Source organism: Scophthalmus maximus, chromosome 7 (assembly GCF_022379125.1).
Source record: "Scophthalmus maximus strain ysfricsl-2021 chromosome 7, ASM2237912v1, whole genome shotgun sequence".
Taxonomy (NCBI): Eukaryota; Metazoa; Chordata; class Actinopteri; order Pleuronectiformes; family Scophthalmidae; genus Scophthalmus; species Scophthalmus maximus.
In genome coordinates, this window is record NC_061521.1 from 3,648,154 (window position 1) to 3,792,332 (window position 144,179).

At 41.9% G+C, this 144,179-nt stretch overlaps 5 protein-coding genes and 1 long non-coding RNA gene across 8 annotated transcripts; 1 reads left to right on the plus strand and 5 right to left on the minus strand.

The window, feature by feature from the left end:
• Nucleotides 1-2,966: 2,966 nt before the first annotated feature.
• LOC118315109 (cytosolic 5'-nucleotidase 1A) lies at nt 2,967-9,236 on the minus strand. Its single transcript, XM_035642119.2, has 6 exons — nt 9,053-9,236; nt 7,604-7,723; nt 6,803-6,938; nt 6,564-6,686; nt 4,773-4,903; nt 2,967-4,652 (listed from the first exon to the last, which is right to left on the minus strand). Exons 1-6 carry the CDS (start codon nt 9,086-9,088, stop codon nt 4,407-4,409), a joined length of 792 nt encoding a protein of 263 aa, XP_035498012.1. The 5' UTR covers nt 9,089-9,236; the 3' UTR covers nt 2,967-4,406.
• On the plus strand, nt 8,905-32,769 carry LOC118315108 (GRAM domain-containing protein 4-like). 2 transcript variants are annotated; one of them, XM_035642118.2, is made up of 19 exons: nt 8,905-9,041; nt 14,671-14,924; nt 15,461-15,566; nt 16,501-16,621; nt 16,740-16,813; nt 17,212-17,344; nt 17,529-17,554; nt 17,787-17,878; nt 18,649-18,740; nt 19,784-19,832; nt 20,470-20,541; nt 21,198-21,241; nt 21,339-21,448; nt 22,110-22,264; nt 25,049-25,196; nt 25,685-25,778; nt 26,822-26,912; nt 27,060-27,128; nt 27,981-32,769. In XM_035642118.2, the coding sequence occupies exons 2-19, from the start codon at nt 14,739-14,741 to the stop codon at nt 28,095-28,097; spliced, it is 1,779 nt and encodes a 592-aa protein (XP_035498011.1). In that variant the 5' UTR covers nt 8,905-9,041; nt 14,671-14,738; the 3' UTR covers nt 28,098-32,769. The 2 variants fall into 2 exon arrangements, with proteins under 2 accessions (XP_035498011.1, XP_035498010.1); XM_035642117.2 differs by lacking the exon at nt 8,905-9,041 and adding an exon at nt 9,293-9,538.
• A 500-nt stretch (nt 32,770-33,269) lies between these two features.
• Nucleotides 33,270-46,558, minus strand: cdhr5b (cadherin-related family member 5b). 2 transcript variants are annotated; one of them, XM_035642114.2, is made up of 15 exons: nt 46,402-46,558; nt 42,972-43,141; nt 42,799-42,855; nt 42,270-42,359; nt 42,009-42,098; nt 41,787-41,888; nt 41,182-41,364; nt 40,323-40,413; nt 40,100-40,197; nt 38,616-38,804; nt 37,762-37,872; nt 37,619-37,685; nt 36,337-36,723; nt 34,851-35,020; nt 33,270-34,101 (listed from the first exon to the last, which is right to left on the minus strand). In XM_035642114.2, exons 1-15 carry the CDS (start codon nt 46,484-46,486, stop codon nt 33,547-33,549), a joined length of 2,445 nt encoding a protein of 814 aa, XP_035498007.1. In that variant the 5' UTR covers nt 46,487-46,558; the 3' UTR covers nt 33,270-33,546. The 2 variants fall into 2 exon arrangements, with proteins under 2 accessions (XP_035498007.1, XP_035498009.1); XM_035642116.2 differs by lacking the exon at nt 36,337-36,723.
• Nucleotides 46,559-54,259: 7,701 nt separating this feature from the next.
• LOC118315467 (ceramide kinase) lies at nt 54,260-72,359 on the minus strand. The gene is made up of 13 exons (XM_035642763.2): nt 71,967-72,359; nt 66,678-66,818; nt 66,007-66,129; nt 65,644-65,769; nt 65,492-65,558; nt 64,295-64,440; nt 62,599-62,673; nt 61,530-61,682; nt 60,839-60,944; nt 60,321-60,400; nt 59,729-59,934; nt 58,601-58,821; nt 54,260-58,521 (listed from the first exon to the last, which is right to left on the minus strand). The coding sequence occupies exons 1-13, from the start codon at nt 72,100-72,102 to the stop codon at nt 58,434-58,436; spliced, it is 1,668 nt and encodes a 555-aa protein (XP_035498656.2). The 5' UTR covers nt 72,103-72,359; the 3' UTR covers nt 54,260-58,433.
• Nucleotides 72,360-78,740: 6,381 nt separating this feature from the next.
• On the minus strand, nt 78,741-83,229 carry LOC118315374 (zona pellucida sperm-binding protein 3-like). The gene is made up of 9 exons (XM_035642623.2): nt 83,059-83,229; nt 81,485-81,792; nt 80,981-81,099; nt 80,785-80,888; nt 80,335-80,512; nt 80,136-80,253; nt 79,973-80,055; nt 79,466-79,554; nt 78,741-78,866 (listed from the first exon to the last, which is right to left on the minus strand). Exons 1-9 carry the CDS (start codon nt 83,210-83,212, stop codon nt 78,802-78,804), a joined length of 1,218 nt encoding a protein of 405 aa, XP_035498516.2. The 5' UTR covers nt 83,213-83,229; the 3' UTR covers nt 78,741-78,801.
• Nucleotides 83,230-125,828: 42,599 nt separating this feature from the next.
• Nucleotides 125,829-127,529, minus strand: LOC124850144. The gene is made up of 4 exons (XR_007031037.1): nt 127,406-127,529; nt 126,947-127,017; nt 126,790-126,823; nt 125,829-125,883 (listed from the first exon to the last, which is right to left on the minus strand). It is a non-coding gene; the product is annotated as an uncharacterized LOC124850144 (long non-coding RNA).
• Nucleotides 127,530-144,179: the final 16,650 nt, after the last annotated feature.

Here is a 144,179-nt window from a genome sequence, read left to right on the forward strand (position 1 = left end):
GACTTAATCAAACCTCACATTATTACACACTGTTCAAATAAACAGGATGCATGTACTGTATATGTAAAAACAGTGCATTCATATGTTGTCAAAGTTGAGTCATTCAGCTACTTAAGGACAATACTGATTTTTTCTGATCCGTCAACTGAGCTGATGGGGCGTGTCAAATTATTTTTCCGGGGCCGGTCATCAGTCTAAAATAAGTTTGTTTTTTTTCAAGTTTGAAGCGATGTTATAGCGAAAATGTGCTCCTGCATGACATTAAGGTGCTGTACTTGTGCTTTATTCATCTTGATTACATCCTTTAAAGATGTGCACTGTGAACGCGCACCAGGGAAAGGATTACATGATAAATACATACATATATATGGACAAAATAAAAAAAAAATGAAATAAGTAACCCTGAGATAATGAAGATGTCTACTTATGGAGAAGAACGGAACAAGTACCATATGACACAGACACAGATTTGAGATACAGATACAGTCTACACACAGCAATGTTGTTGCTTTTTTGACCTCCATTCATTTGACTCTGTCTTCTTCTGTGATCTGCAGCTGATTGGTTGACCCTCAGATCCTCAGGAAATATAGCTAACTGGGCGTGGTCCCCTGCGTGTAAACAGCTGTTCGATACGCGGTGTATACAAATGTGTGATAATGACAGAGCCGCCATCTGAAGGACGGCTCAATGTAAGGAGTGTGACTGTCAAAGGAACGTGAGGTCAATTCCCCTGCACTATCTCTGGGAAAACGAGGACTTTTTAGAACGGAATCCTGCGTGATTGCCTTTAAATTTGACTGTCTTTAGCTCCCAAATATTAAATTCCACTTAGGTATCATGAAGGGAACAAATATTTCCCATTAAATGATGGATGAATGAAAAGTCACAAATTGTCTCTGCCAACCGAGGGTGCTGCCAGCGGTGCTGTGAAGGACACGAGTGTGGATGGATATTATTTCCTACTTTTTGTCAAATAGAAAAACGAGATCTGTTCATTTCGCCGTGTCGCTCAGCCCCATCCATCTTTACACCAAGAAACATTTTCCGATTGCTTCCGCGCATGTCATCAGTGTCATTTTCCCGCCGCTGCTGGCACTTCACTTTGCGTCAGGACCCCGACAGATGCTTCAAGGTCTTCCCCCTCCTCCTCCTCGTCCTCCTCGTCCTCCTCGTCGTCACGTCTCTCCATCCTGACCTTCCCGCCTGTGGCAGAGAGCAGAAGGAGCAGAGGCGAGAAAAGAGGAGGGAGGATCATTGCTGTTATGGACTCATAATATTCAGACCTTTTATCAACATGCACATGGTACACATTGTTCTCACCGACCTGTAAACTGGCTCTTCCCAGAACCCGAACTCGAAGGAACCCCTTGATTTGAGCTTCTACTTATGTTACCACGTCATTTGACAAACAGGAATATTACAACGGCGCATATAAGTTGGCAGCAGGACGAGTACTGTACGTGCTGTTTTACTCTAAATCCAGTCACAAGGACCCCTGTCAAAACCCCCTCTCAAGGACCCCTCCGACATTGACTACCTTGCTGATGGAGTTGATTTATTCTTATTCATTCTTTCTTAACTAAACCATAGTCCTGTGTCAAATGCCCTTGTTCTTGTCATGTGTCTTAGTTTAGACAAAAAATTCTGGCCATTCGATTTTCTCTCTTACCTCAGTCACCGATCATGTGATCCATGCCGTGCGCATTTGTGAGCTGCCATATTTTGTCTCCTCTTTTTCAATGACAAAAATCAAGATGTTTTTTTGTTAAAGTTGTCATCCTACTTTTGGTCTGGTTTTTTTTTTCCATCAGTTTTGCAACAATATTGCGGCTGGCCTTTAATGTGTTTCTTTTGTCTTTTTGTTCATTTTGTGTGCTTCTTGTCATTTGTCATCACTTTTTGATGTATTTCCCTATAATGACGTCAGCTTAGTTTTAATTTTTTTCGTTATCGTTTGTTTCTCTTCTTAAGTTGAAGGAAGGTCCCTTGTGTAAGCCTATGGCTTCTTGACCTTTCCTGACACATTGTTATTTTTTCATCGTGCAAATAAATAAATAACTAAATAAATGAATAATGATGTTGGTAAATGGATTGCTTTTTGCTTATTATCTCCTTTGTCATAGAAAAAAAGGTCACGATGAACCCGAAGGAAACCACGTCAAGAAACACTGGAGCCACCTCGAGGAGAAAAACCCTTCTAACGGACCAGTGGGGCACCGAGGGCCCCAGGAACCCAGCTGAGGAAACCCCACACAATGTACCCAGGGACCACCTGAAGGACGACAAAGACCGACCCAAGGCGACCTAGAGTGCATCGAAAGGTGCACAACACAAACACAAAGTTTCCTCTTCAGAGAAGCGTTGTCTTGGCAAATCTTTCCTTACAATAGCAATCTGCTATCTGCTAATTTCCTTTAAAGGGGAAAGGGAGTTGGCTCTAATTGTTTTATGGCATTACACCCCAGACACACCCGTGATTATTGCAGTCTGTTTGAAACGTACGCCTGGTGCAGTGACGTTTCTTTTCCCCCCACCAGTAGCAAATAAGTGGATTTGGATGAACGCTAAATGCCCTTGGGCCATGCGTTTCAGATGAGGTGTTTAGATCATTGAAATAGAGCGGAGCTGCTATTACAGGGTCATTTGTCTCATGAAGATTTGAACGTAATTACTGGCGGTTGAAATGGAAGATGTGCGGGTGCGTTCATGTGGCATGAGCTGATGGTGGTGAATGTTCATCAGAAATAAACCTCCCCCAGGATAATGAAAACAAACGTTCAGTTGGTGCGAGTCTGTCGGAAGTGAACGTCCACGCCGGGCTGCTTCATTTCACCGAACATGTAATTTGCGGCGGCAGAGTCAGCGCCTCCCGATGATCACCTCGGCCACCGTCTGTCTTTCATCCCGCGATGACTGAGACTGATCACATTAACATGCTGCACATATTCCAGGTACACTCGGTGTCAGCTTGGTGCTTTGATTACAGTATGTTTATTATTCATGAAATGTCCCCAAGGAGCGCTGGAATATCTTCAAGGACCTAAACCTCTTGAGGACCATTGGACCTCCTCTAGGATTCCATACATACATACACGTTCATATATACATACATAGAATAATTAAAGGCCTTAGGAGCATTGAAAAATCTGCTACATTGGAAGAACACAGTGTTATAGACAGATTAGTAAATAGACAGATTCAAGGACTCCTGCAGCAAGGACCATGGAAGGTCAGGCTCAAGGAAAAAAGAGCCTCAAGGACTTTTTCACATCCAGGTCAACAGTGGAATATCATCAAGGATCACTGGTTCTTTTTCCAAAGACCACTGTCACCCTCTCAATTACCCTTCTACAATAACCGGGATCCTCATTAACAGAATCCTCTTTGAAGCCGTTCAAACTCTCAGGACATCTAAGATTTCAATAAAATGAATCATATTTAGTACACCGAGTCCCGGTGTGTCCCTGGAGTCTCAAGGACCAACAGAACGTACATTAATGCCCTTAAAACTTCCTCGGTAATCTAAAAGAACCTCAAACCTCCCCGTTTTCCAGATCCCTGGAGCCTGAACCTCCTACAAAACTTCTTAAATGTAGACTTTGAACCCCCCCAAGGACTCGTGGTCTCTTTTTAAGGTTTGCTGGTATCCTCTGAAGGATACCACCAAAGACCCCTGGTGCCTCCTGGAGGACTAACAGAATCCCATTGGATGCCCCTTAAAATTTCCCCAAGGACATTTACAACCTCTTTTCCGAAAAAACCTAAACCAATCCAAAACACAATCCCATTTGATGTCTTAAACATAAGAGGACATCCAAAACCACCCTAAACCATCCACACATCTCCTCAAACCTACAATGAAACCTCCCAAACTTTCAAAAGTGCACCTTTAGAGATTTTAAGGACTTTGAGGAACCCTGGAACTTTCTTAAAAACACCTGCCATATAGAGATTATTTATTCAGCATCTGTGCTCTTTTATACAAATGGCATTGTCCGTGTAAGTACAGTACATGTTTGTAACTCTGCCTAATCCTCTGCAGGTTTTACCTACGGACTGAAGCTGCCACCTGCTGGTCAAGTTCAAACATCACAGCAGCCACCCACCGCCGAGTTCAGAGCTGATTCTCCCAAACTAAACACAGATCAGAGCAGGTTCAGCTCAGGTGATGACATCACAACGGATCAATGATCAAATCAGATCACTGGGACAAAAGAACTGAGTTTCCAAAAAAGTGCTACAGAGACATTTTTATAGATCAGCAGAAATCCTGATCAGAAATAGAAAAACATATTTCACATGTTGAAACAGACAAACTCCTGACTGAGGATTTGGCATTTTGTCTTTAAGACATTGAACTTTTTTGTTGTTGTCATGTAACAGATTTTCATGTTATGCTGTCATCACTCCTTCAGGTCGCTGAAGCCAACACTGAGCAGGAAGTGAGGTCGGATCAGGGACAGCATGGGGCCCCTTGGCGCCCCGGCCAGGCAGTATGCCTCGTCCACGCTGACGCCGTGGGACCGCAGCGTCCGCAGGGCGGTGCCGCAGCTTTCCCTGCCGCCGCGTGATGTCACCAGCACCACGCTGACAGGGCTGTCGAACAAACCGAACCTCTGCCGCATCTCGCCAAGCTGAGCCGAGAAACTCTGCAGAGGAGGAGAGTAAACGATCCTTAAAAAAAACGATAGAGGCCCTGGAATAAAAAAAATCCACAGCAACAATTAAACAGTAACGGTGAAGCATCAGCAGGATTTTGCTGTGAGCACCTGAGGGGCCTGTTGGCTCGCCGGCGCAGGGCTGCTGCTGAGCCGGACGACGGCGTCTCCGCAGAACAAAACTCGGAGCTGCTCTGACGGACAGGAGGCCGCGTGCTGGTCCAGCTGCGCCGAGACAACACCTGGAGGAGGAACAAGGAGGATGACTCATCTTCTGACATCACACTCACCAGGACAGCGACACATAATCAATACCCTGTCAAAATGTTGAATTCTAGATCAATTCTGATATTCTTGTTTGTGACCAAAATAAAGTTGTAATACTTTGGGGGGGGGAAAAAAAATAGTTTTAGGAGAGAATGTAGTCGAAATGTTTCAGAAAAGTCATTGTAGTATTTTCGAGAACGAAGTCAAATTCAAGAATAAAGCTGCAAATCTGCTGAGGATAAACTCATAACATTCGGATAATAATGTCTTAATACTTCACAAAATTATTGTGAGAACTGAAGCATGCTAACGTTAGCCTTCGGGGTGCACTGCTACAACTCACTCCACAATGAACATGTCATTCTGTTCTATATGAACTGATGCTCAGCACTTTCCACCCAAAAGTGTCTGTGACTGACGTTTGACTTCTAAAATATTTACTCCAACAGGATGTTTCCATGTTGTTTCCAAAGCAAACTTCCATTTTTATGCTGATAATACTGTCAAATACTGCTCCGCACCTGCACCGACTGAGGTTCTTTGTCGGCTGCAACTTGCTTTTGATACTGTACAACGTATTATTGTGTGGTTTGAAACTTGTTTTGAATGCGGACAAAACAAAATCAAAGCCTCCGATTTCTCAACCCATTCCTATGCACGCATCCTCACAATGTCTACACAAACTGTACAAAGTTTACCATGGAGCTTTGAGATTTATCACAATTCTCAAAGCTTGAATCTCAAAGCTCTTACTCACCATTGCTCCTTGTATGCATGGGTTGGATTGTCTACCCCGCCCCCCCGTAGACTCAACCATTGGCACATTCTGATTCCTTCTCATCTATAGATGTACAGTCTTCGAAAAGGGTAAAGGAAACTATTGCTTTCGCTCCCAGGACTTATTGCTACTAACTGTCCCTGGAGTCCGTAGAAATCTGGGGAAAAGGGGAAAAGTTTGGTGCTCCCTCGGCTTGGAATGACTTACAAAACGACCTTAAGCTCCAAGAACTGGTCTCATATGACACTTACACTACAACAATGTTGTCTTTTATTTTTAAATTGTTTTATGTTTTTGTCTATAATCAGTGATATATGTGCTGCTGCCAAAAAAAACATCTCAACAAGTTTTCTTTACTCCTGGTTAAATAAAGGTTATAATAATAACAATAATAATAATAATAATGATGAATGCTGTTACCTTTGTTATCACATAAAGGGGCAGTAAGCGAATCTGGAGGAAACTTGTGCTTTGCTCATTGTGGGATTTGTTGGGTTTTCCATGTAATAGTGTAATATTGACTTCACTATGTAAAGTGCCTTGAGACAATGTATGTTGTGATATGGCGCTATACAAATAAAATTGAATTGAATTGAATTGAACTTGTTTCTCACTCTGTTGATTTTCCTGCTCTGACCAGGATGCAATCCCGGGTCGTTGGTATGGGAATCCGACGCACTGACCACTAGGCCAAAACCACCGCTTTGCAGCGCCATCCGCTACCATGTCTCTTAAGGTGTTAAGAGTGATGTTTACAAACTGCGCTCGCGGTGCTGTGTGGTCCGCAACATTTTTTTCCCCGATTTACGGAGTATTCACATCAGCCGTAATAAAACGACAGAAATAAACTTCCTGACCTTTCTGTGAAGCCTGCGAAGCCTCCATTGCGTCAGTCGACAGGAAGAGCTGCACGTTATTCGTCAGTAAACTCTCTGTGAAATCCTCCTCGCTGGAGAAACAAAACCTGCCGACTTCAAGACCTGCAACAGAGAGCGACGATAAAGTAAATCTGTCATTGACAAAGATGATAAAACTCCCGACGCTGATCACATTCAGGCTTTAATCTGTCTGCTGATGAGTGTCAAAGTGAAATCACCGTAATGTCTGGTGCTGCTGATGATGCGGGAGCTCTGCTGCTGCTGCTGCCTGTCGGTGGTGATCAGGACGACATCGAACAGCAGCGACTCGGCAGGATTCTCCTCCAGCAGACGTTCATTCACCCTCTGGAGCGCCTGTTATTTATAACTTTGGTTATTTGTAAATGATGAAAGGTTGACTTCATTAGATTTTATAATGAATTTAAACTTGATGAGGGGATTTGGTAATTTGGTAAAAGGCTGAAATGATTAGCCAAATAAAATCGATTAGTAGATCAACAGAAACCTAATCTGCAACTGTTCTGATAATGAAATAATCGCTTCAGTCACTTTTCAAGCATTAATATTGAACACGTCATATATCTGCATACAAAGAGAAGTTTACTGCCTTTCTTTGTCATCTTCTCACAAGTATAAGTGAAATAATTTAATATTTTGTAAAGTTAAATATTTGGGGCTCTGATCAACTAGAAATGAGAACACGTCAACTTTAGTCCAGCGATTTCACAGACTAAATGATCAATCAAAAATAATAGACTGCAATTTAATTGATCATTAGAATAATTGTACGTTTTCAGTTTGTGTCTGCTTGTGATTTGTTGACCAGAAGAAAAATATATAATATCACAAGACTGGCATTATAAATTCTAGTCAGACTAAAGTTCTTCAAAATGACAGGGTTTTGCTCTTAAACCACGGATGTGAATAAATATCACTTACCAACAGGCATCAGACACGCACACGCAAGCACACGCACACAGGCACGCGGTTTTAAATTGGTGTCAGTGTTGAACTCTTACCTGCAACAGCGGGAATGCCGTGCCCACTTTGTAAACCTCTTCATCACCATCATCGTCAGCTCCAGATTCAAACACTGAACGAGACGTTACTGCAACGATCAGCGCACGATCGGCATCCTTCTGCAGAGGAGACACGGACCCTGCATCTTCATCTTCACTTTATTTGAAATCAAACCTTTTATGATCAGACTGTGGAGATTTGGTCCACAAAAAAAACTTCAGCATGTTTGGATAAACAAACTATATAACAAGTGTTGGAAGGAGTACTATGCTATTTTGCGTAAATAAAAGGTGTCAATAATACAAAGTAGGAATACTCTCCTACAAGTAAAGTCATTCATTCACAATGTTACTGATGTAACAGTACAACACCTATTTGCATTAAAACATAATGAAGACATCAAATGTAAAGTAAGCATTATGCAGAACGGCCCTTTGTGGAAAACTGTATGTCATTTTGGTTCATGAATTATTGATGCATTCTTGTGTACATCACGTTAATGTTGCAGCTGGTAGAGATGGAGTTGTGAATTTCCCCCTGATCATCAATACAGTATCAATCTCATCTCGCCCTATAATAACACATCAGAATGTAATTTTTGGTTATATTTTGTATTCTTAATAGACTAAAGGAGTGGGGAGGACATTACATGCCCCTGGATTGTCATGGAGCAGAAGAATAGAGCAGCAGAAAATGGAAAATACTCAAATAATGTACTTAAACATTGTACTTGAGTACAGCAACAGTACATGAGTAAACAATACTTTAGAGCACACACAGGGCCAACAGGCGACCCGTACAGAACCTACACAAAATCACAATGCAGAACCAACTCGGAAACACTACTTATACCAATAAATTAACTGCATTTTAAGTGAAATATGACCGTTGACCTGATAAAGACATTAAACACAATTCACACTTTCTTAACGAATGGGTTTTGACTGTTTGGTGTCAGGAACCTGCATTGCGTCCTTAGTTGTTTGGAATAATAAGGTTATAGTTAAGTTTCATTAAAAAATATATATAAATATACATTGCGTTTTTCAAAAAAAAAAGAAGAAAAGATTAGGTCCCGCCTTGTACAGTCTCGTTTCCATACGACATTTGTTCTTGTCAGTGTCCAACTTTGATGGGACGTTTGTCCGATTACAGTTCAAGCTCCAGTGAGACGTCCGGCTGAACGGTATTTGTTTATATGCCGAACTTTGCAAAAGGCACTGATGTCTCGAGTTACACGATTTCAGGAAGTCCTCTAGGAGAGGAGAGGAAGCGGATGTATAAATACAGTCGTATGTGAATGCGGGCTGGTGGACAAAGTCCGAGAAGCAGCACAGTATCCAGCAGCGGGAGTTCTGTGTGATTCCTGTCCGGGTGCTGGGTGGGAGTGTTTTTTTTCCGCGGTTGCGTGAACGCACCTGTCCTCATTGACCTCAGGTGAGTCTTACCTGCTTCACGTCGGTGTTTTCGACCGTGGCCACCATGTCCGCCTCTCAGCAGGTTAGCGACGGTCTTCACACGTCGATAGATTCACCACCACCACCAACAACAACAACAACAAGCCGAACTGAACTGCCTGTCAGACTTCTCCCCAGGTCCCCCGGAAACACGGCGCTGAACACTATGGTTCCGCCTGTCTGAAAACCCGACGTTTCGCTTTAAGAAGCGCACGGGAGCGCAGCGTGATGGCGTCACATCCTTGTCCGCCGACCCGCCCACAGAGGCGATTTTGGTGCCAGGTGGAGAAACACGGTCACACGAAACCCCCCCCCCCTCGCCCCGTATCTGGATTCATTATAGGAATAGAGGAAGGGGCGAGGTCTGGGCCGGGTCGAAGGGGAGTCTAGACCGCTTTGGAGTTGGGTCTCTCCCGGTTTGGATCGCGTTTGGAGAGGAGGAGGAGGAGGCAAAGTTTGCTCCGGCTTCTGTTCAGGGTGAGACACTCCTCCTCTGTCAACCCTTGTCCTTGTTTCCTTTCTTCCTCGCCTCCTTCCCTCTTTAATGTCGGGTCTTTCCGTAGATAACCAGGTGTGTTTAACCTCACACAGACGTGGCCGCTTCAACGCCCCCCCCCAACCCGAGGGGTCCCACCTCTCGCCCACTGTACATGGTGGACGCGGTGGTGTTATTATAGCCACAGGCACCTGCTGCAGAGCTGACATAATTTATAACATTGATATTTGATCGATCCTTTGAGCCAATTTTAAGCCTTATTACCAGAAATGCACTGGCACCAGCATCACATACGTGAATATGTATTTGTTTTGTGCGATAAACGACATATTGGGCGTTCACTCTTCGTCAGAAGAAAGCAATTTGAATCGCAGTAGGTTTGTTTTTATTATTATTATTATTATTATTATTGACGACCTATAGACTGAACAGTTGATTTATTATCAATAATTAGTCATTGTCGGATATATTTACTTTGACAATAATTGTCTGTTGCGCTCCTGTATTGGAACAATGCCACCTCAGGTCTAGTTATTTCGTCCCAGAAAGGGTGGAAGCAGTTTGATGAAACACGATTGTAGTGGCTAACTGGCCCCTATTGTTAGTAATTTGTGCGAAACGAATCTGAACATTCTTTTGTTCTATACTAAATTGTGTTATTAATTCATTCTCTGCCGTGAGAACGAGTTGCGTGCGTAACAAGGGGTTTCTCTCTCTCCGCTGTCTCTGTCCATTTATCACTTAATTGCGTGACGTGACCCATCAAGTTACCGCCCCCCTTGTGACGTCAAATGCCAAAACCCAGAGCCGTTTAGAGAGAGAGAGTAGCGACAACGGAAGTCCAAAATGCTTGCGCGTCACATGACTCATGTAGACTTCAGATAGTTCCCAAGTTTTTGGCGCGCCATTAGAATTCATTATTCAGTGCGACAGAACTGCCATTTTTGGTAATTAGTAGTCAATTAATGTATCGATTTACAATGTAGCAGACCGACATGCCTATGTAGTTACTATGTGTAGTAAGTCAATATGTTTTTTTAAAGTAAAATATGATTAATAATGTAATGTGCATGTTGATTTGATTCAGATGTGCTGATAATATACAGTCTTATTATTTCAACGTCTTACCCTTCATAAGTGCAACACAGATAGCCCATTGACTCCATTCTGCTGCTACTCTATGGCGCCGCTGCTCACTTCCTGGAACTATTGAGAGGCTCCATGAATCCGCCATTGCTGGTTAAAAGAGGTCCATTGGAGTGAACGGAGTTGTCGCGACTCTCTCTCTCTCTCTCTCTCTCTCTCTCTCTCTCTCTCTCTCTCTCTCTCTCTCTCTCTCTCAACGGCTCTGGAGCAAATGCGGGGTGGTTGGGATCCTGGGCGCTGCTCAAGATGGCCGGGTTCGTGAGGCGAGCTTGCGTATACAAAGGGTAGCAAAGAGAAGAAAACTAAATCAAATAAATGTGATCACTCTTTGTTTTTTAAAACAGTACCAGTTGTCCCCAGTACACCTGCACACAGTTCTACAGCTATGTGGCAGGTAGTTTGTTCAAAGCGTCTTTGAGATTCTGCTGCAGTTCAGTCTGTCTCATTGTCTTCTGTCTCTTCATGTGATCCCACACTGACTCCATGTTGTTGAGATCCAGGCTCTGTGGGGGCCACACACACCATCTGCTTTAGGACTCCTTGTTCTCTTTCTCTCTGAAGTTCTTTATTACATGTGTGTTTGGGCTCGTTGTCGTGTTGCAAGGCTCTGTGACCAATCGAACGCCTTTCTGACAGTATTACATGAAGGTTAATCTGGTCATAGACGTCAGTGAACAGTCTGTAAATCTCTCTGTCACTCTAAAATCTGTCATCAACTGTCAGTCAGTGATGTCAATGTCTGTCGCACCTGTGCAGATGGTATTGTATTGTGTGCAGGTAAAGAATGAGATGATACTCATTAAAAGCAGTCAGACCAGTCTGTCTCTCAAACCCCTTACTACAGTAAAAGTAATAATGCATCATTATTACATTGTTTATACTGACACGTCAATGTTTCAGCGGCATTTTGCTGTTGCTGCTCGTGGTGGAGCTAGTTAGTTGTTTTCACCCCTGTGGATTTCTCAAGATATGGTACCTCTGCTAACGATAGAGAGGCAATTGAAAGCTTATCTTGATCAGAAAATGTTGCCTCATGATATGATGTCAAATGATAAGTGACGTCATGAAGAAGTCACAATGAAGTCAGAAAATGACATCATGCATAGTTGAAAAATGCATTTTTTCCCCGAGCTATCTCTGCAGGACTAGGACTATAGACACGACCTAAATCTTATATAGATCAAGAAATAATTTGAGGAATGACGTCATCATGATGTCACTGTGAAGTCAGAAAATAACCTAATACAGTGTAGTAATAATGCATTAACTTTTGCAATCCATAAGATTAGTGACACCGTCTACAGTTTATTTAGATTAACCAGTCATTCATCATCATATGATTTAAAAGACATCTTGATGACGTCAATATGAAATGGTATTATAACAATGCAAACAAAAGTTAGGAGGTGCCTGATTTGGGTGTAAACAGTGTGCATGCAGAGTATCATGTACTGTTGGACAATTCGACCATAGAAATATATTCTGGCATACCTTTTTTTTGGTGAAAATTAAAAGTGAAAAAAGTTAGTGTTTGCGTGGCTGGTGCACTGACTTGCTGTGTCTTGGAACAGGAAGTAAGATGCATGCCGTTGCACTAGAATTAAGAAAAAGGAAACCTGATTTCAGAAAATAGCAATGTATTTTTTCACGTTTAACAGAATAAAGGGGTTACTCAGTCATACAAGTAGGAGGTACTTATTAATCTAAAAAGTACAATACAACCTGCATGGCTCTGTGCATACTGTCTATATACTGTATATTTGTATTTGTTGGCATTCATTTTTATTTTATTACTGCTACTTCCTCAGTACTGCTGCCCCCTCTTCTTCCCTTCTTTGTTATTTTTATTTTCTAAGTAGAAGCTGGTCTTGTCTTCTCCTAAATATGTCATTGTGCAGCTGACTGCCGTGTTATTCTTTGTATATAACAGTAAAACCCTTTCATTCACCATGTTTTGTATGTAAAATCCATTAACTGCATAGTATCTGTATCTGTCAAATATAGTGATGTCAAAAATACAACATTTCCCCCCTGAAATGTGGTGTGGTAGAGAAATAAAGTAATGGTAAATTATAACACATCATTATGAAGGTATTTTAAGTATTTCAAGAAGAGTGCCTTGTTGGGTTCCACTTCTGGTCTATCAGTAAGTCCTTCCAACTTGTTCAGACAGTGTTGAAGTCGTGCTGATACAAAACCAGACATTTTTCATCAAATGCAGCAAGACCAGTCAGACTGCTCGGGGACACCTTCACCCTTATTCCTTCTCAGTCAGCTGTTATGTTTCTCAGGCTGACGACATGTACACCATGGCATCAGACTCCAACCATACTTAATGTACTTATAGTTATAAAAGTAAAAGTACTGTAGAACGACCATTTCACAGTGTCACAGTACATTATTAGGGCAAAAGTAAAGTAAAGCACAATACAACCTGCAGTTTTTGCATATTTTGTTGATTTTTGAAGTAAAAAAATAAGTAAATACTTTTATTAAAATACTTACTGACTTAGTTGGCGGCCCAAACTTTTGCAAACAGCTTTGTCATTATCATCAGATCATATTATCAACATAACCAATACTTTGACTCACAACGGTATTAGGGCTGTAACTAACAATTGTTTAACGAATTATCTGAGATATTATTTTGTTTATTTTGTTGATATTTATTGTTTTTCCTAATAAGATGTTTGAAAAATGTACGATAAGTGTTATTAGTGTTTTATTTTGTTAAAGCTTGTGGTGCTCTATTTAAGTAGCTTTATTTGTTCAACCGACAGTCCAAACGCCCAAAATATACACACATAAGATAAATACAAGTTATTTTTTTGGAACATTTGAAAGACAGATATGATGGTGATGTGTATCAGATGATCAAACATGAAGAGGGGGACAATAAGCAGTAGATGTTCCCTCCTGAACAAAGCATACAATGGCTGTAGCTCTTTGTATGAGCATTATGACTGGGCTGGATGATGTTGACTCTCTCTGGAGAAATACAACTTATGATTACTTTGTGTTGAAGGAGTCAACTCTGTCAAGGTTTATCTCACATGTTGTTAATCAAACAGAAGAGGTTTGACATGACATTCCAATTCAATAAAAAAAAAGAGTCCTGGTTTGGTTCAATTTAATTTTGTTTGATTCAATTCTTGTTAATTGAAATGAAAACCAAATACAACAATATGAAATTATTTATAATTTTTTAATTTGGAACTTGAATCTTTAGAGCCACAATAGGAGCATGGTTGATTTCACGTAATGATAAGAGGTGTACGTTTTCATGAATCAAGAGACATATCTTAACATCTGCTACATGTATTTGCATTCAATTTGTTACAAATGTCCATGTTTCCCACATGGTGAATCCCACTGACTTTGATCGTCCTCTGATCATTCCCCATCACAAGGTTCACATTTGAAGTCAAATGTTTCAACAGCAATTTTATTTATTAAAAGATGAATTAAAACATTTCATTTGTTCACATGACATTCAGTCCCATTTCTGTTCCCCTCGGGATGAATCATAATCACTTGGGCAAAATCAGGACAATTGGTCCAATACTTTGCTCCTTGTCAAATAAGCTTGCAAAACATATCCATCAGTCTCAGTGGTACAATATGTTTAGTGATAATTAGCTAATGTTGGCATACCTACAGGATAAAAAATCATACCTGCATGGCATCAGTCTGTTTGTGTATTGTCATTTGACAGTAGCATTTAGCTCAACTGCTGGGGCAAGCGTGCTAGCATGGCTGCAGGCATTTAGGCTACGTTCTCTGCTCCGTCATTTTGCATCATCAGAGCTGCACAGCACTCAGAATTATTTTATTTGAGTATTGTATTTCGGAATTGTAAGCAGAAACATTTTAAGTTTTGGTGAGCACTGTACATACTCTCAACAAACATATTTAACCATCAGTTTGAATCTTTTCCCCTCTGTGTTTCTGTTCTCCTCGTCCCCAGTTCCTCCAGTTTTTTGCGGGCAAGTCGTCGGCCATGCTCTGGTAGAGGCCGGCTCCACCGCGGCCACTATGCTGAAGCGTCTAGACAAGATCCGGTTCCGGGGCCAGAGACGGGACGAGCTCCTGGATCTGGCAGAGTCGCCCAACACATCCGACACAGAATGCAATGAGGAGGTTGTGATGAAACCTCGCCTCTCCGTCAGAGATTCAGAAGAACTGAGGGAGGTGGAGGGAGAGCAGCAGAGTGATGCTCAGGTAGGAAATCACCTGTGAAATATGAATTAATGAAATTCGAATCCTGATCCTGAAGATGAATTTTCTTACAATACAATTTCAATGATTTAAATATTTGCCTGACATAGCTTGAGTTGTGTTGATATTGATATTGATATTGATATTTAGGAAAAAATGGAAAGTTTGTTAACAACTGAACTCTTACCCATGTACAAACCCATACATGCAGCTATTTGAGTTTGTGTTTTGTTTAGGTGGTTTTCTTCATTCCCATCAGCTCTGCTAGTATTTTAAACAACATTTTGACAATAAGCAACATGAGCCTGTAGGAAAACATGCAGAGATCTATAACTAGACAAATCTAGGAGAAAAAAACATGGTCCTGGTTAAGTAAATTTTAATAGAAATGTAGAGTGTAAATTGAGGAGGACCCAGGATTGAACCCTGTGGCACCACACATGAAACAAAAGTCATCATCCTATTTGAAACTGATTTTCTCTTACTGTTGTTGTTTAACATTTGCCTGGTTATTTCAAATTTCTGTGTTTGTCATTCAGGCAGGTCCAGGTTCATTTTCTGCAGCCCTCCAAGACGACCCAAGGACAGACCTAAACGAGGTCAAAGGGCATCTAGAAATTGCCTTGTTGGAGAAACACTTCTTACGTGAGTACACTGAGCTGAACTGCACTCTGTGTGAGGTACTTCATGTCAGATCATTGCTTCCATGCCCCTCCATCTTTCCCCTCACTGACCACACCAACATGTTTAATGGAGATAATTCATCGTTGATCACTGGACAAACAGTGGGTCTCAGACTTTTGATCAAAAGTAGACTTTATGAATCTGGAAAAGTGACTTTATTGCAACGAGACTAACATTTTCAGAAAACACAAAAGCCCCTTTCAGAGAGGATATAAACATTACAGGAGGTTTGTGGTAATATACTCCCTGTTCTTCCTTGAAACATAAGTTGTCTTTTCCACACAAAACAAGAAAACTTATTACCGAACTACCACACTTGGGACATGTGACCACTGAACAGTAAGTAATCTACAGATTAAGTGTTTCATTCCTTTAACTTCATCACAATGGAAATAAAAAGAATCAAAGTTGATGTAGCAGAACCAGAGAAATCTTTTTTTATGTCCTACACGTTATCTGTCCTTTCCAAAACAGATGCTTACAGTACCCACAATTCAATGCAATTTGATTATGGTTCCCAAGGTCAAGAATGAGCTTTCAGGTTCCAAAATATAAATTAACTGAAAAATGTAAAGTTTTCTTTAATTTTAGATTTTAGATCATGTTGGTTGGCTATTGGGTAATCATTTGATTTTGAGTAGAACACCCCACGCACAACAGCATGTTGGGTAATCTGTCAATATCTGCCCATCTGTTTTATGTAACACACGCACACACGCACACAGAATAAGATTTTTTTTCTTTGAATAAAAGTATCTGTGTCTGTAAGTATGTAGCCTGTTGAACACAAAAAGTGTTTTACATCTTTTTTATTTTGGCCTCGCCAACATGGACAGCAGCCTGCTCAGAGGTCTCCTGTCATAATTCTGATCCTGTGACCATGTATCTGTGTCAGATGAGGAGCTGAGGAAACTAAAAGAGGAGTCCAATGTGGATTCACTGAGACAGGAACTGGAGAAGGAGCGCTGCAGGCGTCTGGAGCTGGAGCAGAAGATCAACGACGTACTGAGATCCAGGTGATTGATCAGGAAAAGTGATGAATGAACTTTATTCGATGAGCTGCTTTAAGACAGACAGAGCAGCTTGTTTCTATCTGACTGACCAGTTGTTTCTGTCTGCGGGGAAACTTCACAGACTTGAAGAGCCGCCCAGTCAGACAGCTAAAGACCCTCCCCCTCCCCCTCCTCCACCTGCAGGAAGCGACACAGGTGAGCTGCACTAACACACACTTTTATGTAAATGTGGAGTTGTTATGTCGGAAAAATGGAAATTGGTAATTGAGTGGATGGAGAGGAAATTCTCTCCATCCACTCAACTACCAATTTACCATTAACCTTCTTATCATTGTGAATGATATTAATCTTAATGATATTAATAATGATAACTTCACTACATTGTGATACATATATTTCGATATTTTTCATGAGCTTGTTGCTTTACTGAAACACATTTCCTTTCTTCTTTCAGTCAGTTTTAGTTTTAGCTTTAGTTGTCAAGGTTTTCAGATACGTCTTTGAGATTTTATCCCTCTAGCACTCACACAAGTTTGGCACAGATCTAAGTGTATGAACTTGGATGAATGTGGTAAAATGCCCCCCCTCCTCAGACAAACAAAAGGACACTCTGCGCAACAGTTTCCTGAAATGGCTCTATGACCGTTTTGGGGTCTATATTGAAGACTTCAGTTTCCAGCCGGAGGAGACGACGGTGGAGACGGAGGAGCCGTTGAGTGCCAAGAGGTGAGGACGAAAACCTCTGTGCTGTCTGTTCAGAGACTTCAGGACACTGCAAAGATTCCCTTTATGAGTAACAGCAGATCCAATTTTTTACCAACACAACAACTTATAGTAACTGTATGTTTTCTTTGTGTTTAAATCTGTATTTGCCCTAAATCGAAAAAATTAAACGGTTTCCACTCCACAGGTTGACTGAAAACATGAGACGGCTCAGTGAGTATCCCCTTGAATTTATTTTTAATTTTCATTTTCCCCCTAGAAATGTTGACTATTAACAGATAGAATAGAATAAAAATGTCTTGAATTTGCAAATGAAATTGTCAGAGCACAGTGGCGTCCACTCACTGTTGGCCCCATGCACTTCAGATGCTTTATTTTTCAGTTTTTATCTCAAACAAATCTCAGCCTATAATTTTTAATAGCTCTGCCGCTGCCCTGTTCCCAGAACGAGGATTTAAACCGGTGACCAACTTCAAGAGGAACCTCTCCGCCTTATCCAGCTGGTACTCGGTCTACACATCCGCCATCGCCTTTATCGTGAGTCCACGCACACTCACAGCTCAGCAGTGAGGATTCAAGATGGATTTTAATAAACTGATGAACACACACAATAACAAACACAACAAAGCAACAAAAAAGCTCAGATTTTATTATTGTTCGTACATTTAAATTTTTTTTTTCTGGAGAAAACGAGACAGAAAAATGTATATGTTGTCAATTTACTGATTTTATTTGGTAAATTAGATTTAGTTTTTTTTAAATCCACTCCCACCCTTTGTATTATAAATGTGTACATATCATTTATGTATTCCATAAATCATTTATGTAGGTATGGGGACCTTTTGCACTTATTTTTTTTTCCCTCCGAGCCACTGTTCACCTGGACTCCAGGATAAACGGATTACACTTTCGTGACCAAAGGTCAAAGGTCACTGACTTTCAGACAAATGTCTAATAAGATGTCCAACTTTCCCCATGGATCAACAAAGTATTTCTAAATTTAATAACTGGATGACTTTTTATAGACCAAATATCAACTTCACTGTGACACAATTTTATGGAGAATCACTTTTGTGGTCTTTAATCAGCGTCATAACTCTACATAATCTGCATAAAACAAGTATGTTACAAACATTTATTAATTCTATACACTACTTGTTAATGCTAAATAAAGTGTAAATGTTTTAATTTAATATAATGAAAATCTTGCCAGACATTTAGCATATTCATCTTGCTCTTCGCCACCTTTGAAAAAACCATCTCTATATGTGTGTGTGTGTGTGTATGTGCGTTGGGTTTAAATGTAGGTCTACATGTATGCAGCTTGGCACGGCTGGGCTGTCCCCATGTTCCTTTTCCTCGCCATCCTTCGCCTTTCCCTTAATTACCTCATCGCCAGGTGAGTGCATCTTATCTTTACATCCTTTTCTCAGAACATGCAGAACATTATTTCTACTACTTCTAATTTTTTCTAATTCTTTGATCTGCAACTGTCATTGCTCGTCATATTGCTGCAAATCTGACATGAGGGCAACACAAGAACACTTTGCTTCTCTTAGTTTACATTCTTTATGTACCATGTTTGGTTTGCACATTCACTTAATATAGAATATTCCAAGGCTTTTCATAATTTTGTGCTGCCATTTGGTGTTGAGTGGGCTCAGAAATTCCATTTAATATCTGCAGTCAGCTTCCTGATCACACTGAGTCGAAGCCTTGATCTGCCCGAAACATTCACTGCAAACGAGCGGGTGTAATCGAGAACAAATAAAAGAGTTTTATTTATAACTATTTATCTATTTTAAGTTATATTGTGTTTGCTGGTATAATGTCTGCTGGAATGTAAAAAAATAATGTTCAGTGTCTAAATTGTCCTTTTGAAATTGATTTTTTTCCCCCTGAAAATCAATACAAAAAAGTAAAAAGGACATTGGGGCTTTTTAATTCATGCCATGGTGAAAATGATGGCAAAATAAATGGAAAACTGTAAAAATACGTGTTCGATATTCGGCCAAGTGTTTCATTATTTTTGGTGTTGGTTTCGGCCAACAATTTTCATTTGGGTGCTTCCCAATTAGTTTTAGTTAATTTTATTTGAAAAGATGAGAGAAATCACTGAACCACTATAGACCAGCCATACGCCCTGTTGATGAGCCTTTTGATTCTGAGTTGTGTTGGTACCTGATGAAACTACATGTGGGTTGATTTGTAAAGATACTTAAGTGGACACACTTGTTTCGTAAAGTGCTTTAACATACGCTTTTACAAATTGTATTACTTACGCACATTCAACGTTTCACATCCTCACAAACTGAATCACAGATCAGAAAACACACAAAGGAGTCATTACGTTGATCAGTTTGGATATAAATCTTGACTGGAATTCAGATGTGTGCTGATTATGAAATGATCTCATATGTACCCATGATGCACTGCTCTCAGAGGCTGGAGGATCCAGTGGAGCATCGTACCTGAGGTCTCAGAGCCTGTGGTGAGCCAACTCTCTTTACACCTACACACACTTTCACCTCCTTAAGCATTCGATTTTTTTCTTTTACATCGGAGTTTTAACAAGATAGTGATGCATTTAAAACTGGGCGGATTTCCCATCAGCTTCACCTGCTGGACAAGGTAGATAATTACATGCACTGGAAACTAGAGGAATGAGGATGATTCAAAAGGTTCGTGGTCGTTTTGATTGACTTGCATCATGAATAATCAATTTAATTGAATCTACAGTGTGTAATATTTAGAAGAAATTATTCACAGAAATCAAATATAGTGTCCATGGCTTGATAATCACCTACAACAAAGAACCGATGTTTTTTCTTCAACTTTGAATGAGTCAAATATAGTTACATGAGGTGGACCCAACCTCCGTGTGAGTCGCCATGTTTGCTACGTCGCGTTGAATACAGTTGCACAAAACGGTCCAGAATACGTCGCATTCGCGTTGAAGTTTTAGCGCTGCTGGAAACTGGATATGGAATAGGCGTCGCGCCACCATAAAGTGTGCTCATTGTGCTGTTAATGTGAGACTTGATCAGGATGGTGTCCCCGGTGACGGCAGGTCATTTTCAGGTGTCAGTATGTGACGCTACAGCTCTGTCTACTCTTTGTCTTCCCAGGAGCCTCCTAAAGAAGACCTGACAGTGTCGGAGAAGTTCCAGCTGGTCCTGGACGTCGCTCAGAAAGCCCAGGTGAGGCTCTCTGTAACAGCCGACACCTCCCGACAGCTACTTTACAGTCCCGAAACCTGAGTCTGAACACTGAACTGCAGTTCATGTGAAATTGTGACGGCAAATGACAAGCTGAAAAAATGTATCTTCTCAAAAAATACTAAGTTCTTGGTGAAGCGAACAAAAAGACATTTACTTTGCCCTAAATGCAGACGATGAAACAGGAAATGGAAGCACACTGTACCGTTAAACCTAACAAGGTCTCACAAAGTAGCCGTTGGCGGCTGTGGACAGACCCGAGGGTCTGCTGTCTGGCTGGAGATCCTGCATTTTAACGCAGAGGATGCTACATGGGACTAACAGGCGGCAGACGCTCTCCAAACTGAACCTGCCAGTCCAAAAGAGACACCTGGAAGGCGACAAGTTGGAAGAAAGTTCTCCGCTGCTTCACAGACCCTTTGCTGACAATACTTTTCAGGAGAGCAGGACAGATTGGATTATTTACCTCTCAATCTTCAGGGCCGCCTCGTTTTGTATGTGTAGTTTCTTTACAAGTATAAAACGACAACAGTTCCAATGAAGAAAGAAAGAAAGGGGAAGGGACAGAGCCCACACTTTCACACAAACAGAGGAAAGCTGGACACAAACTTTTCGTTGTCTTTGTCTGGTCCTCACAGAATCTATTTGGGAAGATGGCCAACATCCTGGAGAAAATAAAGAAGTGAGTTTGTCTGCGCACACTTTGTCCCAGTTCTGACAGAAGTCATGGTCCGTACACAGATATTTAATATGGTGTGTTTTTGTTTGTTTGTGTGTAGTTTGTTCATGTGGGTGCAGCCAGAGTTAACTCAGAAGCTGTATGTTGGCCTGTGGGTGGCCTTCATCTCCTCCTGCCTGCTTCCGGTCAAACTGCTGGGATTCCTCATAGGTACATTTTGTGTTTGTGTATGTGTGTGTGTACATATATATATATATATACACTTTAGCTGGTTTATTACCACAGTCTGAAGTAATTCTTACATTAGGCGTTGATTCAACTGTATGATCCTTTAAGAGGATGTTGTATTATGGTGTTGTTAAATTGTATTGCATTATACCGTAGGCATTATAGTTATGTACTGCATGCATTCAGAAACCTTATCCTTATGACGAATAATGCTGTAAGTCCATGAGCTCTTTGGTGGACTGAGCTGCAGCTCACGTTTACTCAGCTTGTTTCTTGGATAACTTAACATCCAGCTGTCTGACGACTACAGTCCTTTATCCAGTCAGAATATGAAGGTTAAAACCACCAAGGTAATAAGTGAATTGTGAAAATGTGGCTTAAATCGGGATTAAAATGCCCATCTCAATACTTCTGGCCAAAGACACGCGACTACAGATTTCTCAAGATTTGAAACTTTTTTTTTTGTGATATTTCAAGTGCTCAACTCAACACAACTGTAAAACATAGGTCCATTTTAGTTTCCTCATTTTGGGGCAGAAAGTCAAAAAGAAGCTGAATTCAAACAGCTCTGACATATTCCATTTACATGTTGCTGAGTACTGTGACTGAGCAGAGTCTGCTCCCCCTTCCTCCCCTTCCCCAGCCATGTACGCAGGTATAAAGTTCTTCATCATCAACTTCATCTTCATGAGCTGTCCCAAGCTGAGGCAGCGCTTCGACACCCCACATGTCATCTGGACTAATTTACCCACCGACCTGCAGCTGAAGGAGCGCGGCAGCACCACTCTGAGCAGACGGGTCAGTCCAAGCACACAGACCACAGTCAGTCACCATGTCACGTGAAGCGACGAATCGCATTTCGGCACCACTTTGGCCTAAGTATTTCAACACCTTGCCAAGAACATGTGTTCGTGATCCCCAGAGGATGGATTTCAAATGAGCCCCTTACTGCTCCTGCAGCGCCACCATGAGGTCCATATTTGTGGCGACACAGACAGTCTGCAATGCTTAAAGCTAAACCACTCACACAGTTTTTAACACAGTTTTTTAGTTTAGTTAGTATGGTTTCATATAGAGGCTGAGTAGGTGGGAGGAGGTTACATCATTTGCCACTATCACAGTTGAGAGTGCATGATAATGTTGTAAAATAGGGCTGAACGATTTGGGGAAAATATCAAATCACGTTTTTTTTAACAGATATTGCGATTGCGATTTGCGATTATAATTAGCACGCGCGCACACACACACACTGACAGAGAGCGAGATGTGTTGAAGAGGAGAAGGGGAGAGAGCTCTCTCTCTGTTAGCAGTCTGTCTCTTTATCGAGGGAATAGTCGTGGTGTTCGTCACCTCACCGTGCCACGTAAGACATTTTCATACGGAGTAACAGTCTCAAACAACTCTCGTGTGGTTCTGTGTTCGTCACTACTGTCACTGACTTGTTGGCCGTACACTCCTCACGAAGCTGCTGTGGCGCTGTGCCAAGCGCTGATACAGGTTGGTGGTGTTGCCCCGTGAAGCAGCAACGGTAGCACGGCATGTTCTGCACAACACCTGACGCTGCGCAGCATCCTCCTTTTTAAAACCGACGCGGTGTCCCTCTTCGAGACTAAAGTCTCCGCTGTACCAGTTTCCGACTGTTCTGTCGAGCTTGAGGCCTAACTTGTGGTTAGAAAAAGGCGTTTTATCATATCGCGATATAAATTGCGAATGTAATTAATCGTTCAGCCCTATTGTAAACCTTTAGACACTAATTCAGAAGAAAAAAAAAAAAAAATCACATAATTTACATTGAAATTAAAAATATATTTGGATGAGTTTTATATAATCATGAGATCTAATGTTACAGTGTGAGCCACTGTACAAAACTCATCAAGTCCCAAGTGCATTGGTTTTTAATAACATGGTATCCATGGTACAGTATCTGGTATTGTTCACAAGTTTGTCCTCAATAATTTGAATCATCTAGACATGGAAATAAAGTTCAAATTTAAACTCAATACTTTCAAATACCAAACTGAAATGTTTTAAGATGCATATGGACCTCAGGCACGTGCCAATCACTATGTACTGTGCAGTCTACAGTAAACATAAATTCTTTACAAGTGGACACACTCCTACTGGTCCCAGTCGCTGGTCTCTGGCCTGTCTGAGGTTCAGTTCTCTGAGTTGTTGTGTTTTTTTCTCCCAGCTGTCTGAGTGTGAACAGGTAGGCTCCTGCTGTGTGTGTGTGTGTGTGTGTGTGTGTGTGTGTGTGTGTGTGTGTGTGTGTGTACGTGCGTGTGTGTGTGTGTGTGCGTGTGTGTGTGTAGTTACAGTCACAATTAGTAGTGTGCAGTATAGTTACGAATGTAGAGTGGTCAGAGCAGATACTGATCAGCTGCTGTCACTGATCAATAGTGAAAGTGATAGATCGTGTGTCTGCTGAGACTTTGTTCTATAGTGAGACACCACAACAAGTGTCCTGATCTCACTCGTGATGAGCGTCTGACTTTTCCTCTAGCTAGTTCCACCCTTTGGACAAATGTTAGAACACAAATTTTCAGGTTGTATGCAAATGTAGATTCCACGTACCTCTCCCAAGAACTGATGCCAAATTTCAGGTAAGGTAGGATACTGTGAAAAAGGTAATTCTTCTTTGACCGATCTTCAAGCCCGATGACATTCGAGAGATAAAAGAAAGCTGATAACAATACACGGTATTAGCCAATATTAATTTTCTGTAAACAAACAAACATTTTTTTGAATATGGTTCCTTTAAATGTGTTTTTTTTGATCAACAGCTAACAACCAAGAAATAAGCTGCGGGACATTTAACTGTGGGAAAAAATACTGTTGAATATGTATATGAATATGTATCAAAACATATTTTCAGCATTTCTATACATTATCTTTACATTTCTTGGTTGACATTTATGCCACTGTTATGCATGCTCTGGTATTTGCCCAAATTCATATTTCAGCAGGAACCAAATGTTTGTGGTTTTTATCCAAATTTGAGTTTTTTTCTCAAGAAGGCCTGATAAGGTTTTTGTCTTCAGGCCGAACTAAACTTTAAAACATTCTATAAAACAACAAAGTGAAATGTATGTGAACAAAAAAGACAGAAACATGTCAATGTTTCTGTCTTAAAATAACCACATGAATTATAAGTGAAATGGACAAAATATTGTGCAATCACAGCCTTTCCTCTGGTCTCTTCCCATTGGGAGGTTTTTATACAAATGTTCCGGTTTGTGAACAGTCGGATTTTACCGTCAATGTTTATTTTGGTTCTTCCCTCTTGTGCCACCTTCAGGAAAAAATGTTGTCGGTCTGGTAAGACTACGAGTAGCTCGATCGTCAGGACGTTTGTTCATGTTGTGGCTGCAGTGAACACCGCGGCCTCGAGCAACAACACAGTGAAAACAATGAATGTTCGAATTCTGTCTGTCAGACCGGGACGGGCGAGCTGCTCTTCCTGTCAACCCTCAGCTCTGCCAGCAGCTTCACTCTCAGAACCGCCATGATGTGTAGGATGCTGCCACCTCACCACCTCACCTGCTATTGATTTACTCATCCTGTACCCTTCCTCCTGTCCAGGTTCCTGCTGGGGGGGGTCGAGGCAGCCTCGCTGCTGCTGCACCTGCGGGCGTCAGCCGGGACGAGGATGGGGGGCGGTACTACAGCACCAAGAGGGGAGCTTTTCACGAAGTTTTCAACCTGCCAGAGAGTGAGCGGCCCCTGTCAAGTGAGGACGGGACTGCCAGGGAAGGGGGGGAGGGGTTCAACAGTGAACACATAAATCAGGGTGGGGTCAAAATTTCGGAGGCCAAGAATTGAAACTAGAAGTGAAGCAAAGTTATTTTATACATGACTTTACACATGAATTTGCTTTATTTTGATAGTATCACATCTTAACCTGACGTTTATCCTACTTTTGGGTTGTTTTTTTCTGAGGAACAAAAAGAAAATAAAAGGAAGAAAAAGAAAAACGAGACAGAGAACAACAGTGACAATAACGTCTTCCCCTCTTGAGTCCTCAGATTCATTTATCTGTAAACCTGAGAGACTGAAGCTTCCTCTGTTTCAGGAGTTTTCTATTCTCAAATGAGATAGAAACAGACGGAGAGTTCAGAAAGTCTCATGTCTACATTTACGTCTGGCTAACATCAGTGATCCATGTATGAGGGGTTGAACCCCAGGTGTGTTTTTTCAATCTCTGCGTTGGTGTTTCAGTGTGTGAGAATGGCTGGCGTTGCTGCCTCATCAACAGAGACAGGAAAACACCGACAGACTACATCCGCAACGGATTCCTCTACGTCACCGAGAAGTACGTTCTCCACTTCCTTTCGCAGAAACGTCTGACACTAGTGTTCAGTGAGATGTGTAGCGGATTTTGGAGAAAGCGTGTCCCTCTCTTCGTTGTTGTTGATGATTCTACTGCACCAGCAAGGCCGCAAAAGCCCGCATCCTCGGGTATGGGAGACCGAAGCGATAACCACCAGGCCAAAACCCCTGAGTCGTAGCGTTTGTGGATAGCACGTGTCCCAAGGTGTAAGGGGAGTGATGTTTGCAAACTGCACACGGTGTTGTTAGGTGCGGTCTGCATCATTTTGTGAGGGGTTTACAATTTACAGAGTCAGGACTGAGCTGAAAACCCTGATTCACTTTCGCCGCACCCACAGAACCGACAGCGAGCGGACCTTGAGGAAATATTTGTATATTTTTGCAAAAAGGTGTATTGGATTAAAATCTCTCACTGCCCCTTTGAATCTGTTTTTTTCCCGCCTCTTTTTTCTTATCTTCAATTAAATTCAATGAGATTTTATTTGAATAGCACCAAGTCACAACATACGTTATCTCAAGGAACTTTACATGGTTAGGTCGAGACCTGACAATATTGCAGAGAAACCCAACACTTGGCGACTGCAAGGGAAAAAAACCCTCTGCTTTAACAGGAAGACATTTTTCTAGCAGAACCGGACTCAGTTGTTAGCAGAACATCTGCCGCGACAGGTTTTCTAACAGCTAAACATTGGTTAACATTGCTGGCAAAGATAAAACAATGCCGATGCTCTGTGGTGAAGGAGACCGATTTAACGAAGCAGATACACTTCACGACTGTAATCATAATGCATTTGTACGTAGTTTTCAAAGGTTACTTTCCATCAATTCATGTCTCATTTTCATTGTCAAAAAAGGTTGTCAACAATATTTTTCAGTGGTGGTGGAGCTGAGAAAGGAAGTGTCCAGTTTGAGTCTTTGAATCTGAAGCACACAGCAGCAACCACTGGTGTCTGGTGTCCTCTCTCAGCCCTCGCCTCTGAACGCCTGTGTGAACGGGGGTTAACTGAGTCTCCTCTGTCCCCTCAGTTATCTGTGTTTCGAGAGCTCCAGCTCCAGGTCTGGATCCACCAAGAGGAACAAAGTCATCAAACTGCTCGACGTCAAAGAAATCCAGAAGGTAAGAAGAGTCTCTGTCTGCTGTTGACGTGTTTTTAAAATTTTTTTAAACAATATGTCATAAACTTAATTTTGTGACAGTGACTGACACTGGATCATGCAAATGAAGATGATTAGAATTGGACTATTCCCTCTCTGTCCCTCACAGTACAAAGTTCTGTCGGTGCTGCCTGGATCAGGGATGGGCATCTCTATAGCGACGCCATCCACCCAAAAGGTAAGAGCTCAGTGTGAGGAGCCTCATTCTCTCGGTGAAAATACTTTAACCAAGCCCTACAAATTCTAGTAAGTCCACCTGATGAATGTAAAGTCCGATATCCTCCCTCTTGTAGCTCTGTTGTTTCGCTTTCTATCGGCTCCTGGGGGGAGACATCTGGTTCTTTAACTGCTCAGAGCCGCCTGCTGCGGCTGAACCACGCCATGAGATCAGTGGGAATGAAAAGAAATGAGCCAAGTGGCAGCCGGACAATGAGCTGAAACTCACTGTCAAGCTCCAATAAGCTGCTTATTCGGGTAGTAATTCTCAGCAGGTTCATCACAGTGAGCATCGTCCCTCACACCGTTGTGCCAATTTAAGCAAAGGTTCATAGGTATTAACAGAAATAGATAGTCAGTTTCACATTTTTAATACATTATACATTGATTTGTTATGTACAGCTGAGTATTAGGGCCACATTGAGAGAGAAAAAATGGAGACTTTGAGAACAAAGTAGAAAATGTCTACACTATCATTGGTTAATCACAGGAATAAAGCCTGAACACTCGCAAAGTGGATTATTGGGTGTTTTTCCTGTGCCGCTATTCTGCTGGGGTTTGCGTGAATGCAGCATTAAATCAGACCGGTGGTCTTATCAGTCAAAGTGTGCTGGAGTGCATAGCCTCTAACTTGCAATGTAACTAGTAGCAATAGCTGGGAAAATGAAGTAACGCACTACATTAATGTAGTAGAGTGAAAAGTGCAATATGTGTCCATATTTTGCTCATTTACAGGTACAGCATCACGTAGCGTAGAGAGGGGCCTCCTCTTTATTGAGACGGAGACTGAGATGTTCCCTCTGTTCTGTTGCAGCCGATGGTGTTCGGGGCAATGATGCACAGAGACGAAGCCTTCGACGCCATCTCCACTCAGTACAACATGATTCTGGCCTCGGCCACGGCCTCAGCCACGGACCCAGAGACGCTGTAGCACCGACACAAGATGGCCGCCTTCACGCAAACGCTTGGATCCGTTTCACTCTTTTTTCACCAGCGAACGCCCTGAAACGGCTGCTGCTGGTCTGCTCGCAAATGATTCAGGTTACCTTGCAAGTTGTCGAAGCGAAAACAATTACGTTGCGTAATCGATTGGCACTAAGTGAGGTGATTCCGACCCATCACTGTCAGAATCAGCAAAAAACAGTACCGTTCACTGTTGTCAAACAATTTTCTAAAGAAGAGGCCACTTTACGTCAAATCGATGATTAAAAGTCCATTCTCAAACATCAGCTGGTATTCAAATAAATTGCACAAACACATATAGGTCTGTAAAAGAACGAGCCGATGGGGGGGGATTTACCTGTAATATAATCGGACCACTATTCACCCGCTTTATTCGTTTTTAAACCACCTTTAGATTTTCTCAATGAAAAGCAAACTGTCCTGTTTCACATTAAAAGTCTCTCAGTGGCTCAAGGGGCATTATCCCTCAATATGTCCCTTAATAGAGCGCAGCAGTGACCGCCCACTTTTTGAACAGCTCCGATTCCGGAAGTGAATTCCCCATTCACGTTCTCCATTGACCTTTCATAAAATCCTTATATAGAGAGTTTTAAGCCTGGAAACAAGCCAAGAAGCTACGACATGAATCGTCACCATTAAACAATTTCTTTTGCGCTTAAAAATAATTGGAAAACTGGTAAAAAGGCAAAGGTAACAGGCGGTGTACATAATTATTTTAACAGCGAAGGGAGCTACTTGTCCCATGAACCATTGCGAATGCATTTCCAACTACTTCCAACCGACAGTTTAGCTCCTTCTTGAATTTGACCTTCATCATCATCATCACTGTAGTGTTTATATTGTTGATAAGAGTCTTGTAATGTATTGCAGCTTGTGTTTTGTGTGTGTATATAAAGTGTATAACGATCATAGGGTTCCATTACATGTCGGAACTCAGAGTTCTGAGGTATACAGGTAACAGCAAGCTCCACCAATCGGAGACGTCGATGTTAAACTTTAGGCTTGTGGTTAGTGTAGTATTTCTCCATGACATTGCGAACAAATCATGTTTTTCTTAAAACAGAGTTGATTTCATACGGACTTGAAGCTTCTACATGTGCATACACCAACGTTTCACAACCTCGCAGCTCGTGGTGAGTCGCCATTGGATGGTTACGACATTATGACTAATAATCAAAATGTCAAAGGAGAATATGAATGGGATTTTTACTTCCGGAACCTCACTGTTGCACCCTATTGGTTTGGCTTTTGATGTGAAACTACCTGCAGGGCCCCTTTTCAAAAATGGGTTCGTTCGAATTAAATGTGTTTTATTCACACAATGGAAAAATCTGTGGTTTACAAGAAGGAGTTCCCTTTCTTGTCATTTCAGTTCATTTCCATCCTAGTATAGTGCATTGTGACGTGTACATCACAATGAGCCTCGTGGAAGAGTCAGTTGTACAAACAGTTTTTTTTCTCATGTACGAGTGATTTTAGACAGTTTGTGGCTTTCTTTGGTTCGAACCAAAATCACAGGTGGTCCCGACCTCTTGTACGAGCTGTTAAACAGGCTTTATTCAAAAACACGCGTTCGCCTTGAGGATGATGGAGTTAAATATGATACTGAAAATGACATAATCGAGAAATATCTAAATTAATGCAATAATTAATTCATCATCGCTCACCAATCTACTGAGTGTTGTTTTTTTTTAATCTGCAGAATTCATCACAGAAGCGTCTACAGTTCAGTAGGTCTCTGTGACAGCCGCATGGTCTTCATGCTGGTCTCTGTCCAATACCATCCTCTGTCCTAACACAAGACACTTACTGTAGACTCTAATATCCTCCAGTCTAATATCTCGGTTATTGTCTTCCCCGTAGACTGTAAATAAAAATGGACTTTCCACTTTTTTACACTGTACAAAAAATGAAGCCAAAACATCTCGGACACGGGGGTCGCCATCTTGCACTTTTGACGTGATTTCGACCCAGAGTCATGGAGCGGATCCTCGTCACCGAGGTCCCGCTTATACGCGCGCTCAGCCAATCACGAGTCAGTCTCGGCTGTCAACCATGACATGAATTTAATCAAAACCAAACTTTTGTTTGTTCCATGTCCCATCCGCTTACATGGAGGGGGGCAGGTTTTATTACCAGTACTGCAGCCAGCCCCCAGGGGGCGATCACGAAGATTCACCTTCGGGAGCTGTCATGTCGTCCCATTGCCTTGACCCCTTTGCACATTCATCATTTGCTTTAGAAAGGCTCCAACTTCTCAAAGCCTAAACCATTTCCTCCGATGAGTCGGTCGTGCACTACACGGAATGTTGGCGGTTCGATTCCCAGCTTCCCCTAGTCCGCATGCCTTTGTGTCCTTGGGCAAGGCACTTGACCCTAACTTGCCTCTGGTGGCTCTTCAGACAGTGTGACTGTGACAGAAAAAGTGCAGCTAACAGCAGCGCTGTATGAATGTGTGTGAGCGGGTGAATGTGTCAATAAGTCTAGAAATGCACTATAAAATATAGTCCGTTGACGCATGACAATTAACATTTCCTAATTGTGTCGGTATGTGCATTTAAGAGAGTTTGTGAATCTGGCCTGGAACTTCGTATTTTAAAAAAATATATACAGTACATTTAAGTACACGTGTACAAAAGTGTCTTTGCATGAGGCCCATTGTGTTGGTGCGGAAATCATTAATTCACAGCAATTTTGATAATGATTTAATGGTTTCAGTCTCTTCAAAAAAAAAAACCAAGAACCCCTGTCATTACTGTTTTTGGACGCAGCTTCTCCACTGGGATAGAACGAGTTGCTTTTCCCTGTTTTGTATCCTTTTTCGCTGGATATCGTTGACTTTTAGACTTTTGAGCGGTCAAAGCGCGACACTTGAAGTCGTCATTTTGGACCTTCGTAGAACCGCGACACTGTTCTGACATTTTATATGCTGCACAAGTAGTTTGATCAATTGGGGAGAGAGAGAACAATGACAGTGAAATGAATCTGTGCAGCTGAATAATCAGAAGAGCAACAGTTGGTAAGGTAAAGCCGACTTCACGTCAAGTGTGATGGAAATGGCTGTCGCAAGCAACGCCATCTGTTTATTTGGAGGGAGAGAAAGCAGATAATCCTTACCATGAGAAACTGGAATGACAGAAAAGGGTTTGTCTGTTCGGTGAGAATAAACATTCGGAAAGAAATCCGAACAGCAGCGAGTTGAGGTGACGGCTCCGTCTCCGCAGTGTACAGCCTCCTCGCAACGATACATGTTGTACTGGAACGTTTTTCACACAGTGCATTAGTGCTGACATTATTACTGAAAGTATAATTCAATTTTATTAGAACAAATTCCGCCTATATTAGAATTTGGACAGGTGTTGTTGTTTTTTTTTATATAGTGCTGGAACATGTCCAAACCACATTAGTTTACATGTGAGTCTTCAGGGATTTAAAAGGATTATTGTTCTCAACAGCCACCTTTATAATCAGTTATTATTACAGTATGTTGTTTTTTGAATGTGGTGTAAGAGACTGTTTGTGTCCTATATGAATGTTTTACAACTACTTGTGACATTTTTACAATTGAATGAACTTCAGCTCTTTTATTGTTGATGCTAAGGTACCAGTTACTTCTACTGATGATGTAAGTTTTGTAAGCTAGAAGCTAATAGATACAATAGAAAACAACTGAAAGGCAACTTTTACACTCTTCCACTTGTTGCCCTCACGTTACTATCAATCCGATGTGGACGAGGCTTAATGCTCATTTAGGACTTAGGACCCTGTCTGATCTTCCCATGAAATGCTTCAAACTTCTAAAAACACGTATTTGGTAAATTTGATAGTATATATGGTTTTCTTTTTTTACCTCCATGAAATCTGTCAGGTTTCATAGGTTTGACACTTAATGAGAACCCACATTTTTTCGCAGCCTGATGAATTGTTAGCTAGCCCGCAAAGGTGCTTTGAATTTTTAAAATGAATGTTTCTGTCCCTGCCAACCGCCTGTGGTTTCTTCCCATTTCAATTTTTTAGGTACCATAAAATATTTTCAGTATAGGTTAATGTGCCAGTTTTTTTTTTCCAATTAATCGTTTGGTCTACAAAACATCAGAAAATGGATGCAATTTCAATTAAATCGCTACAAATGTGATGTTTTGACCAAGAACAATTATCCAAAATGGAGAAAGCTGCCATTTTAGCCAAATCAACTTTATTACAAAATTGAAATAAGTAAAACAAAATTTCTCCAAATAGAAAATACACTAATGAAAGATCCAATATGAAAATGTGTTGCATGTCAATGTTTCAATAAAAAAAAAGTCAGGTTCGGTATGATCAGGGCAAAGCTCCTTCATTGCCAAATATTTTGTAGTTATTAATTTTTATCTTCAAAATGTTTTTTCCCATATTGACTCGTTTACACCATGTTGCCTCATTCAAACCTTTTAACCATCTTCCCATTAACGTCTAGTCTTCATCAGTTAGTCTGTGTTTCATCTTTTTCCTACCTGTTGTCTTTCAGATGTAAGGGTTTTATAAAATGCTTTCACTGTACAAATAGTTGAAACGTTTTTTAAATTAAATGATTTTTGTTGTTAAAGTGTGATGTAAATTTCTTTTTTTAAAATATAAATAAAAACAAATGTCATACAGTCTCTTGTTGTTGTGCAGTGCCTGCTTCAACCATGAAATTTAAACCACCTTTTTCACAAGGGTTTTCTAATTTTTACTATACAATATTTTGATTTGAACCAAACGTACACCAACTTATTTAAATTAGTTTTGTGTTCTACAAGTTCAACACATTTCAGTGAAACTGCTGACAAACAATTACTGATGTGGGTTGTGTTGGCAGTTCGGTTTGTTACCGTCATGATGTCTTATCAGTGTCAGCAGGGAGGGTTTTATTGTCCTAGACGGTAAATGCATCAGCAGATTATACATTTCTGATTTTATTCATCTGCTTTTTTTCCCCCCTCTGAGCAGCTCGGGTTTTATACATGATGTATTGAAATGTCAGCACGAACCAGCCAACACCACCAGTATATGATTAAGCCAAAATGCCAGAATTTTCCACAAACCTTTCTTGCCTACTGTTAAAGTAGACTAAACTAGACCAAGATAAAGGTAAAAATGAATCTCAGCAGCCTCAAACTCCTATGGTACATGTTTATAATATCTTCATCAGGTCACACTCCATTAATCATGACACAAAGTATTTACATAAAGACATAAAGCTGTGAAAAGTTCCGTTTGAAGAACTCGTGATTTTTTTTTTCACTTTCCACATTAGGTGTGTTCAGTCCATGTTCTATTTCACTGTTCCTCCGTCATGATTAATAAGGGCGCGTGTTACACAACTCAAAACTGATAAATCATGATTAGATTTTATTGTAGGTGGTTCCCGCTATGTCCCTGCCTTTTGACTCCTCTCACAGATCAGAGGTCAGTACTTCATCATCATCGGAGTCCTCTGGAGGATCCCCCATCTTCACCCCAAGTCCACTGTCCAGATCTGCATCATCGAAACTGACACCTGGGATTTTATTGGCGGGTTCGTCTTCGTCCTCGTCCTTGTCCTCCTCCCTGTTGCTGGATGATTGTACCTCATCTTCCTCATAGCTGTCATCCTCTCTGCTGTGTGGGATAATGACCACCTCCTCCTTGGCATTGGGATCGATGTCCTCCTTAAACCAAACTGCCTTGTATCCCTCCTCCAAGCGCCTCTCCTTGGTCAGGATGGGTTTCACCTCCTTCTCGCTGTCGGCCTTTTCTGAGTCCGGCAGGTTGGTATCATCAGGCAGGAGGACATGCAGTGGCATCGAAGACCTCATAATGGCCTGTTTGAGAGGGAAGTCCTCCATTTCCTTTCGTGGCATTCCCCCCTCTGGGCCACTGGAGCCCATGCTTCCTCCATCTTCATCGTTCTGGAAGGCCTCATTGACGTACTGGATGCCCTCCTTAAGACCACCTGAACCTCGACCCAGCTGTGGAAGGGCAATTCAATCATGGTGAGAGGACAGTTAAAAAATAAGTGTAATAGTTTAAAAGCAAGGAATCAAACCACCAACGTGTTATGGTCAACGTGAGCTTCAGCCACCCCCATTGATTACACAAGGGATTGCTTGTTTGCAGCCTTACTCTGCAGGATGGATACTTGTATGTAGCTCTGGTTCCTCTAAGTATTTTATTAATCCACCTGTCAATAATTTTTATGATTCCTGGGCCATCTGCTCTCGCACCTGACGAACTGAAGTTAAAGCTAAAAGTTGTGAAGCTCCTCAAAACAAAGCTAAGGCCTAAGAGCGAACTAAAGATGACCTTTTAGCTAAACAGAGTCAAAGTGATGTTGGCAAACCAATCTCGGCTCTAGGACCATTTGTTGTGGAGCTGTTTTGAGGCGTCATAATTCTAAAAGTCTTACCAGTACAGTTAAAATGAGAAGGTGCTAGAAGGTAATCTTAAAAAAATTTCAAAGATGGTCCTATCTTGTGGGTGATCAAATGGGTGATCAAATCCATAGCAACTTATGTGGAAACCTGAACGGTAAGTAGACACATGTCCCTGCACCTCTGGGAAATCTACTAAAGCTAGACGTGCTAAAATTATAGCATGTTTCACTAATTGTACATTCATCTTAAAACAGGAACGGGGACAGATCCGGTGGTTTCTTTCCCCCGTGCTTGGCCTTACTCAGAACTTTGACAAACGTTTGAGCTTTAATCTTTGAACTCACAGCGCTTCGAAACACGCTGACTTCGTAGATCTTCTTCCAGTCTGCTTTCCCTTTCCTCATGAGATAGATGAGTACCCCGATGACCACCAGAGAGACAAACAGCAGGACACCCAGGGTCGCACCGAGGGCTGCCATGTCTGTCGGCCAATAGTCGCCTGATGGTATGATCACTGTAAGAACAAAGGTAACACTATGAGGATGTCACCCAAACTTAGTACTGAGTCTTTAATGTGATTGCACAATGGAAGTTATAAACGGTTGTGGGAAAGCAAACCCTCTCTAGAGAGAGGTTTAAACTTCTTGACATGATTTGGAAATGTTAAGCTCTCTCATTGGCAGGTTAGTCTGACATGGACTGCAGAAGAGAGCTCATTCTGACTTGCATCATCCGAAAGACCGTATCCTACATTTGATCACACCAGATAAACGGCTGTTTGGCAACTTTTGTTTTGTTTCATATATTTGTAGCCATTTGCTACCATGTGGAAACAAGCAATTGGTTTATCAGCTCTGAAATTATCAATTGTATTAATTAATTTGTATAGTTTGATGTCACCGACAACACTTCGTTGACAGGCTCGTAGTTCTTCTCATTTTATATCTCACTTGGAATTACAAAAAGTGACTGTTTTACCACTTCTTATAGTGTCTACGATTATTTTCTCTCCTTTGTATTATTTTTCATTCTTTGTTTTCTTACTGTAAAACGGCTTTGGATATTCTAATTATTATTATCTGTAAAAAAAAAAAGATCTTAGAGACCATAACTGTATCTGTTGTGAACATTTTAGATTGGCAATTCAAATATTTGAAGCAATTCCAAAATTACTTCCAGTTTATACATCTCAGAAAGCAATTTCAACTAAAATCTTGTGACTTCAACATTCGTGGGTTTTGGGTTGTTGTGTTTCTTGTTGCGGATCAAAAGTTTTTTTTTCCTTTTTGGCTTTGGCTAAATGGTTATAGATAATTCCCCAGCTGCATCAGCTCTGAGGCATCAGCCAAAGAAAGTCTGCATTTCAGTTCACATGGATAGATTCCACTTGTTGTGTCTATGAGGCTCATAACAGGCGTATAAGACTATTATGACATATTAGACTCACTGCAAACTCGACAAACATTCTGGGATCTTTGTTTTGAAGGGGTAGGTGAGGTTCCTTTCTCAAAATTAACGACTGTCACTACACGACAAGGTGGATGGTCGCTTTGAATGTCAACAAGACATACTTTCTGGTCAAGTAGCATTCTTGATAGATGTTAAAGAACACTAGGACCTACCCTTTCATCAACTAATAAGTGGATTAGGGTACTATATCATCCAGCTCGGTTGCCCGGAAATCTCCTTCCATATGACCTCTGCTTCACTTTGATTTGCAATTCCTTACGTTTTGTGAACCTGGAGATGTGGGTAGCTGCAATGTTACTCAAAGGGACAATTTAAATTTTTTTTTTAACAGAGATGCTACGGTGAGAAATGGTTAACCACCTGTGGGAGGATGATCTGTGCTGGCAGTGGAGTTGCTTGCTTCACTGGTCACACTGGCATTAGTGGTTGGATCGCTGCCTTCAGGGGCAGTGGACATAATAGAGTGTGTGGTGGAGATTATACTGTCAGTGGTGCTGCGGGTGGTAGTTGAGATGCTGCTGTCAGTGGACACATTTGGTTTGGTGGTGGTGGACACAATTCCCTCAGTGGTCTTGGTGTCAGTGGTGCTGGGGATGGTAGTTGAGATGCTGCTTTCAGTGGTCACAATGGGGTTGGTGGTGGACACAATATAGTCAGTGGTCTTGCTGTCAGTGGTGCTGGATTCCCCTATGGGCGTTGTGGCCATAATGTTTGTGGTGCTCAAAGGCAAACTGGTGGTGGTGAGACCTGGGAGAAGAACAAACTTTACCTTATGTTCCTGCTTTATGCTTCAGACTGGAAAGTGAAATTGAATTTTTGTCTCGATTTACATGCACAAACGTGACTGTTGGAGGGTTTTTTTTCTCCCTAAAACTGGTTACAAACAGCCAAACGACTTGACTGTACAGACTCTAGATAGCCGGCCATGAGAGATTTTGTTTGGTGGCAGCTCGGACCTCAAGCCTCATTTATCAAATTGTGAAAGGACTGGCAGTACATACAAGAAAATGACAAATTGATCACTTGTACTTTCACAGAGCTGCACGCTATCAACAGCGATGAATCCAACACAATCTATGAGGGCTTAAGGAGTGGGTGCATCTGTGAGGCGGTGGCTCATGACATAAAGCGGGTTACCAACAAACCAGAAGGTCAGTGGTTTGATCTCCGGCCCATCCACTTTGCACATTTTGACTTTATTCTTGAAATCCAAGATAAGAAGAATCTTCCTCCTCTCACTTTTTTCTTATGCCTGGCCCTTAGAGTGTGTTTTGGCCGTAGCATGCAATAAACCAATTACGGCGCCATCTTCCCTCTAGAAGCCAGGTGTGCTTTGCACTTTGGCAAATTGCTGTCAACGCGTCTCTGCAGAGGAAATGCCTTCGCTTTGTGCATAAGCAAAACCATCAGTGTGTTGTAACATGCAGGTTTGTGTTGGTCAAAAGCGGTAATCGCCTTCCGCGAAAATAGCAATGCACCAACAATGCGCCCGGCCACACCTCATTTTAAGACCAACGCACCCAAATGGGTGCAAGTGCATTTGCTATGTAAACAAGTGCATCGAAGAAGAACGTTCCAGTGAGCCATAGATGAAGCATAGAGCCAGAGTTGTTTTATGGAGGTGAGAAGGTTTGGACCCTACCTGACTTCACCTGCAACATGAGCTGAGCCGTATCGGAATCACCGTTAGACGTGTCTGTTGCCACCACCTGGAAGTGCAAAGATGGTAATTAATGAGAACATAACCACCAGTCACCTTAACCCTTATTAGATTTGTCAACTCACTCGTAGGGTCAATGTGTCCGGTGGGAGATCCTTATCCATGAATATGTAGCCATTAATGATGGAGAAATCCCTGCTTCCATTAATGGAGTACACAATGTGGGGATTCGGAAGCTGTTTGAGCAAAAAATTAAATGAAAATGTTAGTCATCAAACACACAACTACTGCAAGTTTAACGAGCCTACTGCTTCATAATGAATCTGCATGAACCAACATTGAGCATCCATCATTCAAAGTCGTCTTGTTCATGGTGTGAATATGAGAAGATATAAAGATACTTTGTATTATGAATTGTTAAACCTTTAAGATTTAATATAAGTGAGTGTGTTCAGAGCTGAGAAATAATTCATTTTCAAGAAATCACCCAAATTAAAATCATGAACAAAATATGTCTCCTTTAACTTGGTGAATAAAGTTATTATTATAAGATAGAAATGACAAACAGAACATTAAAAAAACAACCTTTTTACACAAACTGGATGTCTCATGCCAATTTACTATCCACATTTTAATTTCAAGAAAATTGTCCAAAGATATTATGTGAATATTAGTAGTTCAATCCATGCTGGCACTAATCCTCCAGTCGGGGGAAGTATTTACTCAACAAGACGACTGAAGCCAAACTTCAAATGGACAAAGATGATCTTGTATTGCCAAATTACATCAAATAGACCTTTCATCTGTTGCATACAGTATATCCGTATGTCCAGTGGACGTTTAAGTTACATTTGTTGTGTTTATCAGTGTTTTATATGCTAAATCAAATTTTGTTTTTTTTTATGCGTATATGCAAAACTTTGACTGAATTAAGTGTATAGAGTATCGGGAGTGTTTTACATCAGTAGCAGTGTTTTACCTCATTGAAGTCTTGGTCCGTAGCATGGATGTAGAGCGGTTTGTCCCCATCCATAGCCCTGGTGCCCATTGAAGTGATGACCCCTCTGTACTGAGACTTTTGAAATTGTGGCGGGTGGAGGCTCTTCACCTTGACACGGATAGTGACAGTGGTGGTGGCAAACTGATGACTGTTCAACTTCTGGATGGCCTACAGCAGGAGAGGAAAACACACCTGAAGGAAGACTTGAACGTCACAACAGACAGAGACGTCGGTTCTTACCGCAGAGAACCGCGGGAGAAGCACATTCACACTTGAGTACTTGTGTGAATAGAGTTACTTGTACTTATCGTGAGCATTTCAATTTCTTCACTATACATTTGAGAGGGAAACATTGTGCTTTTTACAGCACTACATTTATCCGGAGAAAAAAAAGTTCAATAAAATAATCTCATGAAATACAGTGGATTGATAAAGATTACACCTGTGGTGCCCAATTATTTGACTTGTGGCCCCAGTAGTTGTTTTATGAGATGTTTGAACCAAACGAGTGATTTGCCCTTTAACATTTTCAGATGGTTTCATTTAATAAAGAACCAATTGATTGGACTCCTTAATGACACAATCAGCTAAAAATGCATCTTATTGATTATCTTATACAAGTAATTCAACTTAGGGGTTGTTGAACATATACTGCTCTCTAGAGATACTTCAGAAATAGTTTTTTTTGGATAAAATAATTCAAAATTATCCAGTGGTGGAAAATTGTTCCAAGCCTTTTGGACCCCACCATATACATGTGTGTGTTTTAAAGCATCATTTCTAATCCCGATATGATTTAAACATTCATAAAACCATGTTTGTTGTTGGACAATGGTAAATGGACTGTATTCATGTAGCGCTTTTCTAGTCTTGTCGAACACTCAAAGAGCTTTACACTAACACAACCACACACACACACACACACACACACACATTGTAAGGCAGTTTAGGGTTGTCTTAGTGGCTTGCCGAAGGACACGACCCCTGACCTTCTGGTTAGTGGACCACCCTCTCTATCTCCTGAGCAACAGCTCAGAGACTATTTATTGTCATTGTTTCATTTTATATATGGACGATCAACTTAAAATCTTTACTGGTAATACAGTAATGCTAACGTAACATAGTACGTATTTAAACATAAAAGGTCAACTCCTGTTCATGTCATTATAAAACCTCCACATTTCCAGAAATGTGATCAAGGATATGACCTCGGCAGTGGAACTGCTGTAAATGTTTTATATGTCTATGTTAAAATCCTTTAGCGTTGCGGTTTTTTTTTCGTTAACGACGAATATTAATAAACTACAATGGATTCCTCCCAGTTCACTCTATTACAAACCCAAAGGGCAATTTGGTTGCTGCGTTAGGCAACGACAGAGATGGTGAAGTAGACAACTTGGAGACACAGACAACAGGATCTGCACACACACTGGATAGAAGCTGTGGAGGGTGTCCTTTTTTACCAGCACTTCGAGATTGATTGTATCCATTGTCTTGGCCGGCTTCAGCATGCTGATGTTCCCCGAGGCCGCGTTGATCTCGAACAGGCGCTCGTCATTTCCTGAAACACAGGACGCACAGAGCTGCTTCTGTACCTGCCGTCGATCAAGAACGCATGTCTGTGGACATGGACTTCAGGCCGAAAGGGAAGCCCCCTTTGTGTTTGTCGCGGTCCAAGCTGCTTACCGCTCAGAAATGAGTACGTTAGCTGCTCATTTATCCCCGAGTCTCCATCGATGGCATAGAGTGGTCCTGGCTCCAGCGGTAACACTCCAGGCTGCAGAGGAGAAAACACTGGTCATCATCATCATGTGTCCAACAGAGAGGGGGACGTGGTGATTGTGTTTGTCTCACAGCATCTGTTAGTATGATCGGTCAAAGGTCAGGGTCAATTAAGCAGTGGTCCACAATACAAACGTACCAATATATCTCTGAAAATAATAGAGAGACAGTATAAAGCGAATCCCCATCACAGGATATCATATATCATATAACGAGGCATAGTTTGAAAATACATTTTCAAGGTATCTCCGCATCCTATCCATCTACAGGCGTGACCTACAGCTTAAAATAGATCGCAAAATATTTCATGATCATAGGATAGAAATGACTTAACCATGAAGTCAGAAAATGACACCATATTTGCAACCGATAAGATTAAGAGACACGGTCTACATCTTATTTCGACTAACCAATCATTCGTCATCACATGGTATAAATGGGGCCATGATAATTTCAATGGCAATAAAATGGCATTATTATCAACTAAAAAAGTCAGGATTGCCTGATTGGGGATATATACATCATTCCTGCAGGGTATACATCAGCCCTCTGATGCTTTTGATATATTACTGTTATGCTAGGTGCGTGTGTTTTCTGATGAGCATTCAGGGCCTCCATGCATCAGAGAGACTCGGTGGGAAGAAACCTGGAGGCTGCGATGCTGTTTTTTAAAATCTGTTCTCCAGCGTGGACAGGCACTTTGACTTCAGAACGTGGACGACCACAGCCAACGGTATGTGCGCCGGACTTTGTTGACCCACACCTCTGGTTCGTTCAAGACAACCTCGCCAGTGTATCCGGCACTCTGGCAGACCACAGTCACTCCTATCTCCTGCCTGGTGCAGGGTTGGAACCACGGCGGCCTGTTGTCCCGGTCTAAGACGGTGACCATGATGGTGGTGGTGGCGGTGAAAGAGATCCCGTTAGAAGCTGATAATGGTGTGTCCTGAAATAAAAAAAAGCAGCAAACCCCCCCACCACCAACAATTGAGACATGATTATTTAAGTACAATACAAATATATACAATGGACCGAAACAATGCCTATGTGAACAGTAAACACAAGCTAATCTCCTGAATCAGAACTGCGTGGCTGAGGTGTGATTGAGTTTTATTGACAGCGTTGGAAACTTAAGGAGCTGTGTTTGGATTTTTGTTTTAGATTTTTTTGTTGTTTCCATCTTACTTTTACATTTTGAAAAAGATTAAGAAACAGCTTCATTATCCCAGTTCAGGGTTGACCCTTCCTCATGTATTTTGATGTCTGAACTAATTTCCATGGGAATGTGTCTGACTGAAAGTAAGAATTGATTTCCTTGAGATGGAGGAAAGAAAGCAGTGATTAGAACCAGCAGTGATCAGTACTCACCTGAGCGGACAATACCAGTTTGATATTTTTGACGTTGTCATAGTCGAGAGTCCTGGCGATGACAAGGTCTGGGTTGGTAGCTGACTCCAGTCTAAAGTTGTTCTGCAGAAATCAAACAAGACAGATGAAAACAGTTTAGATGTGTCTCTTGAACGTCCCATCTTTGTGCTAAACATGTCCTGGAAGCGACAATCCAAACTACAGAACAGCTTGAGGTCTTACAGATTCAGATGTCAGTGTGTAGAAGAGCTGATCGGGCTTGTCAGGATCTGTGGCGGCGTACCGGCCCACTGTTGTTCCTACAGGAGACAACTGGCAAAAAAACATGTTGCTTCTTTACGGTCAAAATAAAGATGAACAGCAGAGAGGTTTTGATTTCGCTTGGATTCACTTAATAGCCGAGAAAACAAACAAACAATCCGAAAATCTGCAATTTGAAACAAGAAATCCTGTTTAGTTAGGGGGTATATATTAGACGCTTACCTCAGTGACATCGAGGTGGTAGAGTTTCTGGCCAAAGACTGGAGGGTTATCATTCACGTTGGTCAACACCACAACAATGGTGAGTTTAAGCTGGAAATAATATGAAAAAAAAAAAAAATCAACGACACCTAAATCAGGGGTGGGGAACATGAGGCCTCTAGGCCCACAAGATACTTTGATCAAGTCCTGTCAGAAAATTCTTCATTACAAAAAGCCGACTGTAAAATACAATTTCCTGTACAACGATAACCATTATTGTTTTCTGCAATCCAGGCAAACAAAGTGAATGAAACATTTATGAAAGTGCGCGTCATAAGTGACAAGCATCGTTTGCATACTTTCTGTAGCATTGAAAGACATCCAGTTAAAAAAAAAAACGCTCTGTATACTGCGACTCTACCTCCATGCTGCCTTCACAGAACCTCATTCAATCATATTTTTTACCGTGGGAACAATTGTAAGTCAAACGAGTAGAGAGACGTTTTTTTCTCCCATAGCAGCCCGACATGTTGAGTGTTTGAAGTTTTACCTGAGAGCCTGTCGCTGTGTCATTGCAGGTCATCCTGGCCGTATAGGTTTTCCCAGTCTGCAAACAAGACACTCTTTCATGCTCCACACTCAGGTTCTGTCAAAAGATTCAAGGATCCAAACAGAGACAGGGGATCGGATCCTGTTGGAACCGCTCATCGTGACGTGTACTACCTCAAAGTCGAACACCCTTGCGGCTACCAGCTGGTTTCCTCGGATATTGAACAGGTCCGCGAGGTTAGGATCGAGCACCAGGGTCACTTTTGGCTGGACGGTGATTGTTGCCACGACATCATCCACTTTGTTGTTTTCCTCAAACTCCACAGACATCGGAGCAGAGCAGACTGTTGGGACAGAAGCACAACACAGCGGTCATAATTCAAGTCCCATTTTTCTTTTTCTTCTCCAAAAGCAGATGAGGAAAACCGATGGCAGTTTGCACATCCTAAACAATGAAAAACTTGGAGGTGCTCTACATTTGGAGATCCAGAAATCAATGCTTTGGAGATGGAAATCCTATTGAATTCATCAGAACCACAGATAACATGCAGGACGTGTTGTTGGAACTTTGTATTAAAACAGGGGGGCTTCTTCCCAGATTTAAGCAAATATGCTTAAATCAACAACAACAACAAAAAATCTCAAAAACAATATTCGTTGAGTCAGAATTAGGTGGAGTACTTACACCCCCATTTAGTGCTGGGATCCCTTGCTGGGGATATCACATATTCAAATAAAATACAAATTATTCAACAATGTTTTACATTCACACTTGATCCAGTCAACAGATTGTCAAAATATTAACATTGCATCATTAATGAGCTTAAAAGGTGAACGGCAAAAACAATCACACCCATATAGATAAAAGAAGGAGCCTTTCTCGGGACTTTGATTTTCAGGCCCGTCTCAGGAACCTCTCAACATGGCAGGCAATTTGTTATATATTATACTTTTGAGTGCAAATCGGATCTTTTTTGTGGGATTAGATGTCAATCTCCCCTAGCGCACTCCTGAGAAGGAGATTTTGATCAGACACTGCCAGTGGTGCCCCCAGAAATTTTCCACAGGGGTGGCCAGATGGGGCGACTGAAAACCTCAGGGTGGCACACCAAAACCAAAAGCCTTAACTGAATTTCAGGAATTCTATTATGCCGTTGTAGTTTATTTTGGAGTTTGGGATTTGAGGTTAGGAGAGTTACACTTTGTTTATTCTTCCTTTAGAGACTGTAAGTCTGTTTGCTTTTCCCCCTTTACCTTAATTTTATATTTTATAATTTATCTATTATAAAATATATACTTTATTGATTTAAATGAATAGTACCTAATGTAAAATATATTTTACCTAATATTAATATCAAAAATGTCAGATAAAAGCAGAATTTACTATAACTCTCCTGCTTTTGTATATATCAAATACAATAATTAAGTGCACCTACAGCTGACTGGCTGATTCGTTGTGTTTATTATTGTACTTAGACCAAACTATACAATTTAACTATAGTAAAAATATATACTTTATTGATTTAAATGAATAGTACCTCATGTAAAATATCGTATAGAAGCATTTTAACAGCATGTAGCATATTATGCATATGCTACAGCAATTCGCCAGTGATTTTATTGGCCCCCCCATCCCCAGGTTGGTCAAGTGAGTGGTTGTCACGTGGAACCCCCCCTTCCCACAACAATATGCTTGATTCAAACCCTTTTACATTTCTAAACAAAGTTGACTGACTAGTTGTGAAGCTCCGGCTTTTGATCACGTCCACCTTTTGATTATGCAAATATTGATACAATCATAAATGAAAACATCTGTTCTGCGCCTCCTCTCCACATTGAAAAAAGAAAAACCCAACAACATTATTTACGTCTTTAAAGTCCAATACACATGGAGAAGATCAGTCATTATTTACAGAGGGGGAAGAAGTACTCAAATATTTTATTGAGTAAATATTTTACGAGTAAACATCCCGCAATTCAAATTTTGATCTACTGCAGTAAGTGTACATCAGTATTAGCATAAAAAAATACTGCACTTAAAGTACCAAAAGTATAAATACTCAGAGTGGCCCATTTCATAATAGTGTACACAGTATAATGTATTGAATTACAGTTATAGATGCATTATTGTGTACAAAACTTTAATGTTGCAGGTAATGGTGAATCTAATGGGTTTTTTAACTTTATAAACTATTGTGAAGCTTGTGAATTTCTCAAGTAAATCACAAGGACCTCGAAACTACGTTTGAATGGGATTCTTCAGTAAACACACTTACTGCAGTTTCTTTCCAACAAGGCGCATTTACTCTACTGAAAAAAAAAATTCTCTAAACAAACTGACACAGTTTCTGACACAAGGCCAGTGAGAGTTAAATTACAGTATTCTGCAGAGATGATTGTTAGCCAACGGGTTGGTCTGTCTTAATCTTTTGTTTCATTGACTACCCAGGGCCCAAGGGTACAAGTCAAGTCTGGGTCCCAGAAGAGAATAGAGAATTACCAAGATGTTATATCTCTTAGCCTTAAGATAATACTTAAATAAACATGAAGAAAATAATAATGATATCAGCAAACCGAATTTAACCATAGAGAAGTACTTGTGAGGGGTTGGGGGTTGTGGTGGTGGTGGGGCCACAGAGACTGCTTATGTGTAGGGCCCAGAATTTGGTGCTACACCCCTGGTAACGTGTTACCCAGGTATTTCAGTTGTTGCGTAGTGTTATAGTTACAAATGGTGTGACTATACAAAATAGTACGTTAAACACTAACTAGTGGACACAGCAGTTAGGGTTGGACTCGGACGTACCATTAAACTGTGACAAGCTGCGGCGTCTCTACAGGTGAGGTGGTGATAACACTTGACTTTTAAGCTCACATTAGTTAAAGCTGCGTTATAGTGTGCAATAAAGCATGTATTGAGTTGTTTTTATATTACTTGTGAATAGTCAATAGGGAGACTAAAGTGCGAGATCAATAAAGGCCTCCTTCAGTATTTGAGAAGTGACTAAATTAATCAAGATAATGCAGATCTGTAAATAAATAATCCGTCCATCCATCGTCTATCACTTAATCCATTTAAGGGTCGCTGGAGCCAATCCCAGCTGACATTGGGCAAGAGGCGGGGCTCACCCTGGACAGGACGCCAGCCTATCACAGGGCCACATACAGAGACGGACAACCATTCACTCTCACATTCACGGTTAATTTAGAGTCTCCAATGAACCTAACCCCATTCTGCATGTCTTTGGACTGTGGGAGGAAGCTGGAGAACCCGGAGAGAACCCACGCAGACACGGAGAGAACGTGCCACCTCCACGCAGGAAGGGCCTGGTTGGTTTGAACCGGGACTCGAACCCAGAACCTTCTTGCTTTGAGGTGACAGTGCTAACCACTACGCCACCGTGCAGCTAGATAAATAATCATAATTTGCAATTTGAAATTGAACACAGCACTAATAATAGATAAACAGTAACGCTCTTCTCTTCAGCCTCCAACTTTCCCACTGTGCTGTTTTAACATTACATTTGCATTTCTAGAACCGGATGTACTCTTTATTTTCTGTTGGGCGACACCGAATGGAAGGTCAACCAAACCCAGTACTCACTGAGCCCGCTGGACGTTTGAAGCAGGATCAGAAGTAGAAAGATGAAGGACGTCCTCACGGCGGAGTGTGGCTGAACCCCGTCCATGTCTCTGTCCGTCCTGTCTGAACTGATCCTCGCCCCGTCTCTGTCCCTCCGCTTATCTGCTCGGCTTTATGGCTGCAGTGGACTTTTCCCCGTCATAAAAAACACAACAAACGCGTCTATTTACCGGGAAGTCGTATAAGATCTTTTTTCATCGCCCATCATTTTGACTTTCATTTGGTTGGTTTGTCTTGAGACGTTTCATCGCCACACGTTCAGACGTACGCAGGAGAATCCACTCTTTACAGAACGAATGGAATGCATCAGAGGGCTGGTGACATCACCGTGGTGTCGTAATGAAATGACAAATGATTAATCTAAATAATATGTAGCTTGGGTTTCTAATCTTATTGGTTGCAAAAGTGAAGGCATTACTACACTCTGTGACAGGGGTCTGCAACCTTTACTATCAAAAGAGCCATTTTTGGGACTCCTCCCACAAAATAAAATGAATCTGCCACAAAACCTATTTGACCATTAAAATGAAGACAACACAGCACAAACATATATATATATATATATATATATATATATATAGAGAGAGAGAGAGAGAGAGAGAGAGAGTTATAATATATGTAAAATAACTATAGTTTGTTGCATTTATGAAACTATAGAACAACAAAAAGAAAACTGTTGACATTTTATCGCTGTTTTGAACTGTTATAACGAAGGAAAACACCAAACAGTGTCATGTGTTGGCCTACTTTGAGATAAAACACAGAACTAGGCAGAGCTATTTGAGTCCTCCTCTTATTGTGGAAAATTAATGAAATACTTTTCTTTTTTTGGATGTATCAAATTACGGTAAAGGGGAAAAAATAAATGTGGTGCATATTTCTGTTGAAGAAATATTAAAACCCTTTTTTAAATTTTATTTCAGTGTCACAGTATCAACTCTATCTCCAAAATAATGGGTTTGAAAGAAATAAAAATAGACGTTATTTATTTCCATATATATATATATATATATATATATATATATATATATATATATATAAAAATGTCAAACTACTGGGAGCCACTACAGAGGGGCTGTAGAGCCGCAGGTTACCTACCCCTGCTCTATGACATAGTGATGCCATGGTAAATGAATTCCTACCATGTGATCATGGATCATTTTTCGATCTTTTTCTGGTGAGTTTGGTTTTTGATTATTTATTTAATGCTACAGTATTAAAACAGGGCAAAACCTCATCATCATAGTCAAAGTAGTTTCTTAAAAGGTTGCGGCAGAAGGAGGACCCCATGCCCAGGTTATTGGTTTGAGTGCAGGTCTTAAGGTTGAAATATTTTAAAAGAAATGATTTGCTTGCATCTGTTATTATATTATTAAATATCTTATGAATGAACTATGATTGAAAATGAATAAAAGAAAATAGAATAAGGAATGACAATGAATTTTTAAAAAAAAACAAAGAATAATAAGAATGGAAAATTAAAAATGCAAGGAAAAAAACCAACTAAAATGAAAATGAGAGCTTGGCTCTTGAGTCTGTGGGACACTCCTGCAGAAGAAAGACAAGTGACCCTCTGCCTCTCAGCTTGAAGACTCTCTGCTGTCCCTCTTCTTCTTGATGAGGTGGGCAGCCAGGGTCAGGCAGGACTGGGCCCTGTTGCAGTTTCCCAATAGTACTGGAAAAAAAAGCTTATGCTGCTAAACTATCTCACCATACATGATAAACTCACAACGATTGAGATATATATATATATATATATATATATATATATATATATATATATATATATATATATATATATATATATATATTTATGTGTATTCCCATCCAACGATGGTTAATGAGGTTAAAACTGTCGGAGCAGAACTCTCTCATCATGTCTAAGTTCACGTCCTGTGAGATTTGATTTGAATGCAATGTCTTTGTGAATTATTGTACAAGTCACACTCTGATACACAGAATTTTGTAAGGCCCATAGGAGCCACTCCCCGTGAACCCCCCGCGCCCCGTAGTTCGGAAGAGGCAGGGAGCGTTGGCATAAGGCAAAAAGGCAATGCCCATTCTGTGGATTTTGGCCATGGTGTACAATTAAATCTTTCTCACACACAGGAGAAGAAGGAATTTAGAAACACAACGTCACCTCTGGCCTCATAGATCATGACAGCCTGTATCCACGCATGTAGCCGAAAAATGCACATGCAGGGAGGCACGTCTGTGAATAGTGCTTACTTCTACTAATACTACTATTATTCATAAAAATACACTGTGTGCGCATGTGTTCACGTGCTCTATGACAGACCTCAGAGCCACCCACGCTACGAGCTGTCCTGCACAGTATCACACACCTTTGCTGACAAGATAATATAACACGGTTTGTTCTATTCTTCTAGGTTTTACATGCGATGTGAGCGACTGCTGTGTGACGACAGTGAATACAGGATGGAACGCAGGTCCGATATGGCAGAAAATCGGAATCTGCTGCTTTACGGAGATTGAGACAGTTTTTTGTTGTTGTTTTTTTCCTGTTTTAAAATGTATTTTATGAAGCACACGACTTTCACAGTGTGTTAATACCTGCAAGTGTCCTTAAATGCAACTTCCTAGTAAGTGTGTGGTGACCTGGTGTAGAAATAGTCTTTGTTAATATTCGCTGCACATCAAACACACTAAACACCCAAAAGTATGTTGTAAAACATCTTTTAATACCAAAGATATCCACGCGGCACATGAAGAGCTTTATTCAGAACATCACATGTGACATGTGCCTGTGCCGATGTCTACAGGTCGGTGGGCCAGTTGTTGTAGACGGACGGACACATGTACTGTTTCAGCAGCAGGTTCACCCTCTCCACGTCGGCTCCCACCCCGCTGTGGGCGAAAACACAAGCATGGGAACGTCATTTCCTGCATTTCTACATCTGTAAATAAAAAAAATTGAACTATAGAACATGTTATGTCGTGATTGTAATAGCAGTGTAAACTCTACTTTATGACAAACTAATATTTGATTTGCTCCTTTACTACCGTTGATGCAATGTCTTTTACTGATTATAAATACAATATAAATGTTTTAAAATACCATTTTCGTTTGGTAGAAAAACATGAAGTCTGGGAGTTTCCTGCGTTTTTACAGCCCTGTGCAATGTCTGCAGGTACAGCAGGACCTTTAATCAGGCGCTCGTTTCAAAATCTGACACTTAGATATACTTCAGTGAGTAAATCAAACGGATCCAGGGACTCCCACCTCTTCTTGATGCCCTGCATGCGGCGCAGGAAGGAGCAGATGGAGCTGTGTTTGGCTTTAGATCGCAGGAACTCCGCGTATCTGTTGGAGAACTCGATGTCGCCCAGTTGCCTCCGACGGTCCAGACCTGCAGACAACAGCTGCCTGAAACACAGTCAGAGCAATGATCAGATCAATACGGATCATTATCAGACCAATATCATTGGAATTCGAATGTTTCTATCTCATGTTTTTTCCCCTAATTACGACTAAAATTTCTGGTTTGTTGTCCTTTAACATGTCCTTTTAGGATACTCACAATTTTCCAAACTCACATCACAAATTGTTCCAATTTTTAAACATTTGTTTTATTACAACAACTGTATTTAAAGTGAAATCCCATGGCTTCCGCTGAACAGCAGCCACTGCGGCCAGAAGTGAAAAATACGGGATGATGCTAAATGCTAAAACCCACTGTAGAAGTTGCACAAGAGGGTTAAAAGTCATCAGGTTAGTGAACTGATTCACAAATGTTAGTGAGGCAGAAATGTAAAGAAAAATAAAGAAATGGTGCCTGCAAACTAAAAACTATTTATTATGTGTAATTACAACATTTCAAGGATAGGAGATGCTCCCCCCACCCTTGTCCCTGCGAACCTGAGACCATGTTGGGATGTGCATGCACTACATTGCACTAATGAAATGTATCAATAATTATGCAGCAGAAATGAGGAATATTTGTATTTGATAGGGTGAGGAAGCCACACACACACAAAAACAACCCTGAAACAAACATTGTGTGTGAATGTTACACTCAAAGGAAACGTCTTCAATGAAGAACTGAAGGGACATGATTGAGAGCATATGTAATACTGATTTCCCCTAAATTGAAACTTACTTTGACACTAAAGTGTGTAATATTTAGAAAAACGTATTCACAATTTATTTTTTTTGCACAAAACTGTCCACAATACATCGCACTCGCGCTGAATTTTGAGAATCAACGGTGCGCCTCCATAAAGTGTCCCTGTCGGTTGGTCGCTGTTTGCAACTTTACCACCAGGTAAAATTACACACTGGGGCTTTGACTAAAGCTGGATTAACTCAATCTTTTGTCCACTTGGGGGCAGCAGAAACAAGTTGTGTACACAAGATTGACATAATCAGATTAATCATCTTTAAAGTTGAAAATTTGCTTATTTCCTTATCCAGCAGTGACAGAGCAACAGGATCGTTGGTTTCGAGTCCTGTTCGTGTGAAACCAGATGAATTTGAGTCAAATTCTTCTGGCTCTGTTATTTGATCTCCACCTTCTCCTGAGGGAAATATGTGTCTGAGTTATGTTTTGATACGACTCTTAAAAAATGATTGCTGTAAAACTATCGACCAGAGTAGCTGATATAATAATAAGATAATTTAAACCCAGACACCATAGAATTTGTGCCTATAAGCGCCACATGGAAAGTGAGGGTTAATTTATTAATTATTTAGTGTAATTATTGATTGTGTGTGTGTGTGTGTGTGTGTGTGTGTGTGTGTGTAACATTACCTGAGCTCAAGCAGCATGTCTGCAGAGTTCATCCCCGACAGAGACCACGGTGTGTTCAGGTGTCTGATCTCAGTCAGGAAACTCTCTACTTCATCCTCATCCCTGAGGTCACAGGACAAGCACAGCATTCAAAGGCAAGGCAGGTTCATGTGTTAAGCACATTTCATTCACAAAGGCAAATTCAAAGGGTTTTATATGATGCATAAAAAATATTGTGTCTGTTAAAGGAAACATGAGGTCAATTATTTGGCAGATGTTTGCAGTTTTTCCAGATACATAGTCGATTTCTGACTTTTCAGCAGCGCTCATGAGATCTAAGCGACGGTGTACCTGACAGGAAGTGATGTGGTGAGGTGGAGGAGGGCTGACAACAGGAACACCTGAGTCACACTGACGGTCGACATGATGAGGATGGTAACGATGAGGATTTCCTGACGAGACAAGTATATATTATTTTCAGAAGACTTTGATTTGATTTTCATGATTTGGCCGAGTCCTCATGGTTCCACTATAGGGAAATCTCTATCTCTATGTGTCAGCTGTGTTGCTGATGCTTTTTGATATTTCTTTGTCCAAATTAAGGAAATTATTACTTTAGTCAAGAGGTGCTCTTGCAAATAGTTTTTACTCTTCACATGCACACAAAGGTAGAAGACAAACACATTGGGAAATGTTTTTGACAACCGTTTTGTTATCATAATTAAAGAAGAAAATGGGGGAGAATAGCAGATTACAGCCTACAGGTCTTTGTAGATCGTAGTTTCACTCATTAATAAACATTGTTCTGGTGCATACCGTAGGAGGAAATGCGGAATAACAGAGAGCTCAATTACACCCACATGACAAATATTTATTAATATTTCAATGCATGATTTGGAATAAGGCAAGTTGAGAAATTGGTTTGTATAAACTCTATGCATTTTTCTCCAAGGAGGCACGTTGGTCGAACACTGCAGCAGCTCACTACAGTTATGCTGGCGTGGAAAACAAACAAACCGTTGTCAAGTGCACAACTATGAAAGTTTTCTTTGTGGCTCACAATCTGTCTAATATGTATGGCCTACTGGGATTTTTTCTTTTCTTCGCATAACATTTTCACACCGTTAAATGAGAGCGGAAAGCACGGTTAAAGTCGTAGCGCAACTTAATCAATTAGTTGATCAATTTATCGGTCTATGGACAGAAAGTTAATCTGCATGTGCAGCATTTTTGATAAAGGACTCCTTACCTTAGTTGCAGCAAATAGCTCCTGAAATGTGAGGATTTGCTTCTGTTTTATATCACAATAAGGTTTGAATCTTTAGGTTCTGAACTGTCGGTTGAACAATATTCTATCCTTGAACATTATGAAGGGCTTTTGTTCTACTGTATTCTGACATTGCATTAACAAAATCAATGATTAATTGAAAATAAGAATTGACGGCTTAATTTTCTTTTTTAACAACTAATAACAATGTATAAAAAAAATGACATTCCCCTCAGCTCCAACCCTAAAACAGATGCAAAATATAAAATAAAATGTAATAAAAGGCTGCGTCTCCACTGTGCCTGAATCACTTTGGTGGCTCATGGCTTAAAAAATGCTATCATATTAGGAAATTTGAGACTTACCTGGACAGACGCTGCTCAGACACCAGCTCAAACCTGCAGACTGGGTGTCAGGGTCCGCGCCGCCTCCTTTTGTACCCCCCCAGGTATCGACCCGCCGACAGGCCGACCAGTTATTTTATTGTTTTGAGTATTGACAGTGTCAACATGTCCAGCTAGGAGTGAGATTTACCTGCAGCAGAGTTGGTTTGTTCACTTCCTGAAATCTTAATGAAGTTACTGCATGGGACTTCCCTAATGAGCTCTAATCACCTGCGAGAGCGGCCTGCTGTTTGTTCACACCAAATCGCCATCGCGTCAGTGGAGAGTATTGATCCTCAAAACTCGCATTTATATGGTTTTATTACTGTTTGCTCCATCATTAACCTCAGAGCTTTATCACGAGGCATTTGCTGGACACCTGGGCTAGATCTGTGCGCGGCGAAAAGGAGACTGTCATTTGCTTTAAAATTAAATCAAAATAACACGAGACAAACAGAAAAGTCACACTTCCATCATATTTTATATGTTTTTTTTAATTTTTTAAATCAGTTTGAGATTTGACTGACTGAACCTGTCTTTCTGATGCTGTATCTTCTACTACAATGGTTTAATGGCACAGGATAATTAGCTCCACCGACTGTTTATCTCAATGGACAAACTCTTCATTGTGGAAGTCAGAGCAGTGTCTTGCATATTCTTGCATTATCTTGCAAATCCAGATAAAATTGGCACATCATTTGTTTTGTGACATTTCGCTGTTTTGGATCAAAAGCTGTAGAATTAAAGGAACTAAACTAAAGAACTTAAAACCCCCTTGGCACATTCCTATCCTGGGGCCAGCATACTCTGCAGGGACAGAACGCATCAGGAGTGGGAGTGGGAGTTACGTTGACCACGTCTGGAACTTTCTGAGACTGACGGTCTGAAACTTATGTCTACTTTACGGCCCGATTGGTCAAGTGAGCCGAGGTTAGAAAGGAGCCAATCGGTTTTATTGCCATTTTATCTCGATTTTTATCACTTTTGATGTGAATGTGAACAACAATGTGCAACACTATGAATGTGCTGGAGAGGCACTCGACATATATACGTGGCTGTCGTGGACGGATTACTGATGGATTACTCACCAGGCACAGGCTCAGGGGCCTGAGGGGTCAGGGGGTCATCTGGAACCGGGTCTCTGAAGTGACTGTTAATGTGTGTTGTTTGAAAGTCAGAGCAAAAGGCACAAACATAGAAGCAAGACGACTATTAATTGCCGTTGTAGTTTCTGTACATTACGTGTACATACACAGGGAATTACACTTTCAGCTCTGTTTTCTAAAGCAAAGCAACCCAGAGAGCTTATAAGTCAACCGCCTAATTGGAATGTGGACACATTTTGTACACAACAATTACAGAATCATCCTTTCAGTAGTCTGGTGTCGAGAGTGGAATTATTTTTGTGTACGCAGAACAAGAGTTGAATATGTTTTTATTTTCTGATAATGACACAGCTACAGCAGTGGGTAAAAATCAGTTACAGTTCAGATTACAGCTTGAGGTCAACTGATTAAATCAAAACATTTACTACATACAAAATAATATGCCGAAGGTAAAAGAACACTGGAATGCTTCACAGAACTGAAATTCATTACTTTCTTCAAACAAGGTTTTTTAAGGAAAATTCGAGAAAAGACATTTTAGTTGCTTTTGACTTTCTTTGACGCTTATTGATGAGCAAAAATAAAATAAATCAGGGTTAAAAATAATAATTCCTTTATTCTACATACATGTCAAACATCAAACGCAACACTACAGATGATTGCATGATTCTGTGACATAATACTACATGTTCATTTTATGCACTTCTTACATATTTAACTCTCTTGAAAAGGTTCCAGTCACATCAGCATCATAGCAACCTTTTTCTGATAATATTAGTACAATTTTGATTCTCTCTAATCACTGGATGAACGAAACCCTTTCAATGACCTCATTGACTGCATTCAAGCCACCTTAATGCTGTTGACCTGTTGACCCCGCTGTGCCAGTTTTGGCCCCTCCACAAAGAGGTTCGTGGTCTACGGTCGTCAGTCACCCAGCAGTTGGTGATTCCAACAGTTTCTCTCCACCGAGGATGTGAAGTTGTCGTCTGGTTGGGGCTAGCGTGCCGGCTGCTAGCCTGGATGAAAGCATGTCGGAGAATGTGTTTGTTTATGCGCCAAAAAAACAACAACTGTCTAATGCGTTTTTATCAAATGCTATTGCTAACAATGGTTAGCCTGGATAAAGAAAAAAAAACAGTTTTGACGATCCCGAAGTCCCTTTTAGATCAGGTCTGTTTTTCCTTAAAAATTAATGTAAGCTTAATGTGCGTTGGTTTTCCCTTAGGACTGCATGGGTCCAACATTTTGGGCCCTTTTGAAGACCTGTGGGCAACTGTTACAGCTACGTCATTAAACTCCGGTTGGTATATGGTCAGGTTAAAAATGAGGAAAATATCTGAATGGTGATCTGTGTTTTGAAAGCACCGTGACGAGCTGCTACCGAGCCCCTTCTCTGTCGGTTTGAGTCCAGCTCAACATGAACAGGGAGGAAAGGACTGCCGTTCAGCACATGAACAAAAAGGCAAACAGCTACTCTGGAATTCTAATGCTGATGAAAGAGTTCAAACTGTTTTCCAAAACAGAATGGCTCCATACCCAGATCAAATTGAAACTATCAAATCATTACATTTCTTTCAGTGAATAACAAAGAAGAAGCAATATTTGCGAACAATATCGCGATGATTCAGATACTGTGTGCCTTTTCCAGAGCTCAAAATGAGCCAAAGCAAGAATTAAATAGTGACATTTTTGATTATCAGAACAGATGTGTAAACCAACATTTTGGACAGGCTGACTACTTCTCAGATTTTGTGAAAGAATTGTGACTTCACTGTTACTGCTTTCCACGAGAATGTGTAAAGGCAGCATTACAGATGAATGTGAATCTAAACGTAGAATATCATTGGTTCATCATAATGCTTCCTGTGGATTGCATTTTCTAAAAAAAAAATTACCCTGTGGACACAGTGAGTTAACTTTAGACTACAACATGCTCAGAGATTTGAAATTATAAAATGAAAAAGACTACAGTGATTGTAACATGAAAAAGACTATAGTGAACAGATACAAAACATCAACACTGGATTTCTTTCCGGTTTTACACAATCAGGATTCTCAAAACTTCAAATCAACAACTTGAACCTCCCACCAATAAAGTTTTAACTGTATGTATATGTGTAATAGTCACATATACACAAGAGGCTTCCTTTTTGGCTGGTGAACCATATAGCTAAAAGTGTGTGGACTATCCATGCATATCCTTAACAGTGGCTCCCAATCTTTTTGGCTCGGGGCCCCCTTAAAACGTTTGCAAATGTTTATTTAGAAATAAAGAAATAAAGTTATCCTGCACCTCAAAAGAGACATTTCTGAACAGAAAAACGGAGAAAAGGGGCTTTAGTGCTCTTTCGGTCAGGACAAATATTTCTAATAGAAATGTTTTAGACAAACTGTTCCATGACAAAATAATTGTTGCGGTTTATTGTGGAAGAACTTGACTGGCCTACAAGCCGCGGCCCTGTGAACCAAATGTGATTTTCAGCTGTCCACATACCTTTGGCCATGTTGTGACTCTCGTAATGAGGAACATCCCTAACAGCCAAATACATTTAAAGGTGGACAAAATTAAGTTCTGAAGGCAATTGTTTGCAAAAAGTATTTGTGTCATCTGTTGAATATCATTTTTGAATTGTGGAAGGTTCGTGTGATTATCTTGAAGTTTTTTGAAACAAAATGAATCCAACAAACCAGTTCAGTATTGTTGCTACAGCTTTCATTTCAAAGACAGAATATCTGCAGTTTGTTTGGTGTATTAGCAGTAATCTTTCAGATGATTTACACATTGAGTCGTGTGTTTGCGCCAGCAGAGGTTATTTGCATATCGAGAACAGAAAAGATTGTGCACTGTACAGCATACTCAGCCATGACCAGCTTGACTGACACTACTTTTTTTATTAACGAAAATGAATAATTAAATCTTCTAAATTGTTGGGAAATCATATGTGTAAAATACAAGTTCATAGCTACGATTGAGGTCAGGTCTTCCTGAGAAACGGAGGAAACACGAATACGAACTCTAATAGAATTTTAGAAGTAGAATGTAACAGAAACCCTTCACACGGCTGAAGAACACAGACGGTGACTGTTCGAGGAAGATGTGAAAACGTAAATCGCCTGTCAGCGTGGTTCCCTTCAAGTACTGACCATGTGCTCGAGACTTAATTTCTGCCTTTCATGAATGAGAAATCCATCATTGACCCTTAGAGATTACATGACCATGGAATGACTGGCATGTGTCTGGCATCCTCACAACATGCTAAAGATAATCCCAAATCTAGAATATTCCTCGAGTATAAAGCAAAATTGAAACTATTTAAAAAGTGCAGATAAGTTGATTTTTCCAACGTAGTTATATGCTGAATAAATACAAAAACCCTGTTCTGATCTGCAGAAGGGCTGCAGTCACGACTACTTAAGATGAGTCGGAGTCATACCCGAATCAACACCAAAGGTGCACGTGAGATGATGGAAAGAAACTAGATCGTAATCAAGACTTGAGTACTACAGTGGTACAGTGGAGTTCAGGTCAAGACTGCAGTTACAATTGAGAGTAACTGGTGGCAGAGAACAAGACGCATGTCGAAGGTTAAACAGTCCGGGATAAAAGAAACAAACCAGATTGAGATGTAAAACAACAACGTCTGACTGACGGCAGTCTCACCAGTCTGGAGTTGGTCAAGACAAAAGACTGTGACATGTCAGACTGGGGGCTGAGGCGGAAACCAAACCAAGTCAAGGCACGAGAGTCGGAGTGCACACAAGTCTCAATACAAGCCTCGATATAATAAGTTCTATTCGATGACTCCTATTAGCCTGAGACAAGTCTGAGTCATTACAAGTCAAAGTGAAGAACAAACCCCACTAGAGAGGGACAAGTCTGAGACCAAACTGCCACGAGACTGATGGGGAAAGAGAATCAAACTGGTCTATTCAAAACGCCAACGTGGCTCAAAACAAGAGCTGCAATAAAAAAGAAGAAGACCAGACTTGAGATTAAAACCAGACTATTCTACAGGCTATGATACGCAGGACAACACAGACCTTCAGTGAGTCCGTGTTGCTTTGACCCTTTTTTTTTTTTCTTCCTTTATCGCTGTGACAATTGTGACCTCAAGACACATCAAGTAATGATCTGAGGATTATGGAGAAAACTACTGTCAAACAGATCTCAGTTTCAGGTCTGGAGTTCAATATAAAAAACACAAACCTGGTGCCAGACACGGAGCAGCCAGTCAGCTGTTCACTACGAAACAAAAATCCTAAATACCCTCAGGGTCTATAATTTTGTGATTGATTTCTAAAAACAAGTCACTACTTTCCAGCGAATACATTTAAACTCATTTTTGGACTTTCACACATTCTGAGGGTACAAAATCCCGTTGAGTCTCCTGGTGAAGGATGTGATGAGTGTTGCAGCGACGCAGGCAGCGGCTGGTAACAGAGAGGACTCCAGTGTCTGACAGGGAATTATTGGGGTACTCGTCTATATTGCACAGGGGTTGGTGAGATCCTCGAACACTGCCGGCTCTTCGATCCCTCGGGCGAACAGCTTGATCAACTGGCAGTGCGCTCTGGAAGCAAAGAGAAGTCCAGACAGGTTAGAATATCTAAAAACTGGCAAAATAAGAAAATCTCAAGGGGGTCTAGTACCTGACGTCAATGGCTGCGTGGGTCAGGATCTCGCCGTCGCAGTTCCAGCTGCTGTAGGCGGGGGCACAGCCACAAGCCGGGTGGTCTCGGCAGATCTGGCTGAAGATCTGGCGCTTGCCGTACTCCTGCAGGTCCAGCTCCAGGTCAGAGTCGCTCTGGCAGTGACGCGGCGTGAAGCGGAAACGCCGCACCCGGTGGACTTCAACAAAAGTCAAGTCGAACTGTGCGAAACAAAGGGAAGGAGGACAGCGTGAGGGGACGTCTGGAGGTAACAGGTGCAGCCCCGCCACGTGTTGGAATGTGGATCAATTCAGATTGATTCATTTAGACTCCTAGAGGATTCAGTCTTTTCTGGACTGTGATAGATTACCACATTTTGGAGAGATCATAAATCAGTTTACTGGCATAGGAGCTGCAGTGATTAATTGATGAATGAATTACTGTTCTGATGGTCATTAAACCTTTGAATCACTAATCAAGCAAAACCAATCATGCACTCTCTGTTTTCATCCTCTCTATTTTCAGCATTTTTTTGTCATATTAGACAGCAAGAAGATCCGGGTTTGGGGCTGTTGGTCCGAATAAACAAGAAATTAAAAGACGTCACCTTGGACGGCTGGTACCTTATACAGGGCATTTTTCAAAACAAAACCAGCCATTAGTTAAAGCCACAGTTTGCAATATTGTATAAAAATTGTATATATTGTCCATAACTATATATTCATATATGTATAATCACCTGCAACAAAGAACCAATGTTTTTTGGTCAACTTTAAATGAGTTAAATATAGTTACATGAGGTGGACCCGACCTCCATGTAAGTCTCCATGTTTGCTACGTCGTGATTAATACGGTTGCACAAAAACGGGCCAGAATACTTCGCATTCGCGTTGAATTTTCAGTGCTGCCTGAAACCAGAAATGGAATCAGCGGTGCGCCACCATAAAGTGTCCCTACCGGTTGCTGCGTTGGAAGCTGTTTGCAGCTTTACCACCAGATGCCGCCAGAAAATTACAAAAATTACACACTGGGGCTTTGAGAAAAAAACTGGCAGATAAATCCAAAATGAAAATGAAAACTTGTTGCAGCCCTAAAGGATGGATTATCTTGCCCCCCCCCGAGGTGTACCTGGTCGTCTTTGCTGGTGTGTCGGAGGAGGTGTCGGAGGAAATTGAAGCGGGAACATTTTCGGACCAGAATGAGGTCGGTGGTGCCGTCGGCTAGGTGAGCGGCAGGTGACAGGCCCTTGGGGCTGCGAGGACAAGCACAGCTCATGCTCGCAGCGTTGATAGCCAGGAACTTCCCTCGGATCGTCTTCCACTCGCCGTCGCTCTCTGGAGAGACCCCAGCCCCCAACAAAAAGATAGATTTTACCTTCCTCACCGTTGCTGCTGCTAAACCTTTGTCAAAACGTTGTTATTCACACCATCATCTACATGCAGTATCATGTTAGATGGCTGCCAGAACCCTAACTAGTTTCTTGTGTAAAGGACTATGCTGTGGCATGCTCTTTTTCATGGACCACTTTTTTATTTAAAATAAAATATATTCTGAATTACAACAATATATGACATGTAAAATCAAACAACAAGGGAGTTGTTGGAAGATGCACATCTTTCACTTTTGATGAAGCCAGCCTAAGAGCCCCAGCTTCCAGTATTTATCAAATCTATCAGTTCAGCTATCTTCTCACAAACTGTGTTATAGCTTTTAGACTCACCACTTTCTGATGCATCATCCATCTCGTACCCATCAGATGTCTCTGGACGTAGCTGCCCGTTGTGCTGACAAACCACACAGCTGTGGATTTACAGACACACCAACGTTATAAATTAGGTTACTTAAACTAAACTATTCTTACTGCTAAACTGAACAGTTAGCTCACCTAAACCACACTGTTTTAACTGCTTAACTGTTAGCATGAACCTAAATGATTTAGCTGCTAAACTGAATCTTCAGATTACGGGAATTAAACAGCTTTTTGCTCTACACTGAACGTTTGTCTAAAATGAACAAACTTTTGTGTTTGCTAAACTCAGTCATTGACTTAACATGAACTAAACAGTGTTGGACACTAAATTCAATAGTTACCCAACCTTACGTGAACCAGACTAACATGACACCAGCGTGAGTGCAAGTTGTGAGATCAACCATGAGCTGAACAAGTACAAATCAAACATGTCGGAGCATGCAGATTCTTTTTAAAACACACTGTCACGTGTAGATCATCTCTCTTACCCCGATCGACACCTGGTGGCGTCTCGCGGCGTTCCGACGATGCCTCTGGCCGGCAGGTAGGAAACTGTTCCTTCGTAATAATGATGTGTCAGGAACATTTTCAGACCTGCAGAACATAAGAGCAGTTCACACATAAATGCTGCGCTCCTTTATAATCTCGGAACTCGGAATTACCCACCTCCGGGTCGGAAGTCGGAACTGGAATGAATTAATGCACTCAGAAAAAACTATACATCTCCCAAAGCTCCCAAATTAAAGGAAAAAGGTTGGAAATTTGGAGTGGATTTCTGTGTCGTTTGTCAATGGGGCCACAGAAGTGCACTTAATTTTTATTATTTTTCAGAACTAATTAAAACATATTTCTTAATCAATTTATTAATCAGTTCAAATATGTCATGAGTTGCAGAAAGAACAATTGGCAATAGGAATAAGAAAACAAGTTATAAAAGACGTAAGTGATGTAAAACATCGATATCCACTTTTTTCATGTTGCACTATTTGTTTGACATTTATTAAGGTTCATAATGTCCCATTTACCTACTTCTTATATTCCTGGAACACAGACACTCCTTTATTCAGTCATATATAGATGAGTGGGTGGTGGTGAATAGGCTATTGGCTCAAATCCCAGGACTGAGTTGAAAATCAGAGATTTTCCCTCAAATCCTTTACTCTCTCAACATTCTCCTACCTGAGAGGTCGTATCTGGCCGGTCCCATCCATCTCTTCCTCTCACTGTCAGTTAGCACATCACCGTAGAAACCGTATCCCAGCAGTGAGACGGAGTATCGCAGGAACGTGTTGTTGTGGTGAACCGAGCACACGTCCATCGGCTGAGAGTCTCCTGAACACACACACAATAAGCACACACACCATCAACAATCTAACCTGGGATCATTTTTTGTTAAAGAAATATATTGTTTTTAAGAAACACAATAGAAAAAAAAAACCTAGTCCCTCCAAGCAGCTATACCGCAGGCCACTTCACAACCACACTGACCACGGGGGTCAGAGGGAAACTTAGAGAGACTATTCTCTGAAAGAACACTAGATGGCAGCGTGGCACCATTTTAATAAATTTCTAAACATCAGTGGATTTTCACATTTGGCGTGACTGTTAGAGGACAAACACATATACTCCACATTTTTAATAAATAATCCTGAGGAAAAAGTAGCCTCATTACAGTGTTGAATTTAAACCATATCTGTCACGGTTAATCACATCCATGACTGGTTGAACAAATTTGGTGCAATTTGGATAATCTGATGGTGAGATGATGATGGGATTTTCCAGTACGACAAAACTCTATACTACTCTATCCAAAAACTATAATAAAAATCTATTTATATAGGGTTATGTCAGATATTTTCACTCCAACTATTTGATTATTTGTAGCAGCTCTAAATTCGAGTTTGCGTGTGGATATATAAACTTTTCAAATGTGCAATCTTAGCTAAATATTGACGAAATATGTTCATATGTCATGTTTATTAAAGTGTGGTTATCACAGCTGTGACAATTAGCAGATTAATCAGTTGACAGTAACTGTCTTGATACATCATTTATCGTTTATATTTGTGCCCCAATCATGATGGAAATAGGTATTTTTATTTTTACCTTCCTCCTGAGAGCTTCATGTTGTTGTTTTTTGTATTTTTTACAAATATTTTTCTTGTATAACTTGTATTATACAAGCATTGCATTTCTTGTGTAACATGTTAAATAACCGTTCTGGTGTTATAGTCGATTTGTGACTGACCCACTATGATGTGCAGTGCAGAGGTCACGGGGTCGTTGGTGCCCACAGTGGCGAAGCAGATACAGTCTGTGGAACCTGGAGCAAACAAACAGAGGGATACAGTGAGAGATGATGGTGATGATGACGATAAGAACAGAAAACAGCGCAGACAGGGCTGTCCTATGATGGAGACCTGACCAGATCTTGACAACGGTCAACCGGTCTTCAAACATGGATAACTGAGTTATCCAGATTAGATTGTTGATGAATAAACACAAGTCTGGATACTTGGGTTCTTTGGCGCCATTTTAAAATTCCCTTTGATCCCAAACCTGCTAAAGTGTAGTCCATTGTCATTTAGCTGGATTAGGAGTTTTAGGGTGAACTCCACACATGCACTCACTTTAAGATAGAACCGCCTGAATCACTTTCTAACAGATATGATGTAAAAATGTTGATATAATTATGATCTTTGATGAGAACATGCAGGCTATTGACCAATCCTAATATGATCTGTTGATACAACTGTTAAATCTAATGACCTACAGTATACTTGCCTGAGAAAGACCAATATAGCCATAATATACAATATTCAATCTAATATTAAAATGGGAATTTGGCATTTGAACACTAAATTTAATCAGTTAAATGTTGACTGCAGATGTAAAAGGATCAACATTGCTGGTGCGGATCCTTTTGAAGAGATTTTCAAACAGTTTCATGGTTCTGAAAAGTCCTTTGCACATCTATAAAATAGGATTTCTGTGAATGAATCTTCTCGACACGGTGCAAATCTCCTCTGAATGCCTGAATCAGTTTCAACTCTTACTCATCTTATCTTAATTCAAAGTGCACGATCAGCAAATCAGTCCTGAAACTGCCCTCAAGATCCAAATTAGCTGGATAAGAATTAAGAGGACTATTTCAGCTTGATATAAGCATGTTAGTCCAGATACACATGCGCACACACTCACGCGTGCACACCAATAGCAGCAGCCATTTATTAACAGGGTCAGCTGCTGCAGAGATAATTAATGTCTCCCTCGTGGCCGTGTGTGTATTTATAAAACATTTAGGCAGAACAACAACAAAAAAAAAAAGACACCCCCCCCAAAAAAAAACCAGATCTGAAGAATGAGGCCACAATCAGAGCCTGCATTTATATCCTGGAAGCAGAGAATCCAGCTCTCTGATTGACACTAAATCATGTCAGTTTTCATCTCAAACATAATCAGGGTCAACTGGAGTCTGTCTATTGATTTTTAATGGAACACGCAGCATGTTTAATTATTGGCAACATCTTTATTTATATACTATGTAGAGACAAGCTGAGAACACATGCTTGTGGGGCTGCAGCACAATTATGATTGTAAACCACACGGATTTTTTTCTTCAGTTTTTTCAGTTTCTCTGTTCTCTGATTTACCAGGGCTACAGAGGCTTAAATTGCAGGTGACCATAGCAACAAAAAGGATGCTACAAGCTTACCCACGTCACTCCAGGGCCTCTGCAACCTCTTCAAAGACCTTTAGAACCCTTCTTGGTCACAGTGTTGGTAAACTCTACACCGTTGGTGTACGACTAAAGGTGCCTACTTGACTGAAGGATGGGGCCTATGTCTTAATCCCATCAAAATATAAATAAATAAATACATAAAAGCAATATTCTTTTGTCTGTCCGACTTCCTCTCAGCAGGAGTTGTGTCAGTGTTTCTGACCTGCAGGAATGATCCCGATGCGAAGTGAGCAGGGAAGCAGCGTTTCATCCGGACAGTTTGGATCGGCGCTGCCGTCGACCTGCGTCCTCCAGATCAGCCCGTGGACGATCTCGCTGAACATGCCGTCCCCGCCGACACACACCACGCTGAGCCGAGGGTCAGAGGTCAGGGTGTAATGTTAGCAGGAGCTCACGGAAGTGAAAAACTAAACTAATTATCAGCGTATAAAGCGATTTTCAATTTAGACACAAAAAAAAAACATGACCAGAGCAGCCCACATGCCACTAGAGTTTGTGACTGTAACACAGTGATATTTGTCTTGTGATACTAACAATATTAATCAATTAAATCCAAATTCAATCAGTAAAAGCTCCACAGCTGTGAGGCCAAAATATACGACCTCGGATTAGAGACTCTTGGGAGCACTGTGCTCCTGAATACATGGCTCCTGAACCCCCTACCAGCCCGACCCGTCCAACGCAAGGGCTTCGCTTTTAATTGAATCGTACTTATTTTTTAAGTAGTCCTTTTGTTTTTATTTGATTGATATATTTATATCGGCTTAATTTAGTTTAATCTTATTACTTTTATTTATAAAAAAATGTTATACTCCTTATATTGTATTAACCCCAATCCAACTTTTCTCCTCTTTATCCTCTTATATGTATACATATATATATGTGTGCATGTATATATGTATATATATATTTATTTTGTATTCTATTCACTTTTCTTTTTACTGAGTTTTAGTCTTTCTTTTAACTCTGCCTCTAGTGTTTTCCTCATTGCAGATCAGGGAGACAGCATTTTACTGATATACAAATGTTTTATTTATTAATTTACCCTTTAAGCCTTGCATCGTATGTTTGATTGTGAGTAAATGTCTGTGTGTGTGTGTGTGTGTGTGTCTGTCTATTGGTGTGGAGTGACCTCTCAGAGAAGATAAGGGAAGTCTTTTTATTTTAAAACTCAAAATGTTACATTTGATTTTCATTGGCTTTACTCTTTCTCATTGTATTTTTATCTTATGTAAGGCCCTTTGCAACCTGTTTTGAAAGGGCCTTTTAGAATAACAGATATTATGTACTCTCACCCTTGCCCTTCTTCCCTGCTGTTGCAATTTTCCAGGTTTTCCAGGATCTATGGGAACCCTGAACGTTTAGAACTGTGAGGGACTATCAGCGAAACAACACTCACCCATCAAACTTCTTCAGCTCTGCCCCCGTCCTCAGGTGATCCCTGGCGTGATTGGCGTGCTCTGTCACTGCGACGACAAACACGCAGATACAACATGTTCAGCTGTATTCAGTCGCTGACGCAGGAAGTCGTAGAGGTGATGCGGAACGTACCGATGACATCTGTGGAGATGCCGGCCTCCGCGAACAGCGGGGAGACCTTCTGCTCGTAGATGCTTTTGCCTTGTCGCTTCCCACCGTATGGGTTGATGTAGACCAGCAGGTGTTTGGGTCTGGAGGCTGAAAACAAGAACAACAACGTCACTGACGGTTTCTGGCAACGATAGTGTGTGTTATGGTAAGTTCACACATACGGATACAAAGTAGTTGGCAGGAGCTGGTCTGCAAAGGGCTGCAAAGCCAGCTCTCATTCACAATGAACATCAGCTGTCTTTTGTGTCCAGATTTCTGAATCCGCTTGTGTGAAAACACACCATTAGTCAGGGTGTATTAGTCAGTGTTGATGTAAAATCGTACTGATGGCGGCGAGCTGCTCTCTGATGCTGCTGACCCAGCGTTGACACAGTGCCTCGTCTGAACACGAGAAGGTGACCTCAGCACACCGCCAGCGGTGCTGCCGACACCTCTCCACGTACAACACTGGAACACAAAGCACGCACAAAAAGTCAAAACCGATCATCGAGTGACCAATGAAACTGTGGGAAAAGTGTGAACACTACAGCAAGTGCAGATTTAAGTCACTGAGGTTGGGGTCATATGGATGTTTTCCAGAATTCATTCTCATGCTGCCACTCTTATCCTCAGAAAGTACTGAGTCACGGAGGGAACATACAGCAGCCGTGTTCAGTCTATTTACTTACAGTACAGATGTTTCTCCAGACTGTGTCTCAACTGAAGGTCTGTTTTCAGAGGCGTTTCAGCTGTGATTGTTAATTGTACATCCAGATGTTATTCTAGATGTTTCCTATGTGAACATGTTTGTTGCCGGGTAAGTTTAATGTGTTTCCAGATGCATTTCCAACTGTTTTTCCAGATGTTTCCACTGTGTCAACAGGTGCTGGTGTGCGTGTTTCCAGGTGTGATGAGTGTATTTACAGGTGTGTTTCCTAGTGTGTTCAATGTGTTTACCAGTTTCCTTGGTGTGATTTCAGGTGAGTTTCCAGATGTGTGTTTCCAGATGTGTTTACCTGTGAAGGTCTGCCTGCAGTCCTTTCCTTCTCTCTCTTTGATCTTTTTCCAGCTGCCATCGTCTCTTCGCTTGCTGCCGTACTCCTCCTCTTCCTCTCTGACGGAGATGATCTCTGACACTGACACACTGTGATACACACCTGAACACACACAAACACAGACTAGTTAGTTAGTCCAGCAGCCGCCTCCTGTGCATCAGATTTCAGAGCCTCTCGGCAGCTGGTGTCATTGTGACAAGTTTAGAAAATGCAATTCAAAAAGCTTTAAGTCCATGTTATTGAGCACTATTTTTGTAGTATTTTCTGTCTACGTGCCATCAGTTAGTCATACATTTAAACTATCTTCATGAAGATGACATGCCAGATTAATATAGTATATATTATATATAGGTGCATTTTACATCCGGACCAGCCCCCTATAATATATGTAGTAAAGACTTTGAGGGAATTTTAAAAAGCATTTTGTCGACGAATCAAGCCCTCCATATGACTTTGGTTTTTTTGTGAGATGTAAAGAAATGATTCCTGGCTTTTAAAATAAAAAATAAAACATGAGGCCAGTTACCTTGACTTGTGACAATTAAACAAAACGAATCAGTCCGTCTCAGAGTCCGGAGGCATGAATATTATGTAACCGAGGAAAGTGAGGAAAGAAAACTCAAAGCCTCCTTTAGCTAAACTAAGATGAATGAGAAATAATTAGCATTATTATTACAGGTTCAGACTCTTCATACTTTTGGTCTTTTGTCTTCCAACATGAAATCCCAGAAAAGAAACATCTGTATCACATTTGAGAACAGGCATTATTTCCATCATCACTTGAATGCTGAGCTCTACTTATGCCACCTAATCTTTCAAATGTAGCTCTTTCGAAAACTGTGATTCATTACAACCGTTAAGTCGTTGTGTGTAGTGCACAGTATACAGACTGCGAGTCTGTATAATCAGTCTCCAAGCTTCAACTAAAGAATATTCAAGAATAGGAAAACACAGGGTTTTGGAATGTAATTTAAGGACTTAAAAAAATCATCTATGACATATTCTCAGACTACATGTCAAACCTATTATAAGGCTGACTGCAGCCTGAAATCCTCTACTAGGTCTTAAAGAGACTCAACACTGGAGAAGATCAGGCAAACGTAACATTCATCTTTGTTTAAATGTTTCCTGTAAATATTATTTGATATTGTTCTTAAAATTCCTAGCATAATGAAACTCATCAATCAAGACATCTTGGCACAATCTACAGCCTTCGGATCTGAACTCAAACATTTGCCGTTACTCCTCAGGCCAAATAGAGATAAAAAAAAAAAATCTGAGTCATCGCTTCAGTTACTATTTGTGTTGTATGTTCACAGATTATATAGGATGGGGGAGGGAAATGTATATACGGATGAACTTTCTGGATCGAAATCCTGCTCCCGTTTGCACAGAGACGACCGGAGGGAAACATGAGACGAAAGAAATGTGACCTGAAATGCTGCAGTGTTATTTGTGGATTATACGGTGATCGGCTGCCACTGAAGAGTCTGTGCGCGGTTAGTTCATTTACTACTGACACTCTCCATGAATAATATCATCAATCTGACACAGACTCGATGACTAAATTTAAATTCGAAATGTTTTATTCTCAAGAAGGTACTGACGTTGAAAATTGTCCAGTCTTATAAATACCTGGGAATTTGGCTAGACAACAGTCCCACAGAAACTTAAATGTGACAAATTATGCTCAAATTTAGGTTCATCATTTTAATTTGGGTAATAACTTGAAAAGGTTTACGCTCTAATGTTCAGTAAACACATCAGTTTCCTCAGACAGGTCCATTACTGCAGCTTCTCTTTCCAGTCTCTGTCTGAAACACTTGGTTTTACTCTTTAGAGAGTCTCGTCTCTTTAAGGCCCCTCTTGATGAAGCCCAGTCTGCTTGACTTTGGGCTTTTTAACTTTGCAGACCTTTTACGTACACAAAAAAACCCTAACACACTAGAGGACAGAGAAAAACAGAAAAAACATAATGTGTCTCCTTTGAGATTGTCGTTGCTTCATTGTGATGCCTTATATCACAATAAACCATCTCTGCTCGTTCTGTCATAAAGCAACTTGATGCTGTTTGTAAAGTATCAGTATTAAAATTGGTATCAGAAAGACCACCCTTCGCTTTTCCTTACAGAACATCAGTGGTAGGGCACATCACTATGGAAAATACTGGCTCGCAGGATACTCTTGCACTACTGAACAATGACTGTACTGTATATAAATATAGATAACACGTCTCCACTTCCTCCCACTATGCAAAAATGAAGCAAAGATATCGGCTGACGAATCACGACTCAGTCCCTGCTGTCAATCGTGATGCCTCACTCGGTTTTTCTTGCATCAAATAACTATTCAAAACAAAACTCATCAGAAACATGAACATTTCAAAACATACCTCAGTGTGATAAATAATTTACTTAAAATGACAGAAACCAGAACTATGTTCATTGTGTCTGTTTGGTCCACCTGGCGGAGCAGGGCTGATGACAAAAGAATCCGGGTGAACTTTTAACAGAGAAAGCGACGACAAGGCTAACTGCAGTAGATACAGTAGGTAGTGTTTATTAGCTGCATGTCGTGTGTGTGTGTGTGTGTGTGTGTGTGTGTGTGTGTGTGTGTGTGTGTGTGTGTGTGTGTGTGTGTGTGTGTGTGTGTGTGTGTGTGTGTGTTTCTGTCAATTAAGCCTCCTGATCTGCTGAAAAAAACCTAGACGACACACTGTGGCATCTGTTTTGAAAGCATTTGTAAAAATTTTTCATAAACAGTGAGTGTTCACATTTTGACTGAAGGTTTGATTGTTTTGCTGATGATTGTTTACATGAGGTGCTTAAAATGTGACGTCAATTTTATTAGATGATAATATTGTACAGGAGCCATCTAGGTGAAAAAGTAGGATGGAAAATGCCCTTCATTTTGTTTGCATCAATATAAAGTTGTTCAGAATTTTTTTCAATTTTCGTCATGAATACCCTTTCCCGATTTTCTTGAAATATCGTGGTATAATTTTTAGGCTATGTCGCCCACCCCTAACAGTCGTTGCAACTAAACAAATAAATGCAGCACTTTTACAAGTAATCAAGCCATTTAACATGGATTTGTTGCGACTTTTACTTCAGTAGAGAACTTCTTCTACTGCTGTTTACTGTGTAGTAAGGTAGCAGCAGACGAAATGCAGCTCAGATACAGAAAAATTCACAAAAGAAAAACACACTCAGTCAGCACTAACACACACACACACACTGCTGTCTGTTTCAGGTTCTCAGGTTCTCTCACACACACACACACACACACACACACACACGCACGCGCACACGCACACGCAGCTGTGTTTGTTGTCGCCATGGCAGTGACAACAACATAAAGTCATTGTGGATGATGGACAGCTGGACTGTGATCAGCTGAAACACTGAATCAAGACAAACAGGAGCTTCATCTGCTGACGACCAACACATTTCATGTCATCGAGACAACGTCAGGTGAAACTCTCTGCTCGACCATCACTGCAAAAAAAGATTGACTGCATCAGTAAATATATTCATTTATTGATTAAAAACCCCAAAAAGGGGTTTAACGCCTATGAGCATAAAAAAGGCAAAGAGAGAAGTTAACTACGACTCCCCAGGTGCATATTTCAGTGGAAAACTTTCTAGCACAGAGCTTCGCGTCCTGTTGTTGGGATGAATTCGTCACAGTGAACCCACGCGCAGCCCGGGTCTGCTTTGAAATTGACAATGTCTTGCACCACAAGGTTTGAATATTCAAATAGACAGTTTTACCTGCCACGGCTCCCATGTCAATTACACAATTGAACTTTTTTTGCATAATGTGCCATTTCAAATGTACCACAAAAGGTGAAAATCTCTTCAGCCTGCGCAGTTCCCCGTTTGTGTTCTCAGTCATGTTTGATCTGTGGGAAAAGCCCAGTAGTAAAGCTCCGTCTTTCACTGACCTGCTGCTCTCATGTTCAGTAAGCCTCCTCCTTTCCATCTCAGGCTCAGAATTGTTTGGGGCATAGTAAATAGTATTTCCATTTCCACCGGCATCATGGTTCACAAACAGTTCACAGTGACTCTTCATCTGATTCAACCCACGCCACAGACGGGACTCTGGATGTCTCCACCCCCCGAACGTATGAAATATAGTTTCATACGTTTAAAAAAATAGTTTTGCCTTTGAACATAACCCAGTCAGAGATTCCTTTCCCTTCAAAATGTTGCTGTTGAAATATACTTGTATAGAAATATACGTGGAGTGGAACCAGTGATGCTCGCATGTTCCTTTACAGCTCAGAGGTGAGAACCGTTCCTGAATCGGGCATCATAACTAGAGTTTACAAATGATACACAGCTGAGGACTATATTTGTTAATTTTAGTTTTTTTTCATTTTGACAAATAAGCAGTTCCTTTTCTTAGTGTATCGTTTGATGTGCAGACGAAATTCACATGGCTACTTTGATACTTAAAAATGTAATGATTCCCCTCAGGCAAATCCAGCGGATTTATGGATGTTTATAATTTTTATCATCAGGATGCAATGTATCCTGTCATGTCTCTAGGTTTGTCAAGGTTTTACTACTTTCATTCACCCGACGAAACTCTCCTCGTCTTTTGATTTTTGATTTTTGAACCCTGGTTTTGTATCTGTGGGGGATACACAACCACAGCAGAGAGAGAGAGACACTGTAAATACAACCACACAGAGACATTGAGCATCCTGACACACACACACACACACACACACACGCTGGTTAGTTAGTCCAGCATCCGGATTTCAGAGCCTCTTGGCAGCAGGTCGTCATTGTGACAAGTTTAGAAAAAGGCAAAAAAAAACTGAAGCTTTGTATGAATTTTAAGCGCGCGTCATTGAGCACTATTACTGCAGTGTCTTCTGCATCCACCTAAGAGAAAAGTAAAGAAGCACAAAAAGACTTTGATCACAATATTCAGACTCCTCCAGAAAACGCGATCGCCTCTCTGTGACCTCCACAGGTCGTGTTTCAGGCTGGACGTGTGAGTTGCGTAACCGGATGTATCCCGTCTCACTTCACGCCACAACCCACGACCTGAGCACACTCCGTTCTGGTCGTTAATCGCCCCCCCTCCCCTCCTCCTCAGTGCCCCCCCCCCCCCCTCAGTGTCCCCTCTCTGAACTTTGTTCATCGCTCAGGATGTGGCGGTGCGTTCAGGGCCGACGGGGGGGAATAAAAGGTAAAATAGCCTCGGGGCCGGCAGACATGTTGTCGGGCGACTTACTGGGCCGGAACGGGTGGTACACCGGGCTGGAGGTCCGTCGCTTCCAGGTGAGCAGGGACCGGCTCAGGCTCACGTCGTGCGCGGCGTTGCGGACGCGGAGCTCGGACAGCAGCAGCAGCCTGCGCGGCCTCTCCATCTCCTCTCCGTCCTGCCCCCGTCCTTCAGCCGGCTGAAGAGGCGGCGGCGGCGGCAGCAGCAGCAGCAGCAGCCCGGGGGACGGTTACCTCTGTCCGGGCATTTTTTTCTCCGAACGTGTCCGGGCTGAAAAGTCTCCAAAACCACGAGAATAAACGCCTTTCAACCGGCGCCGGCTTCGCTGTTGTCCGTCCGAAGTAGCGGTGCTCGAGTCAGTTTTTCTCTGACGGATAGCGGTTTCCTACCGGATGTGGGAGGTGCCATGTGGTGCGTTCAGGTACTGCCAGAAAAACTCGGATTAGTTACTGTATTAGGTGACTCGAGGGCAGATGAAAGGACAAAATTTAGGCAGCTGCATATATGAAAAAAACCCACCTAACCCTAAAGTAATTCTAACAAAAGGTTTCTCAGCTGTTTTTGTAGTATTAGGTGTCCTTAATAACATACTAAAAGTTTACCAAAGTTTGACCATTAGAAAGGTGTACTTTTAAAGATGGCGTCCAAGATGGGCAGGAAGCCCTTAAAATATCCTAACTCCTTCATTATTTGACCTAGCCAAGTAATCTTGGTGTCTAACCCCATGTTTTCTGGGTCTATGAATCCATTGGACTTGTCTAAATGGCACTGACATGATTACATACATGATTTTGTGAGATTGCTGTAAGGTTTTATCTTTGTTTGGGGTGAACCAGAGATCGATTTAGCTGCCATGTAAAGGCGAGGACACATCGGAGAGTCTGGAGAGGTCGGTGACATGAGTCAATTACGTGCAATGTAATATCAGCTATACTGCCACAGTATTTCTGGTATGTGATGAATGTATTGCACTTCTGGACAGTTTTCACTGGAAGATGTAATGAGCTATGAGCTCTGCTCATTTCCTGCAGCCCTGTTCGAAGGCAAGGAGATCTTCCGTAAAGCCAACAATCTCCAACTAGCACAGGCAGTCACTCAGTTCTCAAGCAAGAAATCTAACAAAACTGTCCTGGATTCCGTCCCAACAACTGAGCATTATGTCCTTGACGGTGGCTCCCTGGTTCACCGCTTGGCACAGTCATATGCAGACTGTACCACACGCAATTATGGTAAAGCAACAGTCGTTTTTGGTGGTTATAGCGAAGATCCTTCCATCAAAGACAATACGCATCAGAGACATGGTGCAAACACTCACCCCATCGTTAACTTCAATGCAGAGACTGAGTTTGTGGGAAGAAAGGATGATTTCCTTTCCAGATCTTGCAACAAACAAGGACTAGTGAAGGTCACAGTGCAAAAAAGTATAAAAATAAACCAGAATAAGAGGAAACAACTGAAGAAAATAGAAAAAGATATGTATAAATAAGAAAAGTATTAAAAAATATATATAAAAAACAAAAGGCAAAAAACCAAAATGCAATATAAAAAATATAAAAATATATATAAAAAAATAAAACACAAAAAAATGAAAGGGGTTAGCGGTACTGAGCCTTCATGTGGCAGCCCTGTTTTGACTAATTTTAAAGTACCACACAGTTCTAATGAATTTATTCTTTATTGGAATCAAAAGAATGGTTATGAACCAGAGAAACCACAAGGCAAAACAATATGAGAATTACTTCAGGGAAATTGTACTTATTTTCATAAATATGTTTGTAACCAATTGCTTTAATATATTATTGTACTTGTAATCACTTCTCTATCATGCAAATATGCTAATTAGAATATTACATGGCCAAAACATGTATCAGGCACCAGTATTCCTGGTCTAGGAGGAATACAAAGGAGTAATGGTCATTTTAAGGACCTGATGGCCACCATTTTGAAAATGGGGCCTTTCTTGGTATCAAACTTTGCTAAACTTTTAGTATATTATAAGAACATCTGATACTACTGTAATCCACTGAGAAATCTTTTGTTAGAATTGTAGTTCAAGTCATATTTTCAGCTGACTAATTGTAGGTGTTGCTCTTTCTTCAGGGATGGTTCCTCTATTGATGTAGAGTAGATGGCCTCCTGCTCCACATGTCGTCTCTATCTCAATGACGTCCAGACCATTGCCATCCACTTTCTAGACTGGGGGAGGGGTTTGAAAGAGAAGTGAAAGGGTCGGGGTCAGTTCAAGCCCTATGTCAAGGCCATGCAACTTTAATGGTATAGCACTTTTCATACACAAGGCAATTCAAAGTGCTTCACAGAACAATAAACTCAAAACAATAAAAAAGACGGTAAATGTATAACTATAGTTAAAGTGCGAAAGGAATAAAGACAAGAGGTTCACAAGCTTAAAATAGAGGAAAAAATATATATTAAAATAAAAATAAAATAAAAGGTCAGTGCAAGGGATTGAGAAAAGTAAAAATACATTAACAATGTAAATAAAATAAGAACATTTGTGCTTCCCTAGATTTCATTAAAAGCCCTGTCGAAAATAAAATGTTTGAAGGCCAGATTTTAAAAGATTGTAGTGTAGTGGCGAACCTCAGATTTTCCGCAACGTTTGTTCCAGACATGAGGAGCATAAAGATAAAGAGCTGCCTCTCTATGCTTTGTTCTGACCCTGGGGGAACACTAAGCGGGACCGCGGTGTCTGAAGATCTGAGGGGTCTGGCGGGTTGGAGTAGATCCAAAAAAGTCAAGTGCTTTATAGACAAGCAATTCAGAGAAGTCAATTCTCTGAGACACGGGAAGCCAGTGCAGGGATTTCAGATTTCAGTTCTAACCATGGCAGCAGGATTCTGGATTAATTGCAATAGTCTAGTGGCCTTTAGGCAGAATTTGTGGGGCGGGGCACTATGCAATTGACTAGTGTCGAGCTTGATCATTTGCTCAAAGTAAATCCTACATACCCAAATGACGGCGATATGACGGAGACAACGGGGAATGATCACACTAGCAGTATTGGTTTGGCTGTTTGTATTAAACATGCTTTTTGCATGATGACCACTGACATAATATGTCACAAAAATACAAACAAACATAGTAAAAGCTTCCTCTTGTGGGACATTTCAAGCGCTCTTGAGGGCCCTCTAGTGGCCTTGGTGGCCCTGAGCAGGTGCTTAACGGGCCAATGCCTACTGACTGTAGGACCGTCTCTGGAAGAAGTTCATCCATGTCAGAGTAGAGGAGGGAGTCTATGACTCACTAATCCCCCAACCACAATGTTGTCTTTTCTTCAATTCCCAGGGGATCTGGCAACCGTCCACGTTTGCTTGCCTCTGGTGAAGAGGACAGCGGTTGTTTACACTTGACCTCAGGTGACCTCTCCTGACTGTCGCGACAACGGCCGGGGGCACCAGCGTATCGAGTGACGGCAACAGTCTGAACGACAAACCCCCACAGATGTTAAACACCTGGGTCTGAACTGAAGAAGCCTCGGGGACGGGAGGTGAAATAAATGCAAGCATCTACAACCGGGTCCAGTTTCCCCTCGATTCAGCTTTTCTTGAATCAACGTGACCTGGATGGTTCTGCGATTGATTCTTTTTTAAAGGTCACCTTCTCAATTAATAATTACCGACATCTTTTGTTGAATATATGAATATGCAATCTAAACAGGGATGGAATAGCAGGACATTGGCTTCGGTGAAAACAAAACTCTGGAAAAGAAAAATAGAACAACGTCAGCGTTAATATACAGTGCGTGTTCTTGTTCTTCTCTGTTTGTACAGACAGAAACTATCTCAGCAATTATTGGATCCATCACCATGGCATTTTCATCGTTCCTTTCAATTCATTTATTTATTTTGAGGTCCTCCAGATGATGAATCCTGGTGATATGCCAATCCACCGTGCATGTATGTCAACATCCATTGCACGGATTGGCTTTGATTTGATTTGACTTTGCATCCATCTGCATCCTCATGTGGGCAAGTTCTTTTTTTTGTTTTTAAGTCTGTCCTTTAAATTCCACCTCAAGCTTCATCTTTCCATGGCTGTTTGAGTCTCCTTCATTAGTAATGTTGGTATGAACTTGCTTTAATGTGTCCTCGTACATTAATTAGGTTATTTCCCTTTTTATTTTTGTAATTTTCTTTCTCTGTGAAGCTCCTTCAAAAGCTGTAGGGCTCAATTTATGAATTCAATTAATTTGATTAAAAGATGGAAACTACTGTGCTCCATCCTTGATCAACCAACACCGGATATAAATGAGAAATACAGTTTTGGATCAAAAGAACACGTGTCTGTGGAGAAAAGACAAGATTAACTCGTGTTCTGTCAGTACATTTACTTCATTAAGCTAAACTGTGAAACTTTTACTAAGCACATTTTCCATCCATTCATCCATCAATCCATCCATTATCTATTCTGCTTCATCCTTTGAGGGATGAGCCATTTTTGGATGAGAACAAAAACGCGGCATAAATGAGGCTGTGAGAAACACTGACAAAATTAAGTTTGTCATTAGTCGCTGCAGTTTTCAAAGACATTTCAGTTTATTGTTCCATTTTCCTGTGACATGAGAGATTGTTCCATGTTCCATCTACATTTCTTTTCAAACCACGAAACCTCATCCAGGGACAGCAGGGGGAGCTGCTGCTGCATGCGCTGCTCAGTGTGTGTGTGTGTGTGTGTGTGTGTGTGTGTGTGTGTGTGTGTGTAATTCAGATTTCATTTAATGTTCTTTGATTGTCTCAAACTGTTGCAATTAACCAAAAACAATGTCAGCTCCGACAGCTTGAACCCTCAGCTGTTCTGAACTGAACTGAACAGTAGAGTCATGATGTAACAGTTGAAAGCCATAGTCTTCACTCATGTCCAATTTAATTAAATCCAGTTCACTTTTTTTGTGTTTTTAAAAAGTCCCGGATGCAGAGAAACCACTGGCACCAGGTTCAGTGTAAGAGCAGCTTTATTTTGAATGTAAAAACCTGTTATTCTTGATTATTGTGGTGTCGGAAGCAGAAAATTCAAGCCCGATTTTCTCTGGATGAAATTAATTTAACCTCCGACTCTGGGGAGGCTCTCTCTCTCTCTGTGTGCCTCCGCATTGCTGGAAATGTAATTTCCTGCCTTCAATGAGACACTGAAAAATAAAACTCTTTGTATTCGGGCCTGTTTGTGGTCTGAGCTGGGCTGATTAAAGCGGATCTTCTCTCGGAATCTCTGATGGAGGCTGATCTCCAGCTCCCACATTAAAGTCCCTCCAAACAATTTACAGTATCATGCCATGACCACCATTTTGATTATTTTCACTTTTCTGGGAAATCGTATTGTCCATAAATTTAGCATTAATCCAATACCCGTGAGCCTCGTCCACCGTTTTATGACTATTCCTGAAAAAAACTTTGCGTTCACAATTTTGTACCTTTGACTTTTTCCTTTTAAATTAAGAACCAGACATATTCTGACACGGTTGTTAATCATTTGGACTGTTGATCGCACCAGGTGAGTTTCACGCTCCCAAGCCATGGAAGTGAGCCAACTGTGAATGTCTATGGAACTGTCACACTATCTATGTAGAAAAAAATTAATGGGATTTTTTACTCCTGGAAATAGGTGCCTGAAATAGCTCTTTGTGCTGCTTAACACACGCTGTGTGACGTGGAGTCTAGAAACCTCCAGTGCAAAGATATTGAGGTGAACGAGGAGTCGGCTTATGTTCAGTAGGTAAAACTTTTGAAATGAAAATTCCAATTTTCATGGATACTTGGTATGGGACACATTTTAACTTAAACTTTTCAACAAGAGGATGTCTGGTCATTATTTGTAGGGGGAAAAAAAAAAAAAGAAGAAAGTTCTGATTCCCAGCACATTATTTCCTAGAAGGTTTTCAGAAAGTTAGAGCAGTTGGTTTCCAAGCCAACTTGAAATCCATTAGGACTTTTCTCAACTTCACCATCTGTAGTTACTCTTTGTGGTTAAAGTGACAAGTGCAGACTGCAAATTGTCAGCAGATCGACCACTGCAGACATGAATTATTCCTGATGAATAGATTGTTCCTTCGAAGTGGGACGAGTGCAACCTCTGCAGGTGAAAGTAAAAACCAAGGCGTTTGAGGTAAAGCTCAGTGGAATCACGTCGTGGTTTTAATTTGGTAATGTATCAACACAGAAAACAAAACAAAACCTGACAGTTTGATATCCGTCACTGTGCTCTGAACAAAAACACTTCATTTTTAAGACCTTGATGTCGAGTCTGACCCGGTGACCTCTCAGTTTGAGGTCGTCCTCTCCTCCCCCCGGGAGATTGAGAGGAGAGACGATCGAGTCCGACAGGAAGCTCCTCTCCGGCCCGTGATGGATGCTGCCACCTCTGACTCTCGGGCCGCGGCGAAGGAGACGATGCGTCTCGTCAGCGAGGAGTGTAGGTCAGGGTTATATATAGTCCGGTCCATGATACATGGGGACGCGGCCCCTCCAGCTGGGTCCACTCAGCGGTCATCACCTAAAATGGACGACGGTGGAGGTGCAGACCAGCTGTCCCTGCACAGTGAAACTCAAGTCTCTCCAGTACAGCATCGACACAATAATGGATTAGGCTACCTCAGTACCTGTGGGCAGAGAAATCACTCAAGACAATGGGTTGTTGGTTCCAGTGACCCTCACCAAGTTTGTACAAGATGGCCAGCATACTGGGCTACAGCAAAGTTAACATCTTGCAAACTCCCTGAACCTTCAGTGAAGTTTGATTGCATAAAAACAAAAACCGTGCACCAGGATGTCTATTAGAACATGAGTTTTATTCCCATTCATTTAATACAAGTGGTTTGTTGGTTCATTTCTCAGCGTAGGGGTCTCTCCTCCACCACGATCGGTCCAACAGCAGTTTCCTGTTCCCACAGAGGCCCTGAAACAAACATGACACCATCAGTACCCCCTGGATTTTCAAATTTAAAAAAAATAAATATATATACAGTATATATCCTTTTGGGGTCACTAATTGGATTATGTGAAAAGATATAATGGTGAAAGGTCTTTAAGTAAAAGCCTTAGCTGTACTAAAGTCATCCCTTTAATGTAAATACTTTAGCATGGTATGCATTAATGTAATTTGGTTAAATATAAGTAGAGTTGTGCCATTAAAAAAAAAGAAAAGCAGATGATCTATGATCATTACTCTGTATTTATTGAATACCATTACATTATAATGGATAAGGAAAAACGTAGAGGAATTTAGCCTGTGCATACACCATTTCCTGCACAAGAGTGCAGGAGACTTGGTAGGTATAATACTTCCTCAGCCAAGAATCTAAACCCCAGCACGCTGGAGAAGCTGAGGCAAAAAGTTAGTCCCAATTTTCTCAGACACTGTTTGCACCCAGTGAAGTGCTGCTTTACTCGTAATTTTATTTCGTCGGCTGTTGATTGTGGTCAGCATGAATTCAAAAGGAGTGGAAACTGCCGAACAACAACAAGTGCAGGTTTCGACTGCACACATCCACTTACCCATTTTGGTCACGGGACTCTGGCTTCCTGTCCCACAGTCCGTTTCACAGCAGGAACAGGCTCGGTGCCCGCCACTGGCCTCTGACCACCTGTCAATCAAAAGCCCTCACATTACAGGTAGTTCAAATTCTGTCATCCCATCATATGAGGTGATTTTTAATCCAGCACCTCCCACAGGGTCAGTTGCTTAATCCCCTCTGCAGTGGGTGCAGAGCACGTGATATCGTTACGCTATTCATGATGGCCGTTTCATATTTTTACTTTTGTCGGTGTCTCATTAGAAAGTAAAGGGTCCTGCAAACAAAGGTAAATGAAACTAAATCCTATATAGGTGTAGTCTATCCATACTATACTGATTTCAGCAATTCAAGAGGAACCACAACGCAAAATTGGACAAGTTGTCAAATATTTGCATTCTAAACTTTCAATAACAGAACCCAAAGGCAACAGTAAAATAAGGCGTTTGCAATGTTTGCGGCAGAGATGACGGGAGTTGCAGCGTCTCACCCGTTGGAGAAGGAACAGGCCTTGTTGGTGGCATCGACGGCTGCAGCCGCGGTGGTGGCCCTCAGATTGCAGGTGATGAAGATCTGAAGAGATGGAGCGTGTCAATCAGTTTGACCCAATCAGGTTAAGTTCAAAGTGCAAAGTGCAGCGTTGGGAGTCTCACCACGCCGCTGTGATCCTGCTGGAACCTGAACGCCTCCAGTTCAAACTGCAGTTTGTCGTCCTGAGTCCGAGGCAGGAACTGAGAGCTGGAGCCCGTCAGCTGGCTGTCTAACAGACACCTGAACGGCAACACAAAGACCATGAGGCGTTTGAAAATTAAAATAAAAAAACAACAACTTTGACCAGCACAGTGAACTGACCCTTTGTTTCCCAGGAAGTTGTATCGAGGGACGGTGTCTACGTTTTGGATCACGGTGGCCACGCAGCTGTCCACCAGCACTCTGAGGGGGAGGTGGTGAAACTGTTTGACTGAAATTTCTAACTTCATCATGTCTCCCAGCAGGTACTGGGCGGATGGACGAGGAAACTGCCAATCGTCTGAGACAGAAGAATTTTTTTTTTTTTTAATAAAATACAGGACTGGTCAGGATGTCAGAACTTTGGGATGTTCTACCTAGGGGTCAACCGACATGGCTGATAATTATTAATCCGAGAGACCGATAACTTAATATACATACAAACCTTAGGTATGTAAAACTTCACAAGGATCACAAAGATTTGTTTGATAAAAATGTACTGCCACAAGGGTGCTTGAATGATCAGATTGTTTTGAAATATCACTTCCACCGCAGTCAAAATATGACACCCACCAGTCATGAGTCTGATGGAGAAGTAGAGACTTTCCTCTGAAGATTCGGTGACACTGTACGGATTCCAGGTTGGCACCATATGCCCACTGCTCACACCATGCTTCCTACAGAACACAACACAAACACCCAAGGCACTTCATGCCAAATGTCTAGGAACATTAATGAAACACACACTCGGCTTGTATAAAAATCTGACCTCTGGTAGTGACACTGGATGCTGACAGAGACTTCTCTGGTGCGGACGATTGGACTGTTTCCCAGAGGACTGGGCGTGTAGGTCAGCGTGAAGACGTAGACAAACGAGTCCTCGGACATCTGAAACGGTTTAGGATGCACAGTATTCCACGCTCAATCAAATGGTCTCGTGCCTCTGCAGTTACTAGACCAGGGAATTCTCCCTCTCACTGTGTAAGTCTACCTAGGCTTTAGCCTCATCTAGCGTCTAATGGGTGGAGGGTTGTTGACCGATTGCCTGGGACCTCTTAGCACAATATCATTATATACTGCAGCCCTGTGAGGGCCATTTTATAAAAATACATATACACAGTTGTTTTGTGCTTTAGAGTAACTTGTAAATTTAAGATTAGGGTTATTAAAATAAAAGCTTAGAACTCTAAAACAGTTTGATCTTACAGGAGGTGTAGATTTGAACTCGAACAAATCCCGTAATGCTTTTGGCAGGTGTAAAAACGGCCCTCACCAGCAGCTGGCTGCCACATCCATGCAGCTCCGACTCAAAGACCAGGACCTGAGTGTCAGGGTCCTCCCCCGTGGCGGGACACCCTCCCAGCGCGACGTCTGCAGGCAGGACCGGTTTACCGATCCCCAACAGGTCCTTCTTGGCTTCCACTCGCACAGAGTCCACGCCACAGACGGCGCTGACGCTGTCGGCCGCCTCCGGAGTCTTCAGCTCGAAATCCGGAGGAAAGTGAGGCTCCTCCTCAGCTGGCGGGTCAGGAAACCTCCAGGACATCGGTTGGTTGAAAGACTGCTTCTCCTGTTGGACATCTAAGGGGGTTGGGGTGATATTCATTAGGGAGATTCGGTCATGTGTAGGCATAACGTCTTGGAAGATAATGCTGTGGGAAAGTTGATAGAAGTTTTTTTTAATTTTTATGAAATGAACTCAGAGCACCAACTACATGCTTGATTCTCAAAGTGGGTGTTCACTGCTCTCTGCGTAGAGCAGGATGTTTAAGTCTTGGCACCCTCAGAAAGTTAAGATGAGACAAATATGTTATATACTATTCCAAAAAGTCTACAGATTTGTTCGTGATTGGTCATTTCTGTATTCCATGGAAATGTACTCGAGTGAATTCAGCTGAAACTCCTCATCAAGCCTGTGTCACTAGCCACTGCATCTTAGCCTCAGCATGAACAGTGTACATGTTGATGAATTTGCACATTGGTCGGGTGAGAGTTAAAAGCAGTCAAAGGTGAGTTAGGCCAGGGCTTAAGGACAGCGCAACCAGCTGGTTAGTGGACGACCCCTTCCACCTTCTGAGCCACAGCTGCCGCCCACCTGGAACACTGGACTTCAACAGGACTGCTCACGCAACCTTTGGCACGCCAGTGTACCAACAGCCGTCCACATGGGGTAAAATTGTTAATATTAGCACTACCATGAGGCGATGTGAGCTTTTTCCCCATTGAGGAGCATTGTGAGACAGCTCTGAAACGGCCACATACCTGCGGGAGATGTCTGACAGTAATTGAAAGAAAACTGGCTGAAAAAAGTCTGGCCCTGAAAACCAGTGCACAGTGGGGATTTTCTTTTCCACTGGCCAGAGATAAGAGCAACAATGTACTTCACCAAAATCGGATTGTCAGTGGGAGAAGTTCTTTTATGTTGAGTTTCACATTTAAAAAGGTAGTGTTACAAGTAAAAGTCACACATTCTTACTCAAAGTAAGAAAGTAAACTTGGAAGAGATTTTCCTTTTTTGTTCCAACTTTAATTTTATTTAAATAACTTACAGAACTAGCAATCAGAGTGGACAGGAAGCCAGGCAATTTAACAGTGCAACTTGTGACGTGGACCAAGACTTTGCTTTTGAAAGCATGAATCTTGGTTGACCCAAGTCATTAAAAGGATTAGGTTTCAACATGTGCCTTCAGGTGTATAATCTCAGCTCTGCTGCAATGTGTGACGCCGAGATGTTTCTCAAAGACAAACGTTCAATCTTCACTTCTGTTCATTACTGCGCATCCGAGAGAAGACACTTGTAGATCATTGTTGTAGTGAACCCGGCGTTGTGGATCAGGCCTACAGTACCTGCTGGTGGATCCGGTCCCTGAGCTCCGAAACTGCCGGCTCCAGACATCATGTTCCAGCTCAGCTCCCGAGCTGCCACTGCTGCTAAAGCGCCGCAGAACAGCCAGAGAAGCACGCTGATGGTCGTCATCTTGTTGCCGTGTTCACCTCTCATTTCGTTTTTTCTTTGTTTGAGACCCCCACCTCTGCAAGCAGGTGGTTTTGTAGGGCTGAAGTCTGACTCCGCCCAGCGTCTGATTGACCCCATGGTCCTCCAGCTTTGCCTTGTTCACCTGGCCCCAGCTGCCGAGACTCAGCTGAGCTTGATTCAGAAAACACCCAACTTTAATTTACACTGCAGTGTCCAGAAAAACCACAAGTCTGTCAGACTGAATTTAATTTTGGAGAGTAGAGTGGCGCAAGAGAAAAGTAGAAAATACTTTTAATTGAATGGTGGTACGAAACAGTCAACTGGTATAGTGACAAACCTTTTCCAACCCTGCTCATAAATAGAGAGTTGACCAAGAGGGTTCAGCCTAGATCTTGGAAACATACTGCTGTTCCATCAATGCTCTCCTCTAAAGTCATGTCCCAACTAAAACGCTAATACTGTAGCAATATGATTTGTGTGTGTGTGTGTGTGTGTGTGTGTGTGTGTGTGTGTGTTAGTCTAAATATATAATGAAAACTATAGCAAGATATCCTTTTTGAGAAACCCTCTACCCTCTTTTGCCTAGCCAATACAATCCATAACATAACACAGAATATTGCCAATACAAAAGAAACAAAAGAAGAAACGAAGAGAGGAGAAATACATTTTAGGCATCTTCATTGTAATCCTTAATTATTTTACATTCTAAGGCTTTTCTTCTCCACAGACAGCTGCACAATGTCAAGTCATCACTGAGTCCATTCCATAATTATCTCCCAAAACTGAAACACATCTGTATTTTACGTTGGTTTCAAAGACACAAAACACCCTTAAATGATAATTTCCTCTTCTTAATTAAAAAAAAAGAAAAAAAGAAGAAGCTGAAAACAAGCAGGAAAGCTTTAATTTCTCACTGGAAAAAAGTATTTCCAATGTTTTTTTAAATACACAATATGTAGAAACTTTAAGGTGCAGGACCCTTTAAATAGTTGATTAATAGATTCACGGTAACCCTCTTTATTTATTATTCTAATAGCTCTTTTCTGAAGTTTAATCATAGGGTCTATATTTGTTTTATATGCATTTCCCCAAACCTCCACACAGTTTGACATATATGGTATTATAAGTGAAAAGTACAATATATGCATACCTTTCTCATTCAAAAGATCCCTTGCTTTGTAAAGAATAGATTTACAAAGCAATAGATTTAGATAATTTCCGTTTCATATAGTCTATATGTGGCTTCCAGCAGAGTTTTCATGACCTGTTATCACTCTTAAACTTTTGTTTAATATACTCTTTCAATTTCAACTTTTTGAAAATTTAAATTCAGGTTTTTTTTGCAATTCTCCCCGTACAACAGTAGTTAACTTGCATTTATTTATTTCAATGCTTTCTAATGACCTGCATGTAATATTCCTGCTTCAGGGTGGACAAATGGCGAATCAATAAAGGAACAAATTCAATCTGGAAGCCAGACATCAATAACTTTTCCAGACATCAACAACACCACATTACAATAACTAATCTTCCCGACAAAAAGAAACAAGGGAAAACATGTTAAAAAAGAAAATGGCAGTACAGCCGGGGAAAACACATACACGACCACATACAATAAGAGCACAGTGGAAAAAATGGATGGACTAATGTAAAATTGTGTACTGGTATTTGTGCTCCGAGAGGATGAAACATTTAAAAATGCAAAACTAACACCATTACCATCAGCTTCCGCTGTACTGTACTTTGCTGTACTGTGTTTTTTGTGCTAATTAGCGAAGGTTAGCATGCTGACACACTAAATTAAGAAATGTGAACTGAAGCTTCTTCCAGACTTGGATTGACAGACTGGATCAGGACCCTCAGACTCAGTGTTAAATGTGAAATCAATACTCTGAGTTGAACCAGACTGGTTCAACTGGTTGTGTTTTCCCAACTATTTCTTTATGGTTTTCTTTCTGTTGGTCGTCTTCGTTCTGACATGTCTTTTTTTCAAAACCTTTTTCAGGGGTTGCGCCCATTCTTGAAGCCCTGTGTGCTGGCATGCACAGGATTAGATTTTTTTTTACATTCAAGATATATAAAATCAACATGTTAATATAAGATTAAATATGCAATGTTATAGACTAGACTAACAGTATTTTAGAATGGTTTTGAAAGATCTGCAACCATCAGCCTACTTTATTTATTGATTTGCCACTTGACAGAAAATTAATTGTCAACTACTTCATATTCGATCAACCAGCTACGTTAAAATATGCAGTAACAATAATGATGCATTGAACAGTGTAACACTCACAAAGTTAATTTTCCTTTTCTTACTAATGTAAGTGTATACTTTAAGACAAGTCATTTATAAATGAAATTAATATTTTTGGCTAGTTTGTCAAAAATAAGATAAACTTAATGTAAACTTAATAGTTATCCAGACTTTCAATAGATATCACTGTCTTCACTACAGCAAAGAATGGACCTGCATGATGCTGTTAAATATATTGCAATTTAACATATTTGTGTGTGTGTGTGTCTGTGTCTGTGTGTGTTTGTCTGTGTCACAGACTAATTAAGGTCCTGATGGAGTTCATCCTGTTAAAATTGTTTATGAATCATTAGAGGCAGAAAAACGTGCTCTCCCCCTGTGTCCTCCATATAAATAATTAGTCCAGCCAAGGTCACACTAACACACACACACACACACTCACACACACACGCACACAAAAACGCATTGTGGTCATATTGGTTTCGTAGTGATGGAGGTCCTGAAAGGGAGGGGAAGAAGAAAGAGGGGAGAGAAAAGTGACACGAAGGAAACAATGTGGAGGGCCATACAATAATCTATGGTTTACATTATATTCATATATGTTCACATACTCTGTGTTGTCTGCTGTATGGATAGGAACGGAGTCTGTGTGTGTTAGCATTAGTGTTAGCTCTGGTCATTTCTCTCCATTCATTTCCTATATAAACAGAAGCAGCCTCCTGGGGCTGTTAGCTGCTCACCTTCACTGATATTAATGAGCTCCCTCTGCCCATTTCCTGTATTTATTAACTGCTAACAGCCAGAGGAAATGTGCGTGTGTGTGTGTGTGTGTGTGTGCGCGTGCGTGTGTGTAAAGGGTTTGGTCGTTTAAGTTTAATGTCGTGTTATGTTTTACGCAGACGCGGCTGTTTTTTGTTTTTTTTTGGTTTCTGGAAAACGAAGCAGTTTGTTAATGATGATGATGGCAGCGGGTTTTTGGGACGACCTTGATGAAGGAGGTTTTGTAAGTCGACAAGACGCTGCAGCGACAGTTTGGTCTCGGGCAAAGGGACAAAGATACGGCGATAACAGCAATAGAAGGGATAACACGACCATCAGTGACAATTGTAAAGGTTTTTTCATTCATAGATTATTTAGAGTCTTTTTTGTTGACATTTTGTGTCCTAGTGGATTTGGCATCTGTTTGTGTTTCGTGGCTCTTTCAATACATATTGCATCTCTGCGGTTCGGCTTTTGCTGCTGGTTTCATTAGTTTGTCTTTGCAGACATTTGTGTGTTTATTAAAAGACATTTTACATCTCATTTTAATGGGGGGGTTGTGTCTAGTATGTGTCTGGTTTGTGTCTCCACCACAGCAAATTCTGCCTGAAATAAATTATGTTCAAAGTTTTTGTATGAAGCTCATGTAAAACTCTTTTTTTTACTTTCTCTATTTTGGAGTGTAGGTTGAAATAATAACAATAATAAAAAAAGTCTCTCAAAACCTCCATGGTCAGTTTGCAAAAATATTTTTTTACAGACAAAATTATCAATCAACTAAATAACTGTCTGATTGACGAACCAAATTTGAGACTTCATAAGGAATAAATGAGTATTTTTCACTTTGCACTTGAAGTGGTCAACTCAGATCATCTAAGTTATGGTTCTGTTCCCCAGCCGGTTCAGTGTGACCGCATCAGTCGGCAGCAGAGAGCAGAGAGCAGGGCTGTGATCGCGGGTTGGATGCCCAAGGTCAGAGGTCAAACAGGGGCCGTGCCACTCAGCAGATTCCACAACAGCGGTTGCTTGTCTTCCGATGACCCCTGACCTCGTCTGTCCAAGCAGCTACCTCACGCCCGCCGCATCGCTGCGATGCCCTGCATATCGCACACACGCTCTCAAAGGTTTTGAAGTCTGACGTTTGTATTTTCGTGGTCACTGACTTTCTTCGGGGCTAATTTGGCCAAGAAGGGCAGACAAATGTGAACCTCATGGTGGCGCTGTAGAGGGAAAAAAAATCAGGCGACCACCATTCAGCTGGATTCATGGATTCACGAATATCTGCACATAAAAGAGACACGAGCATGGGGAGAGATTTCTCTCCATAATGGTCACCGATGAATGTTACATGATGAACAAATAGATTTTGATTTTAAATAATGTAAGATAATCTCTGGGTGAGTCATGTGTTCACAAATGTTCTGTCAAATGCGAATGAATCGTCACAATCCCTTGTTCACAGCTATATGTGCTGGTGTCTCATTTCAAAAATGGGGAAGGCTTAAATAAGATCAAATAATGAATCAACCTATAATTAGATACAATTCTTTTTACATGGAATATTCCATGTGTAACCAAGTCCATGTTCACTGACTCTCCTGCTTTATGTCTACTTTTACCATTTAGAAATCACATGCATTTTAAGGCAGCACACGCACAACAATCTCAAAACGTCAAACGCACAAGCAAACAGATGCACACACACATTTGATTTATAACTTTTGTCATCATTATTTGTCACCACTACTGAGACTAATTTCACAGACACGGAGTCACTGGTAAACTACTGAAGGCCTGAGGAGATCAGACGTGGTTTCTTCAGAATGAACCAGCTGAAAATATAATATCACCAAACACAATCAGAATTCTAATGTCTCGTCCGAAGAGATGCTCCCTGAGATGTCGTCTCATCAACCCTGAAAGGCCATGAGCTGCTTTTCACACAGCTTCCCGCAGACAGACAGACAGACAGACAGACGGACCCACAGACGTCCCTGTGTCTGGAATCTGTCGAGCAACAAATCTTCGCCGAGCGTCTGATCCTCATCTTACCGCTCGGGGCGACTGGATGGAAGGAGACGGGAGGGTCCAGGAGGTGGGGAAGAAGAAGAGGCGGGGATGACGACGCCGCAGCTCTCAGCTCTTTACCCTCCGACATGGAGTCTGAGAGCTGGAGGCTTTCGAGGACCGCGAAGCAGTCAAAACATGTTTCGACTCAGATTCATTATTCATGTCTGGAAGGAACAGGACTGACACTGAGACTAAATCTTACTAAACCGACCATCAGAGGAGGATTTTTAAGGACGTTTCCTTTTCTGCGCCAAGCAGTTTCAGCTCTTGTGTCTGAAGGGTTGATTAAAAGAGAACTCCAGTGTGAGGGGCTGTGGTTCAACATAAGCGCACAATTCCTCAAATACCGCACCAAAACAGCGATCGTAACCCAAGACGTCTTTAGCCGAGTAAGCAAAAGCAGCCAGAATAGAAGGGGATAGACAGGTGCCAGAAACACAAAACCTAAACAATGTTGCAGCTATTGCATTTGCAAATAAGCAAATGATTGCTGCCAAGTTTACAGTGTGATTTTACAGTATTTCAACGTAAAACTAATCTACTTCATGCTGCCCCCAAGAGACCAAAAACACAGGCAGATTTGTATTTTTTCTATGACATTGATTGCAGTGTAGTGTTTTTTATTGATCACTCATCAAAAACAAGTTTACATCACCATCAAATACACAGTGCAATGACAAAGTGGAATAAAACCAGGTAATACAAATTATCACATAAACAGTATTGAAGTATCAATGTAAGGAGTGAAATTGTAACAACCAGATATGGGGCATTTTAAACCGCTTTGTGATTTATTTAAAGGTTATTATAAAACTGTTATTATGAACTCACCAATGGATAAAATGTCATCTCTTTCTTTTTTCTTTAAAAAAAAAAATATAAATGTACATCTCAGCTTTGCCTTAAAACTTTTTCAATGATCAATTCATTATCCTCTTCACTGAAATTCAAATTAGTCGAACGCTCTAATAGAGACCCTGAGGGGAAACAACCGGGATTAATTAAAAAATCACAATAATTACTCAGTGGACTCAAACGTCCAAAACACTGCAACACGACAGACAGAAAGAGCGACATCAGGGAGCTGCTCTGGAATCAAATACCACCAGGTTGTGATTCTTACTTTTTTTCCCCAGCTACATTTCTTAGATGACACAACATTGTCCATGGAATTTGATTGTGCATTTGTTGTGGTTGTGCATTTAATCAACTTGTCTGACGAGCTCATTTTTTTTTTGCGGTTGTAATCCAGTCGAACTCTTGACAGTTGGGTGGAGATCATCAAACTGTATTTGTGTCCAAGCAAGTCGACTCCAGCGTGGCTGAAAGGTTCGAGGAATTCCCTTTTGCACCTAAAAAACAAGGGAGTGTCCAAACCGTAGACTGTAAGTAAAGAGGAATGTCGCTTCTCCACTGTGCTCGCGTCCTTTTTTTCCGGGGAGGGGGGCCGTCTTGCGCTCTCTTGACTTCCTTTGAAGGAGTCAGGTCCCGCGGATACTATCACCTGATGTCAATCCAAAGACGAGTCTCAGGTTTCAGTAATGATGTTTCCCCCGAGTTTTTATAGCATCAAGTAACTCATTAAAACCAAACTCATCAGAAACATGAACAAACCTGAACATACATCAACATCATACCTAAAATGACAGAGACCGTCTTGGATACAAATGTATTTGCACTCTGTTCACATGGGGGGGGGGGGGGGGGGGGGGGGCAAAGTGTAAGACCTATATACAGCAGCCAGGGGTTGATCCGGATGAGTTTGGTTCACTTTTGGTGAGCTGTTATTTTGTCCATCTCTATATACAGTCTATGGTCTCAACGTAACCATTAAAAGGTGTCTGGTTTGTAGGCCCCTGAGGAAACTACTGATAGTTGGACTTTCAACACATTAAATCTGAACACATGGACAAGTTGTTAAAAATGTGGATCCATGTTTATGTTGGACCTTCCGTTATCTGGGCAGAATCAGTTTTGTCTCTCTCTCTCTCTCTCTGTGAAACTTGGATTTCTTCAGGCGATTCTTTAAACTTTCATAATTTTTCCTTCCTGCAGACTGAGCTCTCCCCGTGTCTGAAACGAGGATGAACGTTCAATTATATAACGAAACGCGCCGTAATTGAGGGCATAGCTCATTATGCCACATTAGTCCGATATAAATAGTGAGCTATTTGCACTAATTCATTAGAAAAAAATCTGCCGCTTGCTAAAAGAGCTTGGGTCCTTGTCTGACCACTGCGGCTCGCCAGTCTCTTCTGAGAACAGGCGGATTTCAGACCGAGAGACACCTGTTTGATATGACGTCCAACAGCTTTGTGAGCCCTAAATGTGCTGTTTCACTGCTCCACCCAATGAGAGAATAAACCAAACAGTGAGGGCTTTTGACATGTTGAATGCTACAAAAACAAATGACAAATATGTAAATGTGTAATTCATATGTAGAAAACCAGCTCTGGTTCAGTGAAGCTCGCATTAACCCATAAGAAGTGCTAATTTCCTGTGACACTTTTATTATTTGTATGCCTATTCTAATCATCTAACCAGAGCCGCTTGGCATTCTTCTTCTTCTTATTGTTATTATTATTTTCTTATTATTGAAACAGTTAATAATAATAATAATAACAAAGAAAGCAAGCTACCATTAAATTAATAAACAACTTGGCTAAAAGTATTAACTTGATTAGGGTTTAAAAAACAACAACTTGTTCATAACTTTACCTCACTGTGAAGTTTAAAACTGTACATCTTTAGCTCTTTGGGTTTTTAATAAAAACTATATTCATATAAAGCAAATATCTCTATGACACTGACCATTTGGATCTACCATTTGAATATAAACCCATTTACTTTTTGCTCACAGAATTGTGGAGCGCTCTGGATCAAACCCTCCCAAACAATAACTCTCCAATATCATATGTAGCTAGACATATTCAGTGTGTGACGTCAACCTGTGGGCATTCAAGGAAACACAACCCCAATTTGTACTTCGCATGGCAAATTGGCGGAACTCCGGAGAAGTTTCACTCATTCTGACAAGCCAGTGTGACTTGCGTGCGGCGACACATTGCAGTGACGACGACGACGGATCGCAAGCGCCATTAGAGCTGGAAACATGCGGCTAAACTGCATGAGTTACGATGCACCAGCACATCTCGGGTGAAGTGAACGCTCTTTGAGGGAGTCTGGGTGTCTGACAAGCAGCCCTCACGAGACTGCACTCTGACGGAGACAATGTTACAGAGGCGAGTTCTGTGGTGAGCGAGCTGACAAGCGAGAAGCTGAAAACCGCAGTCAGAAGAAGAATTTGTGACGGCGCTTTGCTGCTGCTTGCGGAGCTGCTGGAGCCGAGTAAAGTGAAAGTGTTCCAAAGTGTCAGTTTGTCTCAAAGAGACCATCGCAGATATTTGAAAAAAAGAATTTAAACATGGAAAGAAATTCACAGTTTTACTCCGCTAAATGACTCAAATGGCTGAATTGGGAACATTATACAGAAATTGTATCCATCTACCGTATTGCTTGTAATGCCGTGGCGTGTATTTCTTTGGAAAAGGTGTAATTCAAACAAATCGAATAATATCCACCGTCATGTAATTTAGTGGTGTTAAATCACCTCCAGTGTAAAATCGGTTAAATTCAACACGTGGCAGACGAAGGGTGGTATCGATGGAGGATTACTCTCACATCCCAGATCACACTGGTGGCTGTGTGGATTTAACAATCATCTATTTTAAAAAATCTTAATGATTGTGTCTTTGTGTTGTTGGGGCAGTTAAACTGCAGACGAATACTGTCGAATGTTTATGACTGTATGTAGCCGATACGTTCAGTGGTATGTGCAGAGCCGCTTCCTTGTTGTGTGTCTAAGGGTGAAAATGTCACTTGATGAGGATGATGATGACGTTTCACATTTTGTCTCTGCACTTTTAGTTCAACTCTTCATCTCAGATGTTTTGAGTGTCAGACAGCAGACACTTCTGATCCGAGCGGCTCATCCGTCATCAGAGACCCTCTCTCCCTCTGCGTCAGAACAATAATGTCCCTGCCGGCTGTAATGGACAGCAGCGAGGCGATGACAGCGGGCAGGGGTGTCTAGGCAGAGATCGAAGGAGGAGCAGTGGGGACCGGCGTTGACATTTCCATCAGGAGACTGTTCGTGGCGACGTCTGAGCTGTGACATCCGGAGACGCCGCGTCCTCCACCTGCAATAAAACACCTCTGCCGTCGCAAAAGTCCCTTCAAGGCCTCGGCAGCTGCATCGCTCACTGAAACCTCTGTCACGAGAGACAGTCCGTGCTCCTCAACACTTGTGATTTATTGGATCGATTTCTTTTTCCGCTTTAAAATGTATCGTCGGGGGCTCAGAGCGCAACAACTCAGCGGAGCAGACACATGTTGTCCAAACTCCTCGAGAACATATGAGGTTGAACAGGTGAAGCCGGATTGATGAAGGAAAAACTTCATGTGCACAGATGTCTGATGAAAGATGACTAAACTTCATATGGGAGTTCGCGCTGGTGAATGAAAGAATGAACTCGATGATCCTCAATTGTTCCTAATTTAATATGTGACTTTATTCAACACATACCTGTACAGAGAAGATTCTTGGTCCAGCTCGCATGCAGACAGCCAAACCGAAAAAAAGCTCAGAGTATAATAGAAACATTTCAGTATTATATCAAATATGAGGGGGCAGATAACAAGTCAAGTTCAAAAATGGAGACCGTCTCAAGGCTCATCTTATCGCAGTGCCAAGGACATGATGTCAACATTACCATAAAACATCCTAATCTAAGGCATTCCTGCACGGGCCTTCCGACCGCTCAGGCCAACTATCTGTGATAGATGACTTTGGTAAAGGCAGAATGCGTATCATACATTATATTAAAGATATTAAAAGATGTATTTGTTGTAAAAGTGTGGAGAGACAGTGGACAGCACAGGGGGGAGGAGAGGCTGATGAGGGAATGCTGCAGGAGTTAAGTTCACAACTAAAGAACATGGTTAGTGATTGAAAACGAATGTAACCCCCCCCCCCCCCCCCCCCCGACTTAATCTGTGTTTAAAAATGAAAAACTAATAAATGCCATCAACACTAAATCTTACTGTGCAGGGAAGCATGAAATGTGTTTGCATAGACACAATGAAAATGTCTGGGGAGAAATGGGAAAGCTCATTCTCCTCCAAACTTTCAAAACACTGGGACTTGGTAACACAGAGATTAATTGATGTTTTTAAAACTTTCCTGGAGATTTCCTGTCAATGATCATAATATGTTTTCAGAAGTTTTTTTTGTGTGTTAGTTTTCCCAGTAAAGTTTTCCAGTAAAACCAGGTCTATTCCTGGTCTAATCTCACCAAAACTTGGTCTCATTTGGTGTAAACACAGTCTCATATGGCCTTATATGGCCTTATATGGCCTAAAGCCAGCCTGACATGGCCTGATCTAACCCAAACCCACCCTAACCTGTTATTAATTCAGTCTAACCTATAGTCAAAACCCCAGCCCAATTTTGCCAGAACCCAGTCAATACGGTTTGAACTGATTTTAATCTGGTGCAAACCTAGTCTGAGCCCTGCCTAAATTGAGTATAACCTTGTCTAAACAGCACTGTATCCTTTTTTTATTCATCTCATTTAAACTGTATTTTACCAGGAATATTCCCACTGAGATTCAAAATCTATTTTGCAAGGGAGTCCTGGCCAAGATAGCAGCGTACAAAATGAATCCATTTCATGAAACAAAACACCAACTTAAAACAAACAACTGGAAAACTGTACATAAAAGAACCAAGTGGTACATAATAATACACACAGCAAAATACAAAAGGGAATTAATCAATGCTCAAATGTGCATTCAGTAGTCAGAGAGTCCTTGATCCTATTCTTATAGTAATCCATGCTGATCAGATAGTCCAGTTTGAAGAATCGCTACAGCACAAACGAAGAAGAAAGTGCAAAAACCTTAAAAGCGCTCTCACCAATGATAGTATGGGTTCGAGGGATAACAAACATAATTTGCCTGCATGACCAAAGCTTGCAACGGCTGATGGAGTCAATAGAGAGCACAAGTAAGGGAGGAAGTTCATGTTATATGGCCTTGTACAGAAAATGTGCCAAATGCAGCCCCACAGAGAAGCTAACCTGGCTACACGTTTGGAAAATCTCAAGTTCTGTCTTCAGATCTTTGCAGAAATGCAGGTTTGTATTCCGACGTGCTCCAGAAGTCATGAAAACAGAGAGATGATGAGGATGATGATGAGACAATTGGCTCCTCTGAATCGATACACAGACCCATCGCTGAGCATCTTCCATCTAAATAAGACGTATCGATCCGCGTCGGAGTCGGACCCCGCGGGCATCTGCAGCAGTAAACGAGCTCGGGAGAGGACCTGCACCAATCGCATCCAGAGTCACCTCTCCCAGTCCCCGAATAACACAGACATTTACCTGAGTCACAGTAAACACTCTGCTGAGCTGCTTTGCAACATTACCAACCTCACAAATAGCCTCCATCTTGTGGCCCTGTCTAAAGGCACCCAAACAGTTTTAGTTCATGTTGAGCTTGTTTGTTGTAAAGCTGGGTTTCATGAAATTGCATCCATCGTTCCAGTGAGTTGTCAACACGCACTAAACTTTGGGCAAGATTTGAACTAATCTGTCACAGGAGAAGCGTGAGGCCGCAACCAGCCATTGTTTCAATTATCAATAGAACTGATAGTTTCTTTAATTGATTGGTAATGGTGCGGAATCTGAATTGTTTTCAAAGAGCAAAAATTGTCGATTAATATTCCTTTAGGCCATTGGTAATATATTCAATAGTTATGGTGGAGTCACAAATGCTAGAAACTTACTTAGCTGAACATAAAACATCTATGCTGAGGAAAAAAAAAGCTGTAGCAGATATTTACCAACAGAAAGAACAATGTCAGAAAAAAGATATTTCCGAAAGAAGCCCACAGCCACTGTCCATGTTATAGTTTGTTGCTATCATATTGATCGTCTTTAAATGTTGCCTGAATCCATCAACAAAGTGAAAGGTACTATATGTTAGTTCTTTCTGCCAACAAACGTGATTGCTTGGTGGGTGCGGGTGGGATTGATGGGCATTTACCAAGACCTTCAGCCGTTGTGGGGTTTGCAAGATGAGCGTTACGTGGCAGTTTGGCAGCTGAACCCAGGTGCGGACAGAGACAGGGTGGCAACAGGTTCCTTGAAGGAACACAGGGCTGAGGGGGACATAGGGCCATATTTTGACAGGGGGAAAATTTAATAGAAATGAGGGAACATAGGGATGATGACCAGTAGACAGGGTCCGGATAACAGAGCAGGTGATGCTGGCAGAGGAGAAAATAATCTAATTACTTTCTCCTTGGAAAAATCTGACAGGCAAAAATTCATAAAGGAGCTAGAAATGCAGGCTGAATACTAACTCAACGTTGGCTACGATGTGGCAGAGTGGAAGTGGGAGGTTGAGCGTTAAAAGTAGGGATGTCATGTGAAAAAAAAAATCGAATATTCGGTACCGATACCACCAAATGTACACGATACTCGATACCAAATTCAATACCACGGTGTAAGACAAGAACAATAATACTTAAACAATAACTCCTATGACACAGCTTTACTATTTTTTGCCATTGAAAGTCATGGCTTCTAGATGTAATGAATAAAATTAAGTAACTCTTAATATGGCAAAAAAAGAAAAAAACAGTGGCATATAGCCTTCGGAGAATTTAAAACAATACTGAGCTTAGATTTAGAAATCATATTGTCTGTGCCTCTGAAGAGTTTCTGATACAGTTTGCTGACTTTGCTCCTGGAGGATCTTCCTCTGGCTCATACTGGAACAAAGAGAGAGATTTCAGTTATCAAACATACTGTCTGACAATGACTTAGAAAACAGTAGAGGCTACAGGTACGGTACTACTACTACTAAGGCATGCGAGCGCGCACAGACGCACACCCTGCAGAAAAATAAGTACCGTTGCGTTTTCAGAATGTTTGGACCGACTTGGTAAGGTAGTATCGGTTCTGGTAACAACCCATGTTAAAAGGCTGGTTGATTGCAGCATTGGGTGCAAGTGGAGGATTCTGATCTGCTCTGTCTCCGGCAAACGGGTGTCAGTCACACACAAAGGTAGGGGAGAGGAGGGGACTATGGAGGGGTGACAAAGGGTTAATCTATTACTACCCATAGCAACGTAGAGTGTAGGCAGGGTGGTCATCGATCATCCGAGGAGGAGTGGGGAGCTGCTTCTGGGGGGGAGCAGGGTACTAAAAACGGATTTGGTCTGGGATGCATGAAATGCAGGATGGATATGGAGGGAAGCAGGAAGCCTCAAGCAGAGGGGTTAATGACTTGCTCAATAACAAAGGGTCCAATGAAGCGGGGAGAAAGTTTTCTACTCTCCACTTTAAAGGGAATGTCCCGAGGAGAAAGCCGTACCTGTTGGCCAGGTGTGTATGGCTGGAGGAGCAATGCGGCGACGGTTGGCATTAGTCTGCTGGGCCCTAGTGGAGGCACAAAGAGGGAAACAGGGGTGGTTGGTACCCAAGGCAGCATTCAAAGGGTGACTTACCCGTAGAGGCATTAGTGAGGGAGTTGTGGGCCTACTCGACCCATGACAACTGGGAGCTCCAATAGGACGGGCACGCAGAAACTACACAACGCAGGGCTGCCTCCAGTTCCAGCGACCAGACATTTTTACCCGTGCGAGCAAAGCGTCCGGTGTGAACCCACCATTAGCAGCGCCACTACTTCAGGGCACGCTGGACGCTACAGTGACTCATTATTGGAAAGAGATGAGACAGGCTGAGATGAGAAATAGGGGCAAAACATGAGTTAACATTGCTGTTACTTTCCAACTCTGTAAACAGCTCTCAGCTCTCGGCGAGTAAAGTTGATGCGGAACATGTTAAATTGTTTCTTTTCATTTATTATTTGGAAGGCTACATACCACTATTGTTGTTGGTTATTGTAATGTTCTAATTTTTTAATAAAGGAGTTATTGTTTAAGTATTATTGCTCTTGTCTTACACGGTGGTATTGAATTTGGTATCGAGTATGTGTCCATTTTATACTCTGACTTCATTCAGAATCTAGTAGTATTTTTCAATTTATATATATTTTGGGGAAAAAACACTTTAAGTGTGAAAATGTGCTTTGGGTAGTGAAAGTGAAACACAAACTGTTAGATGCTGTATGGACAAATACTCCACTCGGTCGGACAATCGAGTGGAGTAGTGAGATGGGTGACTGAAAAAAATTTGTCCCAAACATGTCCAGGCTTTTACAGCCTACTGTTAAACATCTCATGCAGGTTATTGCACCGTGGTGCGTTTTACTACCCGCTGGCACAAACAGCCTGCTGCAGGATGGACCCATAAATCCCTGAATAACAGTCGTATTAATGCCCACCCCCCATAAAAGTGATATGTTTCCTGCTGCTGACTGGATGACGCGAATCATCTGGAGCCAGTTTCAGGCTTATATCGCTTCATCCAACAAACTGTCGATGGAGAATGAAGCCAACAAAGAGGAGCCTGGATATCAGATTTGCCGCTGTGCCAATATTGTATTACTTTTTTGTTGCTTTGCTTAATTCGGTGCTTGTCTAGCATTTACATTCAGCAGTGAAATGTTTCAGAGGTAAGAAGTACTGTTACAGTTTTTTTATAGTGCTGTTTGTTTTGTACGCAATGCAATTTGGTCCATCTGCCCTCCTCTTCAATATTTCAGTAGTGTTGTTTCTTGTGCCTGTCGCACACTGGAACAATTAGGATGTAAATTAATTTAATCACTACATTAGAAAGATAGCAGTAGATAGTTTTCAACCTTGATCAGTGGTATAATAAGACAACAGCATAGTAAGGGTTAAGTATCAGAAAAGATCAAGATTTAGGTACAAATCACTAGATTGTTAAATCTAGGGGAATTTGTCGTCCGGGTTACAATGATAAACTCTTGGCTAAGGTTATGTCATGATACAGGAAAAGAACAGCTTTCTCCTGTGCAAAGGTCCAGAGATTTGTCGATCGATCCATCCACCCAGGGAGTCTACAGAGACTTCACACATCTCCTTAACATTGTCTACATGTAACTCCTAGAGAGTGCATACCTTTGGTTAAAAGCAGGTTAATAGGTGAAGGACAGTGAGGCTTCAGTGTGGGTTACTGCGGTAACTGGCTATTTATTAAACAATATCAGCGGAGAAAAGGAGCAGACAGACGGTTGTACTATGGCTGGGAAGTCAACCACTCCATGTAGAAGCACTGGGAGTGTTCCATCCATCCATCCATCCATCCATCCATCGTCTACCGCTTTATCCATTTAAGGGTTGCGGGGGAGCAAGAGCCAATCCCAGCTGACATTGGGTGAGAGACGGGGTTCACCCTGGACAGGTCGCCAGCCTATCGCAGGGCCACATACAGAGACGGACAACCATTCACTTTCATATTCACACCTACGGTCAATTTAGAGTCTCCAATGAACCTAACCCCATTCTGCATGTTTTTGGACTGTGGGAGGAAGCCGTAGAACCCGCAGAGAACCCACGCGAAAGTGCTAACTGCTACAGCACCGTGCAGCCCCACTGGGAGTGTTCTTCCTGTAAAATATTAAAAACAAACCAAAGAGACACAGAACCCCAAACACACCTGAGGTTGGAAGCCACCACCAGCTGCTCCACTAGGAACAAAAGAAGACCTAAAAAAAATCCTAAAAACTGAAACTATACATCTCTAAAATTGATTAAATTAAATAAAGCTAAAATATCGACTTCTAAAACAATACTAACACTAAATGACAGACAGTGCTCTGCCTGCAAATCAACAAAGCACCGTTACAACTTTGTGGCAGAGTCATGACAAAAAATATTCCGATATTAAAACTATGCATACCCTTGCACTATAGCTGATAATCATTTTTTTCAGCTTGGGTCAGAAATAGAAGCTATGGCAGAGCCACTATAAAACAACAATTCAAAATACAATAACCTCATGGTACTAACAATAAAAACAGTAAAACTGTCAGTTGAAATTAAAAACAACCCCGGTTGGCTCACCAGAGCCGCAGGTACACCTCCTCATGGAGTGAGGACAAAGCATTCTGGGAGGTGGTGCCTTCAGTGTCCACACCTGCTACCCATGAGCTCTCCTGTTTTGTGGCTCTCCTGCGATTGGCCAATTCTCCGTGCGCCACCATCAGATCCGACGACGACCGTCAGAGGGCGCTGTCACTTGAACACAAACAGATGCTGCATTAGGGCTTTTTGCTGAGACGAAAGATGCTGCCATTCTTCTCACAATGCAGACATCACTCCTGGTTTGATTTTAGATCTGGTTCAAGACTGAAGGATAGCTAGACAAATGACTTTCTGACTACTAACTAAGGTATTAATAGGTCATTGATTAATCAATAATAATGAAGGGACAACAAACTCTGAATGTATCGCAGGAGATTAGGTCTCGGCCAATTAGATTGCAGCAGCTGTGCTCGGCTCTGACGTCATCATTATGCCCTCTCCTCCATGTCCTCTGGTCATGCCTTTGCCCAAAGCAAAATGACGGCACATCTGTCTGCACGTCCATCCCGATGTCTCCAACGGTGGCTGCGGCAGGTGGCACACCCCGCCTGGCTGACGGCGTGACGACGGCTTGATGACCTGTCAGCAGGACGTCTGTGATTTGCTGAAGCGTGGGGTAAGGTGCTCCTGCAGACGTTAACCTTTCAGCAGGGGTCGCTCTGAATCGGTGACAGACGGCGACTCACAGCTTTTGATGACGTTCACAGGCGGCGGACGACGAAACGCTGCCACCTTCAACTAGGGGTGGGAATCTTTAGGCACCTCACGATTCCATTTGATTCCAATTCAGAGGGCAATGATTCAATTATAAAACAATCATGGATGCATCTTGATGCATCAAATTTATTAATTTATTTATTCATTGATCCTCAAGCATTTAGTATTGATCAATAATAAAAATATACAGATATGTTTCTTTCCATTATATTTATAAAATATGTCCACTGGAAGGTTATTTTTGCCAACATATTTCCCTCCAAAAAATATGTAGTAAGTAAATAAATAAAAAGACTTCAACATGCTCTAAATTTGAAAACATGAAGAGCTGCTCTTATCCACAAATAAATAAAGACGTTTGAACCAGCTCTGATACGAAAATAGCACTTTCTGTGGAATATGTGGTAAAACAATAGACAAACCAAATAAAAGCAGGGCACAGTTAAAAGTGCAACAGAACAAAGGTGCTTAGCTGGTGGATGCCGAACGTGTAAGAGCAGGGGGAGTCTACGTGTCCGCTGCGCAGTAGAAAAGACTCTTTCTGCAGAGACACTGCTGCCTGGAATGCTCGCTTATCTCTTCGCCAACTTGGAAATCAGAGGAAATGCTTCCATTGGCTAGCTTTTCATGCAGCGGGTGCAAATCGCTTTGGCCGTTTGCTCTAGTTCAGCCACACCAACGTTTTGCTTAGAAAGCAAACGCGACGCGCATGTTCTCTACGTCCGTGACGTTCAGCCGTGAGGAACACAGGGGACATCAGGGGGACGTACCCTACGTGCCTCATTCGCTGGCAGCGTTCCGCCCTAGAGTTTGAAGCCCGGTGATGTCACGATGCGTATTCATGCTGAAAATTGAGTTGTAAAATTCAGATTATTCATTTTTCCGCATCGAGACATAATCGTTCAAATGAGAATCGCAATGCATCTAAGAATCGAGCATCTCTCCCACCCCTACTTTCAACATCATTTCGACAACATGGACACAGGACCTGAGGTCAAATGAATGTTTCTGAATACCACCTGACTGAGTGCTGACAGGTGTGGACGCCATAGACATGTCACTGTCCCATCACTTGTAGCCGATCTGGGTACGGACTCATTTCCCTTCCCATCATCCTTTGTATCTCATCAATGTTTGATGTGACATTAACAGGCTTCAACACAGGCACGACACGAAAAAACCAGTCCCACACGTCGCTCACATCATCGCTCTGACAGTCCACCCTCTAGGGCGCGGGGTTTCCCCGGCAAGTGAACGAACGTGAGCCATTAAACACTCCACTTCCTCTCGCTCTGCGAAGCATGATTCAAACCGCCCATGATGAAATATTGACTAAGGAACAGTGAACACACAGTCTAATATTTTGGGTGGAAGGATGTTTTCTGTCAATTTCTAACCTCTAAACATGTGAATCTTAAATAATAATTTTAAAAAGTAGTGGGAACAGTGCCATATAGCTATTATTCATGCAGAGCTCTGGGATAAAACCATGATGGACATGTTACATCAAATCAGGATTACAGTGACGCTTCATTCGTCTCCCATCATTAGAGCTGTAGATCACTGCGTCTAAAATACAAAAAAACTACCTGCAATGACCTTCAAAGAGTTTGACCACTCTGCTGCTGCAGAGCAACTGTGGCGAATGTATCGATCCCGATATCAGAGGAAGCCACTGCTGACGGGAGGAAACGCTGGGTCCTGATCAATAATTCACAACTGTTGCTGGAGTTTGTGCCGGCTGTTTGCAGAGTTGACTCAGGCAAATCGGCAGATCAAACAGACTCCACTGTATCTTCCGTGTGATAAATGAGGAATGGCGGCATGGCTAATTACACACATAAAACCTCTCGGAGTGAAGAGCCGATCCTGTGAGTGATGGGAATATTAACCATAATCATCGACGTATATAGTCAAATGTAATTGACTTCTGAAGGTTTATTGTTGCTCACAGGGGGGGGGGGCGGGGAAATGGCAGTGAAAGTAAAATGACAACCGCAAAGAGCTCCGGCGGCCGGCTTTGTCCAGGATTATCACGCTGGAGTCCACCTTGGCAGTGCCCTGGCCATCTTCCTCCTCAACCCCGAGGCCGACGCCAGCGTTGCGAGGGTGCAACCTTCTCCTTCTGTTGCAATCTCTCCACATCTGACAAGCCAACACCTAGCAGCTACTGTGGAGACGGGCACATCCAAAGTCAGTGTGCCAGAGTCAAACCAGCCCTTTAATAATAATCTACAGTTGTCAAAAACAGATTCCCTGAGCTAGGAAAGGCTCCAACAGTCATCAATAAATACTGTTTTATTAATCATTTGACCACAGCGCTGGTCTAGGTGTTCATAGCTTGTTGGAAGTGTCCTTGTCTGCAATTATTTTCCCTCTGCTTTCGAGGAGCGTGAGATTGCTGATGCTTTAACACTATCCTATGTTATTTTGAAAAAGAACAATAAAGCCTGGTTTGCTTTTAGCCTTTGCCTCCTCTGCTCATACTAATGGCTGCCGCCAGACCACTTTAGCTGCCCTTCTCCCTGCCTCACATTCCATGAATTCTCATGGAATGGTAGGGAGGTGTGCTGTACCTACCTCAGGTATTCCACATATGCATGTGGGAGGGCAGGGAGGTCCCAGAACAGAGCTATAGCACCAAATACAAATTAATTGCGATTCTTGAAATGAATTCATTTTGCTGCTGTAACCATCATCAGTTTGATGTTGACAGCACCGCCTCCCCTCCGAGTCATAATTCAAACAGATATCATGGACTGGCAGAGGTTTCATCCATTTTGATCATATAACTTAAGTTAGACAAAGAGGGGTCGCAATCCTTATCAGTAATAAAATTCATTTCACACATAATATGACTATTTCAGACCCAGAAGGACGATACATCATCCTCAACATCTCACTGCACAACCATCACCTCACAATTGTTAGTCTATATGGACCAAACCAGGATGACCAAAAGAAAATGTCATACTTTTTCCTATCCTATATAACAATTAACATGACAATTAACTCTTTAACTAATTAACTCTTAAACCAATCCCAATTGACAAAATATAATGTATTTACAGTGCAAAAAAATCATAGCAAAAATGTACATGATTCTAAATCAGGCTGCCACCACTGTGTCTGTACCAATATCAAAATGGGAATTAGATCTCTCCATAAGTACAAACACAGACTTCTGGAGCCAAATCTGCAGTAATATCTTTATCAAGAAAAATTGCAAACATTTACAGCTAATACAGGACAAGATTATTCATAGGACGCATTACACTGTCGCTAGATTACACACAGAATCAGATAATTGCACTTATTGTTCACTTGACACAGCAGACACATACTTGCATGCATTTTGGAATTGCACACCAGTTAAAAAATTCTGTCATGAAGTCACAGTTAAATTATCTAGATTAGATTAGATTAGATTAGATTCAACTTTATTGTCATTTGGCAGAGTACAAGTACAGAACAAATGAAATACAGTTGACATTCAACCAGAAGTGCAAACATACTCAGCTGCCGCATCCCTCTTTGTCCAATAACCTGCATCCTCGGAGACATTTCCCAACTTCTATTACCGAGCAAAAGAAAATCTACCGTCCTCTCTCAGCAATAAAATAGCTCATTTCCATTTAACCTTGACTCCCGTCGTCACTCAGTTGACGTCCCATATATCCCCCTGGTTTCCAATTCCAGAATAACTAATTTATGCAATTTATTTATGCAACTTGTTCGGTTTTTATTTCCGTTTCTGACTCAATACTTTTCTCTAACTGATACACACACACACACACACACACACACACACACATACACTTATGTCTACACAGACGCTTACACGTATTGCAAAATTGATGCATACAATGACATACACACACACACACACACATACACAAACACACACTCAGCTCACTCGTCAACCCCTCTCCCGCTCTCTCTCTTCTTTTCCTCCTGTTTTCATTGCATTCCTTCCCTCCCTCTCTACCTTATTTGACCTGACCGGTTAATTCAGTAACTGCCCACCCTGAGTCTGGTTCTTTCAAGGTTTTCTGCCTCCAAGAGGCAATACTTTTTGTATTGTATATGTCACTGTATGTATGTATCTATTTTTTAGCAACTTATTAAATATTTAGTTTTTGTTTACTATTCTTTTCGCTGTTTATTTTATTAGCACTTGCGACCTGCGTGAGTCTGAATGATCAATAATGAATCAATCCTCGCAGTCCACCAGGAAACAGAGCAGAAAGAGACAAACCTCAAAGACAAAAAGACCTTCAGAGAAATGAAATGAAGAGATGCCTGAAGGAAACCAGAGGCAGAAACCACAAACAGTCAGCCTCGCGGGAGAGAGATGTTGGCGTTTCTTAATGAGTAAATATAGACCGCAAACAAACTGGACCCGGTTCATTTTAAGTCACTGAGTCAGCCTGATGGGAGTGTTAATGATTTGACAACAGTATTTTTTCAGTCCTGCAAACATTTAGAGTTACTTGACTAATTAACAAACTTTAAAGTCCAGTGTGTATTTAGGAGAATCTACTATAATAAGTGGAATATCCATCCATTATCGGTACCGCTTTATCCATTAAGGGTGGTGGGGGGGCTCGAGCCAATCCCAGCTAACATTGGGTGAGAGGCGGGGTTCACCCTGGACAGGTCGGCAGCCTATCACAGGGCAACATACATAGTCAAACAACCAGAGCCTTTGAGAGAGACAGTAGCGACAAAGAAGTCCAAAATGTTTGCACGTCTTGGCGCGCAATTCAAATCCATTATTCAGAGCAACAGAACTGCAATTTTTGGTAATTAGTAGTCAATAAATGTATTGATATACAATATAGCAGACTGACATGCCTATGTAGTTACTCTAGTGAGTCAATAGTTTTTTTATCATAAATAATTCATGAATAATCATAAATCATAATCCACTAAAATGCTTTAATGCTCATGTTGATTCGATTCAGATGTGCGGATAATATACAATCTGATTATTTAAACGTCTTACCTTTCATAAGTGCAACACAGACGGTCCATTGACTCCATTCTGTTGCTATTCTAATGCGCTGCTTCTCACTTCCGGGAACTATCGAGAGGCTCCATGATCTCTCTCACAACAGCCCTGCAAACAACCATTCACTCTCACATTCACGTCAATTTAGAGTCTCCAATTAACCTAACCCCAACCTGCATGTGTCTGGGCGGTGGGAGTGAGCCGGAGAACCCGGAGAGAACCCACGCAGACACGGGGAGAACATGCAAACTCCCCACAGAAAGACCCTGATTGTTCCCAACCAGGATGTGAACCCATAACCTTCTTGCTGTGAAGCAACATTAGCACGAACCACTACACCACCGTGCAGCGTAAGTGGAATATATCATTATATATGATATTTCTTACCTTGTATGAGTCCTTTATACCTTCATTGCGGGCGGATTCTCTTCCACAGAGTGTGCAATGTTGCAAAGCCATGTTTCTACAGTAGCCCAGAATGGACGAACCAAACACAGTTGAGATTCACATTTTTATGTTGCAGTCATGGTAAAGGTCATTGTATTCTTTCATACACTCAAAAGGGGGAGGTGAGGTGAGAGGCATTCAGTTATTTATACCAGGCAACTTCACCACTGAATCCTACACGCTGCAGCTTTTTGCGCAGTTTTCTTCAGTTATCAATTTCATAAAACAGTACAAATGGACTGTACTGCAACAAAGAAAAGGTTGAGAAAACTAAAAAAAGAAGAAAATTGTGTAAATACTTTAAAGGTGTGATGTGTGCTCTCTTTCTGATCTTAGCCAGCACTCATGCGGTAGAATCCTGGATTAATTGGAACTGATTTATTGTTCTCTTTGCTAGACCAGAAAGTATTACAGTGGTCCGGCCTTGCCTCTTATTAAAGTGTGCTTTAGTCTCTATGTGTTGCTCACAGAGAGAAATTGACTTACTTAAAAAAAATACTTCAAATGATAAACCGCTCTTTTTGTGAAACCCCACATGAGCTTTGCCAAAAATCATATCTGCTCCTTGGCTTGGTGAAGGGTCCCAGTGTGTTTAGTTTGGATTACTGTTTCTCTCCGAACTGATTCAACTTTTACTTAAAATGCTGATTATCTAAGTTTAACTAAGGGCTTTCCATGAATATAAATTGCTCTTCCTCCAACCATGTGAAACTCTGAGGCAAAAAAAGTCCTCCAACTTAGATTGAACTGTCATTTCTCTGCTTCAAACCACGTTGGTACACTTTAAAGTAACCAGAGTTGACTATTGATGGAAGACGAGAAACAAATCATTTTCGCATTAACCCTGATGATGATTACCGATCCTCTATCAAAGGGTTTGAGGCTCTATTAGATCGTCACACTATGTCCGGAGAAAAGCAGAGAGAAAGAGAGAGAGAGAGAAAGTGTGACAAGGTTCATGGACCTGAACACCCCCCCCCCCCCCCCCCCCCCCCAACCACACACACACTTCCCCCGCTCTCCTCCTCGGGCTGTAATCTTTTGAAAATAAAGTTGTTTTCTCTCTCAGTGGATTTTTTTTTCTTTAAGTCTCCTGATGCTGCTGATGCTGCTCTGATAAGCCTCGTCATTATTGTCAGCATTGTCCTGACGGTGAAGCCCTGCCGGGGTGATGGTGACCTTGTCAACGGGAACTCCTGTATGAAACCACTAATGAGGATAGGTTTGAGGAGAAGGAAAATTAAACATTTTACTGTTTTAGCAAGGAAAAGACCAGTTTAATGAAAACCATTACCAGCTATGGGCCTGACTCAATTCAAGAGCTGTTGCTATGAATTAGATAAAAACAAACCTAATCTTTAATGTGAGTGTAATATTCATAATTATGTTTGTTCTCAATAGTGTACAATCACCTAGAGGTGGAAGTTATTCAGTTAGTTAAAATCTGCAACCTCGCCAGGAGGTACCAGTAAATTCTATGCACCAACCTCGAAATAATTAGAGCATGTGACAGAAAAAACACAATCGGGAGAAGAAGAGTCATATATTTGCAAAAAGGAAAATAATAAAAAAAATTCAGAAGCTTAAAGAAAATATTTTCTATAAATGATTTTAGTTCTGGTTCAAAATAAATATGTGTTCACATATGTTTAGATTGTACAAATCGGGAGGTATTAAATGGCATTTTGTTCCACTTTGTTAATTGTAAATAAAAGCAGCTACTGGGTTCATCTCATTTGTGGTGGCTCTGGCTATTTTTCCAAGTCTACCAGAATTACTCCTTGGTAGAAAAGAACAGAGTGAGAAAGGCAAAGGGAAATTAATAGTGCAGAGAAATACCAGTACATGGTGTATAGTTGTGAAAATGTAATGCTTTACATCGTAAAAGTCACAATGATTAGTCCAGTAAAAGAGTTCGAGATGAGCTCTCTAATAAAGTTTGGCTCTAGGTTCAATACTTAATGTGGTCATAAGAGGCAGGATTGGAAGACTGTGGGAGATTTTCCAAGATATGATATTAGAAGCAGAAAGTGTGAGATATGACCTGTCCTGGTTATAAAGATATAATTACTTATTCAACTCTTTAATCCTTTATAAGTCTCTGAATATGCACCTCATGTCTGATAATCTAGATAGAATTACAATTCTTAACTACAGTGAAGCTTGTGTTGGCTAAAACTATAGGGTGGGGGGATTTGAATATATACAAACAGTGTTATATGGTCAGATGTTGCTCCTGCTAGATTATAAATCAATCACACCAAACATAACAAAGTGACATATCGGATCTGATACAGTTTTTAATCACGAAAAGTATATCTGACTGACAAATTTGCAGGATGCATGGACAGATGTCTCAATCAAAAGTTCTGTCAAAACAAATTTGATTTCCTAGTATCAAAGAATGTCAAACCTTTGCTCCCCACAAACATCACTTTCAAAAGGAATTCTTGTAAATACACAAGGTATGGACACCAAAATTAAATTTAAAAAATGGGGGACAAATGGAGGGATTTAAAACAAAGTGGGGTGGAGTGTTAGTGATGTGATTTTCCTCTGGCCTGGCATAGCCAGACTAATGCTCAAATACGTATTAGTCGGGGGCCTCTCGGTTCAATCCGATTTCCAAGAGGCGTTACCAAGGGACGCAGACGAACCATGTGATCGTGTCACTTATAAACCCAGCCCATTATCAGATAATCGGTTGTGATTGGACTTCTAAGTTTTCTGCTGGGGGAAATCACTTGCCAATGGAAGGGATGCAGACCGTATTGTGGCAGAGCAAATTTAAATGAGCTCCCAGAATTCGTCCGGCTCCCGGGCAAATATTCTTCCACAAGCCTTCAGGACATCGTCAAACTTCCTTGTCAATTCAGGTGTAATGAACTCTACTGGAAGCACGAGCAGTGTTCTTCAAGGGACCTTTAAAACCTTGCCATTGACAAGTAAGACTCCCAAAACTACATGTAGAACTTACTCAATGATCATTAGAATCTCCAAAAGACTCATAGAAACTCCTAGAGGACCTTAAGAACCTCTTCAGTGACTACTTCAACATTCTAAGCAACATTGGACCCTTCCTAAAGATCTATTAAAACCTTCTTTATGTCTTCTAAAACCCCCTAAAATCATCTGTAAAACCACTTCAACGACAACACTAACATTCAACCTAAAGGACCTCCAGAACCTTCCAATCTACCTCTAAAACACCCTTAACAACCCTTAGGACCTTGTAAAGGATCCCTAGAACCTTACTTAGACTCTGTAAATAATTTACTATTCTAGTGATTCAAACGAAAAAGCTTTTCTGAGGCATTAAAAAACCTGCAGTGATGAATCATCTCTTATTTCTACAAACAATAGCTTTGTTGTTTTTTCTCTAAAACAACCCTGCTCATGATACTATAATACCATAATACCCAGGACAGAGGGACAAATCAGCTGTACGCACCTATGGTACAGTAGGACTGCCATTAACCCAGTGTGGAGCATAAAATCCACCTTCTGGGTCAGGAACCAGGACAGTTGAAAAAATAGCTGAGGGGAATGAGGGGCACACGATTGGTGAGGGGAGAAAACTCACTGAGGGGCATCTGGTGGACAAAAGAATAAAGGGCACTTCAATTTATCTATGGCTGAACAGTTCGGGGAGAAATGAAATACATATAAAGAAGTTTTGAATTTAGAATTCAACATGGAGGTTACAGTTACAATTTACATAGGTGGTAATCTGAGTACAGCTATAATCCTAAAATGTTACGGCTTAAAATGATTACTTAATTTAGCTGAATGCCAGTTGGTGAACCTGCCCAGCAATTTCCGGCCTATCAAAACGTCTAGGACCTTCTACAGAACCGCTACTACAGAACTACAACCTTTTTGTATTCAAACGAGCACCTTGGTTCTGTGCAGCATTGTGGATTCAGGTTGGCTTTTATATCTTTTCCCCCATTTGATGCTGTGGGAAAACAATAAGGTAAAAAATGGCCTTGGTCTTAGTCGCGAGTAACAAAAAGAAAACAAAAATGTGCTGTGGAGCTGTACATTCACTTTGTTCATTTTCAATTGGGTTTTCGTCCTTATTCCCTTAAAATAAACATCGCCATCAGAGCGATGCCTGGGTTCAGTCTACTTCACGTAGCAGTTCTGTGTGAATGCCAGAGGATGAGCTCCAAACAAGCAAACAGATCTAAAGGTTAATGTCAAAAGGACCACAGGTAGTTTTCTGTTTCATCTGAACAGATTTGATTTTTTCTCAGAGTCAAAGTGCTCCGAGGTGCTCCCTACGTCTTTCCTGAGAATAATCAGCTCTAAAGAGATACTCGTCCTGTGCACCCCTCCTCTCTCCAAATCCTCCGCATGCTGCTTTGAGCTCTGTGGGAACCTGTTCTGTTTCCCCTCTGCAGTGAAGATGAGTAGACTGTGAAGGAAACTGACAGAAAGACGAGCCCAAAGTTTAATCCAACTCGACGACGGAACCGACGGAAGCGCTTTTCCCCCCTCGCTGACGCGACTGATGGAAGCTGACTGGTTGACCTCGGACCGACCCCTGCTAACTGCCTCAGCATGGAAGCCGAATGAAATGCTGTGAAATTGAGTCAGCTGTTAAAGCGGAGAGGAGCTGATGTGAATTCTCGAACCGACAAGGCGGGGATGCATTATAAATAGACGCCGCCCGACATGTGTTCAGCGGGTCCAGTGGAGTCACAGACTCCCTCTGTGCGGTTCGCCGCTACAGGGGCGTGATGTGAAGCAGAAAATGCACCCTGCGCGATTAAGCTCACTCCCCGCGTTAGACACGGCGCTGTGCGTCGACGAGGTGTCGCAGCTCGGGAACGGCGAGGCGAGACGGTGAGGCGGCTTAAACACACATCACAGCACGACCTGCATTTATCCTGCGCTGCTGCTGCTGCAGAGGGTGGCGATGGAATTAAATGGGAACGCCACCAATTTTCCACCTGATTAGCTTATTTCAACCTACAGATTAGTCATGATAAAGGAGACACATTTGGTTGGCTACCTAAACTCCATGTGAATTAAACGTTATGAATATGTTTGGATTTTAGGATTAGAATTGTTTGGATGTAATGGTTTAAAGTGGGTCTCAGCAACAGTCATAACCATAACTTCTGGTTTCTGTTCCAGGAAGAAAACCTCATTCTTAACCATACTGATATTTGTAGTAATGTACACACATGCATAAAAAAATAAAATAATAATCCGGCCCTAGAGCAGAGAATTGAGAAAAAATGAAATATTGTTGATTATTAAATATAGGCCCTTGACGCTCATTGGTAAAATGTCGTATCTTGACAGAGGTGAGTCCACGAGTCGAGGGATCAGAAGTGTCTGTATAACAAGAGCAGGACAGAGACAACTGAACGCTGTTCCGGTTTACAACTGGAAGGTTTCTGGAGGGACAGCTTTAAAACTCGTCATTGTAGATTTTCATGGGAGCTTACCTTTTTTTGTAGAAACAGCCATAGAGGAGCCTGTTTGTCCTAGATTGCGGAAAGTTAACGACGGTAAACAAGAGATGAATTACAGAATCGAGTCCGGACTGTGGCCCTCTCTGAAAGACACAAGAAGTGTGCACGGAAGTCAGTTAGAATCCAGTGTTTTTTGTAGCTTTGGTCATGTAGGGATGTCTGTTACACGGACCATTCTTCTTTTTAAAATCTGAAAAGTCCAACAACTTTAAGAGGTAGACTGAATTAATGGAGTGACCTTATAAACGGGCGTCAGTGTGTCATAAATCCACAGAACAGAGAAGCATGTTCAACCTGCTCTGGGTTTGTTTTTTTTGTTCACTCTATCTGACATCCTGGTTTAAATCATTTTAAATGCCAGCCTCAGACAGGAGTGCGACACACACTGACCACGTCACATGGCTTCGCCTCATTCGGTGCCCGCGACACACGCTGTGTTTTTACAACCGCTCGCATCTGCAGTGATCAATATGACCCGCAGTTAATCTGACAAACTGATGCCGCTGAGCGGCTCCTGATCCCATTAACCTTTGACCTGCCAGTGTCTGAACCGGAGGCATTGACGTTCGCTGGCATCAGGGACCGATACAAGCCCATCGGTGATTGCAAAATGAACTGAGGAGGTCCCGATCCATCCAGAGGTCAGAGGGTCAAGTGGTGCAAATTAAGAAGGGTCAGAGAGAGGAGCACGAGGGAGGAGTGTGTGTGTGTGTGTGTGTGTGTGTGTGTGTGTGTGTGTGTGAAAATCAATGGACAGAGGGTCAGATTGTGTTGTTCAGAGTTTGTGAAAGAAGTTACATTTATTGGCAAGAAAAAATGATCAGTGAGCAGAATTGGAGCTATTAAAATGGAATGATCTACAAAACCAGGGCCACAGCACCAAAGACGATCAGACAAAATCCGGACTAAAACATCAGAGAATACGGGACAAATCAGGGACGACAGGAAAAAAATCAGGGGCTAACACTCTCGAGAATGCAGCGCACATTTTGTGTAATTAGTGTTAAGATATTCTCTTACATACTTTAGGCAGACAGGTGAAGATTAAAATGGTTTGTTGTCACGATAGAGACACGTAGTAAGCACAAACTGGATCCAGTCCAGAACGGCTGAGATGGAAAACAGCCGGGGCTGAGCAGGTACTGAAAGGTTTTTCAGGGTTCTTACAAGTTTCTTTGGGAAAATGGGTCAGACAGGGTACTGATTAGTTTCAGGTCCTGGACAAAGCAGCCAAGGTTGGTGGTTCGATCGCTGGCTCCTCCGGTCGTCTCACATGTCCTTGGTGTGTGAATGCGGTAGGTGAGTGTTGCGTAATGGGAACACCGTATCTGTGTGTGTGTGTGTGTGTGTGTGTGTGTGTGTGTGTGTGTGCGTGTGAATGGGTGAATGCGACTTGCAGTGTGAAGCACTTTGAGTGGCGGTTGGGCCCTGAAGCTCTGTAACGGACAGTCGGGTCTGCAGAAAGGTTCATCGGTGCCGACCTGCCCACCATCCAGGACCTGTACTCCTCCAGAGTCCGGGAACGGGCAGGAAAAATCACTGCTGACCCCTCCCACCCTGGACATCGCCTGTTCCAGCTTCTCCCCTCTGAACCAGCAGACACAGGAACAGTTTCTTCCCTCAGGCTGTCTCGATGAGGAACAGTTGATATCGTAGTGACATGAACAATCCTCTCATAACAATGAACCCATATTTATCACAGCACCCTCTTGCACAATGCAGCATTGCACTACTCATGTTTACAATTTTTATTCTCATTCTTATTTTTCTTTTAAAATATATACACTTTTTTATCCTTTATATAATAAGTAAATGTTATATGTTTGTGTGTACCTGTAAATTGAGAGAGTGTAAAAAAAAGGATTATTGTTTCTTATGCTTTTATTTAATGCTTTTTATTTAATGTTTATTGTAACCTGTCCCATTCCTTTTTAATATGTTTCCTCCAACATCTTTGATATTTTTAACTATTGTTTGGTTAATGTTCGTTAGAACTGACTGTATGGACACACACACACACACACAAGCACACGCACACGCACACGCACACGCACCTCGGATGAAACTAAATCTGTTGAATATCACACAAAGTGATGGGGGATTTGGCCAACAGAGATGCCTGATCTATAAGTGTAAATAAAAGTATATGGTTATATCTGGATATGATCTAGATTTGAGGACTTGAAATGACAAGGATGAACGGTGCCACGTCAGCGTGAACAGTGAACTTTTAGAACTAATATCTGAAAACGCTCAAGGAAGCAGAGCAGAGACGAGGCGACCCAGGTGTTTGTGATGTGTTTTTGCTCATGCGTGTGGGTTAAGGGGTCAGATAGTGTCGATCAGCTGGTGTTGCAGAGCGGAGAAGTGTCCGGCGGGCAATTAGAGACAACAGGCAGACATTATTCGCAGCCTCTGCTCCTCCAAAGCACACGGACGAGCAAAATGCAAACTGACGGCGACGAGGATGCATCCGAGTGAGTTGACCACATTTCAACATGAATGGAAAAAATGTCGCTTTGCTGCATTCCGTCTGAATGCGTCGCAGGAGATTACAGCTACGGTTCCTCAATTGCAGAGCAAATTCAAGTCTGATTTTGTGGAACATTTTCCGCAAAGTGCTTTACATACAAGAATACAGAGGCAAACAATGAGACGAATGAAACAATAAAAGGCCCAGACAACGGGAAATCTGTGGAAAACTGCTCAAAGGCCGTTTCGAGAAGGGGAGTTTTGAGTTTTATCTTGAATACAGTGACAGAAATTGCAGTGCCCGAAGAGCATTCCATGATGACGGAGCTATAGATTCAAATGCGCGATCACCTTCAGTTTTCCGTCGTGTGAGGGGGGCCGGTGAGTAAGTCCTGGTCGGAAGACCTAAGTGACCTGCTGGTGGTGTAGGGTAGCAATACATAAGAGATGTATTTAGGGGCTTGTCCGTAAAGTGCTCTATAAGTTAAAACGAGGACCTTAAAATGAATTCTGAATTGAATAGGAACCCAGTGTAGAGAAAACAGAATGGGTGCGCTGTGAGTCATTTTGCCGGATCCAGTGAGGAGCCTTGCAGCAGCGCTTTGGACCATTTGCAAGCGGGCAAGCGATGATTTGCCGAGGGAAGTGAAAAGGGAATTGCAGTAATCGAGTGTGGATGAAACAAATGCACGAATGATCACTTCTAGTTCCGGTTTTGGAAACGATACGGGTGAGTTTCGCAATGTTTCTTGAAGTGAAATAGACGAGAGCGGGGTTGGGAGGAAGAGGGACTGGTGGTTCACAGGACGGGAGCCAAAGATGGCGGAGCTGTGAGCCAGTTTGTGACCGAGCAGGAGGCAGGAGAATGAGCTGGCGACCGGTGGAGGGGAGATGGCTGAGGAGGGGCGCGCTGTGTGGCAGGCAGCGAGTCAGGCAGACACGAGCTGAGCCATGATGCTCCAAGAAAATAGAGGTCGCTCAAAGAAAACGCAAATCGAGTTGCCTAGACATGTACAGTATCTATCATTACCTACGGTGGACTTGACATGCAAGAAAAAAGCTGTCGAGGCTGTTCTTTGCCCCTCTTCCTAAAATTCAGAAATACTCTCCAGTTGTGGTAACACTGACGCTATGGCAACAGCGATGCTCGACCTCGTTAGAAGGAGCCATTGTTGAGGAGCCCGTTTGCTGAAACAGAAACGTCATATTTCCATGATGAGTCCTACATTGTCTTTCACTGCTTGAGGTTTTGTTGGTGAACTCTTCGGACGGCATCTTTTTGTGCCCTGTTGTCAGAATTGGCTCCATCTCGAATAACCAACTGCTAATATTCACATAATGGATGATGGCAGAAAAATTTAAATAAACATTAATGCTCTTTTTCTTTTTGGAAATTTGGTTAAAATTGGCCCTGTATTTGGATGGGAACTTTGGAGCGCTGTTTTCTTTTGTTCACACCACGAGAGTGTTAAAAAAGGAATCCTCTCCCCTGCAGAGCAAAAATGGAAAAGCTCTACAAAAACGTAGAAATTATTAAAACGGCGGAATCGTTCATCGCAGTTCCGAACAGGAGACTTCAACTCATCTCTTTTGTTTCTGAAGCGGAGCTATGTTTCTGTCTCCGGAGAGTCCTTGGCCTCCCGCTGAGCGTCTCCTCTCACACCGCCGCCTCTCTTCCTCACAGACAAACCACTCTGTAAGACACGAGTGAGTCTTCTTCACGGCAGGAAACGCTCAGCAGACTCAAGTTAACGCAAAGGCAGTTTGACAGTTTGTTTCACACCACAGCATTTCACTGTCAGACTGCAGCTGTCTCAGCTTGATGGTGGGATGCACGATGGAGAGACGCTGGTTTACAGCATAAAGGGCGCACGTTCACGTTGTGAGTACGATAAAGAATCCACTCAAAGTCAGAAACTACAGCCGAATGTCTTGAGGACTTTATCTGTGTTGTAGTTTACAATTACTGTATATAAATTAAAGTTACCTGCAGTAAAGGTTTGTGGTATAATGACACATTTATTTCTAATATATAATTTAAAAAGCATAGTCAAATTACATAGTTTATATTGTTAAGGTCTGAAGTCAGAGAGAAGTCTTAGCTTTTTTTTCTGTAGAGAAACTACAGCAAAAAACCCTCTTACTCTTTTGGAGCTATGTCCCGGTTCTTAGCACCAACTTATTCAAATGTAAAAAAAAAACTGATTAAAACGTGTAAACAAGTTGAAATTGTGGCTTGGAAAATAAATAACTAATATGGTGCTACTTTTGTAGAAGATAGAGTAGGTAGTGTTACAGGATGGATGGATATTGAGGCGGGGTGGGGTGGATCCGATATAAGTCGGCACTGACGGACCAAATCGTGTAATGAACAGTTAAATAGCTTCAGAATTATGGAGCGGCAACGGAAGCTTCAACCGGACTGCTGCTCACGCACTTTGAATGGGGTGACGCCACGCGGTGCCGAACTGCTTTGTGGCTCTTTCGCCTCGCTTTGCTCGCGCAGCCAATCAGATCAATGTCGAAATGAAATATTCAAGTGCAGCCACGAGCCAATCAAATCACATTTATGCAACTATAGCCTACAGGTTCTGCCTGACCCGGCGTTTGTTCACCTGGTTGTTCATGTCCTGTGCACATCTCTTTGGCATTGCATGGACAGCTAGCGAGGCAAACGCGGACAAAATCGCGGCGATGAGGGGCCGATGGGTGCGATGAAAAAAAGAATGTCAGAGACGACAGAGAGTTGTCTTCTTAACAACTCCACTACCTGGCCACACACACACACACACACACACACACACTGGATACTTCTGAGTGGAAGGTGATTACACCTCTGTTCCGCATATATATATATATATGTATATATATATATATACACACACACTTTTTTCTGTTTTGGATTCCAGGCAGCTGAATGACAAACACTTTCAGTTTGTGTTTTTTTTTTTTTGTATCTGATGACCTGAGCCCCCTCAACTTGCGGTCCAGCTGAGTGCGCGCGTGTGTGTGCAGATGCAACCTGTCGTGCAAAGCCCGAGTGTGTTCACAGCGGAGCGCTAAGTCATTACTGTGAATAATGACTTGCTGAAGGCGCTTGCGGCCTTCGTCTTATTAGAGTGCTGATGATGACACCTCCAGCAGAGAGAACATGGGGGGGGGGGGGGGGAATCCAATTACCACCATCGCTGAGAGCTCTCTGTGGGTGAGCGGCGGCCTCGTGGTAGTGAAGAGACACTTTTTTTAGGTCAGAAAGGGGGGGGGGATCTCTATGCTCGTCTCTGTTGGAGGTCAGAAGTGACATCCCGTTACTGGATACATACATGTAATCCTTTTAAAAGCACTCCAGCTGCTGTGACCTTTGAGCCTTGTCTGTCCGCGCGAGGTCGACTTCCAGGGGAAGAAGAAGAAACAGAACGGAGCGAAGGCCTGCACGCAGGGGTTACCCTTGTAGAGAAAAACTTCACCTCTGTCGCCGTCACCGAAATGTTTTTCGGCCCCTTCGCTCCGACAACGTTGAGGTGAAAGGGGGAGCATGACGAGTGACGACTTTCAGTTAGAATGTGAGGATATTTACATGGACACCGGGTTCAGCCATTGGCCAGTGCCACAGAAAAGGCTCAACAGATTTCCTTGACCAGCGAAAAAGTGAGGTTCAGGTGACCAACCAAGATACGATTAGATCTATCTAATTTAAACAATACTGCTGGACACATTTCTGGAATGAAGTTTTTCAGAACTAAAATCTGGATTCAGCCTTTAACATCAACTTCCTCGTTGCAAGGGCATGGAGCAAGGTTGTTTTTTTTTGTACAATAAATAAATGTAACCGTGTGTACTTTGCGTGGCAGTGCGATGCAGAGTTTTCAGACTGGTGGTGCAACAGTTTACTTGTGGAGAGGAGCCGATAACTTCTTCCACTCTTTGGTGGCAAAGACTCAGTCGGACGTCGCTTTACTCAAATCGATTTTTTCTTTCAAAAGCCTTCCAAAGTGTACATTTTCAAAAATTTGGTTTATGTGTTTCACACCTCCATCTTGCACATGCACCTGACACAACAACAACATCATTGGTAGATACATACCATTTTCTTTTTACAACTGGTTAGTCTACAACTGAACTTGGCATTGCTGCACCAGTTCAGTGGACGCGAAAGCGTCCAGCGACTATTGCTTTTGTTTGACCGCCAGAAAAATAATCCCACTTAGCATGTTGAGATTCGGCCGACTGTGATGTATAGAGTATATAGTAAACTTTAATGCTTCTGTGTTTTGTGTTCTCCTATGTACATCTCCTATGAGACATTTTTTAAAAGATGAAGGTCATGGGAGGGGGGAACACACACACACACACACACACACACTCTCAAATCTATGTTGTGTTCTTTTGAAGTTTGAAGAAAATGGTTTGAAGACCAAAGTTGAAGACACTCTCAAGTTTGGTCCTGAATCCCACTGTAGCTTCAATCTTGTCTAGTTCTCAGATCTTCTCGCAGTAGAGAGCTGCTGTTCGTCCTCTGGCTGTTGAGGTCGGTCGATTTCAAAATATTGAAAAATGTGAAAATGTGAAATGCGGTGAAGTGGACACCCATTTTCTCTTGTGCTGTACAATTATGGAGATTTAAGAGAAGTGTAATTTCCACTGGATAACGTGTGTGTGTGTGTGTGCGTGTGTGTGTTTAAGGCCTCTGATGTGTTCGCAGCCTTGATGATTTTATTTATGGCACGTGAAGTCAAGGAGAGAACATGGAAAATCAATAGATCAAAGGTGTGTGCAAAAGCTTTTTATAATTTACACTTTCAGAGACAGTCTCTCTCTCTCTCACACACACACACACACACACACACACCCACCCTACAGTTTACAGCATCCGCCTCTGTTGAACTCCCACCTGGTCCATCAATACAAACACATCCGTCTTCCTCCTTTTTCCGTGGTTCAGAGAGACATGCTCTGTCCCGTGACAGATGAGGTAGAACTACGTATTCTTTTATTTAACTTTGAAATTAAATCTTTCGTACAAGCTGCAGTGGAAGCAACCCCGCTGATGCAAACTGAACAATCGAAAACACCTCGATTTCCGTCATCCTTCCTCTGCTCTGCTCTGTTTTCAACAAAGCAAAAGAGTCTGAGAGGATGTGTCAAAGACCGCGTTTGCGAGGCTGATACAGGCTGCATGGGCTGAACATCGCTCCTCTGGCGCCAGCCGAGGTTGACGTCCTCCGTGGTTCCTTGGATCCATCGAAGGGTTTGTTTTGGGATGTAGAGACCTGCAGCTGCTGGATGCTCACGTTTCCCGAGAACACACAGTGTTAAACATTTAGCGCTCATCAAAAAGGAATGAGCTCCACTGCGTGTGTGTCTGTGTGTGTGTGCGTGTGTGCTAACATGAAACTCAGATGATTAGATATACAGGTTTCACAGGACGGCAGTAGACATAGCATGTAAATGCAGGCTGAAATGACTGCAGCTGAACAGCAGGACACATGACTTGAATTAGCAGTAAGCGATTCTAAAGCAATACGCGTTTTTGTACAAATCCGCGTTTACTTCCTTGAGGTGCATTAGCTGTTGGTTCTGTGTGCGCGGCGCAAAAAAAACTGGGGGGTTTTCGGCACACTCTCGGCTCTGTAAATCGAAAACAAACAAAATGGTGTGAACCGGTGGTTAGTGCGTCAGTCTCCCGTACCCGAGGTCGCGGGCATGGGAGACAATAAAGAGAGAAACGCGCTTTCTCCAAAATCGCTTCCTGCCCCTTTAAGAGTTTCAGCAGAGAAATCCAAAGCTGACGTCGATACTATATGTATTACATTTTTCAGGAACAGCCATCCAGTTTACCGACTACGGTACTTTTTATCGTTCTTTTTTTCTTCCTTTTGTCAGTCACCTAATGCTCACAGGCAACACGTCGACGTGAATTGCAGTTTTCACGTGGGGGGCGCGCGCGAGACGGAGCAAACCGCCTGCTGCGTATCTCGAGCTGTCGGCTTTCGGACTGATGGACATTGACTCGGGATGAATCCACACTGACTGTGTGAATACATCCACCCGAGCAGCTTCACGCGCAGTGTATGTACGAAACTGGTGCTGTTGGAATCTGTGCTTGGCAGAATCAGAATCGTCAGAGGACTCAACATTCCAATCGCAGACAGAAGTCCAAACTTGTTCTGAGCCTCTGAGGTACAATAATTGGAACAGGGGAGCTGCTGCTGTCCCCTCTTCACCCACTGGAAGGGGAAAAAAAGAATGCATTTTCTCAAGGGACAAATGACAATTTCAGGCACTCGAACGGACGGTTAAGACTAAGAGCCCCTTGACAAACGACTGGCCAGATGGTTTAGAGAGCGTGAAATCCCACAGGTAACACTGACAATCACTGATCCATAACCCCTGCGGCGCCGTGGCTGGCGGTTGTTAATCAAAGCTCGTGACAAACCTGGATGGAGCCCATGTAACGATTGTTTCCAGATTTTGCACAGTGCACTTCTTCCCGCCCCCGAGGGACGCGACCCTATTCGCAGTCTGACCATCACCCAAGTGTGTCGCCTCGGCCACTCTCTGACTTCCAGCGCTGAGGGAGAGAGATGGAACTGGGGGCCTCTCACAATACTAATTGAGGTTGGAAAAGATGTTGGCAATTAGTCTCCATCTGAGTGAAAGCGTCTTCATTGTGGGTTGGCCCAAATGAAGACTGAGGAGAGGACAGCATCCCCCGAGGGTCTAGACGCCGGTGATGGTAGATGGACACTTTCACGGGCTCTGTTAAGACCTGCGGGTATTAGCACCCGTCCGCAGAGATCCAATCACAAATGGAAAGTACATATCCAATAGCATTGCAGCACACATGCCGCTGTCCTGCGTCCCCTCCAGCTCCCCATCACCGCCCAGTCTGTGCAGACTCATGGGATTCTTCAATCCATCAACTCTGCAAGTCATCAACCACCATCACCACCAGTGTCTGGACTCCGTGGGGGTGATTTACTTTGCTGCCGCTCAGGACCGATGCCCTCTGCTACAATATCTCCCCATGGAGTCTAAGACTCTCATATCACATATCATTCTGTTAAACATGTAATAAATATCATTTCATCATTCACTTGTCACCCCTGATTGAACTAGTGTTACGTTGGTGTGCTAGTTTGCAGTGCTTCTCTCGATTTCTGTCTGGCTTGCCAATTTACCCAGCCAGTGCATCGCAGGGGCAGAAGCTTTTTGAGTTTGACTTTGTTCATGCTCTCTCGCGATTTCATGCGGCAACCAGTGAGAACCAGTCCGGCCATTTTATTGACGTGCACTCCTCATTGGCAGGGCATACTGCAGGGCAATATGGATGCACATCTCAGTAAATAATAACCATCAAGTATTCAGACAAGCCATAGTATAAATAGTATTTTGAAATGCATTTTAAGGAAATCTGAATGAGACAGTTCGAATGGGACTGATGGAGCTGATAACATTTAGAATTAATAAATATTATCTATAATTTACAGTTGCTATGCTTAAATTTGTCAGTAGAGGAGATACTTGATCGTCAGTAAATATTGTTTGTTTATACGTCATTTTGTTCTGCATAGATCTATTTATTCTAAGACTGCAACTGTTTTAAAGGAAGGAGGGTTGTAGTGGGAGCACTGGGGTGTCAGGTGTAAATATGTGGCTCCTTGTCAGGTAGGAGGAGCCCTTAGCAGAATTTTGCTCAGGGCCCCGGGGAGGTAGGAGCCGGCCCTGCGTACCCTCCTGCCAAATTTCTCAGTGGGGGGTAATTGTTGTGATGATGGCTGAGGCAACCCTATCCAAATAGATCCATTTAAATTATTTTGGCTCCACAATAACTGAGAAATCCACTGTGGCCATCAACAGAATCATTTTCATTCCTCAGTTTGCCTCACAAATAGATTGTGAAGAGAGACCCGCCTTACCATTAATGATTTACAACAAGAAAATGCATTTTCAAGCTGCGCTACAAACACGTGATGATCTTTTAGAATATGTTCCCTTGCTGTGGATGAGTAGCCAACACTTTTAACTTTTAATATGTTAAGTAAATGTTGCTTAATTATACTTGCTGATGACCCCCCTTCCGCTTTGTAGGTACTCACTTGATTTTTAAATTTGGTCCGGGTGGTCCTGATTCTTCAGTTACCAAGTTATCTTCATTACTTTGACGACTTAACGCTACTTCTCCAAGAGAGCTGAGGGTCTTGAATGTGACCGCTTGCACAGTGGCACTGCCGCGAAAATGACTTTTCGACCTGTCAAGTAATATATAAGCAGAGACAGTGACTGACGGGTTCTCTAAACATTCTGAGCAATAGAATGGAACACACCTTCTTTGTAGCGTCCATGTTGTTTCCACACCACGACACCAAAGGAGCGCCTCCCCAACTATGAGAATGGGACAATTTGATGAGAACAATGATGCCGCCACCAGGTTACGTATGACCTGGAACCCATAGATTGTATTGCAGGGCCTGCAGTATAACAAATGAATAAATAAAATAACCTTGAAATGACAGTGTAATCTGCACAAACCATCTAAGGTGAAAATAATGAAAATGATTCAAATAACCTGAACACACACACACATACTTACATATATATATATATATATATATATATATATATATATATATATATATATATATATAAGATGATGAAGAAAATCATAATTCTTATCTTTTTTTTCCTTTTGTGGCTCGCCCTGTATTGGAAAGCTCCCCCTGCTATCCTTGATTACATGGTTATGACTGTAACCACGGTGACAAAGGTTCCCTGACCTTAACAAAGTCACTCTAACCCAATCCATGAACTTATGTTTATGTATCTAAAACTTGATCAGACTGGCTTCACACCAACGTAACACTAGTTCAATCAGGAGAGAAGTGACTGAAGAAATGATACTTATTACACATTTAACAGAATGATACGTGACGTGAGATTCTTCGGCACTGAGACTCCATGTGGAGATATTGTAGCAGAGGGCATCGGTCCTGAGCGGCAGCAAAGTTAATCACCCCCACGGAGTCCAGACACTGGTGGTTATGGTGGTTGATGACTTGCAGATTTATTGTTATTTTAAAATTTTTTGTAATTATCATTCCCAGTACATTTTGCTGTCACGTCGATGTTGAACTTGTTGTTTCCAGCAGGTTTTTTGATGCAACAAGACTCCCAACCTCAGCTTTCCCAAGGTTCTGTGTGCGTGAAAGTCTTCTGTTTTCAGTTTTCTGACAGTATCAAAGGAGATGTGTGGAGGTGTGCTCAAAGGGCAGAAACCGGCTGCATCTGTGCGTCACCATTGGTTTTCTTCACCTCGAGCGTCTCCTCGTTTTCTTCTTCACCTGCTTCTTCTTATCTGTCTCACTTTCTCACAATCTCTGCTTTGTCTTTGGTTTTTTTCCATTCATGGAGCTTCACTCTTAATCTGCAGGATGACAAACTGCTTCACAGACCAATAATGACTTAATAATTCTTTTAACACTATGGAATATACGGAAACAAATGATTGATAAAAGTATGCATTTACTGACTTTTAGGTGATACTGGTTTTAAGTGATAATTTTATTACTTTCTAAATTGTAATTACTATTTCATATACATAAACAGAATGCTTATGTATTAGTCACAATTTGTCAGTTTTGACTCTTTATATTTTTATAACCTGGCCTGAATTGTTTCATATTTTTTCATTTTCTTTTTGTTGTTGTTATTCTACTCTCTGATAGCTCTATCAATTTTGACTATGATATTTGTGTTGCTTTTTTTGTTTGTTTTTTTAAATCTGTGAAACAATGTGTGTGTGTGTGTGTGTGTGTGTATATATATATATATATATACATATATGGATTATGATAATTATGGCTTTGTTTTATTTTCATTTGGTTTAATTAAACCAATCGTCCCCTGGTTTAATTATTATTTAAGATATGGACTTGATTAATTAAACCAATCAAGTCCTTGTCTTGACTTGACTTAACTTTACAATTTTTGTGTTTCATCTACTCTTCCCTTCAGCTGGTAGAAGTTGTCTTCTCTAGCCGCCGATATCCCAATTAGATTGAATTCACCCCTACATTGTGTGTGTGTGTGTGTGTGTGTGTGTGTGTGTGTGTGTGGGGCTGTCGGACAGCCCTCTGCATCATTCTAAACTCCCTTGCCTCCCTGAAACTGAGAAGTTTGTCTCTGTTTAATTAAAAGTCAGACTGATTGTTTGTTTGTGGTCAGGGAGCTGCAACTCCTTCTCTCTCCTGCCAGAGTTTCATTTTTCACCAAACTGTTTGGCCAGCAGGGAGAAGGAGGGGGGGAGGAGGGGTTTTTGGCAGTAAGTGTTAAGGATCCATTTTCCTCAGCAGGCCGCTGCAATGGCAGCGCGAGCGACAGACAGACAGAGGCGGGGAGAGATTAGGAACTGATATCCTGCCTCCTCATCCGTCGCTGATAAAAACGCAGCAGGATAATGGCTCGGCTTTTTCTGCTGCCGAGACGATGACCGTTGTTATCTCACCGCTGGAAGCTGCTGTTTCGAGCTCCAGGAGGCGACACGGCAGAGCCATCAGTCAGTATCAGTGATGGATTTATGTGGCTCCGGCTGGTAAACATTAGTGTTGGTGCAGGTGGAGTCACACTGTCAGACTGGTTGTAAACACGAGCGTCTGTCAAATTTGTTAATGTTAAATTGTCTTATATGCTAACAGGTTAAATTCCAGTTATTTGATCTAGTTTAAATGTGAAAATAGGCTCATGCGCTGTATACAAATTTATGTTATCTGAAGCATTAGTGGTTCATTCAGTCAGTGTACGAATGCTCTGGGGTTGATGTTTTTTGTAGTTCTGCCAGGACTCAATTTATTTTGGCCATTAGGGGGCAGCACAACAGTCTGTTAACACATCTGACATATCATCAACCAAACATGTGCCTATTTTCACAAATGATGGATCCAAATGGTGTCGTGCCTGTGTCCAATTATGAATGTTAGCTCAATATTTACCCTCTTTTTTTGGCTCTTGTTTGGTCTCCACCCACTTTCATTTAAACCTCTGTACAACCATGAGACAATAGCATGGCACAAGTGCACCCAACTTTTTATTTTGTTTTAAACTATAGAAACAAAGGAGAATTTGTCTTCTATTCTGAGTTTTGGAAGAGCTCTGCCCACAGAATGTCTGTGGAGATTATCATTCATCCAGGTCATAGTAATCCACAAGGATGTTTAAATCAGAAGCACCCAGACTTGGTTGTAGTCTCTTGAAGACGTTTCAGCTTCATCCAACAGGCTTAAACGTCTGGAAGAAACTACAACTACAAGTCCCGGTGCTTTTGATTCAACACCGCGGCGTCCACAGAATGTTTAAAGGGCAGAACATAAGTATCTGTGTGGACTAATATTTTCCTAACATTAGGTTTAAGCTTATAATTCAACTTTAAAAATGTTTCCTAGTTGGGAAAACTTGGTTACCACTGCCTTAGACAGTGTAATAAGACCTTTAAAATACGTCATTATATTACCATTTGTTCATATACATAATGAGCCTTCATTAATTACATAATTAATAATGGAATTAACAGAATTGGACACACTGTGCTCTGAACATTTTCTTTATGACTGTTTTTGCAGTTGTTGCCTCATGCAGATCGCCATCAGCTTCACATCGTTGCAAAGGCGCGGCTCTCAGCCTCTGATGTTGTCAAGACTGAGCAGGAACTGGACCCAAATGCAAAGGGCCCACTGACTGGGGACGAGGAGCAGACGTCGGCCGGACCACCTACGGAGAACGTGTCGATCGGTCCAACGACTGGGGACGAGGAGCAGGCGTCGACTGGACCACCGACGAAGAACGCGTTGATCGGTCCATCGACTGAAGACGAGGAACAGGCGTCGGCCGGACCACCGACGACGGACGTGTCGATCGGTCCTCCGACGGACGATGAACAGGCGTCGGCCGGACCACCGACGATGAACGTGTCGATCGGTCCTCCGACGGGCGACGAGGAGGAGCAGGCGTCGGCCGGACCACCGACGAAGAACGTGTCGATCGGTCCTCCGACGGGCGAGGAGGAGGAGCTGATGTCGACTGGACCACCGACGAAGAACGTGTCGATCGGTCCATCGACTGGCGACAAGGAGCAGGCTTTGGCCGGACCACCGACGACGGATGTGTCGATCGGTCCATCGACTGGCGACAAGGAGCAGGCTTTGGCCGGACCACCGACGATTAACGTGTCGATCGGTCCATCGCCTGGGGACGAGGAGCAGGCGTTGGCCGGACCACCAACGGGGAACGTGTCGATCGGTCCTCCGACGGGCGACGAGGAGGAGCAGGCGTCGGCCGGACCACCGACGAAGAACGTGTCGATCGGTCCATCGACTGGGGACGAGGAGGCTTGGGCTGGACAACCGACCAGTGACGTGTTGAAAAAACAGGATATTTAATAATAAAATGAAAACAATCAAACCAAGGGTGTCCACAAGATGTAGCAAAACAGGTAATCCAAATACTGGAGCCAGGGGGAAAAATGCAGAAACAGACCGGGGGAAAAATGCAGAAACAGACCGGGACAAATAGCAGGAACAGACAACATGAAAAAACAGACGAATCAACATTGACAAAGGGAAGCACAGAGACTACATACACACAAGGAGGGCAGGGCAATTAGAACACAGGTGAGACACATTAGGAACAGGTGCAGACAATTACAGGGGCAGGAGACACAGGAAAAACAAGACACCAGAAACTAGACACAGGACAGGAAGTGAAACAACACAATGAACTAATTCAAAATAAAACAGGAAATGAAAACACAAGATCGTGACAGATGTAATCAGCTGAAACACATCTTTAAAAACACCAAATGGCCTGGAATCAATGGTTTGAATCATGTTGAAATGATCTGGTATATCTAGTCTGATGACGCTAAAGAGAGCTGAGCGGTTAGAGGTGGAGGAGAAGTTTCTACAGGAACTTACAAACACTGTTAAAACCGACTTCTTTGCGGCTGCTGAAAAGATGCTGTCACCCCCCCACACACACACAAAAAAAAATCTTAGAATGTTTTGCTGTAGTGTCAAATATTTGAACTGACAAAATATTTAGCAAATATTTGGAACCAAATCCCAAACAATGACTGAAATTTGATATTTCAGATTGTGAAAAAAAGGACCACATGAGTTGGGTGTCATCTGCATGGTAGGAAAAGCCATGTGAATGAATGACAGAGTGGTGTACAAAGAGAAGAGGATGGTGCCCAGAACAGATCCATGAGGGAACTCAGTAGCAATAATTTATTGTTCATACCTGTACAAACACTGCCCGGTACTTCCTTCACAACCTGGAGTAAATTAAGCAATGAATTAAATGTATTAAAAAAATGCCAATTAAATATTTAAATGAAAATGTAAAACAATTACTGACACATCAAGCACTAAAAGTTGTGTATCTTAACCAAACAAACCTGCAGGCAGGAGGAGTCAGGAATCATATCCACAGGAAAAACCAGTCCGCTGCGACTCTCACCATTTACACCTGACAACAAAATCTATTTTTGGTGATTAGATCACAATCATGTATAAAAGCACCCAAGACGCATTCGGAACAGAATGTGACCTGACCTTCCAAACTGTAAATGTGGACACCGGAGACACATATTAGATATCAGGTGTAAATGTTATCAAGTTAAAATCATAGTATCTATGAATCCTGTGAGGCCTAAAGCTCCCAGTTGGACTCATCAGCGTACAGGCTGCTGTTTTGACATACTTGGGAGGTGACAAGGGAAGTCCGTACGAGAGCTGGTGTGAGAAGCAAATCGGTTGAGTCGAGTACAAAGGTTTGTACAGGTTTATACATTAGCACTGAACTTTCTCAGCTATGTCTTGTCATCGTGTGCCCATGAGAAAATTGAGAGACTTACATAGTCAAGCTGTCTGTCACCACATGACATGCACATCTGGTCTTCATCTGAACCACGTAACCACAGTCTCACCCTCTTCTTCAACACGTGGGGCCCTCCTGCCCCATTGTTGTTCTGATGATAGGTATTGTGATCCGGAAATTCACAGGTCTGACTCCCCTGATGCCTCATTGGCCCGCTGCCTCCTGAAGTGTGCAGGGATTGGTTCTTTTGGGTGAAATCAGGGGGGCGAAGGTAAACCAAAATTATGCACCTACAAAATCAAACCATACAAATATTCAGTCTGAGCCCGGGCCACCAGCCTCTGTATCCGTTTCACTCACTGTGGCAGGCCGAAGACTAATCCATGACGGTGTTTGGCGGTGGCGGAGTTATTAAAGACCGGAGCTATTTAAGGCTTTTGCAGCAGATGTGCATTCATCCTAATATCGGCCCATTACAGTCACTCCACTCTATTTTTGAAAGACAACATTTTTCACTCTTTCAATATTTCGTCTGTAATCTGATTCAGTCAGAAAATAGTGGATGAAAAATGTGCCTCTTCCTCTTTCCAAGCCTTCCTCCCCCTCTTTTTTTCCTTATCTTCTGTCCTTATTTTTATCCTACTACATCCTAATACATTTTTCCTACTGTCTTTCCTCCTCCACCTTCTTCTCCCTTTACTGTAAATCAAGACGTTGGTCATGGTGTAGGTTTGATTGTCTTTTCAGACAAATATTTCAAATGAGACAAACAGCAGAGCTGTTCACTTGTTCAAGCCAAAGTAGCACCAAATCAGAATGTCTTAATTTTGAAAGCTTTGAATCATCATATAATTTTTTTTATTCTCTTGCAGAGGAATAATGAACCGCGGAACAAAACAAACTTGAATGGGACTTTTTGTCAAATTGGCCACAGCATAACAGGACTGCAACTAACAATTATTTTCATTATTCTCTGACTATTTTTTTCAGACAAAATCAAAGATATTCAGTTTGAAATCACAGAATATGAAGATGAAAAGCAAATATTCACATTTGAGAAAATGGAACCAAATAATTCGCAGCATTTATTTTCTTAAACTTGACTCACTTGTCACAACATGTTGAAAAGCGAAAAAATGTATTAAAGTTATCTTGTGAAACAGTTGGTGCTGAAGGCCTGGTGACCTATTGAATGCTAACATGCTACTGCTAGCCAAACACAGAAACCAAAACATACTGGAGCTTAAGTTTTCTAGAATGCTAACTATCAAAAAAATCAAATCTTTTTTTAGACCATCTTCCAAACACCAATAACCAATAGAGAGGAATATCAGACTGAAGGAGGAATCTGCAGATAGAAATGATTTACCAACTTCAGACTGAACAGAGATGCTTACTGAAACATGTCCACTTTCCACAAACTGTCAGCCTGCAGACTGAAATAATGAAAGAATGTAGAGGGATAGTGTAGAGTCAGACTGGAGGTTTATTCTCAAGTTTCTGATGAAAATTCTCTGAGCAGATGATATTCTCACCTCTGCTACTGATCCAATTATTCTTCATGTGAGAGGAAGTTCATGTCAGTGAGTCATAAAGGCTCAGCAGTCCAATGAGGTTATTAGTTCAAACAATGTGGTTCTTCTTTTCTACATCATTTCTGACCAATCACAGATTTTTATCCAATCCTTTTGGTTAGGTATGACAATTGGATTTATAATTTAAGTCCATCTGAGCGACTCTCTCTAGTTTCAGCATAACTGTAAATTAAATTATTTAAGTTTTTTTCCTTTTAGCCCTTATGTATACTAATGTCCTGATTGTCCTTAAACTGCAGTTTTCAACACAGATGTTATAGGTTCTACTTCACATTTTGGAAGTATAATGTTCATCTATTTTTACGTTACCAAGAAACAAGAATCAAGATTATTTGGGTAGATATGACAGTACGTATACAGGTTTAAATGGGTTTAGAGATAAATCCAGCTGGGCACCATGAGACGCCCTCACTGGCTCCATTATCCCGCGGTTGAAAATCTCACAAATTGGTGTCATGTTCAACTATAATCATTGTGTGTTAGAGCAGGTGTTGTGTTTAAAGGCTGATAGGTCAAATGTTTTGGTTTTATTTGAAAAAAAATTGTATGAGGGTCTGGAAGCCTTAAGATCCACATTGAAAAAAGGAATAATTGATGGAGTGGATGCTGATTCAGGGAGACGGAAACCGCAGATGCAGAAGTATTTATTATAAGAGCTCAATATATATCAAGGAGATTTCTGGTGCGTTTACACAGATAGTGGTCAGTGTATGGCGCCCCAAGACAATCCGCCTGTTCCCGGTCTCTGTAGTGTATTTAGTTTAGGGTAATGTCGTCATCTCCCTGCGACTATGACACCTCGTGAGAGACTTCAGCTGATCGATGATTGTTGTGGCTTGCCAAAGAAAGGTTGACCTCGCTTGGTTCCTGAGAAGACTCGTCTCAACGGTTTCTCGGGGGAGGATACTCAAAATTCCACGACACACATAATTAAGGTTGATAAGACAATATGATTTATAGTTTCAGAGAAAAACGTATCTGAGCACCGTGACACTCGTTCTGGCTCCCTCCACCTTTGCAAGGTCTGGATCGCGGTCATGGCATCGTCATTGTGTTCTGATAAACAACAACATCTGTTCTAATGATCAGCAAGATTAGTAACACTAAGTCTGGGAATTAACATTTCATCTTTATTCTTTGAAATGTATAACAAGCAACTGTTGAATTTACAAAGAAACAGAGTGGAACTGGAATAAGTAAAACTTTACACTAACAGAGTAAAAGACTCTTTAGTAAGTTTGCTGAATGACTACAGTCAGTTTGCAATCACAGTAGATGGATATTCACCCAACAAACCACCAGATATTAAGCAGCTTATTAGGACATATGTGGTCGTTTTAAAGGCAGCAGACCTCTAACCGTAGTTATGTACACGGCCGTTAGATGTCAGCGGTGGATCTGATAAGTGCGTCAAGTTTGTGTATTTAAATGGATTTCCTTATATTCTATAAATTATAATGCTGATTACCATGTCACCCTAACCCTTACCTTTACAAGCTAATCGTCCATGCGCTAACATTATTAATGGCGTACCGCCTGTCACCGATAGAGACGCCGTCTTGGGAAGCGGTCGTTTTGGTTGTTTTTCTACGACAGAGTTCGTCGTATGAGTTGGAGGAAATATTCACACTATGGCAACTAACTTGAAAGACTCTGGTATCTACTTTTACCACACTAAGTAACAAACCAGTGCCACCTTGGACAACCGAATTGTGCAGGTTATCAATCCCCTATGAAACCAGTTTGTTGCAATGGAGTCAACACATTGACACTGGAAGCTGACCAGTGCAGGTCCATCTGAACCCACACTGACAGTGGCACGAGGATAAACGGTGCGGGACGTGAAGCAGACCTTTCTGCTCTGCTGCAGACATATTTCACTCACTGAGCCAGTTTACAAATGAAATCACAGCGGTGTGCGCCGACAGTCGTATTTCAGGTAATTCTCTTGCTCAGACTGAAGCTACAGTGACTCTGATCGTGTCACAGCTCATATTGATTCTGTGGTCTGACCGGAGAGCAGCCGCAGGACACAGCAAAGTTGTGTTGAGCGAACGTCGTCCAGTCTTTCCTGTAGCTCAGAGAGCAGTGGTGGTCTGCTCAGGAAAATATGACAACAGATGTAAGTCAGAGTGTGACTTCATCTTTGTATTATTATGACTTCTTCTCAAAATGAATACTTCTTTTTCTAAACACATTCAGACTTTATCCTTACAAGATTAGACCTTCAGTGACACAACAACAAATGTGGCCCCATGCAAGAACGCATTCAGTACTTATCCTTAACCCCTGTTACATTTCTTTAATACGCTTTGAATATGTTCCGCATCAGATTCGCCAAACTCTCTTCACTGTATGAGAGCCTGGGGGAACGTCACCTTTTCACGAGAGCTGCATGTTTGCATGATTTCAACATTAGCATAATCACGGCAATTAGCAAATAGTACAATAAAGGGAATTTCACACAACAGGGCCTCAAGTCCTGCAGTCCAAAAATTAGCTGAGGAGGATGTAGCAAGTTTATCTGTGTAAGTAGTTGTAATATATGACAGGACCCGAAATGTTACAGCTGCCAACAAATGTTTCAATGTCATGTATTGAGAAAGAAATAAAGAGCGAAGGGCTTGACATGAAGTTAAATGCAAAAAACAAACAAACCACATCATATGCAAGCAACGTGGTCCACGATTGAAATGTGAAGCAGTCAAGGGGACATGGCAGTCATGAAAATATTACACTGTATGAAACCTTACAGCGTACAGAGGTTGATCTCGCAAAGCCATTTGTTAAAAAACGGAGGATGATAGTGACAGAGACCTGCAGAGACCCCGAGGAAGTGAGAGGAAGGGGGAGCGTTTTCCAACGACTCCTGAGACGTGGGGGTTTTTGTGTTTCAAAACATGCTGATAAAATCCTAAAATGAAAACCGCAGTCAATTGGCAAGCCATGATGATGATGGTGTACAGAAAACTCCAGATTTGTCTCTAATTTAAGATAATTTGGGTATATATATTGTTATGCCCCGTCTAGGGGTCGCCGAGACACAACATTAATACTCATCTTCCCCAAGGCCCAAGTAGCCACAAAGATCAATCCTATAAATGTTTCAACTGAGATTTATTCTATAATTCGCTCAAAAAGCGACACAAGGACAATTCTTCAACTTCAGCGAGGACAACGGCCAAAACAACAAACAAACAAAATTTAAACTGCCAGGATCTGAGAAAACGAAACAACAATAGCTAAACTTCCTGCCTATCACAAAACAGGAGAAAACTTGTGAAAAGAAAAAACGGCCGCCGACCCCTACTTATTCTAATAAACAATAAACCACGAATATGGCACAAGCTACAAAGAAGTTCTTTTACAGCTGTGGCTGGTTGGCACACGAGGAGGGGGAGTGTGCTCCGGTGAGACCGGGCTGAACGCGCCAACTTGGCTCTTCACTCATTTCAGACGCGGCCAATCATCCGCAGGATCAGGAGTCGTCCACCAATCAGCTCCTCGTCCTGGCACCCATCTATTAACATACTTTCACTCATCCACTCCACCGATCACTTCATGCCAACATTCAGGCCGCAGAAAAGAGCAAAGAAAACACACAACAACACGCACACAACCACTCATAATATGACCAGATTTGAAACAATATACAGTATATGGGGTGTCTGAATACAGTATTCATATTCCCAAAAAACAGTTCCAGAAAAGGCAGAACGATAACAACAATGGGACAGACTATATATAAAGAATATATTTCACCTGTAGGTCACCTTTACATCTTTAAATTCAGTAGATATAGTCTGTAAAAATGCTTTGTTGTTCGTAAGTGGCTGCCATCTCCTGTAAAAGCAGGATTATTTTTCAATTCAGTGTCTCCGTCAGCTTTTTAATTTGCAGGAGTACTCGCAGGATGCAGCTAAAAGTCGTGTCGTCACTTCGCAATAATAAATACGGCTCATTTGTAACCTTCCCATGAATTAATTTGTGTAATGAGCTGCCGAAGAAATATGAAGCTGCAGCCGATTAAATGAAAGTGGCGAGTCGCCTGCTTAGCACTCGACACACTGAGCAGGTTCGTCCAGTTGCACCCAGTCCACTGTAACTCTCGGCGATATGCTGCTGCGTGTGGACAGAGTCATTGCTCAGGTCATGTACGAGCTAAATCACACCCCGATCTGAGCGCTAGTGTGTTAGAAATCATCTCTGTCTTCTCCCTCCAGCTTCTTTTTCATACTACTACTTTTTAATACTTGATGTTTTTCATAGTCATCTTTAAAAAGACATTTAAACATTTAAAAACTGTATTTGCAATGATAAAAATAACTTAACGTTTTAACTTCTTTGAACAATAAAAATATGAAGATGGAGACAAGTGAGTAACAATTTATAGTGCAAATTTTGACCGATGGACTGAATAACAAAAAAATGTATGCACATTTTCATCCACTAACATGTGAATTTTGGTGCGTCAAGAGCAAGGTGGTGCTCGTTCTCCAGTCATGGTCTCAAACCACCGCAGAAGAAGAGGATGCGACCGCATGACACACTTAAAAGACGTCCAACGTTACCCCCTGATGGAAAAACGTGGAATTTCCGTGTGAAATTTCCGTTTGTTTCACAGATGAATTGGAGAAACGTCCCAGTCACGGATGTGTTTCATTTGCTGCTGCTTTTCCTCTCCACACAAGTTTCTGTAGCTCTTACGATTTGATATTAACATTCATTTACTAATCTTTATTTTCAGATGTAGCCATTTTTCCCTGCTCACATCCAACTGGGTTTTAACGTTTAAATCCTTGCAGCTGGGGTGATGGTGATAGGGAATTTCAGCATATTACAGTCTGTCAGTTAACACCGTCTTCTATAACACAGGGGCATCTTGTGGTTCCTGTCTTCCCCGTATGTAAACTGTGGGATGGACGTGATATTTCAAGTTCGAATGGAGGCCTGCAAGTGATTCTGAAAAGCAGGTGATAAAAGATCAGGTCTGAGTCACAGTCTAATGAAAACAGAGCTCTTTTGTGTGTGCCCCTTTTGTTTACTGCTCATCCCCCTGAAGAATGAGCTGCGGGCGAGCGTCATCAGACATTCCGCTGATGAGGTTCATCCGTCCGGGTTTAACTGTCGCTGCCGGCAAGAAAACAAAGCTGACAGTGAAGTTTGCCCGTTTGCACCTGAACGTCACCTCCTGCTGAGAAAAAGAACATGAAACTCTATCAACTCTAACAACAGGGATGGACCTCTCTAATGAACACAACAAAAAAACAAAAAAGAGGGAAAGCTGGATGTAGATATATCCAGACTAATGTAGATAAATAACACGTTCACATATTGGAGTCACTAACAGGCCTGGAACACGCGAGCTCTCTGCTACAAGGCTGCTGGTTGGTCGGGTGAGCTCTCAGGCTTTCAGGGCTCTTCAGGCCGCATCTGCTCTCACACACACAATAATTGTAGCTGACATCCAGATGAAAACATCATGAAAAATTAAGCTGTGACACCAATCCAGAAATTGTAAGGTTTTAACATGTGGAGGGAGTATTCTTATTACAGTGGGAGGACACTGAGCCAGCGAGAGTTCCCCAATGGCGCTCTCATCCCGTCGTTTTGTTGAAATTCAAAATATAACTGTTAGAGATATTATAAGAAATTATGGAGGTGCCTCAGGAGACCACCTCTAGCTTGCATCAGGGGAGTAATTTGCGTTGCTGACCTTAGTTGTCCGATCACTCCCCTGCTTGACGAGCCTGTGTGAAGAGGAATCCAGCAGACAGAGAAGACGCTGCAACCAAAACACTGTTGTGAACCGTGTGTGACAGATGATTTACTGTAAGTTTGTTTGTGTTTGAGTTAAGTCTGTTAATGGAAGTGTCACTGGTGAGCGGCTGTTGTTCTGATGTGTGTTGGGTAACCAAGGGTGGCAGAGGTGTTTGCCAGAGAAATATAATATTACAATACATTACATTCCTTTAGCTGATGCTTTTTTCCAAAGCGACTTACAATGAGAGCATTCAACCATGAAGATATTACCCAAAAAGTGAAAGAATCAATTGAGCTTCAAGTGCTCCTTTTTTTTTCTGCTTCAATGATTTAGGGAGCGTGGGTTCTCTCCGGATTCCCTGGCTTCCTCCCACAGTCCAAAGACATGTAGATTGGGGTTAGGCAAATTGAAGACTCTAAAGTGACCAGATGTGAATGTGATAGTGAAAGGTCGTTTGTCTCAGCATGTTGGCCTGCGATAGGCTGGCGACCTGTCCAGGGTGCACCCTGCCTCTTGCCTAACGTCAGCTGGGATTGGCTCCAGCCAGCGGTAGATGATGGATGGATGGACGATTCAAGGACTAAGGTGCAGTCAGAACGGGTGAGTTTTCAGTCTGGATGGGAAGTGTTTCTGCTGTCCTGATGAAGCTCGTTCCACCATTGAAGACAGCAAACGGACGGGATTTCGTTGAGCGATGGCTGCCCACCTCTCGTAGTGAGGGAGTTGCAGGGCGGAGTGGAGTGGCTGGGGTGTAAGCTCTGACCATGTTCTGGATGCAGAAAGCGCCTGAGCCATTCACAGAACGGTCGGCAAGTACCAGTGCCTCGAATCAGATTCGAGCCACCACCAGGAGGCCATGCAGTGCACGGTGAGGAGGAGCAGTGTAGTGTGGGAGAATTTTGGTAGTTTCAAGACCAAGCAGTAGATGCATTCGGAATGAGCTGCAGTGGTCGGATGGCGCATGTCGGGCAGACCGGCTAGGAGGGAGTTGCAGTAGTCGAGGCGTGAGATGACAAGAGCCTGCACCAATACCTGCGTCGCTTTCTCGGTGAGGAACGGACGTATCGTCTTGACGTTGTGGAGCATGAATCTGCAAGGAGCGGGTCGTCACCGCGATGCTGGCAGCGAAGGACAGCTGGTTGTCCAGTGTCTCACAATTTTAAGAATATACATCATCAAAGATCTCAACTCATGTGACAGAGCTAACAGGACTTTGAAGTCTGCATCAACCATCAATGGGAGTCACTATTTGACGTTATGATGAAACCATGAAGGATCTACTGTACAGCAAAGGAGCAAACAAGAGTCACTCAGATCGATTGAAACATTGAATCCTATCATCATATTAACCTAAATAATCTAGATGAAATGCCCCCTTGGTTGGACATTTAGGCATAGAAATATTTTGTAGGAGAGAAAGTGGAGAGAAAGTGTCGTCTCACATGAAAAATAATTAGATCAGAGGTTAGAATATCATCTGCTCAGACAGTTTTCAACAGAAACTTCATAATAAACCTTCGGTCTGGCGCTCTGCATCATCCCTCTACCTTCTCTTAATTATTTCATTCTGCAGGTTGACAGTTTGACCTGGATTTCACCTCGTCAGTGTGAACTTGTTTCAGTCAGAATCTCTCTCCGGTCTGAATTTGGTGATGTATTTTGATCCGCAGATTCCCCCTTCAGTTTGGTCCGGTCCTTGGTGTTCATCAGCGCTAAAGACGGTCCAGCGGGGAAGGACACCAACGTACCACCTGGTACTGTTGCAACGAATCTCGGCTAGACAAACAGCGGTATGTGACACAATGACAGTAATGTGTGTGTGTGTCCCTAAAAATCACAAAAAACCCAAATGCTACCAATTTTTTGAACTATGGTTGCGATGAAACATCGCAACATGTTTGGTTGTACAGTAAATTCGTATTCCTGTTTTCTTCTGACAGCGGCAAATATTCAAATGTCATGGAAAAAAGCAAAGAAGAGAGATGTTTTTGTGTTTTTCCAAGTCATTTTTAAAGAAAAGAAATGCCAAACACGATTTGGTTCCAGCTTGTCAAATGTGATTATATGCTTTTTATCTCCATCTTCTCTTATTGTAAATCCAATGACTCTGAAATTTGCACTGTTGGTCTGACTAAATAAGCACTTAAAGTAGCCCAGCAATTTAGTCTTTGGCTAATTGCGGCGGCAATCAATTAGTTAAGAGGGAAATAAATCAACTGACTGATGGACAGTAATTAGTTACAGCTCTCGCTGTGACATGGTAGCTAATTTAACGTGCGTCATCCTTACTTTTTTTGGCTCAGCACGAGCATTTTCCTGGCAGTTGATCGGATTGAAAACCCCCTGTGACACATTTTCATAGTGTTCAACAGTCAGCTCATTCAAAAAACCTTTGGCAAGTCACTGTGTTTTGAAGGGCTGATGGAACTGACAGGTAAGAAAGTGGTGTTTAGTGTTGAAGCAAGGTGGCGCTGCCGCAGTGAGACTCAAAATGTGTCACTAACACTAAATCATGCCACCCCACAGTTTATATTCAGCAACGGTGTACTCCAATACGTACCCTTGTGCTGCAGTGAAGGGTACTTTTTGTGTACTACTGAGTGCAGCGGCCTCACACTGTGTCGAAATATCCAGTGTACCCACAGTCTGGTCTGTGTGTCTGCTGTGGGAAATGAAGCGTCAGTTCCGCTGATGTATCACCTCTGTGTTTCCTTTAATTAATCCTCCTCCTGTGCAGTAAAGTGAGTGTAATAATTCCACACAGGCCGCTCTGATCTGCATAATTTGCTGCTCTACCTCTGACTTAAAGCCAGACCATAAATCCAGCAGTGGGACCAACCTTTAGCGATGCAGGCTGAATAATGTGGCGATTAGAGAGGGCGGGGTCAGAAGGAGAGGGAGGGGAAGAAACTCCGCTGAAAGCCAGTCGTCACACGGCCAAAAACTGTCACCTAACTGCATATTTCTTAAGCAAGTGGATACAGTGTCCTCACAAACTGCCTTGCCACACATGGCTTAGAAAATGGTTATTTTTTGTATCCAGGTAAAATAATTATTCTTATCTATATTTTTATCTGTATTATAAAGTACAGTAACGGGGTTTACAAGAATTTTCTATGTGCCCCCCAATACTTCTAAAACCAATCTCGCGCCCTTGACACACTGTCGTCCCATAGAAAATGACCTCAAAGGTTGTCTGTGCAAATATCTTTATCACAACCCATTGTCATGAGTGACATCTTGTGAGATGATATTCAGTCGTTTCAGCAGAGCGCCATTTTTACGACCGGGGGACAGTGACCTCTACAGGCTGCAGTTATTATGACAAGAGAAAAACTGACGTATACCACTTTCACACCAAATTTACCGTGTGCCGTGTGTTTTTTGGCCAGTGTGAAAGGGGCTTCATAGAGCAACAAAGACTGTATTGTGTGGAGGTCGGGGTGGAAGGATGTTTGTCACCATGCCCATAGTCAGTCCACAAACTTTACCACATTTATTACTGACAACAATGGCCCCTTAACCTTAACAAGGAACTTACTTTAACTCAACCCACGACATTTTCCTGAATATAACCAATTCGTTTTTGTGCCTAAACAAAACCAAACCTTTACCATATCATTGAAACATAATATGTTATTTTTCGACTTTTAATTGAACAGTAGTACATTTTAACTACATGTACATACTATATTCTATAATAAGCTATATTCCTACCGCTGAGTTGCAGTGGGTTATGGGTATTTTTCTTTCTGTAAAGTCAGCAAAAAGATTTAATGCATCTTCTCATGACTGTTAGAAAAGCTAAAGAATTTGTGGAGGATGAGCCATGTTTCTCCCCCCCCAAGGTGGTGAATTGGCTCCCTCCTTGTCAAAGACTTGACTTTAAACTTCTCACGTTGGTGTGCAGCGCAGCAAATGGTGTCGGGCCAAAAAACATTTCTGATCTGCTGAACCGTTCAGACCAGATGGTCTGGGACAGGTCTGCCTACAGAGTCCAAACCAAACCTAAAGAAACAGCTTTCCGGCTTTCATGCTCCACATACCTGGAACAAGCTTCCAGAAAACCTGAGCTCTGCCCCAACTCTGTTATTTAAAATTCATGGCTTAAGACTTAAGACTTTGTTTTCCACTGCATTGTAATGAATTCAATTTGGGACCATTTATCGATATCTTGCACTACACTGAAGCCGCATTGTGAGTTCTATTCTTCTGCTTAATCATAATATCATCTTTGTTTGACTCTTTTTCTGTCTTTTTCATCAAGTCTCTTTATATCACTGTGTGTCTCTTTTATCACACACTCACTCATCTTCAACCGCTTATCCGGGGTTGGGTTGCAGGGGGCAGCAGCTCTTGTCTTAATGCCTTTCATGACTTATTTAATGTTTTTTTTCCTAATCAAACACTGAAACATCCGACAGGAATTATACTTAATTTCTCATTTTGTTGGATTGAAATTTTGCTGGAGGAAAACAAACTGAATTTTTTGCTCCGTTCCCTGAGATATTTTATGCTTTGCCTTGAGAAGCCTGCCTTGTGCGCTGCATAGCAATGACGAGACACAGAATGTAAATTTCAGATTGAATTTGGATGAAATGTTCTCCGTGCTGACCCGAGGCCAGTCTCATTCACTGCGTCCCGCTCTTTTTATGGCAACATTAAAATCAGTTCAGCTCTCTCTCTGTCTCTGCCTCTCTCACTCTGTCCACCGGCGGAAGAAGTGAACCAGTCCATGATCTCACGCTCGCGCACACACAGTGTTGGAGTCCCGCTGTTGTTTTACAGCTGTAATATCTGCTTGTTGAATTCTCTCTGCTTGTTTTTTAAGATGCTCCGTTATGAAAATCCATCACTCATCTTTACGTCAGGCAGAAGTGGAAATTAATCGTTTTACGCACCGTTAAGTGTCGCGGCGAACATGAGGCTGTGCAGAAAACGGAAAGGTCAGAGGAGTAAAAAAGTTTCATTTTAAAGACCTTTAAAAAAAACAAAACTTTGTTGCTTATTACATCTCCAATAGTTACAAATGATGAGAGAGCGTTTGTGCAATAGGTGCACAAATGAGCAAATGAAGAGTACAAAGAGAAAAAAATTAATATCTGAGACAACATCCAACATGCATTTAAATGAAAACAACGCCTGGTTTCTATCTAAATGCAGTACAAATTTTGAGCAAAATGTGCAAAAGAAAATGATAATCCATGTTTTTCCAACCCCTGCTGTTATTAGGAGGAATATTAGGAGTCGGTGAAGAAGAAGAAGAGGGTACATATATTTAGTCACCTTCCGTTACACTCCATCTGGCCAGATCTCAAACACGCCTGTCCTTGTATCGATGTTGTGATCGGATCATTCAGAACTAATGTTATTAACGCTGGTGCTTGCTCTAACTGAGAAAACAGTAATAATAGGGCAGTAAAATAAGGCCTTTTACTAAAGTTACAGTAGCAACATCACTAAAGGTAAACGTCAAAGTGTGAGATTATTTTTGAAAAAATGTAGGCTCATTGCGGATGTAAGACCAAAACAAGAGAGAAGAAAAAGAAATTCCATGTGTGGCTGAGCTGCAGTTGCAATTATTCTGTTTCTTTGTGGCTAAAACCGGCAGAAGTTTAAATATTTGATCAGCAGATCAGGTCCTCTGAGCGTCTCCCTCCGGTCTCACTCTTCAGTCTGCTGTGATTCACTAACTCGCATGGTAATAAAATGTCTTGCTCTGCCATCATGTTTAATCACTGATACTTAAGCTTTATTGCTGCTGTGTGTAATCAGACTGCTGCTGTCAGAGACTCATAATTCACACCCACACTCATGAATACACTTACACAATTCAGAAATAATGCTGCTTAACTGCAGGATAGGAACTGCGAATTATGCTGAAAGACCTAAAACGTTCTGATCTGACTACGACATGTTGTCAAGTGGCTGAGCGTTAACTTGGTCTAAGTAAGTGCAGCTTGAGTGATTTCATTGTACTCGCATATGGCAACAACAAACACACAGTGAATCTGTGAGTGTGGGATGTTGTCTTGTCGCCTTGAATTGGCTCTGCATACTTTGCAGGCCTCTTATCTTTGCCCCCCGGTGTAGCTTGGCCTTATTGGCAATGTTGGTCTGTTTAACGGTCTAGCAGGAATTTGATGGATTGCCATAAACGGAAATTATATACAGGAGCTCATGGTTCCAATAGGATGAATCCCAGTCTGCATCTCCATGAATTAACGAGACTGTCTTCCACCATAAAAAAAAACGGATAGTCTGTTATTGAAACAGCGTAGTAAGACTTATGTGGTCATTTCAAGGAACATGTGATGAACACGGTCGCTGGAAATCAGTGGTGGACCTGGTAAGTCTTGTCAAGTTTGTGTATTTAAAGGTGCAGTAAGCGATTTTGGAGAAAGCGTGTATCTCTCTTTGTTGCTGTCGTTGGGTTTTCACTGCTCTGCCCGGTCCGTGAACCTGCAACCTCCGGTAAGGGGGGCCAAAACCGCAGCACGTCTCTTGAGGTGTCGCCGAGTGATGTTTACAAACTGCACTCACAGTGTTGTTTTGGTGCGGTCCGCACCATTTTTTCGCTTTGGATTTAAAGAGCCTGGGCTGAGCTGAAAACCCAGATTTTTTAATTGGTGTAAGTGACAGCAGGTGAGGAAATATTCGCAGATTTTTACAAAACGTGTATCGCTTTAGATTCACTTACTGCCCCTTTAAAGGGATGTCCTATTTTGTAAAGTAATCTTGCTGATTCCCTGCTATGTCACCCTAAGCCTAACCATCACCCTTACCTTTACAAGCTCATTAACCATGCATTTAAGGGCCTAGATACTCTGTGGGGGCTGCACGGTGGTTTAGTGGTTAGCGCTGTCACCTCACAGCAAGAAGGTTCTGGTTTCGAGTCCCAGTTCAAAACCAATCAGGGCCTTTCTGTGTGGCGTTTGCATGTTTTCCCCATGTATGCGTGGGTTCTCTCCGGGTTCTCCGGCTTCCTCCCACAGTCCAAAGACATGCAGAATGGGGTTAGGTAAATTGAAGACTGTAAATTGACCGTAGGTGTGAATGTGAGAGTGAATGGTTGTCCGTCTCTGTATGTGGCCCTGCGATAGTCTGGCGACCTGTCCAGGGTGAACCCCGCCTCTCGCCCAATGTCAGCTGGGATTGGCTCCAGCTCCCCCGCGACCCTTAAGTGGATTAAGCAGTAGACGATGGATGGATGGATGGATAAGTACTCTGAGGCGAACAAAGTTTTTGTGGCATACCTCCTGTACGGTCGATATGGTCTTTTTGACCTCATACAGTGTTCATTATGAGTTGGAGGACTTGATGGAATAAACTCATGTTAGATCACCATGGAATTTCATATTGTCCTGTTCTTGGTTTTTTAGGCTAAATACCAGACATCAGATTTTTTTACTGAACACACCTCTGTGCCTAAGAACAGCCTCACAGAACTGCTGTCACGGCGGTTGACTTTTATGCTGTGTCTCAATTCACGTAACTTCCATGCTCACACGTACTTGATATATTGAGTATATTCACACTATCAATATGGCAACATGCAGTGCACTCTTTCAAAATTGAGTGTAAAATCCCGGACACCTGAGAAAAATAGCCGGCAGATATTTTAGCAGGTGACAATCCTTGGCCACAATTTCATTTCTGTTGAGTGCAGGCAGGCCGTGTTTGATTTCAGACATAACTACCCTGAATTCACATACTACACCAGTGAGTATACTGGGAAAACATAGCACAACAAGTGAGTAAACCAATTTGAGACACAGTTTAAGTCTTTGTTACACCCCTGAAGGTGTCTAAGAATAAGGGAAGCAACAATTGCCGAGGAAGGATGATGGCAAAGCAAGCAAAGATGATTTTTCTACAGAAAGACAGAAGTCAGGTGAGTCGAAGAACGAACGGAAAGGCTGTGGGCATCGACAAAGCTTAAAATGGATAAAACAAAACAAGTCGGTAGCCCTTATATATCCACTATTACCATTTCAAGACACAGACATAACATCACAACCCTTCTTACTCTACTCTTACAAGAGAAAAAAAACAAAACAAGGATGTGTGAAAATCACCAATAAAATTGAACTATGGACTCTTGTCCATAAATAATGGGACTAGTGCCTCATGCAGGTTGACATCATTGTATCTCAATTTATTCGAGTAATACACACAAGTTAACAGTCACAAAGAGGATTTCACCGTAACCAGGGGCACTGAAGCTTGTGATAACAACTGAAGACACCAACAAGTGGAGGGACAAGATGAAGACGGGGAAGACGAGTTGCACAATATAGTTGAGCGGGCCGTGGGCATGGACCGGTGAGGAGTCCCCGTGGAGGAGCAGCTGGCCGGATGACCCTGCTTCTCCCCCCACAAACGACGAGAGACAAGGTAAAACTCTGCTGTGCAGGACCTTAACAGTCTTGAAAATCCACTGCAAAAAAGAACAATAAAGTATATATATTTTCTGACTGAAACAAAATCAAACAAGCTGATACAGAACAAGAGGGTGGAGGTTATGTACAGCTGGACTCCCGACTGTTGGATCAAGGCTGATGAATAACAAGTTTGGTTGTAAAGTTTTGAAAATGAGGTGCCTAAGAAGCAGGCCACCGGAAAAAGGCTGGTGAATGTGTATCTTTGACTTTTCCTGTGGACTGTTAAAAACCAGGACTCTCATTAGTCTCGGGTGCGATCTCTCCGTCGGCTGCACACATTTGCTGCCCATCTCCCAAACAAACAGCGTTTTTCAGAGTAAATCGGCCCCTGCTGCTGAGTTAATTTGGCTCCTGGAGGAAGAAAATAAAAACCCAGACACCAGAGAAAAACAAACAGACACCAAGTTCAAGAAGATTCTCCAGCGGAGGAGTCAGGAGAAACGTTCCCCGGTTTCAAGCCACAATTGTGTTGATTGTGTACACTCTGCATCTGATTCGTGCTGAGCAGCGTGTTTCCTCTGCTTCCTCCGTCTGGAGGAGTTTTGATGGTGATGGCGAAGCACACGTCGAGCCTGATTTCCATTGAATTAACACAAAACAATCCCCGAGGGTTTCCAATGTGGTCTCTGCTTGATTAATCGCCAAACAAAGTCAACACATTCATCTCTGCTCGAGCATGTTCCAAAAAATCCCAGAGTACCAGTGCAGACCTGGTCGATATTTATCTAAAAAAAAGTAACAAAAGCAGAAAACTGCCCCTAAACACTGGACCATTCGCTTTAAGCTTCTTCCTGAAAGCGCCCTCAACACTGGCTAATAGTTTATAGCATTTGTAGTCACATTTATTTGTCAGATGTTGATTCGAGGCCTGAATGGTCTTCGTCTCCTCTCGACTCTGCGTCCCGTCAGATGGACAGTTCTCATTTCCTGTGCTGCGACAGACACCAGATGAGTCCTGACAGTGTTTGTGTTGATCTCTTTCTCCCGTCTCGTCTCATAAGACGCCCC

Coding starts and splice junctions, on each gene's coding strand:
- cdhr5b (XM_035642114.2), bottom strand. CDS start 46,486: ATGGACGGGGTTCAGCCACACTCCGCCGTGAGGACGTCCTTCATCTTT. Junction 42,856..42,971: donor CAAGGGTGTTCGACTTTGAG/GTAGTACACGTC, acceptor TCTTGTTTGCAG/ACTGGGAAAACCTATACGGC. Junction 41,365..41,786: donor AACTGGTATTGTCCGCTCAG/GTGAGTACTGAT, acceptor TTTTTATTTCAG/GACACACCATTATCAGCTTC.
- LOC118315108 (XM_035642118.2), top strand. CDS start 14,739: ATGCTGAAGCGTCTAGACAAGATCCGGTTCCGGGGCCAGAGACGGGAC. Junction 16,622..16,739: donor AACGACGTACTGAGATCCAG/GTGATTGATCAG, acceptor GAAACTTCACAG/ACTTGAAGAGCCGCCCAGTC. Junction 16,814..17,211: donor ACCTGCAGGAAGCGACACAG/GTGAGCTGCACT, acceptor CCCCCTCCTCAG/ACAAACAAAAGGACACTCTG.
- LOC118315467 (XM_035642763.2), bottom strand. CDS start 72,102: ATGGAGAGGCCGCGCAGGCTGCTGCTGCTGTCCGAGCTCCGCGTCCGC. Junction 66,130..66,677: donor CTGCAGGCAGACCTTCACAG/GTAAACACATCT, acceptor TTTGTGTTCCAG/TGTTGTACGTGGAGAGGTGT. Junction 60,945..61,529: donor GGCCAGATACGACCTCTCAG/GTAGGAGAATGT, acceptor TATGTTCTGCAG/GTCTGAAAATGTTCCTGACA.
- LOC118315374 (XM_035642623.2), bottom strand. CDS start 83,212: ATGAGAGGTGAACACGGCAACAAGATGACGACCATCAGCGTGCTTCTC. Junction 81,793..83,058: donor GGGACCGGATCCACCAGCAG/GTACTGTAGGCC, acceptor CAACCCCCTTAG/ATGTCCAACAGGAGAAGCAG. Junction 80,889..80,980: donor ATCCAGTGTCACTACCAGAG/GTCAGATTTTTA, acceptor TGTGTTCTGTAG/GAAGCATGGTGTGAGCAGTG.
- LOC118315109 (XM_035642119.2), bottom strand. CDS start 9,088: ATGGTGGCCACGGTCGAAAACACCGACGTGAAGCAG. Junction 7,724..9,052: donor AAAACACCGACGTGAAGCAG/GTAAGACTCACC, acceptor TCTCCTCTGCAG/AAGGATGCCGATCGTGCGCT. Junction 4,904..6,563: donor TTCGCAGGCTTCACAGAAAG/GTCAGGAAGTTT, acceptor TTCCTCCTCCAG/GTGTTGTCTCGGCGCAGCTG.